The sequence below is a fragment of the Sarcophilus harrisii genome, chromosome 4, assembly GCF_902635505.1.
Source record: "Sarcophilus harrisii chromosome 4, mSarHar1.11, whole genome shotgun sequence".
Classification (NCBI taxonomy): domain Eukaryota; kingdom Metazoa; phylum Chordata; class Mammalia; order Dasyuromorphia; family Dasyuridae; genus Sarcophilus; species Sarcophilus harrisii.
In genome coordinates this window covers 372,085,858-372,230,036 of record NC_045429.1, presented here as the reverse complement: position 1 = coordinate 372,230,036, position 144,179 = coordinate 372,085,858, and the positions used below count along the sequence as shown (strand labels likewise).

General features: G+C 34.7%; 2 protein-coding genes across 3 annotated transcripts; one reads left to right on the top strand and one right to left on the bottom strand.

Annotated features, from left to right (window-relative positions):
• Positions 1–33,421: 33,421 nt before the first annotated feature.
• B3GALNT2 (beta-1,3-N-acetylgalactosaminyltransferase 2) lies at positions 33,422–69,373 on the top strand. Its single transcript, XM_031966935.1, has 12 exons — positions 33,422–33,707; positions 43,365–43,512; positions 45,099–45,199; positions 46,546–46,739; positions 48,989–49,084; positions 55,247–55,357; positions 57,136–57,214; positions 61,935–62,118; positions 64,254–64,379; positions 65,037–65,196; positions 65,991–66,047; positions 66,607–69,373. Exons 1-12 carry the CDS (start codon positions 33,572–33,574, stop codon positions 66,739–66,741), a joined length of 1,527 nt encoding a protein of 508 aa, XP_031822795.1. The 5' UTR covers positions 33,422–33,571; the 3' UTR covers positions 66,742–69,373.
• On the bottom strand, positions 68,032–141,987 carry TBCE (tubulin folding cofactor E). 2 transcript variants are annotated; one of them, XM_003767800.4, is made up of 17 exons: positions 141,762–141,980; positions 117,970–118,100; positions 114,204–114,288; positions 108,855–109,037; positions 105,758–105,846; positions 101,343–101,442; positions 99,083–99,185; positions 97,541–97,617; positions 96,086–96,181; positions 89,251–89,315; positions 89,105–89,169; positions 88,120–88,272; positions 76,595–76,748; positions 75,773–75,841; positions 75,138–75,197; positions 68,366–68,457; positions 68,032–68,194 (listed from the first exon to the last, which is right to left on the bottom strand). In XM_003767800.4, exons 2-17 carry the CDS (start codon positions 118,073–118,075, stop codon positions 68,102–68,104), a joined length of 1,590 nt encoding a protein of 529 aa, XP_003767848.1. In that variant the 5' UTR covers positions 118,076–118,100; positions 141,762–141,980; the 3' UTR covers positions 68,032–68,101. The 2 variants fall into 2 exon arrangements, with proteins under 2 accessions (XP_003767848.1, XP_012403410.1); XM_012547956.3 differs by having other exon boundaries at positions 68,032–68,457; positions 141,762–141,987.
• Positions 141,988–144,179: the final 2,192 nt, after the last annotated feature.

The window sequence follows — 144,179 nt, the reverse complement described above, 5'->3', positions numbered from 1 at the left end:
TGGGGGGTTATTCTTTGCCACATATCCTAAAATTGAGCCCACTTTCCCTTGGACTCTATACAGTTTTATAACATTGTGATGTTATCTCATTTGATCTACATGTTCTTATTGTGTTGACTTAGTAAATATTCCTTTCTAAAAGTAAATTAAGATTGCACAAATAAGTTGATTCTCAAATTAGAATCTTGTAGGAAAATAGGCAAGAGCTTGAGCCAATAGTTACCCCTGATGATACTGTTACCCTTGGAGCATTGGCAAACCAACTTGTCTGTAAAAATGGAAGTTAGAATAAGGATGTCCCAGAAGTTATATGTGTGGTATTTGTTAGCATTTCTTCCAGATAATAACTCACATTTATGTAGCATTTTGAGGATTGTGAGACATTTTTCTTAAATCATCCTGCATTATCATCCCTACTTCATTCATATTTTTCAAATCAGAGGGCTTAAATGGCTTGTCCAAAATCATAAACTTGGCATACAACAAACTCAGCTTTTTGAACCCACATCTTCTGACTTCTAGTTATTTTTTCTTCCCTTTCCCTCTTTGAAAGTTCCTAAGGCCCTGGGGGAAAAAAAAACCTTATATTAAACCATTTTTTAATCTCCCATTATAGGGATATACTCAAGCCAAATTGGTGATTTTATTGATTAATGGGATCTTCAGATAAGGGACTTCCTTCTACCAGTTCAGATATCTGAAACTGTTGTAGGAGAGAATCGGTCAGAGTAGTGAAGAGAATAGCTGATTTATTTTCAGGTAGGTAATAAAGCCAGTGTATATATAAGAGGCAGTATCTAAACTCAGGGTCTCCAAGGAACATTTTTTTATCCACTAGATCATGCTACCTCTCCCATTATAATGCTAATTATAAATCTGGATTTTTAGAACAAATCAAGCATTTTTCATATAAAATCAACAAAGATATTCTAATGTGCTATTTATAGATTGGAAAGAGAATTTACCCCTTAAAGACTACATTTGATTTTATAATAAATTTGCAAGAAAATGTATCCTGCAGTTAAGGAAACAGAACCTGTTTTGACATCCAAAACTATCAATACAATTCACATAAAGCCTTTGCAAATAAAGAAACGGCTTAAACCTCTCCCTACCACCTCATTCCCATTCAGGTCTAAACGACAGCCTCATTGGACAAAGGGATCAGCACACATGTTGCTATGGTAACTAGAGCAACCTTGTTAAAGTTAACAAATAAAATTATCTTGCCGAAGAGATGTCCCCAAAGGATTTTATTAAATCAAACGGAAATAATATCCCAAGGCTCTTTTTTTCTTTCGAAAACCACTTTTCTTTGGTTTACCAAAACGTGTACCTTAGAGGTGACAAAGAGCTATGATTGCTATAAAACCTTAGTTGGCTGTGTGATTCTATGCAGATGAAAGCTCAGGTTTGGTTTGTTCCTTTAGGTTAGATCATACGGTTACTGCTTGGCTGCTGCAGTTAGTTTACAATTGTCTTTTTATTGTGGGGATAGAAAGAAGGTCCAAAATAAAATCCTAATTCTTAAGGGAATTTTTAAAAAGTGCCTTGGATCCTCTCCCCACCCAAACCTGTCACCCTTGGTAGAAGATGAACATAAGATATTTCAAGCAAGGTAAACATTTTCTTTCTCTCTATTTCACATACACACACATACCCACCCACACACCCACACACGCTTTCTCAATAAGAAGCAGGGAACCTGGGGTTTCTGTGTATAGCTAGATACTCCCTGCCAAGCCAAACAATGCTATATGCTCAAGACACCCTGTGGGAACTTACAGGAGCAGCAGGAAAACTGGCTAGTCCTTCATTCATTCATTCATTTATTTATTTATTTTAGGTGAAAGCTTGTACACTTGTTTTCTTTTTTGCAAGATCAAGGTTAATATACCTCATTTACCAGTATGAGTAACAAACTTAACAGGACATAGGGCAAAGAAAGTAGTGTATTTTTACATCATTTTACCATCTTCCTCCCACCTTCAGCATCTACCTGCTGATGATGCACAGAACTGGACTACTGACGATCTTGACGTAAAAGGAGAATCACCAGTACTATAGATGTGTTACCATTTAGTGAACCTTAGTGAAGCACCCCATCTTGAACCCCACATCTGCTGCTTGACACTGTGGTTCTGAAGTGCATGGATTTCATAGGGAAGCTGTCTTTGACATGATAAATGTATTCCTGTATAAAAATACAGCAATCCTTTTTGAGGAGAAACAGGTTAAGAAGGAAATGAATCACAGAATCATGAATTTATGTGAGGAAGTTGTACTTAGGCATAGAGGCAAGGCTTTTTACGTGTTAGGCAAGTGGGCACAGAAATATTTATTTCTCTCGTGATCATATGGGTTATAATGGGTGGAAAGGGTTTAAAGAAATTGATACAGGCAAGAACTGAAAAGGGATTGACTGGAAAAATGCAGACCTTTTACAACAGCCTTAAGATCCAGGCTTCTTGAAGGATTAGTTAGAAGAGATAATCCCGGATTGATAATATTGCCAACTCATTTATTTACCCCTACAGAAGAATCATATACCCATCACATCTGCCACCACTGCTGGAGGACTGCAAATTCAGCTTATTCATCAGAGTTTAGCCAAGCAAGCATCCTATTGTCTAATGCCTAAAGATCAGACGTTTCAATCTAGAAACGAGATTTATCTCCAAAAAGACGGATTGGGTGGGACCACTTCCTTTGGTACTGAGCAGTTTCTAAGGTTCTATAGGAGAGCTACAATCCAAACATCCACTCACCCATATATTTACAATTTCCCAATGTTCTTAACAAATCTAGTGGAGACCCCTAGTGTTTGCTTTTAAATTACAGCTTAGTTAAAAAACAAAAACAAAAAATTAAAAAACGGGTCATTTCAGGAGAGGTTACATTGGCATTTGCAAACCTGATAGACTCTGGATGAATCTTATTACAAATAATTTTTGGGGGGGAGATCGAGGCTCCTTATCCCCCACTAACCCAAATGGCTTATTGCTGAGCAATAAACAAGTAGATAAAAAGGAGTTTTGAATTGCTTTACTCTTATTGCTTAGCTTTAGCTATCTTTTTTTTTTTTTTTAACATTTTTTGTCCTATACAGTTCCTTTATTTAATTTTGATTTTTCTTCTTCCTAGATGGATTTACTATAACAAGAGCATTAGCTGACATCTTTCAGGTTCAAAACCATGCTTGGAAATGTGATTTGAACAAGGCTTTGGTTTTCTCCTTTGAAAATGTAAAATTGACCTTTGTGTAAAGAAAAACAAAAATTTATAGTAGCTTTTTTTGCGGTGGCAAAGAATTGAAAATTGAAGGAGATGCTTGTTAATCTTGGAATAGCTAAATAAGTTGTGGTATATGGTTGGAATACTATTGGTATATGTAGAATATTATTATAATGAACAGGATGCTTTCAGAAAAACCTGGAAAGTCTTACATGAACTGATACAAAGTGAAGTGAGCAGAACAAGGAGAATATTGTATATGGTAACAGGGATATTTTTAAAATATATTTTATTTTTCATTTATGGTATAAGACAAACTTTTCAACAATAAAGTAATAAAAAACACATGAATGCAAATATACTATGTACAATTTACTATTCCTTTTAAATAAAGTTATCATCTCTTTTTCCCCTTTTTTCTTCCTTCCCTTTTCTCCTCCATAGAAATGACTACCGTTAGACTCAAATTGTGTATGTGTGTATATGTGTACAAAATCATTCTATAAATATTTCTATTTATCAGTTCTTTCCTAAATGCAGATAGAATCTTCCTTCATATGCTTTGGTAGTTAATTTAGGTGTTTATAATAGTCAAAATGACTTAGTAGTTCAAAGTTGTTCTTTTTTTCAAAGTTGTTCTTAAAACAACATTGATATTATGTAATGATCAACTTAGTTGTTCTCAGCTATACAAAGAACCAAGACAATTCTGAAGGACTTAATATGAAAAATGCTATCTACCTCCAGAGAAAGAACTGATAGAGTCTGAATGCAGATCAAAGCATGTTTTTTTTATTTTATTTTTGAGAGGGGATTGTTGATCTGTGTTTTCTTTCACGTTATTAATATGAAAATATGTTTTATACGACCATATATATGTAACTTACATAAGAAGAAAATGTAAAATTGTAGCTTTACCTTTTAGGTAACTGCAATGGAAATACTTAGATATTTATTTTGGTTAAGTATCAGAGAGTATGACTTGCTCAAAAGATTTGTCTAAAGTGGATTGTTTCTCAAAAAATTATATACAGGTCTGGTTGTAAAAACTGGCAATGGCATTTAAAATAGCTTAATAAAATTAGAAATAAGTAGAGAGATAAAGAACTACTACTATGCAGCTGTTGGCAGGAAAATCTAGGATCACAATTAAGCAAAAGGCCAAACTGGAAAATGGCTTAGGAGGAAGATAAACTGTGCTTGGCAATGAGGTAGTTGTACATCTGATGTCCTAGAACCAAATTATATGAAGAATATATTTTTAAAATGCATAGACCTTAAGCCATGTGGAACTCAAGATGAAATTTGCATAAATTGGATATTGCAGTTCACATATCTTGACATAAAGCATTTTTAACTCATTATAAGAAGAAATAAATTAACTTACGAGGCAAACAAACAGGAGGGGAAAGAAGACTTAATAGAATTAAATGTAAAAACTAATGAGGTAACCTAATTAGAGATGGAGAGGAAAGGTCTAGCAACTTAATATAAAATAATGAAATATGATTTAGAGACAAAAATATAGGATTAAATTATCAGAAGTGGACCAGAAGGAAAATGATTAAATCAAGGCAAGGAGGATCCCCTAACTTGCAGCAGAGATTATCTAAGTCATAAGAGATAAACGAAGAATTGTAGAAAATGGAACTGCAACGTCAAAGGAAGGAACTAAAATTAGAATTAGGATTAAATGTGATTTTGACTTGCAACTCAATAAAAAAATGCAAAAAAGAAGTACTGGGCACTAGAAGATAAAGCCATAAGGGATTAAAAAAAAAAAAAAACAGAGAGAAAAGAAAAAAAAAGGCAGCTATGAAATCACCATCCTTTAACTGCTACTAGGCCAGCAAAATACTACATTGTACTGATATGCCAAGATTTTGTGGCCGAATACTTAACTGACCTCCATCCCAGCCCACTGGCTCCAGTTTCCAATACTGACAGTTTGTCAGTAGCAAAAAGAACATCTAGGCAATCTTTGCCAATAAATACCAGATACCACATAAATCCAAAAATCAATACAAAATCTTCTGTGGGAGGCTCTAGCAAAAGCCTTCAAAAGAACTAATAAGATATTGGATGAGCAAGCCCAGGTTGTGGAAATAGAAATCCTTTAGGTCTCTTAGGATTTAGGAAAAAGAGAGACAGAGAAAGACTCGAGAGATTGGGGTTGCTAGAAGTATAGAACCTCTCAATTTTGCCTGAAGGATAAATATCATGGTCTTTATCACAGGAGAAAGGGCAAGCTCAATCTATACTAATCTATACTCTCCATTTAGAACAAGCTTATCTAGGGGCCAAAAGGACCATGGGGGTGAGTGGTGGGAATCTAGAAATAGATTAGAAAAGTAATTAAACTAGTTTTTTTTAAGTATAAGAAATTTCTCTAGGGCTATGGATCTAGTGCTGGAAAGAACCTCAGGGGTCATCTTTTATTCAATCTCTTCATTTATAGATGTGGAAAACAGAAGTTAAGGAACTTGTCCATTCATGGTCCCTCAGGTAGTTAACTTCATATCTGAACCTAGAGCCTTTGATTCCAGAGCCAGGGATCTGGATAATGTTAATAATATGTGAAAGGGTCTGCTTCGGTCCAAATTGCAAGTTGCTGTTTTTGTTTGTTTGTTTGTTTGAATGGGGACTGGAACCTCTCACAGAGAGTTTAGATACCCCAAACTCTTAAATATACTGGGGAAGAGTGACATATACCAGACCTGGCTTTCTAGATAGTTAAGGCCAAGGGTAATCAGTGTCATATTAGTATTGGCAACAGGAAAGACAATCTGAAAATCAGTCCAGTGAATAAAATTCTCTGCAGAGATCAATCTTCTCCTGGATTTGGAGAGATTTTGAAAGACTTTGAAGTTTGATTTAATAAATGCTAGCATCTAGATATTGATTTAGAAAAGAAATACTTGTTTGAAGGCCTTGATAGAACTCCCTGGCAAATTAATAATTTAGCATTTTAGTCTAAAATTTACAGATACTGTGGAATTGATGGATTTCAAAATTAAACAAAAACAGGAAAGATACACCATTGCAAAGCAAAACCTGTCTATGCAAACTCAAAGACCCCAGCTTTTGGGATAAGAACTCACTGTTTGACAAAAACTTCTGGGAAAATTGGAAATTAGTATGGCAGAAACTAGGCATTGATTCACATCTAACACTGTACACCAAGATAAGGTTAAAATGGGTTCGTGACCTAAGCATAAAGAATGAGATTATAAATAAATTAGAAGAACATAGGATAGTTTACCTCTCAGACCTGTGGAAGAGGGAGGAATTTATGACCAAAGAAGAACCAGAGATCATTATTGATCACAAAATAGAAAATTTTGATTATATCAAATTGAAAAGTTTTTGTACAAACAAAACTAATGCAGACAAGATTAGAAGGGAAGCAATAAACTGGGAAAACATCTTTACAGTCAAAGATTCTGATAAAGGCCTCATTTCCAAAATATATAAAGAATTGACTCTAATTTATAAGAAATCAAGCCATTCTGCAATTGATAAATGGTCAAAGTATATGAACAGACAATTCTCAGACAAAGAAACTGAAGCTATTTCTAGTCATATGAAAAGATGCTCCAAGTCATTATTAATTAGAGAAATGCAAATTAAGACAACTCTGAGATACCACTACACACCTGTCAGATTGGCTCAAATGACAGGGAAAGATAATGTAGAATGCTGAAAGGGATGTGGGAAAACTGGGACACTGATGCACTGTTGGTGGAATTGTGAATACATCCAGCCATTCTGGAGAGTGATTTGGAACTATGCTCAAAAAGTTATCAAACTGTGCATACCCTTTGATCCAGCAGTGTTATATCCCAAAGAGATTTTAAAGAAGGGAAAGGGACCTGTATGTGCAAGAATGTTTGTGGCAGACCTCTTTGTAGTGGCCAGAAACTGGAAACTTAGTGGATACCCATCAATTGGAGAATGGCTGAATAAATTGTGGTATATGAATATTATGGAATATTATTGTTCTGTAAGAAATGACCAGCAGGATGATTTCAGAAAGGCTGGAGAGAATTATATGAACTGATGCTGAGTGAAATGAGCAGCACCAGAAGATCATTACATACTTCAACAACAATACTATATGATAACAATACTATATGATGATCAATTCTGATGGATGTGACCCTCTTCAACAATGAGATGAACCAAATCAGTTCCAATAGAGCAGTAATGAATTGAACTAGCTACACCTAGGGAAAGAACTCTGGGAGATGACTATAAACCACAACATAGAATTCCCAATCCCTCAATTTTTGTCCTCCTGAATTTTTGATTTCCTTTACAGTTAATTGTACACTATTTCAAAGTCTGATTCTTTTTGTACACCAAATAACTGTATGAACATATATACATACATTGTATTTAACTTATACTTTAACATATTTAACATGTATTGGTCAACCTGACATCTGGGGGAGAGAGTAGGGGGAAGGAGGTGAAAAAAATGGAACACAAAATTTTGCAATTGTCAACGCTGAAAAATTACCCATGTATATATCTTGTAAATAAAAAGCTATAATAATAAAAAAAAATTATGTCTATGTCTATGACTGTCTATGACTAAGTAGTTAAGTCTTAAGGAATTACCAAAGGCGCACAAAGTTTAAATTACTTATACATAATTGTGTAGATCTAATGTTCAAATTTGAGGTTTCAGTTGAACACTCTATTCTCTATATCATGCTGCCCCTTGAAAATTACAATTAGATAGAAAAATAAAGTCTAATTCAGTATATTCTACCAGTTGTTAATAATTGTGAAGTCTGCCTTAAAGTTGTCTCCATTGTCTTCTCGGTCTACATTAAATTTGGGCACATATGGTTTGAAATAAAATTATTCACCTATGAAATATTTCATTGAGAACAAAAATTGGTGAGCAACAATATCTAACTTTTTAAGCTGTGACAAACATCAATGTTGAGTACCATATACTGTGTGTGTGTTTGTATGTATGTATGTAAAATAGAACCACAATGGAGTACCAAAATTGGAAAACATATACATGTACTATTTCATTCACTGGAAAAACGTATCCAATAATTCAACAATACTTTATAGTATATACTTATCATATATTTACTATAATATTATTTTGAAAACCTACCACCTTTCTCTCCTCAACAACTTGAAATAAACCTATAGAGCATCTTTATAATTTAGCATAAGAATTCTCTGCTTAAGGACTAGAAGATCATTATATACTTCAGTAACAATACTATATGATGATCAATTCTGATGGATCTGGCCCTCTTCAGCAATGAGATGAACCAAATCAATTCTAAGGGAGCAGTAATGAACTGAACCAAATACACCCAGTGAAAGAACTCTGGGAGATGACTAAGAACCATTACATTGAATTCCCAATCCCTATATTTTTGCCTGCCTGCATATTTTTTTTAAATTTCCTTCACAGGCTAATTGTACAATATTGCAGAGTCTGATTCTTTTTGTACAGCAAAATAATGGTTTGGACATGTAAACTTATTTTGTATTTAATGTATGCTTTAATATATTTAACACGTACTGGTCATCCCACCATCTAGGGGAGGGGGTGGGGGGAAGGAAGGGAAAAATTGGAACAAAAGGTTTGGCAATTGTCAATGCTGTAAAATTACCCATGCATATAACTTGTAAATAAAAAAGCTATAATAAAAAAAAAGAATTCTCTGCATATATTTTAAAGATCTAAAATTCTAGAACCATTTTAATTGAGAACCTCAGGCAAATGAAAATGATAATGTGGATTTTTAGCTAAACAGGTATCAAAAGTATGTAGAAGAATTTTATGTTTTTGCTTTGATCTCCTGTAAGCAAGAATCTAATAGCTATAGAGAATTTATAAGGATAAGAAGCGAAAATTGCTCAGGGAAGATGAAATAAAAACCAACATTTCTTATGTGCATAAAATCAAATTTCTATGGACTATATGAGGCATTATATTTCATTATGAGTAAGCAGATGTTGAATACTAAGGAGAATTCAGTAGAGTATGCATAATGTAGAATTAGGGAAACTAGGGAATGAAAACTAGAACTACATTATACATTTTCAAGTGCACAAAAAGGAAAGGAAATGACTTAAAACACACATAGATATAAATGTTTAATATGTCTTCATATAAAAGTCTCAGTCAAAACAAGATGCTGAACTTAAAATTCCATTTTCTAAGTTTATTTTAAGGTGCTGTTCTTTGTGCAGAAACACTGTCTATATAAACTTTCCCTTGTTGTTAAGACATGTCATGGAAAAATTATTGTGGGGGAAAAATCTAATGATGGACTTGAAAAATGCAATATAGAAAATTAATTTAGTGATATACTAGTTTTCTTGTGATAAAAGATTAAGAAAATTTTGGCCCTGGGGCTAAATAGTTGAATTTTAAAAAACTGAAGAGATAAATATTAAATATGGCAGCAGAAAGGGGACTTGGGTCCCTTTTAAATCACTGGCAAAGTTACTGCTCTGGGCAAAATAATTATTTTTTAAATTTAATTTTAAAAAATCCTATTCATTCATTTTATCATTTTAACAAATAAAAAACAACTGAGAAAAGCTAGAATGTAATCTGGCAAAAATTAGATTTATACCAAAATCTTATACTGTATTCCAAAATACATTCTAAATGTATATATGACCTTGATATTAGAGATCATCCTATTAAAAAAATTTAGAAGAGAAGATCATATATCTCTCACAATTATCGGTAGGTAATATATTCTTAACCAAACAAGAAATAGAGACAATTATGAACGAGAAAACAAATAACTTTAATTATATAAAACTGAAAAGCTCCTTAGCAAGCAAAATATATCAAGGAAAACAAGGGAAGAGATCAAAAAAGAAAAACATCTTTGTATGATATTTCTCTGATAAGAGTTTTATATCTAAGACATATTAACAATTAATAAATATATGTAAATATAAGGTTATATAATACACACACACATACATACATATTCTTTGTTAAATAGGATGACTTTCTGGGAAGGGGAGGGATATTAGGGAAATTATATGATATAAAAAACCAAAAGACATTAATAAAAAAAACTTATTTATAACAAAAAATATGAGAAGTGGCCTTCCAAGTTTGTCAAATAAGAGGTTCTTTTGGTTATATGTAAGTTTAGGAAGTTGAGGTAACATCTTACTTGAGATAAGTTACCTCAACTGCTAATTCTTGTTTTTCCCCAATAATAGATTAAGTGGAGAGAGAGGACAGATATGTTAACATGGATAAAGTTAAATTTAACAAATGTAAAGAGTATTTGCTATGGTTCACCACTCATACTAATATTATCACAGAATAACTGGAATATGAAACAAGGGAACATGTTCTTGAGGCAAGCCTATGACAGGAGAACCACTTTGGATCTTTAAAAGGATGGAAAATTGTAGGCTTGGAGAAATCACTCCAATCCATAGTACCTACTATGTGGCAGGCAATGCCTAGATAGATAGATAGATAGATAGTAGATAGATAGATAGATGGATAGATGGATAGATGGATAGATGGATGGATAGATAGATAGATAGATAGATAGATGGATGGGATATATATATATATATATATATACACACACACATATACCTGGAGGCATAATTAATAAAAAGAAAGTCTCTGCCTGCAACAATCTAAAGGGGGAAATAACACAAAAAAGGAGAAAGGAAAGTGGGGGGGGCACAATTGGGGGAATAGTGAGGGATGAAACACCAGGAAGCATCTTGTTTGGTAGAATTGAAACTAAGTTGGTCTGTCAATAAAAAGTTATTATAATAAAAAAAGAAAGAAAGAAACTAAGTTGTGCAGCAGATGCAAAGTGAGATGAACTGAGACTTTGGTTCCTATCTTCTAGTCTAGAAAAGGACTTTGGTACTCTACCCTCCTACAGTAACCCAGAGGGGAGAGAAGATTGAGGGAGGTGGAGTCATATCTTGAGTTAGCACTCTGGTGGTAAGTTTGGGAGTGATGAGCTTATCCTGGGAGAGACATCTGGTTCTATTGAATTGAAATGAGGGTCAATTAGAATTGAGCCTAATTATCCCCCTTCTCTAGCAATGATCAAATAATGAAAGACTGGAAGTCCCAAACAGCTCAGATGATAAACATAAGAGCAGCAAGCCAGGGAGAACAGAGAGAAGCTGCCTTTGAGCAGGGTCAAGTTGTTGACACTTTTCATTTTGTTAGCAGTGTCAGGAGGCTTGAATTAAGCCCCTGGACTGCATTGTAGATTTAGGAGTTGTAGGGAACTTTAGAGGCCATCTAGTTCAATTCCTTATTTTACAGATGAAGAACTAAAGCTAAGAGAAGCTGATTAATTTGCCCAGAGTCATTCAGCTGTTAAGCGTTTGAGGTTAATTTGTACCCAGACCTTCTTAATTCAAAGCACGATATTCTATCCACTGTGTCTTGCTCCCTCTAAGATCAAGGAGACAACAAGAACAACACTTTGCCTCTGAGAGAAGCTGGTAGTGAGAAGCAACAGTCCTTTTTAAACATAAGCTAATTAAACGTGGTATTTATATAATGATATTCTGTTCAAAAATATTTGATCAACATCAATGAAGGGAAGGAGGTTGGAGCTAGTTGGAGAGGCTGAATCCTTAAGACCTATATACAGAAATACTCAAGATTAAAGAGACAAACACTATCTTCCTTGTTCTGAGTCAGAAAACATAAATATGCGACTACTCCCCAAAAAAGTATGGTGTGTGTGAGGACATGTGCTTGATCTGGTCTTTACTACCAAACAGTAACGTTCTGTGCCCTGAATTCTGCACCTTAAGTTGTGATATGTGCTTGTTTAGGATAATTTGTTTTTTCCACTTTGAATTTTAAGTCTGCTGGAATTTTTTTTTTAAAGTTTTTTTTGTTGTTGCTCTTTCTCAAATGTCGTTCTGTACAGAATTGCAACATTTATTTGAATCTCTAATTTTATGCTGTGTAGAAGGCTGGAACTCTGAAAAAATCTATTTAAATCTAAGACAGCAGAACACAAGGCTAATTACCTACTCAAGGTGTGATAATGGTTCTATAAACATATGGTGATGTGATGGCTCTCCTCAGGATTGGCACTTGCTGAATGTGTTGTGATGAGATAATCAGAGGCAAGGGCTGAGGGAAAGGGTCAGAGCCTCTCTAAAGCAGCACACTGAGGAGAGAGGACTTCAGGCTCCAGACTCCAGGGTCCAGGATTCATCTTTGACAAGCTGCCATGCAGCTTGCCTGCCTCCTTCACTTCTCCTCCTAAAGACCAAAGACTTTGACTAATCCTGATTCTGACTGATCCTGAAGCCCTCCAGAGAGCTAACCCGATCATTATAATGCTGAAAATGGGTCTTCATTACTTTGCACGTTGCTGTGACTAAGGGCTGGTATTGGTTGTGATTGTTATTTAAACTGAAAAAAAAATGGGTGTTAAATATTTGGAGCTTGGTGAAATGCATTAATCTCCATAAAAGGATTTAGATATTAGAGACACTCCTATGTGAAAGGGCGATTTCAGAGGACAAAATTTAAACTCCTTAGCCATATTGAAAAAGGTTCTAAATCACTAATTGTTATTGTTCAGTTGTTTCAATCATGATCCCATTTGGGATTTTCCTGACAAAGATACTGGAGTAGTTTGCCATTTCCTTCTCCAGCTCATTTTACATATGAGGAAACTGAGGGAAACAGTGACTTGCCTAAGGTCTGCATGGCTAGGAAGTGTCTGAGGTCAGATTTGTAGTCAGGAAGAAGAGTCTTTCTGACTTTCAGGTCTGGCATTCTACTCACTGTGCCATCTAGCTCTCCTTAATAGAGAAATACAAATTGAAGTGATTCTGAGGTCCTACCTCATAACCATTAGATTGATGGGGAAATGACAAATGGAAGGACCTCAAGAAAACTGTTTTGTTTAGACCCTATTGGTAGATTTGTGAATTAGTTCAACCAAACTTCATAGCAACTTGGAATTATACCCCAAAAGTCACTAAACTACACATACTCTGATCCTGAAATACCTCGACTAGACCTATACCAATGGAATCAATGAAAGAGTAAAGGACCCATGTGCACAAAAATATTTATAGCAATTCATTTTTAGTATTAAAGAACTGAAAAGCAAGGGAGTGCCATCAACTGGGGAATGCATGAACAAGAATATGAATATATTCATATATAATATATGAATATAATATAGTACAGAGAGCCCTGAAAAGATTTGAATGAACTGATACATAATGGAATGAGCAGAACCATGAAACAAGTTATGCAATAATAGCAAAACTGTAAGAACAACTTTGAAAAACTTTAGAACTCTACTCAACATAATGACCAGTCATGAGTCTATAAGAGCAATGAAAAAGCATGCTAATGTCAAATGTCCAAAGAGCCACAGCAGCTCTGCAACTACTGTTATCCCATGTGAGCTTTCTAATTTTTAGAGTTATATAAATGACCTTTCTGATTTTTTAGAGTTATAAAAACTGCCTCTAACTCTAAAATTGAAAGAAAACCAAACCAAAAAGCTTTCTTTATGTTGTTGGAGGACAGAAACTCGATACATGTGTACCCTTCCCCCTAGCCTAATAGGAGACCCACTTTAGTGTGAACAAATCTCAATACCAATGGCTATTCAGTGAACTAAAACCTTGACAACGAGCAACAATGAGACCAGTTTGATTCATAACAGGACTTCATGACCTGAACACAATCACTTCAGCTGCTTATCCCATTTCAGGGACAATCCTGATATGAAACTATTCTGGGTTTTTTGCTGTGGTTGAGATCATCCAGAGGGTAAGCCTCAAAAGCTCAAATACCAAGTTCAGGACACACCTTTCTTGCTAGGCCTTCGCTCTATAAAACAAAGTGTCTCCTAATAAGAAAAAAAGGGGTGAGTAAAAAGAGAAAGGTGATCTTCCTGATAATACCCACCTCTCAAAAGGAAGGTTATGAACTTAGGGTTCAAATTAAGAAATCTATGACATGGCCAATAAGAGAATTTGTTTTGCTTGACAGCCTTTAATTTTTTAAGGCATTCTTACTTAATGTACTGAAGACAAAGTCGCTGAGGATATCTTTCTTGGTTCTGTGAATAATATGGAGAAAAAACAGATATTTATCAATGTTAAAGAGAGGCAGATAGAATCCTTTCTATGGCCTATATATTAACTGAATCTGTAGTATATTCCAGCATCCTTAGAGATATAAAAATTGAGAATAGTACTTGAAATTGGTCACAATAAGAATAAATTTCAAGACTCTCTTACAAAGCAAGAGATTATCTGAAGATATTATGACATGCATTCGGAAAAAGCCACATTAAGAAAATTGCTTTATCAGAAGGAGCTATTCACTTAATAGTATTTTTTAAAGTCTTCTACTTTCTCTCCTTTCCTCTGATCATCCTCTTTCATCTGGAAACTTCTTTTGCTTCTAACTAACTATGATTGAGAGACCAGAGATCCCTGGGTCTCTAGACATCACAAAGTCACCTCCAAGGCTAGAAATAGCCATGTCATAAATGGTGTTCAAAGAACTGTTCTCAGAAAACAAATGAAGAACAGAAGCACCTACTAGAGTTTTGAGATCCAATCTCAAGCTCACCTAGGCTAATTCGGGCTAATTCATCTAGGCTGCCAAGTGTGTGTAGTTGATGCCATTTCTATCTCGATGGGAAAAGGTGTACCTCTCCCCCATACCCTCTCCTTAGAAGTCTGACGTAAATCTTGGAAGGCTTATGTAAAGCCACATATTCCACAATGGGAACCAATATTGGAAAGGACATTGAGAGCAACCAGAATAATAAAGGGCCTCAATTCTATGATGATTGGTTAAAGGAAATGTGGCCATTTAATGCAGAGAAAAAAAGACTCAAAGTACATAAGCTCATAGGATCACAGATTTAGAGCTGAGATGGACCTTCCAGATCACTGTGTCAAATCTCCTAATTCAGTAGATTAGGAAATTGAGACACGTGGCCCAGTGTGTCATACAGCTAATAAGTATAGCCATATGTTATATTAGATAAATATTGTGGGCTCTTCAGTGTCTGGAATTTGTTGGTTTCTGAAATTTCTTCTAATAAACCCTCCACACGAATATCACTCACCATTGCTGCAGCCTTTTTGATCTCTTGACATTGTGTGACATAACTGCAAGACAATTCCTTTGTTTCACTGGTTATTTCTTCTTCTCCATACATGGCCAGCACATCTCTTTTTGTGATCATACTTTTAAAAATATGTCTTTTAAGCTATATGTAGTTCTTTGTAAGTAATATGCTATTGCTTACTATGCCTAACAAGTATATCTTTATTGAGTTTTGGATGACTCATAATTTTAATACTACAGACACTGTGGTATGAGCACAGTATGACCAGTAGAGTATACTATTCTTTAAAAAAGATATTTTATTTTACCCCAATTACATGTTAAAAAATTTTTTAATATTTAAAAAACTTTTGAGTTCAAAATGTTATCCCTCCTTTCCCTCCTTCTCTTATTCCTTCCCTACTAAGAAATCAAATATAGGTTATACACATGCAATGATGTAAAACATTACTATATTATTCATTTTGTACAAGATTCAAACTTTTGAATAGTATGAATAGTATGCTTCAGTCTTCAGACAACATGAGTTCTTCTTGAGGCAGATAGCATTTGGGATCATCTTGTATCATTGTATTGCTGAAAATAGCTGTCATTCACAATTGTTCTTTGTACAATATTGCTGTTACTATATACAATGTTTTCCTGGTTCTGCTCATTTCACTCTGCATCAGTTCTTGTGAGTCTTTCTGAAATCATCCTGCTCATCATTTCTTGTAACACAATAATATTCCATTATGTTCATATACCACAACTTGTTTGTCCTTCTCAGTTAATGGATATCCCTTTAATTTCCAATTCTTTGCCAACACACAAAAAAAGCTGCTATAAATAATTTGTACAGGTAGATACTTTTTCCGTTTTTAAAAATCTCTTTAGGATATAGACTCAGTAGTGTTTTTGCTGGATCAAAGGGTATGCACAGTTTTATAGTCCTTTTGGGCAGTGTTCCAAATTGCTCTCCAGAATGGTTATTTCAGCTTATAACTTCACAAGCAATGTATTTGTGTCCTAGTTTTCCCCTACCTTTTCCAACATTCACCATTTTCCTTTCTTTTTAGTCAATCTGATATGTATGAGTTGGTATCTCAGAGTTGGTTTAATTTGCACTTTTCTAATCAATGGTGATTTAGAGAACTTTTGCATGATTATAGATGGCATTGATTTCTTCATCTGAAAAATGCCTATTCATATCCTTTTAGCATTTACCATTTAGGGAATGACTTTGCATTCTTATAAATTTAACTCAATTCTCTAGATATTTGAAAAATGATGCCTTTATCAGAGACACCTGCAGCATAAATTGTTTCCCAGCTTTCTGCTTTCCTTTTAATCTTGGTTGTATTGATTTTGTTTGTGTAAAATTTTATATTTTATATCTCATAATGCTATCTATCTTTTATTTGGTCATAAATTTTTCCCTTCTCTACAGATCTGACAGGTAAACTATTCCACATTCTCCTAATTTGGTTACAATATCACTTTTTACATCTAAACAATGTATTTATTTTGACCTTATCTTGATATACAATGTAAGATGTTGACCTACATCTAGTTTCTGCCAAATTAGTTTCCAGTTTTCCCAGCAATTTATATTAAATAGTGAGAGCTTATCACAGAAGCTAGGGTCCTTGAGTTATCAAACACTAGAATTGCTAAGGTAATTCACTAATGTATCTTCTGCACCTTATCTATTGATTTTTTAACTTGATTTTTTAAAACCAGTACTAGGTAGTTTTTATGATTGAGACTTTATAACATAATTTTAGATCACAGTATGGCTAGGCTACCCTCCCTTTGCATTTTTTTCACTAATTCACTTAATATTTTTGACCTTTGTTTTTCCAGATGAATTTTATTATTGTTTCTAGTTTTATAACATTATTTTTGGTAGTTCAATTGGTATGACATTGAATAAGCACATTAATTTGGGTAGAATTGTCATTTTTATTATATTAGTTTGGCCCATTCATGGGCAAATGATATTTTTCTAATTGTTTAGCTCTAACTTAATTTGTGTGAAAAGTGTTTTGTAATAGTGTTCACATAGTTGAGTTTGTCTTAGCAGGTAGACTCCCAAATATTTTATATTGTCTATAGTTATTTTAAATGGAATTTCTCTATCTCTTGATGCTGGACTTTGTTAGTAATATATAAAAGTGCTGAAGATTTATGTGAGTTCATTTTATTTCCTTAAAATTTGTTAAAATTATTAATTACTTCAACTAGTTTACTAGATTTTCTAGGATTCTCAAAGTATACCATCATATAATCTGCAGAAGGATAGTTTTGTTTCCTCATTGCCTATTTTAATTCCTTCATTTTTAATTAGCTTATTACTAAAGCTAATATTTCTATTGCAATACTGAAAATAGTGGTAATAACAGACATACTTGTTTTACCTCTCATCTTATTGGGAAGGCTTTTAGCTTGTCCCCACTATAGTTAAGAATTATTAGAGGTTTTTTATTTTAAGTAATATTCCATTTAATCCTAAGCTCTCTAGTTTTATTTTTTAAATAGGAATTGGCCATTTTAATCAGATTGTTCAATTTCTTTTTTTTAGAATGGGGTTATTTAAGAATTCTATTTTATATTCTGTTAATCTTGGCAATTTGCATTTTTGTAAGCATTCATTTTGCTTGGATTATCAAATTTACTGGCATATATTTAGGTAAAATTGCTTTATTTTTCTCTTTAATGGTAAATTCACCATTTTCATTTTTGATACTAATAATGTAATTTTCTTCCTTTTTTTAAAAAATCGAATTAACCAGTGATTTATCTAATTTATTGTGATTTTTCCCTATAAAATTAGCTTCTGGGTTTATTAATTCAATTGTTTTCTTATTTTCAATTTCATTAGTCTCTCCTTTGATTGTCAGGATTTCCAATTTGGTGTTTAAAGGGACTTCTAACTTGTTTTTTCTAGTTTTTTTAGTTGCATGCCCAGTTCACTGATCTGCTCTTTCTCTATTTTATTGATGTGTTTAAAGATATGTTTTCCCCTAAATACCTCTGCCTGCATCTCATAAATTGTTATATTGTCTCATTGTTATTCTCCTTAATGAAATTATAATTTCTGTAATTTTTTTCTTTGACCCAGTTATTCTTTAGGATTAAATTATTTAATTTCCAATCAATTTTTAATCTATCTTTTCATTGTCCCTTATCAAATGTAATTTTTATTGCAATATAATCTGGAAAGGATGCATTTAATATTTCTGCTTTTCTGCATTTAGTTCTGAGATTTTATGCCCTAAAATACATAGTTAATTTTTGTATAGGTGACATGTGCCATTGAGAAAAAAAGTTTATTCCTTTCCATTCCCACTTAGTTTTCTCCAGAGGTCTGTTATATGTAATTTTTCTAAAATTCTATTTACCTCCTTAACTTCTTTCTTGTTTATTTTGGGGTTAGATTAATCCACTTCTGAGAGGGGAAAGTTGAGGTTGGCCACTAATATAGTTTTGTTGTTTATTTCCTCCTTTCACTCATTTAACTTCTCCTTTAAAAGTTTCGGTTATATCATTTGGTCCATGTATGTCCAGTATTGATATTACTTTGTTGTCTTTGGTACCATTTTAGCAACCCATAGTTTCCTTCCTTATCTCTTTTAATTAGATTTCATTTTGCTTTTGCTTTACTCATATGTGTCTCTGTGCTTCAAATATGTTTCTTGTAAATAGCATATTGTAGGACTTGGGTTTTTAATCCATTCTGCTATCTGCTTTCATTTTTATGGAAGCATCTAATTCACATTTTCAATTATAACTATTTCCTTTCTTCCTTTCATCCTGTTTTCCCCATTTATCCTGCTCTCCTTCTCTCTTCTTTTCCCCCTTGGGGACCCCTTAGATTCTTTCTCCATCTATAGAGACATAAGGGAAATCCTCTGCCACAACTGCCAGGAAGGAGAAATGAGGGTAGGTTTTTTTTTTTTTCCACCCCCAACAGATCAGATCAAAGAAGCTTCTTTTCTCTAGCAATGCCATTGAGGCTGGGCCTTGAAATATGGAAATTGGCTGTGTACATGAGCTGGGAATCTTTCAGAAGACAATGGTGAAAGGGGTTTTGCCATAAGAGGTGTTCAGTTTCTGGGGTTTTCACACTGAGTCTGGGATTGCCTCCCTCTTCTACTGCTCTCTTCAAGTTTTCCTAAGTCAGAATTAGCTGCCCATGTGAGGTACAGGGCTATGCTTTTAAAAGTAAGTCACTTGACACTTAAAGGGACAGCTTCTTCTGAGAGGGAAATGGAGATTTTTCATGTAATTTTGAAAATTTCTTCTGATCCCTGAGGCCACGGCTTTGGGCCCTACCTACTCTCCCTTTCAGGAGAGGTTGGGAGGAAGCTCTGGGGCTAGCAGGTAAAGCATGCTTGAGGGCTAAACTAACCTCCATTTGGATTCTTTGAGTGTTTTCTCAAGATGTTCTTTGTTTGTCAACAACACAATAAATTGAGTTCTGTTTAATTCAACTCAACAAGCCCTTTACCCAGCACTGGAAGTCCTGAAGATACCTGTTTTCTTTTGTATGTCCAGCAGGATCTTGGTCCTGCCAGTTTGTGTTTATTAATTTTCCTAAACTAAATTTTCCAAGAGGAAGTTTCAAAGGGGCCTTCTGAAATGAGGCCTGCAATACAGTGTGAGATAATTTTGGTTTGGGATGCCTAGCAAGTATCTTGAACCAGAAAAGTTGTAGGGGTAGGAGTGGGTCTCATAGCAAGATTCCTGCCATCAAGGTGATTCTTAATTGGATGCAGAGGTCTGACTCACAGAGCCTCTGGAAACCCTAGGCCTGATTGACAGGTTCCTCCACCAGTAAGAAAGAAGAGACTTGTGCCAAATTGGCTTTTAATAGTTTTTTGCCCCACATGCATTGTTTTCCATATACCAATTAATGCAAGCCATTCAAGTTACTGTTGCCACCTACTGTTAGAAAACGTAACTGCTTCCTAAATTTGGAAGTGAGATAAAGGATGTGTTGCTATACAAAGTAATTTTCAATTTTAGGAAATAATAAACAAGGGAAACAAAAAATATCTTTTGGTATTTTCCTTAAATCTAAACCATCCCCTTTCACATTATTCAGATTTTGTTTCCATAGATTTGTGTACTTGGGAATCAATTTACAATTAATATAGTCAGCTGATTAGTTGGGCTGAAATGATATCCATACAGTGTTGGATATGCAAGCAATCATTTTTTTTAATTAAAGCTTTTTATTTTCAAAACATATGTATGGATAATAACATTCACCCTTGCAAAACCTCGTCTTCCAAATTTTTTCCCTTCTTTCCCCTACCCCCTTCCCTAGACAGCAAGTAATCCAATATATGTTAAACATTTGCAATTCTTCTATACATGTTTTCACAAATATCATGCGACACAAGAAAAATCAGATCAAAAAGGGAAAATATGAGAAAGAAAACAAAATGTAAGCAAACAACAATAAAAAGTGAAAATGCTATGTTGTGGTCCACACTCAGTTCCCACCGTCCTCTCTCTGGGTATAGATAGCTCTTTTCATCACTAAACAATTGGAACTTGTAAAGGGTCACAGTCAGTAGAGAAACTCTGGGTGAGGTATAAGACCCTTTAGCCCAGAGAGAACCTGCTGACAATGTCTGGTTCACCTCCTCATCTTCCCTAAGGGTTCTCAGCCTTCCTGAGAAGTCAGGGGGCAGTGACAACCTGTGTTGTGATTGAAGCAGAGTGATACCAGGTGGCAAAATACATACAATAACAAGTTGTTCCTGTGGTCCTACATACTCAGAGTTGTTTTTTACATTATAAAAAGGGGAAATCTCTTGAAATAAACAGACTCCATTTTTCTACCCTCCTCATTACTTCTTAGTGGAGAAGGTATATTTTAATCACCCTAGTGTGAGGGCTCTAGAAAGCAACAGTACGTTTTGTCACCCCAGCTTGGGGGCTCTAGAAAGCAGGACACAACAGTAACTGGTCTGAATCATCTTATTATTGAATAGAGCCACATCCATCAGAACTGATCATTGTATAATCTTGCTGTTATTGTGTACAATGATCTCCTGGTTCTGCTCATTTCACATGTAAGTCTCTCTAGGCCTCTCTGAAATCCTCCTCCTGATTGTTTCTTATAAAACAATAATATTCTATAACATTCATATACCATAACTTATTCAGCCATTCTCCAACTGATAGATCCACTCAGTTTCCAGCCACTACAAAAAGTTCTGCCACAAACATTTTTGCACCTGTGAGTCCTTTTTCCTCCTTTAAGATCTCTTTGGGATATAAGCCCAATAGAAATACTGCTGGGTCAAAGGATATACACAGTTTTACAGTCATTTGGGCACAGTTCCAAATTGCTTTCCAGAATGGTTGGATCAATTCACAACTCCACCAATAATGTATTAGTGTCCCAGTTTTCCCACATTCCTTCCAACATTCATCATTACCTTTTTCTGTCATCTTAGCCAATATGAGAGATGTGTAGTGGTACCTCAGAATTGTTTAATTTGCATTTCTCTGATCAATAGTGATTTAAAGCACCTTTCCAGATGGCTACAAATGATTTAAATCTCATCTGAAAAATTTGACCCTTTATCATTTGCAAAATGGCTTGAATTCTTATAAATTTGAGTCAATTCTCTATATATTTTAGAAATGAGTAGGCTGGGGATTCTTAATATTTTCTGTGCCATAGAGTTTGGTAATCTAGTAAAGTCTTATCAAAAAAAATTTCTAAATATATAAAATAATTATTATAAAATAATATATCATATAACGTGATGAAGGCAATGAAGTGGTACAGTGGATAGAGTGCCAAACCTGGAGTCAGGAAGAGCCACAAATACAAATAGTAGCAAAATGAATAACAGTCCCTGCCTTCAAGGAGATTACATTCTAAAGGGAGAAGACAACACATAAAATGAAACAACTGAAAAAAGTGGCGAAGACATGCTACAGAAAAATCTAGATAGCCAGAATCAGAGCCTAGAGAGGAATGTGAACACGGATGGCCTGGACCCTTCTTTGAAATGAGAAGAAACTAATAAAAAGAAAAAAAAAGTGGAATTCAAGAAATACCTGTTAGCTTTGGAGAGTAGTATCAGAAATAATAGGATCAGAGGCCAGATTGCAATGGGTTGAGAAATGAGTAGGTTTTATGAAGAAATTAGGCAGTGACGGAAGCAATAGCTAACTAGCATTTTATTTATATAGCACTTGGAAGTTTGCAAAGCACTTAACAAATCTTATTTCAATGAATTCTCACAGCCCTTGCAGATAGATACTACTACACCCCATTTTATAATTGAGGAAATTGAGGCAGATAGTAGTTAAATGGCTTCTTTAGGATCACATGGTCTATAAGCTTTTGAGGTCACAGTTGAATTTGTCTAACTTCAAATCTAATTCTGTTATCAACTGGGCCAACTAGCTGCCCTTACAACTCTTTTTGGGAATTTAGCAGTGAAACAAAAAGGTGACATATAGTAATTTGAAGTAATGGAGAGGTCACGTGAAGGATTTTTGAAATTGTAACCTTTAAAAATTGTCATAGGTACCTTTTGTTTTATATTGCCTTCCTTTCACACTATATGCCATTCCTCTTTCTCACTAAAGAACATAACCAAAAAAAGAAAAAGAAAAAAAATTATTTAAATATAACCAATATACAGGCCTAAGATTTATGTATCCCATTCTGCACATACCCGTAGTCTTTTACCTCTACAAAGGAGAGAGGAAAAGTGTCATCTATCTTTTTTGGAGCCAAGTTTGATCTTTATAATTCCGTACCATTCAATTTAGTGTTCTTTCCATTTACATTGTCTTGGGTATACTTTTTGAGTCTTTGCACTGAAGTAGACTCAAAGTATATGTGGGATTCTCCCCAGTAAACTTTGGGTAGAAGCAAAGACCCACATAAAAGATTATTTTGAATCTGAACCTAAAACTGAATCTGGTTAGTAGGAGCCCAGAGTTTGGAGGAGTCTAGGATAACAGTATGATTATGTGACTTCTTCAGATAGATTTCTTTCAACAGCATAGAAGCCAGAAATTAAAAAAAATTTATGGAAATGACCTAACTTTGAGGATTGTTAGGTTATAAGTAGCAGTAGGAAAAGACATCAAGGTAGTGAAGTGTGGAAATGGAAGTCACAGCATTATTTAAGTTCCAGCTTCTTAAATCATGGCACATGATTCCATATGGGTCTCATAATTTAAATATGGGAATCACAAAATTATGATTTATTATCACTAAATGTTTAATTTGTATATCTATTTTATATACCAATATACCCAGGATCATATAAAAAATTCTCAGGTTAAAAAGGGGTGGAGAGTAGAAAAAGTTTAAGCAGCCTTGATTTTGGGGGAATGAGGAAAAGAGAAAAATATTGAGGATCTTGAAATCATGGTGAAGGTCAATGAGGATGAAGAAATCGAGTAGTGACCTAAAGCTGGGAAAGTCCAGGAAATTATTTTTATCACAGACAAATATTTCAGAATTCGAGATCCTGAAATTGGCAGTTATAGGCAATGGTGAGATTAAGCAATCAATCAACAAACATTTACTAAGCATCTGCTATATGTCCACACCTGCTGTTTCCTGGAAACACAAAGACAAAAAATGAAACAGACCTTGCTCTAAAGGAAGGCATAGTCAATAAGATTGCTGGACTTGGAATCAAGAAGACTTGAGTTTGAATCTTACCTTAGGGGAAATGTGCATTAGTAAGCATACACAGAATAAATGCAAGATAGTAAGGAAAAGTGCTATTAGTTTTGGGGAGGACTGGGAAAAGGATGTGAGACTTTTGGCACAAAAGTACAGAATGGGTGAAGTATCCTGTGTGAGAAACAAACAAATCAATTTGGCTGGGTTATAGACTATATAAAGTAATACAAAATGGGACTGAAAAGAAAAATAATGATCAGTTTGTGAAATATTTAAAAACAAAAGTTTTCTCTTCCACTTAGGTTATTTTTAATACATAGTGCTTTATGAATCATATTGGGAGAAAATTCAAAGCAAAAGGAAAGAATCATGGTAGAAAAAAAAAGTGAATATAACATGTGTTGATTTATATTCAAATTCCATAGTTCTTTTTCTGGATGCAGATGACATTTTCTGCCCAAAGTCTATTAGGATTGCTTTGGATCATTGAACCAACCACTGAAAAGAACCAAGTTTTTTATAGTTGATCATTTCACATTCTTGGTATTATGTACAATGTATTCCAGGTTCTGCTTGTTTTGTTCAGCATTAGCTCGTGTAAGTTTTTTCAGCCTTTCTAAAATCAGCTTGTTCATCAATTTCTATAGAACAATAATATTCCCGTTATCTTCATAAAGCACAACTTATTCAGCCATTTCCTAATTGATGGGTAACTATTCATTTTCTAATTCTTTGCTACCACAAAAAGAGCTGCTACAAACATCTTTGCACATGTGGATCATTTCCCCTTCTTTATGATTTCCTTAGGATACACATCTAGTAATGGCATTGCTGGATCAAAGAGTATGCAGTGTTTGATAGCCCTTTAGGCACAGTTCCTGATTGTTCTTCAGAATGGTTGGATCATTTCACAACTCCACCAACAAATGGGTGAACACATTGCATGTGTCCCAGTTTTCTCATCTCCCCTCCAACATTTTTCATTATCTTTTCCTGTCATTTTAGCCAGTCTGAGAAGTGAGGTGGTACCACAGTTATTTTAATTTGCATTTCTCTATGTGATTTAGAACATTTTTTCATATGACTTTAATTTTGTCATCTGAAAATTATCTGTTCATATTCTTTGACCATTTATCAATTGGGAAATGACTTTTATTCTTATAAATTTGACATGGTTCTTTATATATTTTATAAAGGAGACCTTTATCAGAAATGCTGGCTATAAAGATTATTTCCCAATTTTGTACTTCCTTTTTAATCTTTGTGTTGGTTTTATTTGTGCAAAAACTTTTTAATGTAATCAAAGTTGTCCATTCTTCCTTTTATAAGGTCTTATATATTCCTTACCTTTTCAAATATCTGATAGGTAAATTATCTGGATCTGCTCATGGGAGAACATTGTTATCAGCCTGAGTCCTGATCTTGGATGAGGAGTGAAAAGGCAAAACTCAGGAGGATAGTCAAGCAGGAGTCAGTTTATTCAAAGAAATCCTCAGCCTTATATACCCTATGCTTATGTAATACACTTGCAAAACTACAGGATACTGCACATGAGGGACCACATAAACAACTTGCTGTTGTGTGCAGATGTCTCCTTGCCACGTCAGCATAATTCTGCTTCAAGTACAACACAAGTTGTAATGCCCCTTGACTTCTCAGAAAGGTCAAGATGCCTCTAGGGGGGATGGAGAGCCAAACCAGATGCATCAGCATGGTTTCTTACTGGACTAAAGGGTCTTATACCTTGCCCAGGGTTCCCCACTATCTGCAGCCCTCAACATCTCCCACTTTCTTTTGTTTTAATTAAAGCAGGTATACATCAGTGGTTAAATCCATAAAATGGTGGATAACAAGTTTCAGCATGGGGGGAATCACACAGGCAAGTAGTAATATGACAAGCAATATGAGTAAACAAGATTCTATAAAGAACTTCCAATTGTCCCAGAAGAAAGGTATAGAAAAAAACTATTGTCTTGCGTCTCTCATCCATTGAGCTACCTCATGTAGGTAGTGTACATTTGTGGTCACCTATTGTAAGATATTTATATAAATGCAACAAGAGGAATTCACAACCACATATACGCCTCTTTCAGCAGGCAAGAGATAATCCAAAGTCAATCTATTCTCCATCACTTCATATGTCAGGGAATCCAGCGATTCTAGTTGGTTTTGAAGTCCTGCATCAGTTTCATTAACAATTATTTTTATGGTCATGGTAATATTCATTAGTCAGTTGCCATACACATAGGACTAATAGCCATGCTCTTGCAGGGGTGGATATAGTGTGGAACCATTTGATGTTTCCTAAGTCTTCTTCATTTCAAGAGTTTTCTCTTTTTCTATCTCTCTGATGGACAAGGTGGATGCAGCATGTTGGACCCATCAGATTCCTTCTCCATCTGTAGAGACATAAGCAAACCCTCTGCCACAAGCTGTTAATCTATCCCTTCCATTCACCATTTTCTAGATCTCTTCATATCACTTGTCAATTATCGGAAGATACCGGAGCTGCTTGCTCTTCTGGACACTGCCCTTCCAGTGGATTATGAAACCTGTCTGCCAGAGACAATGCATCCTCATCAAAACCCCCCAAATTAATAGTATATAGGCTTAAGTTTAGGAGTTCTTTGGGGTTGCCTGTGGCTCCCCCTCTCTTTTGTTTTTGGAAGAAAGTCTTGATATCTCTGTTCCTTTCTACTATTGCCTGTTCTTGAGGATTGAAGTGGTGGATGAAATGTGATATTACATACAAAAGTGTATGAAATGTTTATAAGTATATGCAGGAGCATTATTTGTTTTTATTGCTTGTGGCACGCCCATAACTGCAAAGACCTGTGTAAGAAATTCAGTGACCAACCAGGCTATTTCTTTTGTTGGCGGTACTGCAAAAATAAATCCTGAGGTATCCATGGCAACATGGATAAAAGACAGCCAGCCAAAGGATTTATAATGGGTCACACCCATCTGCCATATTTCAATGGACCTCAAACCACAGGGTTTTTCCCTGGAGGAAGCGTAGGAGTGTAGAAAGGAAGGCAAACTGTATAGGCTTTTAGTATGCTCCCAGCTTCCTCTTTTGTTATCTCAAACTGCAGACTTATAGCTCATGCAGCCTGATATTTAGAATGAGATTCTTGGGCAGCTTGGAATAGAGGAGTGTTGGCTAACATGGTAAGAAGGCAATCTATCTTTGAGTTTCCATAAAAAAAATAGGTCCTGGAAGACCAGTATGAGAAGGGATATGCAAGAGGTTACCTGGAAGGCTTTGTAGTTACTCCTGAAGTTTTTTAAAAAGCTGAAATATGTTAAAGGCTACAAATTTTATCTGGGCTGTGGCAATTCTTTGTACTACACCTAGAATAAGCTGAATCAGACATTATATTTACATCTCCTGGGTAATAAGTAAAGGCTAGCATAATTGCATACAACTCATTCTGCTGCGTGGACTGAAAGGAAGTTATGATTATTCCTTTTATAGCTAAGACAAAAGAATATACAGCACAGAAGTTATGTTTGGATGCATCTGTAAAAATGGTTGGTCCTTTAAGAGGAACCTTAGAAACATTTTCTTCAAAAAACCCATGGCCAATTATATTGTAGCCGGAATAACCTTAAAGGGGACCCAGGCATGAAATTTGGGGCTGTGGCCAATAAAATTTGACTTTCTGGGATGGTCTCATGGCATACTTTAATTTGTACATTGATGTAAACAATGTATATCTTGTTAATTCCTATCTCAAATAAGTGTATTACTCATTTAATGGCCTTTACCAAAATTCTAGCCACAAGCACTGGATAAGAGCTAAATCTTTGATTTGGTTATGCTGAGGAGGTTACCCATTCAATTACAGCTTCCTTGATGAAGGACTGTTAGGTCTCTTTTGTAGCAAAAACTGGTATTTCCAATGGTTTTTAGGTGATTCAACCACATTGGATAAAGCCTCTCTTGGGCTTCCTTTGTAAGCTGGTGGGATGAATCCAAAGCAGTGCCTCCTTTTAAGATGTCACATAATGTTTGTAGTTGATGAGTAGTTAAGTTTAACACTGGACGCATCCATTGGATATCTCCTATCAATTTCTGAAAATCACTTAAAGTGTTCAACTTCTCTGTTCTTAAACAGAATTTTTGTACAGTAAGTACTTTGGGATATATTTCATGTCCTAAATATGAGGAGCCTATCTTTGAATTTTTTCTGGGGCTAAAAATCCAACTCTTTTCCATTACAAATAATGCTTGCTGTTGGCTTTAGGTACTGATTATTTTAAGGAAAGCTCCCTTTTATCCTATGCTCTCTAATGTTTCTAATAGGAATGGGTGCTGTATTTTGTTAAAAGTTTTCTGCATCTATTCAGATGATCATGTGATTTCTGTTGGGATTTTTATTGATATGGTTGATTATGTTGTTTTCCTGACACTGAACCAGCCTTGCATTCCTGGTATAAATCCCACTTGGTCATAGTGTATTATTTTGCTGACAAATTGCTGTAATCTCTTTGCTAATATTTTATTTAAAATTTTGCATTAATAGTCATTAGAGAAAGTGGGCTATAATTTTTTGTTTTGGCTCTTCCTGGTTTAGGTATTAGTACCATATTTGTGTCATAGAGGGAATTTGGCAGGACTTCTTACCTATTTCCCCAAATAGTCTACATAGTATTGGAATTAATTGTTCTTTAAATGCTTGGTAGAATTCTTTTGTGAATCCATCTGGTCCTGAGATTTTTTTCTTAGGGAGTTAGTTCATTAATGGCTTGTTCAATTACTTTCTCCAGAGTAATTTATTTCCTCTTCTGTTCATCTGGAAAATGGATGAATTCATCCAATTGTAGGATTTACTGCCTACAATGGGCAGCAATAGTTGGGCAAAGTTGAGGACTTCCAGTGGTATAGTTTTGCTGTGTTTTAATAAGATCTTTTTTTACTTTTGCTTTATCGGAGATCAGAATTGCTCACCCCTGCTTTTTAGGTATGACATAGTCATACCTAAGCTTAAGGAAAATCTTTTTGCAGCTGTATGAAAAATGAATTAGGATTGGGGGAATTTTGAGGCAGACCATTTGGAGGCCACCTCAATAGGATAGAAGTGTCCTATTAAGGATTAAATGGCTGTGTGAACAGTGAGATCCGAGTCCAAAAGCCCATTTATTTGGATACAATTCTTTTTTTCACTGATGGAGATCAATGCTCTGGATCTACATGAAGGACAGAGTAGAAGACTTGGTGAGAGGGAGCGAGGGAGGGAGCGAGGGAGAGAGAGAGAGAAAACTCCAGTATGTTCAGGTTTCTTCTACTCTCTTGGAATGAGACTCTGGGAAAAAGCCAACATGAAATAGAGCTGTAGATCTCACCCAAAGAGAAATTCTCTAAAGTCTCTTATAGCAAACTGCAACATCAATCTTCTCTTTCCAAAATCTGTTTTACTGGGAAAACATTTTTACAGTCAAAGGTTCTGATAAAGGACTCATTTCAAAAATATATAGAGAATTGACTCTAATTTATAAGAAATCAAGTCATTCTCCAATTGATAAATGGTCAAAGGATATGAACAGACAATTTTCAGATGATGAAATTAAAACTATTACTACTCATATGAGTGTTCCAAATTACTATTGATCAGAGAAATGCAAATTAAGACAACTCTGAGATACCACTATACACCTGTCAGATTGGCCAGAATGACAGGGAAAGATAATGCAGAATGTTGGAGGGGATGTGGGAAAACAGGGACACTGATACATTGTTGGTGGAATTGTGAATACATCCAGCCATTCTGGAGAGTGATTTGGAACTATGCCCAAAAAGTTATCAAACTGTGCATACCCTTTGATCCAGCAGTGTCTCTATTGGGCTTATACCCCAAAGAGATACTAAAAAAGGGAAAGGGACCTGTATGTGCCAAAATGTTTGTGGCAGCCCTGTTTGTAGTGGCCAGAAGCTGGAAAATGAATGGATGCCCATCAATTGGAGAATGGTTGAGTAAATTGTGGTATATGAATGTTATGGAATATTATTGTTCTGTAAGAAATGACCAGCGGGACGAATACAGAGAGGATTGGCGAGACTTACATGAACTGATGCTGAGTGAAATGAGCAGAACCAGGAAATCATTATATACTTCAACAACAATACTATATGAGGATGTATTCTGAAGGAAGTGGATTTCTTCAACAAAGACAAGATCTAACTTAGTTTCAATTGATCAAGGATGGACAGAAGCAGCTACACCCAAAGAAAGAACATTGGGAAATGAATGTAAACTGCTTGCATTTTTGTTCTTCTTCCCAGGTTATTTATACCTTCTAAATCCAATTCTCCCTGAGCAACAAGAAAACTATTCGGTTCTGCACACATATATTGTATCCAAGATCTACTGTAATCTATTTAACATGTATAGGACGTATAGGACTGCTTGCCATCTTTGTGGAGAGGGTGGAGGGAGGGAGGGGAAAAATCGGAACAGAAGTGAGTGCAAGGGATAATGTTGTAAAAAATTACCCTGGCATAGGTTCTGTCAATAAAAAGTTATTTAATAAAAAAAAAAAAAAAAAGACAAAATCTGTTTTAGTGATAAGTGGTCCTAGGCAACTAGGTGGATAGGTTTGGAATCAGGAAGAACTAAATTTGAATCCTGCCTCTTAAAAATCTTTCAATCTCTTTCCTTATGTGTCACATGGGAATAAAAATAGGGGCTAATTAGCAATGTTGTTAAGATATATGTATGGGCCACTACACACCTGTCAGATTGGCTAAGATGACAGGAAAAAATAATGATTGTTGGAGGGGATGCGGGAAAACTGGGACATTGATGCATTGTTGGTGGAGCTGTGAACGAATCCAACCATTCTGAAGAGTAGTTTGGAACTATGCTCAAAAAGTTATAAAACTGTGCATACCCTTTGATCCTGCAGTGTTACTACTGGGATTATATCCCAAAGAGATTATAAAGAAGGGAAAGGGACCTGTATGTGCACGAATGTTTGTGGCAGCCCTTTTTGTAGTGGCTGGAAACTGGAAACTGAATGGATGTCCATCAGTTGGAGAATGGCTGAATAAATTATGGTATATGAATATTATGGAATATTACTGTTCTGTAAGAAATGACCAACAGGATAATTTCAGAAAGGCCTGGAGAGACTTACACGAACTGATGCTGAGTGAAATGAGCAGGACCAGGAGATCATTATATACTTCAACAACAATACTAGATGATGACCAGTTCTGATGGACCAGGCCATCCTCAGCAACGAGATCAACCAAATCATTTCTAATGGAGCAGTAATGAACTGAACTAGCTATGCCCAGAAAAAGAACTCTGGGAGATGACTAAAAACCATTTCATTGAATTCCCAATCCCTATATTTATGCACACATGCATTTTTGATTTCCTTCACAGGCTAATTGTACAATATTTCAGAGTCTGATTCTTTTTGTACAGCAAAGTAACGTTTTGGTCATGTATACTTATTGTGTATCTAATTTATATTTTAATATATTTAACATCTAATGGTCATCCTGCCATCTAGGGGAGGGGGTGGGGGGGGTAAGAGGTGAAAAATTGGAACAAGAGGTTTGGCAATTGTTAATGCTGTAAAGTTACCCATGTATATATCCTGTAAATAAAAGGCTATTAAAAAAAAAAAGATATATGTATGGGTATATATGTGTGTATGTACATGGGCAGATGTGATGATAATGGCTTTTATATTGTGTTTTAAGATTTGCAAAGTAATACATATAAATGTTTTTTTACATAAATACATATAATTAATATTAATATTATGCTTTAAGGTTTGCAATGATACATGTTTATTTACAAAAACAAAATGTGTATGTGTATGTATATGTGTGTGTGTGTGTGTGTATATATATATATATAAATGATAATAGCTAATATTTGTATTGTGCTTTAAGGTCTGCAAAGCGATACATATAAATGATATATATTTACATAAAATTTGCAAATATAAATGATAACTAATATTTATATCATGCTTTAAGGTTTGCAAAGTGATGCATATAATATATATTTATAAAAATAAACGTTATAGATAAACGATAACTAATATTCATAGTGTGCTTTAAGGCTTGCAAAGTGACACATATAAATGGTACTTATTTACATACATTTTATACATATAAGTGATAATAGCTAATATTTTATTTTGTGCTTTTAGGTTTGCAGGGATATATACTGATGGTACATTTGATGTACATTTAAATAACAGATACATAAATGATCATCGCTAACATCTATACTGAATACATAAATTTTATGTAAATGATAACTAATTAAGTGCTTTACGGTTAGTAAAGCAAACAGCTGTTCTCATCATTTAGTCATTCACTTATTATTGCCATTATCTCCAACCTCCTTCTTGAGTCGGGTGAGGAAGCCGAGGTTCTGAGAAGTTCCGAGGCTTGTACCTGCGAGGCTATACCACTGCTAAGCGTCCGAGGAAGGATTTGAAGCCAGAGGGCGGATACAAGGAGATACGGGGGCAGAAACAGTAAGCTCTGGCCACGGGGGGCTCGCAGGCGCACTGAGGAGGCCAGAAGGCCGGACGGAAGCTGCACCGCGGCTGTCGGCAGATCTCGCTCTGCCACTCCGTCCCGCTCCGGGGAGAGAAGTCCAGAAACCTCGTCTCGGTAATCACACTCACAGAGCTGCCAAACGTGATGATGCACGGAGGGGTCGCAATCGCAACATCTTCTTCCGGGTCAAAAGGAAGCCCTCTCTAGGGTCTTCCGCAGCAACGTGGACAGCTTTTTCCATCAGTCCCCCGGGCCCATCAGCTTTGTTTCCACCAGCCTGGGGATTGCGAGCTTTGAGTACCCTACAATCTCTTCACCCATCCCCGTCCGTTGGGGTCTACGATTCTCAATCCCACAACGTCCCGGACAACCGCATCATTCCCCAGTCACGCGTGGTTCCTCCATTACAGAGAGCAACTGCAGAGCCCCGAAAAACCTTCCCCACCCCAGTCCGTTAGGCGGCAGTAGATTTCACGAACATCGCGCAAATTTCAGAATGCAGACCCGCTCCGCTCCCATGAGCTGCGAAGCGCCAGTGGCGGGGAGGAGAAGGGGCGTTTGGGAATTGTAGTTCTCAGGCTTCATTGGATAAGGGCGCGCCCCCTGCCTGGGCTCGGGGCGGAACTTCAGCTCCCGGCCGGCTGCCCAGAATAGGAGGGGCTTGTAGGAAAAGGGGCAGGGAGTGTGAGGAAAAAAATGGGAGGAGCCATGAGGGAAGCCTTCCGAAGGGGTGGGGCCTAGGGTAGCTGAACCGCCGTTGTCGCTGCCGCCGCCGGGGGTCTGGGAAATCTTCCCCGAGAGTCCAGGAGGATTCAGTCCACGCGCGCGGGGGTCCGGCGGGCGGGTGCACGCGCGCTTGCTGTCCTGGGGGGGAGGGTGGTCGCGCGGAGGAGTCCCCTCCCCAGCCGCTCTCCGTCTCCCGCCGTCCCCCCTGCCTTCCTCCGACCCCGGGACGCCGGGGAGCCCGGCGCGCGGCGGGGGCGCGAGGTGGAGCGGGCGGGGGCGGCCAATGCGAAACTGGCTGGTGCTGCTGTGCCCGTGTCTGCTCGGGGCCGCGCTGCACCTCTGGCTGCGGCTGCGCTCCCCGCCGCCCGCCTGCGCCTCCTCCTCCTCCTCCTCCTCCTCCTCCGGGGCCGGCCCTGCAGGTGAGCTTCTGGAAAGGTGAGGTGGGGCGGGGGAGGGGCTCAGCAGGTGCGGGCTGGGAGGGAGGAGCCGGCTCCGCGCCTCTCCTGCCCCCTCCCCCCTTTCCCGGCTGCTGCCCTCCTCCTAACTAGCACCAAGATGTACCGGAGCGATTTCTGTAGCGCTTTCTCATCGGACACTAGCATGAAAACCGCTTCCCGGCTAAAGCTAATGAATATTTTCCGTATTCTCCACGAAGAACACCTCGCCGGCCTGAGGGCTCTCTCGCTCCCATCCCTTCTAGCCTTTCATGCCCGCACCCACACACGCCTCCGCTAGTGGAAGCCCTTTCGCTTGTGCTCAGCCTGGCCTGGTCCGAGTGCCCACCATCGGCCCCTCTACTTCGGGCCGTTCTAGACCTCGATTCTCCTTCAACGCGAAGTTTGTCCGGATAGCATCGTTGGGGCCCATTGCAACCTTAAAAAAAATCTGGTCTTTGAAGAATAACTTGCTTTTAATGTTGTAGTTTTGTTTCTTACGTGCTTGCGAGAGTTGGAACGGATCCAGACTTGAAATAAGCATGGCTCTGGTGAAAGTTCTCTTAGAATTTAACTTTCTAGTTCCACTGGAGTGCAAGTGAAAATATTCACGTCATTTTTTTTTTATTGGATCGTATACGTTTTTTGGTGAATATTTTTTACAAAAAAATAAGTTTTTGAGTATAAAGTTTTTGTCTCTCTTCAGGCTAACGTTAGTTAAACCGTTCAGGCTAACGTTAACTAAAACATTTAAAGAAGAAAACTTCACGATCAGGAAAGAAAGTTGTGATTATAGGGGAACCCTTTAGAGCTGTTAGGGACCAAATCTATTATTTTATGTTTAATTCTATTGGGGAATTACCTAAAAAGTAGAGTTCTCTGGCAATCCAAAGTTTCTAAAACCAGCATAGAATATTTGGAAATTCTTAATTGATCTCATTTCTTATTGATAATTCTTAGTCCTTGATTGGTCTTCTTTAGGTGTTTTGATTCTCTTTCTCTAAAAGAAAAAGTACCAGCAGGTTGAAAAAACTTCTTTGTGTTGTCCTTACAATTAAGTCCTGTTCAAATAGAGTTTGAAGTTTCGTTAAAAAAAAAAAAAAAAAAACTTTTTAGGTTTTCCTAAATTGGGCTGAGCAGTAATTTAGTGCACTTAAGAGATCAGTATTGTCCTGTGCATGTTGTTGGGTTCTTGATTTACTTTATGGATTTTTTTTTTCCTCCATTGGCATGATGTACTCTTGATATTAGTCAGTAGGTATTTATGGAATATTCTGAGTGTCTAATGACCTTACTCTCAGTATATGGGATGACATAAAAAAGAATAAACTTTATATTCATAACTTAAATGGTGGTGGTGTTCAGTCATGTCCAACTCTTCATGACCCTGTGAAGCATACCAGTACTATCCAGGAGATTTTCTTAGCAAAGATATTGGAGTGCTTTGTCATTTCTTTCTTCAGTGGATTAAGGCAATCAGTTAATTGACTTTTCCTAGGGTCACACAGCTAGTAAAAGTCTGAGGCTGCATTTTATCTCAGGTCCTAACCCCAGACCCAGCATTCTGCCCACTGTGCCACCTTGCTGCTCAGGAGTCGTTAATTATCATAGGAGAAAATAGCCATCTAAGCTTCATAACTCCTAAAAATGATTGTATATCTAATCCAATGAAGCCCTCTACTACTAATGTAGTCCAGTATGATAGAATTATAGAACCTTGGAGTTTGAGAGTATGTAAAAGTAATTTAATTTAGACTCACCCAAAGCTGGAGATTCCCTCCTCCCTCCCTTCCCCAGAATCTAAAAATGGTAATATTGTCTTTGTGTGTAAGAAAACCCATTCTTTCGATGGACACTTGTAATAGTGAAAGATTGCTTTGTTTTTAGGTAAATCTATCTCCCTTTTTTCAACCTTGGGCCCCTGTATACCCTCTTGGTACAGCATAAAACAAGCATTTTACCCATTTCCATGTGATAAATCTAAATCTATTTAAAGGCAGCTGTCCTTGTGAAGGAGGAGCAGCTTTGGTTGAGGGCAGGGTTTATGCAAGCCCACCAAGCCCAGGAGAATTTAGGAGAGTTGAGGCCTCTCCTAGTGGATTAAACACCTGGGGTCTTTAAGACAGTGAGTTAAGAGGAAAGGTAGAAGATGTCAGGACCTGAAGTCCAGAAGACCCGAGTTCCTGTCCCGTCTCTTGATACTTTCCTGGGTGATCCTGGGTGGGCATGTTTCCTTATCTGTAAAAAAAGAAAACGGCATTTGAAAGGAAGTAATTTCCTTAACATTCAAGACAGGGAGGATGTATGATGGGCTTGCTGCTATTTACCTCTGTCATATTAATTTTTACAAATCTGATTTCTGTAAGAGAGACTGCCTCGTGGAGACTGTGCTATTTAGGTTTGCAAGAGAATATTTTGTCTGAGTTTGCCTTCCTAGATATAACTGTTGTGACATAACTAAATGATAACATGCTATGTCCTGCTTTTATTTGTGCTGTTTTTGCACTAAATTAATTGGGGGAGGAGGGAAGAAGTGATAGTGAAGAACAAAGCTGAAATAATGTACATTGTGGACAGAAAGTTAATATGAGAAATGCAACGGTTGCATTAGTATTTGTGTCTTTGGAGTTGTTTCCATGCTTCAGATGGTAGCAGATCATAATAAAGTGCTGATTGTTTAAACATATTCAAAATATGATTATTATACATAAAGAAATAAACTTACATTATTAGTTATAGTAAAAACAACTATGACCTTTAGGTTAAGGTCAACCTTGTGGGTTTTTTCACTTGAGTTTAATGTTTCATTTTTAGATATGGAGATAAATTTGAAAGACTTATCATAGTCTTTGTACAGCTTCTGGAATAGAGTGCCACATATGTAGTTGTTGTCAATAAATGTTGATTTTATTTTATTTTTAAGTGTTATTGTCTTCTGTGGTATTTAAATACAGCACAGTTTTGAAAATCCAGCACATTCAGTAACTTTGTAATTAAAGTAGAATTTGTTTTATTAATTGGTCTCTACAATTGTGGATTTCCTTGTTAGAAATCTCTAATGAAAATGAGGGCATTACCATCTATTTTGCTGCTTGGCCTGACTTATAGCTGAAGACTTCTTTAGGTGTGACTCCCTCTTAGAATGTCAGGTCTTTGAGAGCCAGGACTATCTTGTGTTTCTGTTTGTAACTCCAGATCTGACCACAGTGCATGTACAGACTAAGTATTTTAAAAAGATGTTTTTTGTTTTTTGTTTTTAAGTTCACCTGAAGCGTAATGGTTTTACCCTAGGGTCCTTATTTTAACTGTGTCCTTAATTTTCAATCATGTTGCTTGTAAGAAACACCTTGTTGGATTCTGCTTTCTATTTCATTTTGCTATTTTCTTTTTTGGATTTCATGCTCATAGGTAGGACTGTTGAAGGATTATAGAGATAGAATTGGAAAGAACTTGAGCAGTCCATAAGTCAGCTATCACATTTTACAGATGAGGAAACTGAGACTCGGAGATTTGCCCCAAATTTTCTAGTTATTATATGTCTAAGTTAGAGCTGAATCCCGGTCTTTATGTTTATAAAATGTATTAGTTAACAAAATGCCTCACCCAAATCCCTCCATGTGGCTGCTGAAGAGATTTTCCTATTAACCATGCCATACTTACTCCATAAATTCCAGTGTTCCTTTATTGCTTCTGGAATTAAATATAACATCTCTTGTTGTCATTTAATGCCCTCCATTATCTAGTCTTACCTTAACTTTACAGCCTTACTAGTCATTCCTTCTGCAGCCAAATTGGTCTTCTTTTGATTTTTCACAAGAATCCATTTACCATCTCTAAGCCTTTGTACTTACTGTTCTCCCTTTTCACTTCTACCTACTGTCTCTTTTTTATCTTGAGATTTGGCACAAAGACCCTTTTGTACAATAATCCTTTCTTGAATCCTACTCGGATGCTTATCTGTCTGTCAGGAGTTTTCAGGGCAGGAAGTATGATTTTTGTCTTTGTATATCCTGTACTTGGCAGTTAGGTGACTAATAAATGCTTATTGGTTGGTTGATCCCAACAGCCCCCACCCCAAGTGAAATATTAATAATGTCTTACCATAATGTCTTACCATATCTATCAAATAGAAGAGGAAACAGACTTAGAGACATTGCCAGATGTTACATAGGTGACAGATTGGGCAGACCACGGACTCGATCCCTGGGGTTCAAATTCAAGTCCAGTAAGATACTTCTAAGTGTGTTTAAAATGTGTGTTGATGCCTTTTTCATATCAAATTCAAGATCCCTTACATACTATTCCACCCCAGAATCTTTCTAACAAAATATTTATTCGGTGTCTGACAACACACAAAACATTGATGTTTGTTTCTACCTCCCTAGAAAGAGAAAAGAAATGCATCTAGTATTTTTCCTTTATATCCCCCTACAGTCCCAAAGACCGGTGTAAATAAAGTATTTTAAGTTTTATTCCAGTGTCAGCATTCAGATTTTTCAAGAATTAAAGTGTCTATCTTATTTCATTGAATGAGATAATGGTATTTTCATTTTGAAGAGGAAATTGAGGTACAAAACAATAATGGTTTGCTAAGTAATGAAGCCTATAAAGCATCTGATTTCTCTTACCTCATTATATGCTTTTAGTGTTAATTGATCACTGACAATGTAGTAAGCACCTACTATGTACCAGGCACTTTGATGACAAAAATAAAACAGTCCCTACCCTCAAGGAAAAGAATCTTAGAGTAGGCCAGGGAAGATATGATGAGGACTTGATCTGAGGAAGGTCATCATATCCTTCCATGAAAGGAAGGAATAGGAAAGATGTAGGGGTAAAAATGACAGAATTTGTCAGCTCATTGACCATGTGGGATGAGAGAGAGTGAAGAGTCAAAGGTAATGCTTAGATAGTAAACCTGAGGAGAAGGAGGAATAGAGGTAATATAAAAATAATTCCTAATAGAGATGGGTTTTCTAGAAAAATTTCTCTTTTTTTCCAGCTGAGTTTGAGATAGATATGGGGCATTCAATTTTAAATTGTCCAAAAGGCATTTAAAGGTACAAACGACTAGCTAGATATATAGATTTAGAAGCAGTCATCATCAGTATAGATGTTTCTAAGTGAAAGAATATAGAACAGTAGGGTTAAACACAAATAGAAGTGGGCCTACTAAAATGTACAAAAGAATCCCTGTGGATTGCATATTGATTTAGCCTCCATGTTAACATTATCTTTGCTCTAAGGTATTTTTATTTTATTAAATATTCCGATTACACTAATACATTATTGGTGGAGTTGTGAACTGATTCAACCATTCTGAGGAGCAATTTGGAACTACACCCAAAAGGCTATCAAACTATGCCCTTTTTATAGTGGCAAGAAACTGGAAATTAAGTGGATGCCTATCAGGTGGGGAATGATTGAATTGTTGTGCCACAGTTCCCATTTAATGTCCTGACCCAGTTTCCCTGATTCCTATTCAGTTACTCTGCCTCAGGTTATAATCATTCCCTCTTAATGTTTGATGGGATAAAAGTCTTTATCCATTTTAGACATCATTAGAATATCAGGAGCCTGTCCAGTATCTCCTTCCATTATGTCATCCTAGGTGCCTAGGTGCATTAGGTCATCCCCATCCAGGTACCTCTCTCATTATGTCATTGTTCTTATTACCCTATAAAAGATTCTTGTATCTGACATTCACTGCTGGATTCTTTGAGAAGATAGTCTCATTCATCCCTGGGACCAAACCATGGATCCATTTGGTCCCAGTAAATCTCTCCCATTTAATAAATTATTAAATACTTTCTAATCTCTATCTTGCTTAGTTTCTCTGACCATAACAGAATAAGTTATGTTATATGAATGTAATGGAATATTATTGTTCTACAAGAAACAGTAAGCAGGATGATTTCAGAAAGGCCTGGAGAGGCTATGCTAGTTGAAATGAGTAGAATTAAGAGAACATTGCATAAGCAACAAGATAATGAGATGATCAATTCTGATAGATTTAGCTGTTTTCAACAATGATGTTCCAATTCTAATAGGTTTGTGATGGAGAGAGCCTTCTATATGCAGAGAGAAGACTGGAGACTGAATATGGATCATAACTATTATCAGTATTTTTTTATGATGTTTGCTTGTGTTTTTTTCTCTCTTTTTTTTCCTTTTTGATCTGATTTTTCTTGTGCAATATGATAAATGTGGAGATATGTTTAGAAGAAGTGTATATGTTTAACCTATAATGGATTATTTGTTATCTAGGGTAAGAGGTGGTGACATGCTAATCTGTTTTCTAGCTATTCACCTTCTCTACTTATCCTCTTCAAAATGGGATGTCAATAGTGAGCAGCAGCCTAAATATAGATAGGCAAATATAGGTACAAACAAACAAAATATATATAGGTAGATAAATACAAATATAGGCAAAATAAAAAAAAAAAAAATGGTTGGAAGCTGAAGAAGCTCCCTATAACTTCTTTTGCCCACTGACTGTGAAAGGAAGTACAAGAGAAAAAAGTTAAAGGTTTGTTTTAATCCTTTCAACCTCCTTGACTTAAGTGTTTCTGGTCTACTTCCCCTCTTGGCTTTCTCTTTTTAACAAGGTGACATTTTCAATTGTTTGTTAGATTTGTTTGGCCTTGAGAATTGGTCCAAGTCTTCCTAAATTGCTGATAGGATGACAGTCTCACTTTGACCTTGGCCTTATCTATCTCACTGCCTCTAGATCATTTTGGCTACAGTCCTACTAGAATATTTTCCAGTTTATTTCTTCAATATGCATTTCACAATTGGACTGACTCCTTTTTGCCCCTCTAATTCTGGTTTGATTTTGCAGTCTGTTGCCAATGTGAATGATCTACTTTGTTATTCAATTGTTACTCTTCGTAATCCAGTAGAAGCAGAGTGTGTGTGGGTGTGTGTATTGGGGGACAGGACACACAAAGACACTTGCTATTTCTTTCTCAGTGGATTATAGCAAACATAAGTTATATGCCCAGGGTCACACAGCTAGTGAATATCTAAGGCCAGATTTGAATTCAGATTTTCTTTACTCTGAGCCTAGCACACTATCCAGTGAGCCATGTAGTTGCCTCAAGTTTTTTTATTAGCACTGCTAGATATCACAAACCATGAAACAAACTTGATAAGCAAACTAGGGTAAACTTGTAAAAATATAAAAACCTATCAAATAAAATATAAAATTCAAACTTATTTATTCTTCATATTTGTAATTTTTTGCAGTCCATTTTACATTGTGCCTTATGATAGTATAAGTGACCTTGGGTACCCAAAGCCAAGGTTTAAGTATAGTCCCAGGAACAGATGCAGTCTATATCCATTGTCTAAAGACCAACTTAAGTATTGAGGGGTTCTTTATCAGATTGACCATAGAACTGCCAAAGGCTATATGTATGCTGTTTGAGGGGTTTTAGTCAGCATCAATTAAAGAGAATGCCCTTACCATCAAAAATCAGAGATCCTTGAAGTACAATACAGTGATAATTCATTGTGCTGATATATATTTTTTTTAATTTTCCAGTTTTTGGACATGTGTTTTTGCTGATTTTTCTACTATTACATATAAAGCAACTATAATATATTTGATTAGAAATGTCTTTTAATAGTAACATTAGAAGATATACCTATTAAGACAGTGGTTCTTAACCCTAGACACTGTTAACTTAAAAATTTTTTTATACTTTTTTTTTTCAATAAAATTGGTTTCCCTTGTAATTCTGTTTTACTTTATGCATCTAAAAGCATTCTGAGCAGGATTTACCACACTTCCAAAATTACCAGTGAATTAAAAAAAAAAGGGGGGGGGGACCATATCAAAGTGTTTCCCTTCATGTACCTAGTATTATGAAACTAGCCTACCAGCTCTTCCTGAAATATCTTGCTCCTTGTCCTACCCCAGTTCTTTTGTTCCTCTTTTCTGGAAAGCACTCTCCCTTTATCTCTGCCTCAATTCAAGTGCAACCTCCTGCACAAAATCCTTCCTGTTAATTCCCCTCCCCAATAGTTGTGTTCTTAACATTACTTTATATTTAACTTATTTTAGTAATTTATCATTACTAAACAGGATGTCCAGCACACATTAGGTACTTAATAAATGGTGTTGAATTTTTTAAATCAATAATAAGGACCCACATCATTAGCTCTCTACTGGACGTTTCAAATTACATGTCCATCTAGACATCTTAAACTTAGTGTGTGTTGCAGGATATGGTTAGCAGGAAAAGAGAAAGGTAAGTGGTTGTGATCAGTGAATTTCCAAAGTTCTGGATGTTGAAGATGGGGTAGTTCTGTGAAATGGCAAGGGTAAGCTGGTAAGCTGTATTAGTTTCCAACCCCTGAAGTGGAATGGAGAAGGAAACTGGAGTTGAGGTTGAAGGATTGAAAAGATCAAGTTGCTAAAATATTGTCAACTTGAAATTGAAGTCTCTGAGTATCATACCAAGGGATAGGAAGAAGAAAATTGTTTATGAGTTAGGTACTGAATTCCCTGGGGGGAGGGGAGAGTTGGAAAGTGTCCTATAAGGCAAATCAGTGATAGCAGTGGTGTTGGGAAGAGGAATGGTACAAATAATCCTCTTAAAAGTAAAGGTGAAATGTTGATAGGCTGTAATCAGGAAGCAGCAATGGGGAACAAGAAATATGTCCAACCCATTCTAGCTGGTAAGTGGGGATAGGGAGTGGGAGAGTCTGGACAACTGGAGAAGTTTGCAAGGGATAGGATTTCTTTGTTGTAGCCAAGTTTCTGTAAAAGCAAAAGTGTCTGAAAAGTGTTGATAGGTAAAATAGATGGGTGTGGGAGAGGATTTATGGATGATAGTGCAGGGACTGGTTTGAATATGGTAGAATATAGCTAGGTGATGGTACCTTGACTTTGAGTAGGACTGGGGAGGAGTATTCAAAAGGAGGTGGATTGCTATCATGAGCTCTCTAGCTGCACTAAACTCAAAAAGGATTGGCTATTAATCTTTGTCAAAATATAGAATCTTGGTGAATGTGTACCTCTGGGATATAGCTCCTTTAAGTTTCCCTGCTTCTGAGGAAATAGTAGGTGAACCTGCTATTACAGCCCTGCCTATTTGAGTTTTTGTGCTTATTGCTAAATAAGTTTGGCAGAAGAGAAGACGAGGGAAGCCCTACTTTTTAAACACTTTATTTTCTCATTCCTTTTAGCTAGGTCTTCAGGTCTTCCCTAGGTCTTCTAGGCAAATTTAAACTTAAGGTAAATGGAATCATAGCTTCTACTGAGCTGTAAACTGTAAAATGAAGCTCTAAGACATTTACCAAAAGGGCTGATTTTTCCTTCCTACTCTTTGAGTTTGTTAGATAAGCAATTTGTTAACCCTAAAATTACCTAATCTTAAAAGGTTATAGAATTATTGAGAAATGCTGACCTTTTCAAGCAGAAAATCCAAGGAGAAAAATGATGATTGATTTGCCTCCCTAAACTAATTCTTGGTTTAAAGAATTTAAAATATTGAAATATATTTTTAAAATATTTAAAATTTTTTAATATTTTTAAGATATTCGAAAAAAATAAAGTATTTAAAATACAATATTTGGTACTGTGGTTATTGTTGATGTATAGGATATGTCTAAATCATTGTCACTTATTTCCAGATCAGCTGACTTTATTTCCTCAATGGAAATCAAAACATTATGATGTGGTAGTTGGGGTACTGTCAGCTCGAAATAATCATCAACTACGAACTGTGATCAGGAATACTTGGTTGAAGCATTTGAAACAGCATCCAGAATTAAGTCAACGGTAAGGTATTTCATAGTTAGTTCCTGGGATATATAGAAACATAGCTTATCCTGAGCATTTATTTTGAAAATTATATTGTACAGACTATCAATATAGGAGAAATTATATCTGGCTTACAGTTATGGCCAAGAAATAAATTTAAACCAAATTATTTTTAGTTATAATATGATGGGAGGAAGAGTATTTTGTTGAATTTTTTTTTTTTTTTAATTTTAGGTAACCACTATTTTAATCTTATCGGAGCACCTCTTACATCCCATAGCCTTAGAATAAAAAAATATATGTAGCTGTGCCAAAAATTTTTCCCCACTAAGTCCACAAAATTAACTATTTTTAAAAATCAGAGAACGTATGAAATGAAGTTTTGTGGAAATTGTTAAGTCACAAATGAGACAAAATATTTGTGTATTCTGTTTCTTACACTGAGTTTTGGTAAACTGCCTTGTCTTTTGGTTTTTAGCTAGAATACATACAGGCTAACAAAAACCCAGTGCTCTTTTTTTCTCTTGTTAACTGACTTTCTCAGATGACTGTAGGGGTCAGTGGAAGGGATATCTATATAAGGAGAGGTTTATAGCAGTGTGGGAACACTACTTTCTGCTTTTCTGGCAGGCATTGAACCAGAGCTTTTTGGGCCTGGGTAACTTAAAAGAGCCAAATTGGTCCAAGTTAATTTTATGGTCACCAACAATTAGTACCAGGAAATACAGAAGTCAAATCTTTATTTCCAACTGTTTTCATTCTTAGAAAGCATTTACTAAAAGTTCTTTTATGTCTTCATCCCAAAAGAATACTATATCTGTTATCTTTCATATAATATGTGAACAAATTTTGAAAATTAGTTACTAGAAAAGAATTTTTTAATTGAAAAGCATTTTATCTTTCAATTTGTCTTGTCATACTTTAACTTTAATAATCTTAATAGCTTGTTTTTGAAAGTGATTGGATATCCCTATGATCCTAGGGAGAATTATTCTGCAGTTCTTCCTACAATTATGTTGCTTTTATAGTTGTATTTGAGAAAGAGCATTTAACATGGATAAGTCATATGAGACTGATGTCTACAACAGAAATTTAAAATCATTAATGATTTCTATTTATACTCACACCCTCTAAAACTGATTGTTAAAGAGATTCTGCCTTGATTGGCCATCAGCAAAAAGAAAAAAAAAAACAAACTATCTGTGTTTTTACAAAGTATGTCTGAATTTCAGAAGTCTTATATTTCATATTGGAAAGTCATGCTTAGATAGTACTTTGATGTAGACTTTCTTTATTGTAATTTCAGTGATACAAGTATAAGTAGTCATAATCCAGGAATTGTCTATTATTGGTATGGGCTTTTAGTGGTGGCCAGATGTAGAATGTGTCTTTCAATTGTAAAGTAAAATTAGAAATGGGCTTGTTTTATTTAGTATTTTTTGTTTGGTTCTTTTCTTTAGCATGGAGGTAAAGTGAAGCTAGAAAGTTAATTTTCATTAGTACTTATGACTAAAAAGAACAAATGTTGAAATAGGCATAGGAGAAAGCTGCATGTTCAAGATGGAATATTATTAATTGATGTTAATACCAACAAATCTCTTCAGTGTGCTTGTGAAGTTTATAATAGGTGCTCGTGGCTGCAGTGTGCCTGTGGAAGACCGAGAAGACCCTTACTCCTGCAAACTGCTGAACATCACTAATCCCAGTGAGTTCTATTTATATGTTAGCATTTATAGTTATGATATTTTTGATTGTTCTTTCTGGATTTTTCTCTCTTTTCTGTCCTAGAATGACTGGCAATCACAATACTTAGATTATTAATTAAGAGTTGCTGACTTTGGCTGTATGAAGTTTTTCTTGACAAATCAAACCTCCCTCTTCCATTTAAAGCAAACCTCCTTCCATTTCTGACAGATAGGAGTCTATCAGCAGGTGTAAAATTTCAGAAGGACATGGTTTTTCTTTTATATTATCAGATAAAAAATTTGTTATATCATCAAGTATATGCAAATTTTTCTTTCATCTATAAAAGAAAAGAAAGTTAAATGCTTACGTTACCGAGTTTTGAACTCTTTGTAAATTCATTTTTATCACATATTGTTAATCAAATTGCATTCTCTAGAAATATTTCAAATTAATTACATAATCAGTTTTGTAATGTATGACTTTCTCAGGAATCCATTAGCTTAAGTTGCCGTAACACAGACAAGTAAAATTAAAATCACAAATGGAAATCTACAGCATAGTGCAGTGAAGAGCTTGAAAGTACTTTGAAACATTTTTTGATTTTCAATAAACTTCCATCGTCATAATGAAAAGTTTTGAGCAGTTCTTGGCTGAGGTTAGGGAAGATGGGGTTACTTCATCTTTGTGGAATTTTGAAATGCCATTTAGGAAAATTTAAAATCTCCTTTTTAAAGATACACATTTTATTTATTGTAAAGCTTTTGTGAACCAAGCTGAACCAAATTAAAATGTAATTGGGATACATTTAACAACATATAAAAATACCATAGATAATAATATTAATATGTGCTTTTCTAAGTCAGTATGCAGTCTTCAGGAATCTGCTTTAATGGCTCCATTCCTATTTGAATTTGACATCACCAATTTAGGCAATTGAACTTTGTTTTTCTATATTTTACATATGCTGCATTCAATCTCTATTACTAGTCAACAAATTTTTGTCAAAACAGATTTCAGATATACCTCATTTTCCTAAAATCTGTATTTTTTGAAGCTTTGTTTTTGTTTTTGCTATTTGGGGGGAAGAGAAAGAAATTCTGACAGTTAATTGGTTTATTTTTATAAGCAGTTACTTGCTTTAGTTTGGCAGCCCAACTCATAGCAAAAATGTATAGAGGTGTAAAGTTTTATTTGTTTTGTCATGTAGCATTTGTTTCTGACCTCTTCTAATTCTTACTCTGTGTCACAGTTACTACAGTGTCCTCATTTGTAATAATAATACCTTTGCTCCATCTACTTAAAGTTATTGTGAAGAAAGTGCTTTATAAAATTGTATGTAAATGGGAATTGTTATTATTTCCTTAGTTTTAAATCAGGAAATCGAGGCCTTCACTCTGCCTGAAGGAACTGCATCAGGATTCTCTGAGGATCAAGTTGTCAGTGTGAGCTTTCGAGTTCTCTACCCAATTGTCATTACTAGTCTTGGAGTCTTCTATGATGCTGGCAATGTGGGTTTCCAGAGGAATATTACTGTCAAGGTGTATCAAGCAGAACAAGAGGTATTGTTCTGTTGCACAAAGTGTTTTCCCCAGCCCTCTTCTCTGATTCCTTAATTTCTTTTCCATTTTGTCAGTATTAAATTTGTTTTCCCCAGAAAAGGTCTACAAAATGAGTTTGCCCCTTTGTGGTTCAGAAATTTGATTTTCCTTACATTATTTAATATAATGGAACCTTTTTTTGTGCTCTAGTATTGAGACATGCTAATGTCTATGACCAGTTATATATTTTATATTATACTCTATGTTTTATCGGGTTATTATATACTGTCAGTTGTATTTGGGGAACCCAATTTAACCAAAGATATATCTAAATGAAAGTAGTAAAGAATTGTGGTAAAATTGTATTGCACTCATATGTATTAATGTGTATGTGAAATGGTCCTTATTTTTCAAATAGAATGACACAGTAAGAAAAATAAGACCAATGAATCTCTATAGGTTTCCTAATTATTGTGTTACAATTTACTTATGACTTAGTGTATAATAGACCAACTTTTTAAAGCTGTTTTACTCTGCTTCCATAGCCAGTGGCCACCATTATAATTTTTAATTATAATCGATTTTAATGTGTTTTCATTACTGCTTAGATTTATTGTCATAAATAGTTATTGTCTTTAAAAAAAATCTACTAGCAAAGAGTATGATATAGATCCAATCAACATGTATTTAAAGTACTTGGGAAAATTTGTGCTGACTTAGAGAGTTGAGTTTTTCCATAGTGTGTTTCATTTGAAGGATTTGATTTGTTCTGCTTGGCGGAGCCCTCCTAAAGTGGAATGAGCTTTCCTCACTTGGGGTCTTCAAGCAATATATAACTCTTCCCATCCTTGGTAACTTTTCAGGTGTGTTGTAGAAAGGATTCTTGTTTAGCTAGGGGTTGAACTACTTGGTCTCTGATCTGTTCTTTTCAGATTTGCTTCTAAAAGATAGGCATGTAGTAAGAGAAATAGAATAAAGGGCAGTCTTGGTGAAATTAGAAAAAGAGTTCCACTGTTGTGATTGCTGTATTCACAGAGCTCCTCCACTGGCATGGATGTATTTGACCACAATCTGGTATTATTGCTGTGAAAAGAACCTCATCAAGTTAATAGCCAATTAGCATATAATTCCATCTGTTATGCTTCAGTTACATTTCTTCTCTCTGGGAAATCCTTTAAATGACATAAGAGTTGTACTACTTAGTAAGCCACCGTACTTAATCTGGAAATTAGGACCTGCTGTGACTTGCCAACATCAGCTACTTAATTGTCTGGATAGTAAATGAAGATGGGCCTAGCTCATTATTCTGAATGAGTATACCACCAGCAGAGGTGCCCAATTCATAAGTACAGTGCTTTGACCATGTTATTGATTTGACCTTTAGCTGCCCGCTTTACCTGATCTTATATATAACTGGTGATAGGTTCATTGTTGATGTTCTAAAGTAATTTCTAGCTCATGTCAGTACTGGCACATATTCAAAAGCCCCACACAAAACTATATTCAGACCCACTACTTCCTCCCACCAAAATTACAGAACCTTTTTTGCCTGTAAATCAGTGATGTTCACACCTGCATCATTGAAAAAGCAAAAGCATATTCCTGCACTATTTGTAAAAGCTGTTATTTAACAGAAAAAAATGTTAACAAAAATTGTAATTTTGGAAACCTTGTGTCCTCTTAATAGTTTTAATGAGATGTTCCCTCATAAATTAATGTGTAATATCTAGCATGTAAATACATTCTTTTGACTAAAACAGATGGGTGAACATTCAAAGAAAAAAGACTGCTGATTTAATCTAATCTAATGAGGATTTTTATATTTCCCTTTTGCCATTTTTATATCCCCTTGGCTTGATTTTTGCCTCGCCTTTTTTCTCTTAATGTAGGGTATCACTTTCATGTTCTGCTTTCATTTAACAATACCTTACATGTCTACCTGCTTTGGGGTACAGTTTTCTAAATTAGTGACTTATTTTAGTTTGAAAACTAAATGACATCATTGTTGTAATGATGGGAAAATACAAGGAGATTCAATGTCATAACCTCATGATAGAAAGAAGGGGAAAAGAAAGGGATCTTGGGTTGATAAAAATGAATATCGATTAAACCAAATAGGATGTCAATATTCCTGATGATTTCAGGAGAGGGAGGTGTCTTTTATATTATATATGCATGAAAATGTATTTAACAAGATATGAAGTGAATTTCTCCCCTGACTTTTAATGAAACTATTATCACTTTTTTTTCCTGACTCTCTCTACCCACAGGAAGCTCTCCTTAGTGCTCGTTTCAGTCCCCCCAGCTGTGGAGTACAAGTCAACAGACTGTGGTACAAACCAGTAGAGCAGTTCATCTTGCCAGAGGTATGGGGTAGTACTAGTGGTGTACTTGGGCAAGGAGGAGGTGATGTTGCTGCTTACTGATCCAACTTGGGAACTCATTTTGGAGCCAGAAGGGAGGTCTTTCTTGCCTGATTAAATCTTTACCAGACTTCTTTATCAAGGGCAGGAGGAAGAACAGAGATGCAAATTTTCAAGAGTCCTTAAAATACAGTGAAATTATTAGAAGACTTGCATTTTCTTTCTCTCTTTTTTCCCCCCCTCTATTTATTTATTTATTTAGTTATTTAGTTAGTTAAAGGTTTTCATTCACAAAGCATATGCATGGGTAATTTTTTCAACATCAATCCCTGCCTAACCCCCTGCCGCAAATTTTCCCCTTCTTCCCCCATCCCCTCCCCCACCCAGCAGGCAGTCCAGTACATGTCAAATATGCCGAAAATACATGCCAGATCCAATATGTGCATACATATTCACAGAGCCATCTGGTTGTCCAAGAAAAATCAAATCAAGAAGGAAGAAAAATAAAAGCTGAGAAAAAAGAAACAAAATGCAAGCAAATAACAACAGAGAGAATGAGAATGCTATGTTGTGTTCCACCCTCTGTTCCCATGGTTCTCTCTCCAGGTGTAGATGGTTCTCTTCATCACTAAACAGTTGGAACTGGTTTGAATCATCTCATTATTGAAGAGAGCCACACTTGTCAGAATTGGTCATCATATAGTCTTGTAATATTTCTTTGTATAATGATCTCTTGGTGCTGCTCATTTCATTTAGCATCAGTTCATGTAAGTCTCTCCAGGCCTCTCTGGAATCCTCCTGCTGGTCATTTCTTACAGAACAATAATATTCCATAACATTCATATCCCATAATTCACAGTTCCATCAATAATGTATCAGTGTACCAGTTTTCTCACATCCCCTCCAACATTCGTCATTAACTTTTCCTGTCATCTTAGCCAATCTGAGAGGTGTGTAGTGCTATCTCAAAGTTGTCTTGATTTGCATTTCTCTGATCGATAGTGATTTGGAACACCTTTTCATGTAGCTACAAATAGTTTCAATTTCTTCATCTGAAAATTGGGAGACTTGCCTTTTCAAGCATTGTAAGGATTCATGGGCTGAAGTTGGATTATTTTTCATGTGTTTAGGATTAGTTTTATCCAGAAAGAAATAATGAGGTGTTGGAATCCTTACAAAGTGTTAACTCATTAGAGTTGATAGAGACAATGATTATTTAATTTAGCATGGTTCAGTATGATTGATCTGATCAGAAGATATCTTCTGAAATGCTCTGACATTTGGCCTTTGAACTGATTTGTCAAGTAACTCCACTTGTATCAGCTGAAGTTATCAGATTTGGAATGGGATGATCTGTACAGCAACAGACCCTTTAGGACTGACTGGACAGTGCCTGGTGACCCTGTCATAAAGGAAAGGGGGAAGAAAGCAAGTATCAGTTCTTCATTACTCACTAATTAAAGAATTACAGTCCTTCTTTCCTCCAGCTTAGGAAAGGGAAGAAAAGAATTTCTTGATAAGCAAAAATTATCTTCCCCTTATTGACATCAACAATGGTACTTCTGGCTATTGCTATCAATCCTGATATTTCAGGTGGCATTTTTGGTTATTCAGTTTTTTACCAATTGCCTAAAAACCAAAATTTTGGGTTAATTTTTTTAGGTCTTAGTCTAATGGACTTTTTTCTTAGGTATGCCAAGTAATACTGTTGCCATTAAAAATAATTTCCTATTGCAAATCCACTTAGTTTCTTGTGGAAATTTGATTATAGTATGCTGAATCTTAAGAATGAATTTGAGCTTTGCTGAATCAAACTTATTAGCACTGAAGAAGAATAGCTATGGGCAGTTTACATGTATGGAGTCAGCAGAGAATGGAAAGACTGAGAGACAAATAGTCTACTTTCTTCCATGTAAGAGAAGGGAGTATATAATTGTCTATCATTTTATTCCCTCCTGGAGTGTTCACTTAATAGCCTGCCAGGGTAGTATGTCAGTAGTGCAGCTTGTCAAGTAAGCAAATCTCTTGAAATATTTTCATAGTGTAACTCACTGAGGCATAAATTTCAGGATGGGGTCAAAGAGTTAAATGAAACCTGCAGCATGTGCCACTTAAAATATTGCTTAGTCTAATTTCAGATTACTTTAGCAAAACTAATTTCAGTATTTAAAAAATCAGATTGTTTTGGTTCACCTGAATCAACTAGACTTTTTCTATATTTATCTTTGTATATATCTATTTTTGAAGAGGAGTTAAAACCTATAGTGATTATCTCTTCCCACCTGTATCTCTTTTTGTCTGTTTAAAAAAGTTATTAATACATTTCATGTGGACACAGTAGACAGTCTCCTCTTAACCTCCAGAAATCCTTTATAAAGTACCTTCCCTTTGAAATGACTTTTTTGTTAACAGAAAGAGAGGTGCCTTAAATTTGACAGAATGATATTAACATTGACTTTTGCCTTTTGTCTTTCCAGTAAGCATCCTCAGTGAATCCTTTTTTGATTAGACTTTAAATGATTTCTGAGTTTAAAAATCTATTCTAAAATAGTATTAAAATCAGAGATATTTTGTATTTATTTCTTCCTAAAATGTTTGTAATGTTTTTCATTGGGCCTTGCACAGAGTATCTGCTTTAAAGATATTTATTTGAATTAATTATGGTGATTTTTTTTTAAATAGAAAAGTTTTAATTAGGGGCAACTAGGTGATGCAGTGGATAGAGGACCAGCCCTGAAGTCAGGAGGACCTAAGTTCAAATTTGAACTCAGATACTTAATACTTCCTAACTGTGTGACCCTGGGCAAGTCACTTAACTACAATTGCCTCAGCAAAAAAAAAAAAAAAAGAAAAAGAAAAGAAAAGAAAAAGAAAAAAGAGAGAAAGAAAGAAAAGAAAAGTTTTAATTGTTTATAACTTTTAACTTTATCTGTAGAATTACTTGCTGCAGAGCTTGAGTTTATAGAAAGAATAACTTCTTTAGTAGATATTTATGCCTTTTATAGATTACTGTAACCTATGGATTACTATTACCTATTTTTAAAAAATCAGTAGTATTTATTTTGCCAGATACATGTAAAGATAGTTTTTACATTCATTTTTGTAAAATTGTGTTTCAGACTTTTTTTTCCCCTCTTCCTTACTTCTCCCCTCCACAAGCTAGCAAACAATCTGGTAAAGGTTATACATGTATGAACATTTTAAACACATTAATCATGTTGTGAAAGAAAAACCAGAGCAAAAAGGGAAAACCACAAGAAAGAAAAAGCAAACAAAAAACCTGATGAAAATAGTATGCTTCAATCTCCATTCAGTCTCATAGTGCTCTCTGTCTCTCTCCGTCTCTGTCTCTCTCTCTCTCTCTGTCTCTCTCATTTACCACATACACACTCTCTTTCTAAATAAATGGTTGCCTTTTTCCATCCCAAATCCATTGAAACTGTCTTAGATCACTGTATTGCTGAGAAGAGCTAAGTCTGTCATAGTTGATCATCACATATAGATCATCTAATTTGAAAATATTAAATAAGATTTTTCAGAAAAATTATATTAAATTAAGACCTCACTTCTGTCAGACTTTTGATAATCCCGTCCATCCAAAAAGCAATAGAAAAACCCAGAAATAATCCTTTGTCTAATTCTTTTCCTTCCCCCCAGAAAAAGTTACTATGAGCCCTATGAGTACTATAAAATAACAAGTCTGCCTACTGTAGAATCAGAATCATTTTTAAGTCGTAGCTTCTTGATTTAGGATTCTGTGCAGAATTAAACTAGTTAGTTTTGCTAGCTTTATTAGCTTTGTTAAAGGATTGAGAAACAGATGAGAAACGGTGAGAACTGACAACTGACATTAAATGCATTTGCTGTATGTATTCTCATAAAAATCTTTTTGTGCCAGCTCAGTAGAATTTGAATGCTTGGCAGCTTAGTTCAAAAAACGGATTTCACTGTCTGGTATCTTATTGATCTTGGGAATCTTCCTAGGATGAAGATGCATTGATTAGTGATAAGGACATGGTCCTAGAGAGATGGGCTGAATACTTCCATAGTGTTCTTCAAGAACATCATCAATCAATGCCGAAGCCATTGACCACTTGCCTCAGGTTGAAATTGATCCCTCTCTAGCTGAAGATGTGCTATTAGGCTCCTTTTGTGTGACAAAGCCCCTGATGCTGATTCTATTCTAGCTGAGATTTACAAGATTGGGGGGGGGTCCATTGTTCATACAAAAGCTGACAAATTTTTGGGGTTATGAGACAACAGATGGTTATGCCCCAGGATTTCAAGAATGCCTCCACTGTTTCTCTCTAAAAAAGTAAAAGGAATAATAGATTGTTCTGCAGCAGTCACAACAGGGTCTCTTTCTTAGTAATTACTGGCCAGAATTCCCCTTGATAGGCTGATCCTACATCTAGAAGGACATCTACTTAAAGTCCAGTATTATTTCAGAAAGGTCCAAGGGAACAGCCTATATGGTATTTGCTACCTGACAACTCCAGGAGAAAAGTCAGAAGCAGAACAGATGCCTGTACACATTTGTAGATCTGATCATCTGTAGACCTTTGATACTGTTAGTCGTGAGGGCTTATAGAAAATTATGTCAAAATTTGGTTGCCCATAAAAGTTTGGCAGTCTTCTATGTCAATTTTATGATGGCATGTTTCTCCAAGTTCTGGACATTGGACAATGTTCTCCACTTTCCCAGTCACCAATAGAGTAAAACAAGGCTGTATACTTACTCTCATGCCTTTTAATATGATGTTTTCAGCCATGTTGTCAAACGCCTACAATGAGGACAAAAATGGCATCAAGGTCAGCTGCTGCACTAATGGTAAATTCTTCAACTTGAAAAGGCTGCAAACCAAAACCAGAGTGGAAGGAGTGTAGGTGCATGATTTTTTCTTTGCAGATGATTATGCACTCAGTACTCAGTACAGCCTCCAAAGGTGAGGTACAGCAAAGTATGGATCAATTCTCTTCTGCTGGTACTAATTTTGGCTTAACAATTAACATAAAGAAACATAGGTTCTCCAACAGCCAGCACCACACCATCCATATATGCAATCATCAGTTACAGTAAATGGAAAATTTGAGTGCTGTGGATAAGTTCTCTTACCTTGGCAGTATACTTTCCAAGGATGTCCACGTTGATAATGAGATTGACACAGACATTGCCAGAACTGGCTCAGTGTTTGGGAGACTCCAGAGGAAAGTGTGGGTGAGAAGAAGTATTAGCCTGGATACTAGACTGAAGGTCTGCAGTGCCATTGTGCTGATCTCATTGTTCAGCCTGTGAAAACCTGGACAGTGTACTAGCGCCAGGCCAGGAAACTGAATCGATTCCATTTGAATTGGTCATGAATATAGTGATTACTGAACCCCTCCCTTCTCCCTCTGCCCTTCTACCCTCCCCCAACCAAAAAAAAAAAAAGAGGATAGAGGTTTAGGACACATGGGTGAAGAACTAGGACTTTGACAGGAACAGTACAACTAAGAAAGCGAAGTGTCATGAAAACCTAGTAAAGAGAGCATCCATCAGAGGTGATCATCAATGTCAGATAATTCTGAGGTCAAGAAGGATAACAACTGAGAAAACACTATTTGATGGAGCAATTAATAGATGATTGGTAACTTTTGAGAGAACATTAGAAAGAATACATAGAAAGTGACTGGAGATGGCAGTGAGAGAATTCTGCTGGAAAAGCATGGGAGGGACTGGTATCAAGGGTGCAGATGGAAGGACAAGATGAGGGAAAGCTGTCTTGAGTCCTGGAAAATGAGGAAACTTCTTGATAAATGGCCTCCATTTTTTTCACTGACAGAGCTTCAGTGGAAAGAATAGGAAGTGGGCATCATCCCTTAAAAATATAATTGATTTTCATAATCCTTCATCATTTGAAAGAGGTATTGTTCAATATCCTCTTTAAGAAGGTAAGGAAATGCCTAGCATATGTTTGGAAAATTTAAATGTAATGTGGTTAAAGCAAAAGAAAAAACATTTTACAACATGGATGGATGAGAAAACTTATACTGTACATTATCTTTTCCAAAGTTCTTCATTTAATTTGTTGAAACCTAGATTATTCTTTTTAGAATATTATTTTCTTTGTGAAATTTAATTGAGGTTTATTTTTTCTTTTAAAAAAAAAAACAAAAAAACCCCAGAGTTTTGAAGGCACAATTGTGTGGGAGAGCCAGGATCTTCAAGGCCTTGTTTCTAGGAATCTTCACAAAGTAACTGTGAACGATGGAGGGGGAGTTCTCAGAATCATTACAGTAAGTCATACTTTCTAGATTTGTAGGGCAAAATTTAAAAAAAAAATGCTACAAGTTATCATACTGACTGATTTTTCATTTTCCTTTTTGCCCAAATCCTTTCACTAGGAAGTAATAGTCTGGGTTAGTATAAATCTGATAATAGGTATATATTTAGGTATCACTGTAGCATAAAGACCTGAAAGGCTAAAAACCTCACTGTTACACATTGTAAATGCAAATATAATGAATAGATTACCTTAGTATAAAATGTCTTTATGTTAGTGAATTCCTTGAATGGAAAATGTCTCTTTTTCCCAAAGTTTTTCAGGTGAGAATTCTTTATGAACCTGGCTGTCCAGAATCTTCATTTTTTTGTGTTATCAGGCTGGTTATATTTCATTTAAAATACTACTTGAAAGAAAAGTCTAAAATGAAGACCCTATGTGTGTGCTTTGAGATTCAGGATTTTGACAAGTTCAGTAAATTAAAAACTTCCATTTTGTTTCTTTAATCTTACTGAGTATAGAATTTTAAGGAATTAGTAATAAATCAAGAAAGCTTTAAAATTTTCAGGTGCCCAAATAATCTATGATTTAGCCAAAGAAAAGACTAATAATCCTAAAAGTTTTCTAGATGCACTTAGAAGTTGTGTCTTGCTCAAAGTCATACAGCTAGTAAGTATCAGAAATAGAATTTGAAATGGGTTCCTTATTTCAGGGAAAATCTCCCTTTCCCCAAAAATGTATACCATGTATCCCTGAATTCTGCTACGTTGGCAGGGCATTTTTCCATATTCCATCAGTAATTGAAGAAATTATTTAGAGTCTAGAGTCAGTGTGCCCTATCAAAAATAGTTTGGCCACAGCTAGACAAAGCTATAAGTTTTTTGTGTAGTCAGTGAATTCAGCTATTTTTGTAGCTTACAAAATTTGAATCTCTTAACATCAATCTTCTTAAGACATTTCTTCAGCAATCTGTTAGCATTTTTGTGATAAGTCGAGGGTACCACCAATTGCACTGAACTTTGCAAATGGCCAGTTTAAAAGTATTATTTCTGGCAGCAGTGCTTGCACAAAAAATCTGTTTGAAAGATGGATGACTATAGGGATAGTAGTGTGACAAACTGAGATTAGGTGAGTAGAAGTGCTGTACTGACACAGGGAAGTAGTCTTAGACAAGAAGACCTGTTTCTGGAAACAGCATCAGCAGAGCCTATACTGGTGTGAAATAACAGTTCAGAGTGAATCATGGCATTGGACAAGTGTAAAGTAGTTAAAACCAAATGTTAAGGATAGTTGCATTATATATGTACTCTGTGAGAGAACTTCTGAGAACTTTTTACTCACTGTTCTTGCAGTGTCATATTAATGACTGCACTTAATAAAAGTATGTTTAAACTACATTGAAATTGACTGTTTAGAAGACAGCCTGAATTATGAAAATGTCTTATTTTCAAGTCTGAGTTACTGAAAAAAAAAAAGATGTTGAGGGGTGGAAGTTAAAATAATGTTCAGTTTTGGACTTTGGCCATAGCAAAAACAAGACAACATGACTGTATAAGGGTAGCCCTGCGGACTTAGGAGACTTAGGATGCTCGGTATTATATTCTAATTAGATGAAGAAACATGAAAGAACAGTGTAATTATAGTGATATTAATTCATCTTGGTGCCTTGTGAACTTAAAAGAATATTTTCTCTGAAGTATTCTGGTTTTTGCCAAATATTTTGAAAATGTGGATGATTCTTATAATGAAATATGCTGAATATTTTATTCTTGTCTTCATTTTTTTTCCTAGGCTAGTGAAGGAGCATTGCCTTATGAATTCATGGAAGGTGTAGAGGGAGTAGCAGGAGGCTTTATTTATACAATTCAGGGTAAGTTTATAGGCAAATGAATGAAAAAGCCTATGGAATTTCTTGGGTCTAACGCATACCAATCTAGAGTTTAAAAATAGGGTTTTCTCTTTCCCCCTTCCTTCCTTCTCCCCCTTCTTTTCTCCTCTTCCTCCCTCCCCCCCCCCCTCCTCCCTTACTATTCCCCATTAATAATAGCTTTCTATTTTCAAAATAATGCAGAGATAGTTTTCACCATTCACTCTTACAAAAACCCTGTGTTCCAGATTTTTCACTCCCTTTCCTCCACCCCCCTCTTTTGGGTAGCAGTTGTTCTATACATATTTCCATATTTATCATGCTATACAAGAAAAATCAGATCAATAAAGAAAAACAAATGAGAAATAAAATAAAATGCAAACAAACAACAACAGTGAAATGTTATGTTGTGATCCACATTGAGTTCCCAAAGATCTCTCTCTCTCTGGATGTAGATTGCTCTCTTCATAAATCATTGGATTTGGCCTGAATCATCTCATTGTTGAAAGAGCCATGCCCATCAGACTTGATCATCATATACTCTTCTTGGTGCCAAGTATAATGATCCTGCTCATTTCACTCGACATTAGTTCATGTCTCTCCAGGCCTTTCTAAAATCATCCTCCTGATCGTTTCTTATACAACAATAATATTCTGTAACATTCATATACCATAACTTATTCAGCCATTCTCCAACTGATGGGCATGCATTCAGTTTCCAATTTCTTGCCATTACAAACAAGACTGCCACAAACATTTTTGTACATGTGGGTCCCTTTCCCTCCTTTAAGATCTCCTTGGGATATAAACCCAGTAGTAACATTGCTGAATCAAAGGGTATGCACAGTTTGATAACTTTGAGCACAGTTCCAAATTGTTCTCTAGAATGGTTGGATTCATTCATAGTTCCACCAACAATGTATCAGTGTCCCAGTTTTCCCACAACCCCTCCAACATTCATCATTATTTTTTCCTGTCAGCCAATCTCACAGATGTGCAGTGGTGCCTCAGAGTTGTCTCAACTTGCATTTCTGTGATCAATATTGATTTAGAGCATTTTTTCATGTGACTGGAAATGGCTTTAATTTCTTCATCTGAAAATTGTTCATATCCTTTGACCATTTGTCAATTAGAAAATGACCTTTATTCTTATAAATTTGAGTCAGTTTTCTATATATTTTACAAATAAGGCCAAAAAGCAGTTTTTAAAGATAAGTGAGAAGCTTTTTGGGAATGATACATTTTTACCACTGGCCTATCTTTTCAGCAGGGATGAGATAGAACAACATTTTTGTTGAGTATCTCCTGTGCTGGTTGGTGGAAAGACAAAATGGAATCTGCTCTTCTTCTTTGCTTTTAGAGGAGTTCGGTCATCCTATCCTCTGCACTTGGATTAGGCCAGTGAAACAGTGAGGCTTAGTAAGCTCCTATTTTTACATTTTTCTTTGAGTCTTTTTCTCTTCTTCCTGTAATGCAGATTTAAATTTCAGAAACGTCTTTTAAGAGCTCAGTGGCTAAGAATATTAGCCTGAAAGTTTTTCTTAAGTAATTATTTGAAGGAAATTTTTGAGATTAGTATTTATTCACCTGTATTCTCTCAGTCATAGTTAAGAATGAAATAATACTGCCAATATATTCATAACTGAAAGTGACTGAGGGACCAAGGACTGCTTGGTGATACCACAGTTTTCAAAGTCTGAAAAACAAATGCAGTGTATATCCCTTCCAGTCAATTAGTACAATCCCTTCCGAAGAGTTCTTGGAGTAGAAGTGTCTGTTTTGCCAGTGACTATAAAAGAAGAGACAGACTTCTGGGGTTTAGTGTAGTTTACTGCTATTGTCAGGTTGGGAACTAATACCTATATTGGGGAGGCCTTTCATGCTAACAAGTTTTTATATTAATTGTGGCTATGTTTTGGACAATATGAAATGAAGCATGGCATATGCAGACCTGCCTGATAAGTTGGGTTTGGGGGGGGTGGAGGTTAGTTTTTTGCTGAGGCAGTTGGGGTTAAGTGACATGCCCAAAGTCACACAGCTCTGATAAGTTCTTAAAGATACGTTCTGCTTTTATTCTCAAAGCTTCTCATGTTATTTCCTTAGTTTCCTAGGGGGAAATAGATTGAAGCAAAAATCAGTGTTAACAGAAGTGAATTGAAAGGTTAAAAAAATTTCCCCATGTATTATATTACATGTGTTACATAATAAAGCTGGATCTAAAATTTGGACCCATAATCCCAGCCTTCCTTCCAATAGATGACATTGATGAGAATGATTTTACTTAGATCATCCAGAAGAGGTTGGCTGTATCAGCTTTGGAATAAAACTGTAAGGAAGTTAAAAATTTTTCCTAAAGCACTTGTCATTGAAGGGACACATAGATAGAAAAAAAAATGCTGTTCAAGTATTACGTCTTCTATGTGTAGCCCAATAATTTGGGATTCTACTCCCCTGTCTGTGCTTCCTGAGGGAAATAGCATCCCTGTTTTGGTTAAAAAAAAAAATAAAAAAAAAAAGGCTTTTCATGTCTTTTAAGATTATTGTTGAGAGAACCTCTGAAGGTATCTCCCAAATCACCTAACTTTTGAAATATGGAAGCTCCAGATCTTTTTATCTTTACAAGAATGAAACATTTAAACAGATTAATTTATCATTTTCACTACTTTCTCAAAATATATGAAGATGACTTCTTTTGCCCAGATTCTTCTGAGCTTTTTGCTTTCTTCTTTATTTTATCGCTTTGTTTTAAAATTTTAGTTTTGTTTTATTTTATTTATTTGGAGGGGAGGAAAAGAATATTCATATGGGAAAATCTGCCTGACTTTGTAATCTTATTTGTCCTTGACTTCAGGCACTCAGTCCTGTTGCACATACAAGAGACTATCTTGTTATCATAGAGTATAAGAAAATTGTTTTAGTTATATTTTACTCACTAAGGATATTTTTCTTTTAAAGTGTAAAACAACTCTGGCATTAAGATAAAGGAATGAACACCAGTTTATTTAGTAATGATAGAAAAACCACTGAAGTCCATATTAAATTTTGTTTTACTTACATAACAGTAGTCTGCTGGATTTGCTTTGTTTTTGTCATTTTCCCAAAAAAATTTTGCAACAGGACATCCGGTCTTGAATTATATTGATTCAATCCAAAAAACACTGATCCATGGGTATAGAAAACCCACAGGATAAAAAGAGAATAGAAAAGTTTGAAAGAAAATAGAGGGAATTGATTTATTTTCTCAATGAAAAAACAATGTTCTGTGAGCTTCTGTAGTTTAAAGATATATAGCCTTTTTGTGCTTGGGATGTGCAGTTTTCTGGAGCAGCAGTTGTTCTGCCCACAACTCAGCACTTTACTTAAGAAACAGGAGAAGGGTTAATCCAATACTGTCTATCTCTGTCTTGCTAGCGACTTTTGGCTGCTGCTGACATTCTCAGGACAGCTGCTTTCTAGTCCCGTTTTTTTCATCGTAAGTCATGTCTGCCAAGTTGGGCTACAATCAGCTCTAGGGCTTATGACAAGACTTTTGCCTGACCAATTATCCCACCTTGTCTTGCTTTATTATCTTTTGTGGCACTTCTTATTGGCAGTCATGGCAAGATACTCACTGCTTACCTAACACATCATATGTACCCAGATTTATCAGATCATTGCTATCCTATCCCTGATTGCCCCATCTTAATTTTTGCTTTTTTTTTTCTCAGATTCAGAAAAGAGCCTTCTCTCTCCCTATACTCGCGATATAATTGCTACCATCAAAATTTCTTACATGTAGTCTTCCTGTTCCCATTCTTTTCCTATGGAGCATCTGAATCCACAGAACACTGTGAGGGAAATACTACTTTAAGGAAGCATAATATCTAACATTATAATTATCCTAAATGGGAAAAAGCTGTTTGGTTTACAAAATTATTCACCATCAGTTTCTTGGGAGCAGTCTTACGAAATGAATTTGATTTTTAATGACCTTTACACTTTTTTCTACCATGAAAAGTTGTACATATGATTTAATGAAAGTAAGTTTGTGGCTTCTTAGTCTTAAGGGACTATGTTTCTCCTGAAAATCAGCAAAGAAACTAATCAAGACAATAGCTGCAGCAAGGGAGCAAGCTAAAAAATTAATTCATAAAAATTATCAATATTTTTTTAAAATAGCGAGTAAAAAACAGGAAAATTACAATAATTTCATTGCCAAAAAAAGCCTACGAAATATCTTTGAGAGTTAACCTATCAATATACATGTAGGAGTTACATAAATACAATTACAAAACACTACTGAAATAAGAGAAACAAATAATTAGGCAATAAATACTCATAGTTGGATCATATAATATTACATTGGATTGGATAAACCCTTTAAGTTGGTGGTTGGACTTGAAGTTAGGAAGAGTTCAAGCTAAATAATACAGCTATAATTTTAGAGAACCTGAGTTCAAAATTGACCTCAGGCACTTACTGGTTACTTAACCTCTCTTTGCCACAATTTTCTCAACTATAAAATAGTGGTCATAATAGCACCTATTTTTGCAGGATGCTTATAAGAATCAGATGAAATACTAAATGACCTTCCACAATGGCACATAGGAACTTAATGAATGCTAGCTCTTAAATTATAATACTGTATTATAAATGAACCATATTGCTGTTTAGTAAGTTTTTTTTTTTAATACATTAGCTTTTGTAGTAAGTCTCTTGCACTTTTGTTATTCCTCCTTTTCAGAAGGTGACACACTTTTACAAAACCTTCAAACTCGCCCAAAAAGGTTTATTGATCACATCAATAACCTCCATGAGGAGGATGCCTTATTGAAGAAAGAGAGCAGCACCTTTGATGACATTGTTTTTGTGGACATTGTTGACACCTACCGAAATGTTCCTGCAAAATTACTGAACTTCTATAGGTGGTAGGTTATAAAATATTTTATGGTTGGGTTTTATCTGACTTGTTTTGTTGTGTAGAAAAATTTTACCTGTTCTCTGAGAGTAATATCTTTGGCATCTCATATACAAACCAATTTTGCCTTGGTTTTTATTAAGAATTGCCATTCTAGAATGCTTTCAATTACTCAAGCTGGCAGATCAGTGTTTAAATTACTAGAAGTTAACAAAACAAAAGTTAATATAGTTTTGAGGAGATTTTCACCAACACAAATAAGTCACTAAGTATGATGACCAACCAGGCAAATAAGAGTTGTACCCCTTCAGTGAAAATCATTGAGGTTAAAAGGAGTCATATTTTAATTGTTAATACATCTGCCTAAAAACAGTAAATTATTTTGCTACTCACAATCCAAAATTTGCCCCAGAGTGTGCTTGTCTTTATTTCTTTGTATTTCCCTGCCTTCTTAGTGTATAGGGGGAAAGCACTAAATATAAAGCCAGAGGATCTATTTGTCTTTACTGTCATGAACAATTTTAATTCTTTATCCCTTAAACATTAAAATATTCCAAATTTAGATTAAGTATTCTTTACCTATGGTAAAGATTTAGGATTTCTTAAGTCAGCTGATGTTTATTCTAATATTATAACTGTTGGGACAAATACATATGTTATTCATTACATATGTATCTATGTGATATATGATTATATGTGTATGAACTTGTGATTGACATTTAGATCCCAATCAACTCTTTAAGTTCCTAAAACTCTAATCCTAAAATTCTATTCCTTTTCCCCTCATTGAGTCCCAAATTTCTCCCTTCCTCTTCCCTTAACTTTCCCATTTCACAGTACCTCAGACACTGTCTGATTTCATCGTACATATGTACTTGAGATAAACACAAATTTTGTATATATTTATATATATATATATATTTTATATATTTATTAGTCATAGATGATTACAGATTTAGATATCTAAAGATACTGTAGAGTAAGGACAATAGAATGAATTTTTTTAGTTACCACACGGTATGAATAAGCGTGGAGAACATGGCTGTGGCCAAAGTTTGGCAGTTGCAAGACCCAGCAATTGAGTTTTTCTCTTTGTATTAGGTCTTACTCTTCATGCAAATAGCAACTATCAGGTATTTGAATTTGTAGGCACCATTAACTATGATAATTGCTTTTTGAAGATTCATGATGTGAAGAATAATTAGGTAAAGTATTTTTTTGTTTTTGTTTTGCTGAGGCATTTGGGGTTAAGTGACTTGCCCAGATTCACACAGCTAAGACACATGGTGTCTGAGGCCGAATTTGAACTCGGGTCCTCCTGACTTCAGGGCCCATGCTCTCTCCTTAGCTAAAGTATTTTGGGAATAAAAAAGTACAATGTAGATTTTAAAATGTATTATTGAGAACTTAATTTTTAAAAATTAAATATTGTAAATGTATAAGTCGAAATCAATATAAAAACTTTGAAAGGGATTTGGCTTTTCTTGGGAGGTTGATTTAAAATGACATTTTAAAGGTTTTTCAGATACTACAAAATTTGAATCTTGTTTGTATTTATATAAGAAATCCTTTACATCAATTGCTAATTGAGTACTTAACTCAATTAACTACATTTTGAGTCAATTTTATAGGTCATATTTCTTTATTCTTTACCCTTATATATTGTAGATTTCCATAGTAAGTTTGCAATCACTAGCATTAGTATAACTTTATAAATTTGGGATAGAACTGGTATGTTTAATCCAACCATCTTTCAGCAGGTAGAACTTTCCTGATTTTCTTTTTTTAATCTTATGAAGGAATTAATGAATGTGGTAACATTTATTTATTTATTAAGTAGCAGGCACTATTCTAAGAATTGGGGAATACAAATACCCAACATGAGATTATCTCAACCCTCAAAGAACTAAAAAAATTTTTAAATTCGTGGTCATATCTGATTTTTAATTCGGCCTCTTGCTTCCTATCATTCTCTTAATAAGACTGAGACTTTAAGAAATCTAAGACATTTCAATATAAAATGATTAAGAAGTATTTAAGTCTGCATCAGTCCTTCTTTGTTTTGTTCTTATTATATTTTCTTGTTACTGTATTCCATATAGATTGTCACTGATTTTCATGTGTGTTCATGTGTTTTGGCACCAGGACCGTTGATACAACTAGCTTTGATTTGTTGCTGAAAACAGATGATGACTGTTACATAGATTTAGAAGCTGTGTTTAATAGGATTGCCCATAAAAACCTGGACAGACCAAATTCTTGGTGGGGAAAGTAAGTAAAACAATTTCCAACTAATTGGATGTAATTACTCTGGAGTGAAATATTTGTTATTTTCACAAGAAAATATGATTGTGAAATTTAGCTTTCTTATTGGTCTCCTAATGATAATTTAAGAAAAAAAACAAAACACTATATTTTACTGCCTGGTGGTAAGAGAAAAGCAGTTTTGGACAAATTCTTTTTGTTAATGGACATAACTACACCTCTCCTGATGTCAATTTCAGGTTACTAGACTGGGAAAGTTAGCATACAAGGGAATCTTTTGACTCTCTTCTCCCTCTTCACCTCCCCCTCCATTTTTATATCAGAAGATACCTCTTAAAAATCATTTGGAAAACTTTAGTCTAACAGTATTGCATATATGAAATTCAGTGTTTGACCTTTTATTAAATTACCTAGCTGTGTATAAGAAGCTGATTATGAAGAGTAGAAAAAGAGGAACAAAGAAAATATAACAGTATTTCTTCTCAGAGATTTGGCTACTTAATTATGATTTGGTTTATTTATACCAAAGAGAATTTTCTCATCCTTTTGTCTTTATCCATAGTAGTTTGGGGATTGTGGTATTAAACGGAGAGAGAAATGTGATAAGTATTGGTTTGTCTATCCAGCAAGCACAAAAAATTGACATGGTTATTTTGGTTTAAGCTTCAGATTGAATTGGGCCGTTGACCGGACAGGAAAGTGGCAAGAACTAGAGTACCCCAGTCCTGCTTATCCTGCCTTTGCATGTGGGTCAGGTTATGTTATTTCCAAAGATATTGTACACTGGCTAGCAAGCAACTCAGAAAGACTGAAGACATATCAGGTAAGTCACAATTTGTTAGTCAAGATCATGATAAATTTAAGAATGGTTTAAACTGAGTTTTATCCAGGGTAGTCTGCTGCTCTTGGCAGTGGCACTAAGAGGTGAATACTGGATCAGAAGTCAGAACACTAGTTAATCCTGCCAATTTATAACCCAAAGTCAATTGTAAATACACTGAGTAAAGCTCTATATAAATGTAAAAATTGATGGTATTCATCTTTTTTTTTAGTGAGAATGACCTTAGTATTTCCTAACCTCACTTAAATTTCCCCATAATAATCCTGGTATGACTTTAAAATATCCATGAATTTACTTAAATCTTTCCTAAATATAAATATTTGTGTTTTTAGCTTCTATTTACAAATGTATTCCCAATAGAATATCAGAATTGAAGTTCACTGTTCCTTGGAAAGATTATTTAGAAGGGTGGTTGTGTTATCAAATTGTAAAATATAGTCAATTTTATTGCTCAATATAGTAAAAAAATATATATATTATATATAATATATATTATATATATTTTTACCTTTATTCTCAAGGCCACTGTTGTACAATTTTAAGAGTCATTACACTCTTCTTTATACTTTTAAAAATATCAATACTAACTTTCCTATCCATTCTGTAATAAGATTTCGGATTTTATACCAAAGAGGTGGAAATTGGAAGTGCAGTAAAACAAACATGTCAAAAGAACATTTATCACGTGGTTTTGACTTCAAATTCCTTACTTCCACAAAATATGAACCTTGTCCTTTAAAAAAAAAAATTTGTATTTAATGTTTGTGGGGTTATAGGGTGAAGATGTGAGCATGGGCATTTGGATGGCAGCTATAGGACCCAAGAGATTCCAGGTGAGCAAATATGAGGGAGCACAAGTGCTTTCTATCTATCTGTCATGGGCAGTTCTCTGAACCTCTGACTATTGCTTTCCTCTCCTGTAATTTAAGGATAACTTTTCCCCTGTTAACAGCCATGGAGATATCTTTATGTAGATAACACCTTAGTCTCCTGAATTCTAGTTCTGCATCTGTTGATTCAGAGTACAAATTTTTTTTTTACACTTAATTTTTCTTAAATTGGGTAGACTGCACAAAAAAAAGACAATTTTCAGATTTCATTTTATTTAATATGAGGATTAATAATTATCCCATATCCCAATTTTTAGTTTCCAAGTATTCTTCCACAGTCACATCATCACTGCCTCTTAAACTTATCACATCTTAATTGTCTCTGGTCCTGTTTTCCCTCTTTTGGTCTTACTTTATCCCTTTTACATTTTCTGACGATTCTACCCATTTAGCAAATATGTGTTTCCATCTACTCTGAAAATAAAATTGAAACTTCTGCTGTGTTTCATTAATTTTGTTATAGCTCCCTTTTGAAACTATATATCTTTGTTTCCACAAATAGGATAGTCTTTGGTTGTGTGAGAAGACTTGTGAAACTGGGATGCTCTCTTCCCCTCAGTATTCTCCACAAGAACTCACAGAACTGTGGAGATTGAAGGAAGCATGTGGGGATCCTTGTGAGTGTGAGGCAAGATGATAATCTTTTAAACCTGGTGGTCTGAAGACCTGGAGTGAAGAAAACGTGAAAGTGTACAAGGAAAATTCAAGGTTATGCTGCGGAACAGATTCTTTCAAGGGGCATTATGGCATTATGCTGGTGCTTTCACCTATAATTGATGGAATATTTCTTGATATTTGCATAGAAGTTCCCCTTTTAAAATTAGCTTATGCTGAAAAAGTAACTTTTTTATATCTAAGCAGTTTTAAAAATACCATATTATAAAAGGAAAAGTCCTTAAAAAAAAAAAAAACTTGATTACTTACAGTTTAATAGATAATCTGTTCATCACTTAGGGTTGTGACTCAGTTAATTGCTGAAATCAATTGTAACTGCTAAAGCAGCAATCCAAGTGGGAGTTCTAGGGGAAACAGTCTGTTTCTCAGTAGAGAAATTAGCTTGCCTGCTCTGGGAATGAAGTGCTGGTAGTCATTCCTTGTGGTTACTGAACAGGGAGTACAGATCTAGCAGGTAGTTTGCCCAGTTTTAGACCCTTATTTTTAAAGGTACATCTGTTATATTAGTAGTTACCCAAGTTTGTAGCCTATATATTTCAACAGGCATACAGTACTGGGTGCTAATTTTCCATCAGCTTCTGTTGTTAAGGGCTATGAAGTATCCCTATTTAGGAAAAATCTATATCAGTCAAAAATAAAGTACTCCTCAGGGTTTTAGTGATAATTTTCTAAACATTAAGTTAGTGCCCTAAAAGATTTAACCTCACTTTTCTATTTCCTGGGAGTATTTATATCATCATGGCTTACCTCAGGCCTAATATTCACCTAAAATTGAGGCAATATCTAAAGATGAATTTCAGTAATGAAATTCCATGGAAATGACACTTTCTCAACTTAATGTCTAGGCTCAAACCCAAATAAAAAAGCATGACACTTTTTTTTTTCAATGCCCTAAAAATAATGCAACAGAAGGGATATAACAGAATTGATTTAATGAGCAAAATAGTGGAATATGTGCCTCCCTATTTTAAGTGGCCTTTTCCTTAGTTGTAAATCATAATCACAAGGTATCAGTACATAATCGTAGTGAGGTCTTAGAGGAAAGTGCAGAATTCTTGTAGGCAGTAATTTTTTCAAACATCATTAGTCAAAATAGTCTTTAACATCTAGCTTTTCTATGTAAAGTTGTACTATGAAGAAATAAGTATAAAGTATACAAAAATAAATATACAAACAAAAGCCAGTAAATAGACACCAAGTATTTATTAGAGCTATCATACAAATGCTAGAAACAATCTTTTTCTTCCACTGAAATGTGGTTTGAAAATACTTTACATCCATGAGTTTTTGGTTTCTCACAATGAAGAGTCACAAGTGAATTTTTACCACCGTACTAATATACAGTCTCCATTTTCAACAGAGTAAAACTGTAATGGCTGTTGGTCATTCTCTAGTTCAAATTCTCTGCCTTCCATCTAAAATTGGAAAAAAAAAAATTTAAAAATGTATGTGATAAATCTGCTACTCTTTTCATAGCACTACAAGTCAGTTGCCTTCAGAATCCTAAATAATGTCCTTTGGTCAAATATATTGTTATCTATAATGAAGGACAAAATTTGATTATGGGTCTTATTGAATCTACTTACTTTAGGGCTTTCATAAGACAGTCTGAGTTCTGATCCTGGAACTTTGAGTAGACGAGAGAGCAAGCCTTTCACCTTTTGAATTGTCATGGACTCTATCAAATAGAAGAAAAGAAATTATTTCCTTTAAAACTGACAGCTAAATATAAAACCAGTTGTTCTTATTTATTATAAGACAAAAACCAGGAGACTGTTCCTAAAGTAACAGTAATGTAAGCACGTGTTTTTGTTTAACTTTTGAGCACCAAGTTGGCTTAATGTCTGTATGTTCTTTAGTTGTATTAGATTACCGAAATAATTGATTAATGGTGAAAAGGTCATCTGTCATGTGAACCATCATGTTATTGCTCCATAATCTTTAGTACAATTAGTGGGGTACACAGGACGCATTGAGCCAATGTTTTGACCTAAGTGACCTTTGATAATGAGTTTTCAATCCTATTCCATTGATTAACTATTTTAAACTGTTCCCAACTGGTATAATTCTCAGCACAGAGGAAGGAATGTCTAAAATCATTAGCATCTTTTGTTTTTCATGTCCAGCTAACAGAAGGAAAAGAACATTTGCTAGAAAATCAGGAGACCCAGCTCTTCTGGGCAAATTATTTCTTCTCTGGGCCTCAGTTTCCTCATCTGTAAAATGAGGGGGTTGGACTAGAAGATCACTAAGATCCTGTTCAGCTCCGATTCTACTATTCACTAACGTGCTATATCAATGACACCAAGGGATTATACAGCCCTGGAATTTAACTTGAATGAGTAAATGATTTGGCTTGTTAAAAAAAAAACACAATGAACTTCCAAAGACGGATTATGGTAAATAATGGATATCTTGATTATGAAATGTTTAGTTTCTTTGAAGCTTTAGCTGGAGGCACAGCAATAGAGTGTGTGGTTTTCCTGCAATATCACAATGTACTTAAACTCAAATATTTTTCTATCAAAATCATTTTTGTAAAAGCTGTCTGTGTTTTTATGCAACTTGTGATAATAAATGTGATCTTTATTTTAGAATAAAAAATTAGCCTTTTCTTTTCTAATGTACTACATTCTGCCATAGTAACCATGGCAGAATGGTAACTAGACTTCCATCTTAAATTTCCAGGAATAAAACTCAACTTGAACTTTAGATTATTCATATACAACAGCTGCCAGAGCAAAAAAAAAAGTTTCTTATCAAGGAGTTAGGCTCCTAGGGATGAGTTTTTCCTCTTAACAGACCTGCTCCATAGAAAGTGGACTCAGTCTCTTGCTGGGATCATTTGAAGTCAAAGCTTTTTCAGCATAGTAAAACCTGCCACACTTATTAGCACTGCCATCCGGAATCACCTCTGTGTTCTAAGGAGGCATCAGGGGAGGATTTTATGGAGAATACAGCTAGCTACAACAGCTAAGCAATAAAAAATTCCAACTAAAAGATGTCATCAAGGAGATGGAAGAAGAGACAGGCTGGTCATGTGAATGGCAGGCTGCTAGCCAGTTTGTTCCATTAGTGAGCACTCTCCTAAAAACGAGGCAGCTTCCCTCATCTCTATGTTTGTGAAGAAGACATGGACAAGAGTTGTATAACATGAATTTTAATATGTCTTTTTTTGGAAAGAACTTTGAAATCACTGAAATAACAGATCTGCTTGAGTATAATCTGTACATGCAATGACTTTCACATCTTTTAAACACTAATGCTAGAAATATCAGAATTAATGGTTGTTTCTATTAATACTACCTTACATGGATGCAAATTATGATTAAAAGGGTTTATAGGATGGACTTAATTATAGACAATCCTTTGATATGTTGTTAAGGAGACAGAAGTAAGGAATGATGAATATGAATGTATCACAGAACAATATTAGGAGTACTAAGAGGATTCATTGAAGACAATAAAGTTTTAAAAGCCCATGTTGGAGGGAAAACAGAAGTAAAGAAAGGAGAAGGCAAGGATAACCATAGTTGGAGAAATGGTATAACTACTCAATTATTAATTTCATGTTCTGTTCTTTCTTTGAAAAGAGCATTTTGAGCTGGAAAGGACAATAAAAATGGCTAGTTAAGGACTTAACAATTCAAGATAAAAGTGAGGAAGTATCATGCCCATAACAATTTTGTTGCTAAGCCAAACGAACCACATCCCAGGGAACTAAAAAGTGACAGTTTCAGGTGTTTAGTGACTATCATTAATCTTAGGTAAGGAAGAGGAATCTCAGAACTAGAAAAGGAAAAAAAATGCCGTTCCAGTTTTCAGAAAGAAATAAAAATATGTAAACCATAGACAGGCTAGTAAGTCTGACTGATTCCTGGTAAAATTCTAGAATGTTATATTAAAGAGATAGTGAACACTTAGAAAGGGAATCAATAATGACTAAATTTATGCTAAACTAACCATATTTCCTTCCTTCAGCAGAAAGCTAAAAGATGTTAGATCAGAGCAAAGCAACTGAAAGTCAGATGCTAACTTTATGAACTGAATGATGTTGCAGGTAGGTGGACGTGGCACTGGTAAAGTGACTACACCTAAGTTAGTGTCGATCTGGAGGGAAGTCATTAGTAATTTTTATCAATAGTTTTTATCAATGTGTATATATAGTGCCCTTAATAAATTTGTAGATTACACAGAGCTGGGAGGAATAATTCAGAAAGATCTCAATATGTAGAACCTAATGAGATTAAGGAGAGGGACCAGACCTGTGATTTCATTGATTTCTTACAGAAATGCTCAATGAGGAAATATCCTCTAATGATATATAGGTCTATATCTTCTTTCACAATCTTAGAGACTTGTCCCAAACATTGTGAGATTTTCTGACTTTGCCAATGGTCACATGGTCACTATCTGGCTGAAGTCAGGAGGAAAGATTCTGGGAAGATGGCAGAGTAAGTTAGCAAATTTCCAAGTCCAGATTTCCTTCACAAACAAAACAGATTTATGCCTCAGGACTAACATAGACTGGTGAAAAATCAAGAAGACTTGGGACAGAACAGGGCTTCTCCTGGTACAATCTAAGTAGATTTGAAGAAAGAGCCCAGGCCAGCAATTGACCCGTGTGAGGTGCTCCCTGATGTTCTGTTGGGCACATGACAATGTTATATTTTGTTTTATTTTCCTTTTCTTTTTTAAATAAACAATAATAATTAATAAACAATGAAAAAAACAGGAAAGGCTTAACTGCCAATCTTCTGACTTGAAGACAAGTTCTTTATATATTAAATCATAATAGATATAAATATAAAAATATACTGAAGAAAAATATTCCACTTCACCAACACGGGATGGGAGAAGCACAGATAACTGCTCTTGAGAAAAATATGTAAAGTCTTTATGTCTGACGAGTTATGTTGACAGGACGATGCTAGCTAAAAATACATCCACATTGTAGAGTGTCCAAAATACAGGAAGTGAGAGTCCTTAAAGTATGATCAGAGCTGAAACCTGATTGGTGGTCAATTCGGCTCATTAGGACAATGTCCAGAGTCTTAAGAAAGAGTCTTAAGCCATGTCATATCTTAATCAGCTCAAAAAACAAAATATTTAACTAAAAAAGAGAAGATTTGGGGAGCAACATGAGTCATCCTTTGTATATTGTAAGTGACAACATATAAAGGAGGATTTGACCTATTTAAAAAATTCAGAGTAACAGAACTCAGAGGAATAGGTGCAAGTTACATATAAAAATAAGGGAAAAAAACAGGCTTAAAGTAAGGGGAAAAAACTGAATGTTTAAAATGGCCTAAAATTGAACAGAAGCCACTTAGATTAGCAGTGGTTTCTACCTCATTCTAAGTTTTCAAGCAAAGATGACCCATGAGGATTTTGTACAGGAGATTTTTGATCAGGTATGATTCAGGTTTCAATGGTTTTCTCTATAGGATTGAAAAACTCAACACAATTTTTTGATAGGCATTTTCACACAAGTTACTAATGTATTTACTCCTGTGCCACAAGTAAATAATCTTTTCCATGTATCAAGAAAACAATCAAGCTTGATTTAACACAAAACAGTTGAATTAGATACCATTTGGGGGGTAAGTTCAGAGTGATCAAAGCAGAAGTTAATTATACTATTTTAAATTCTGCCTTTTTTAACTTAATGAAATAAAAGTTTGAGATGGGTTAATCAATAGTTGAGGCTCAAATGAATCAGATGACAATGATGTCTTTTAGAAAGTCATAAATAAACTAATTTTGGCAAAGAAAAAACCTACTTGCTTAAACTATGGGTAAAATCTTATTACAAAGCATACTTTGAAGATTACAAAGTTCTCCAAGCTATGGTTTTGTTGTTTGCTTTTGTTTTTCAGAATCTTTAGCTTGCCTTTTAGTTTGAACTGGCTAAAGTAAATTATATACTATAAGTTAGTTACCTTGCAACTTCCTGTCCACTGTTCCCCTGCTTACACTAAAAAATAAAAGGGCTAAACTACAAAACCTGCTACCCTGTACTTCCTCCCCTTACAATTAGCCAAAATAAAACCCACTGACTAAAGTGTCATGTGAAAATATCTTGTATATGTGTTTTCTCTCCTCATTTCTAGGATTATTCACAATAAAGTACACAACTATTTTATTTCTGCCTTACAACTGCTTTATATTAACAGAGCTATTAAAACCAAACAGTGAGAATAGTTAGAAGACACAACTGACATGTAACAGGTATAACTTGCAAATAAAGCAATCTGATTTTCTTTTTTTTTTTTTTTTAACTATGGTAATGATGTATGGTGAAGTAGAGGAATTAAAAAGGCCTCAGTTCAATTCTTCTAACATCTACTAGCTATATGACCATGAGCAAATCACTTATCCTCTCGCTCTTCCAGGCAACTCTTGAGACTGGAATATCATGAGGATAAATTCCATAGCAATTTCCTAAAACTAGGAAAGTAATTAAACACTAAAGTTCCTTGTTTTCTCAGTGGAGAAAAAAAAAAGACCCTGTGTAGCACCTGGGTCTCAATATTGATAATCTCATGAGTGCAAACACAGTGATGCCTTTTTTTTTTTTCCTATCTAAAGGGCAAACTATAAGGTATTAAATGCTAATGACAACATCAAAGGAGATGATCCCATTTTCTTATCCAGTACTACTGTGGCCATGCTGTCAACATTTAATTCTAAAAACAGAATGATGAATCAAACTGTCTTTTTGATAGTTTTGATGATAGATTTGAAAATGAAGGAAGGTGAATTAACAGATGACTGATAGATTCTTACTCATGAATACAACCAACACTAATCCTATTATGAACTTGTTTTATTAAATATGTGAGTAAATTTAAAACATCTGGTTTTATCTCTATTAATGAGTAAAAAGGGAAATATCATTTTGGTGACCTGAATTTCATTTCTGCTTTTTAAATCATAGTTCCAAATTTGACCTGATTTGTTTAAATATTTACAAAAATCAAACTAGATTTTCAGATTCAGGGCTGAATTGATCACAACAAATGATAGCTACATTTCAGCTTTTAGTTTGTTTCCATTTAAATCAAGTCCAAAATCATCAAGATCAAATGTTCACAAAAGTATTTGCTTTCTGAATAAAAAATTATTCTGGAACGAGCACTTCATTTGAAATCAAGAGAAACTTGGGTCATTTCCCAGTTATTACTTTTGCTACCAGTGCAATCTTGGATTAGTCAGATAACCTCTCTGAACCTCAGTAATTGCCATCTGTAAAATGGTTTAAATAACCTATAAAATAACAGGTATATGTGATTAAAGCCTCAGAACTGGTCTGCCAATAGGAGGAAAATAAGTGCTTGTTGTTTTTATAACTAAGAAAAAGTAGGTATTATAATGATTCTCTAAGTATCTGTAATTTGGTCAATAAGTATTTATAGAATATCTATGCAGAATTCTATGGAAACCCACTATAGAAACGGACAGTCCCTGCTCTTTAGGATACAAAAAGAGACTATTTTTTTAGTCTCGTTTCTTATCTAACCTTGATCATTGAATGGATGTTGCCTCAGACAGAATGAGAATGGGAAATAGCTTAAAAAGGCCAGGGTCTCCCACTGCATCCGGGGCTATCTCCAATCGTCCTGATCTATATCCTGCCACTGGACCCCGATGGCTCTGGAGAAGAGACTGGGGCTGGTGACTCTGCACAGTTCTCTCTTATTTAAATCCAATTCACTTGTAAGTCATGACATCACCATCCTGATGTCACTGGTCCTCTTTGAGAACAAAGGACAAACAATAACAGCCGACAGTTTTTAAAAAGACCCTGCAATAAATAGAAAAGAGCTATGCAAATCTGATTAGGAATAGCCTTTAAAACTAAAAAACCAAAATTATATTTTTAAAAATTAAAATTGGGTATCTCTTTTATGTCAAAAGTTAAAAGAATTAAGTGTGAATAAATATTTAAAAATTTTTAATACCTCAAAATATCCATAATTTCAATGTGGATTCCCTTCATGCTTTTAAAAAAGGCACAACTTTCAAACAAGAAGGGGCACCCTGTAACAAACCTAGTGTTGTACCTCTTGGTTCTCAGCTAGGTTGGTCTTCAGTACAGATACTTCTAGGCTTCTATACCAAGCCTCTGGTAGGACCTCTTCAAGTCCCCTCTGATAACCCAAGGACATCTACAGAATGCATCAAGATAAGTAAATAGCTGGCTCCTGACACTTTAAGAATGGAAGTAATAATGTGATTTATTTTCTCTTTTGCTACTTTCAAGTTCATTTGTAAACATGAATCTGATCTGTTTTAGAAAGCTTCCACCATCCCTGCCCAGGAATAGCAAGTAGAGGTAAAAACTTTCATCCTTACCTGGTAGTTGCTTCACTAGGGCTTTTTGATCAGGTTGATTAAGACATTTTATCGTGAGTGCTTTACAGAAAAAAAAGAAATATTATTTAATGAATACCTGTTGCAGTGTTTCTTTCAATATGTTTGCAATCATGGCTACCAAGGAGCTCTTTGGTTCAGTACTTAATTCAGAACGGTTCTAAGTGACATAATATTTGATCCCATATGCTCTGTAACCTTCTCAAAAATAAGAAACAGTAAGTACCTACCACTCTAGTGTCAGTTTCCAATATATCATGTCACTTCTCTAATCTTTCTCAAATTGCACTTTGGGAAACATTCAAAAATAGGAAATTACTCATTTCTAAAGAATGATAATTCACTTTACTACCCAGATACCTATATTTCAATTTAAAATGAAATCTGAAGCACAATGGTTATAAAAGGCTGAATCCTTACAGCAATTTTACTCATGTTTGCTAAATGCTAATTCATAATTACTAAATAATGCTTTCTATATCACGGTACTTCAATTAACAAAAAATCTGTTTAAAGCAAACTTTGTAATCTCCATCAGCCAACTACCTCCTGGCTTTCTTTTTTTCTTATAAGGACTTGAAGACAAATATTTATTTTTTAAAATTCTGAATTCTTACTTAGCAACTGATTTTTCAGCATAAATGGCTGTTGTGGTTTCAGTTCCCCATCTTCAGGTGCACCATATTCTATTTATAAAAAGAGAGAGAGAGAGAGCAACATATCAACTAACTGACAAGAAACCCAAAGACTTTTGCAGGAAAATAAAATTTTATACGTGTGCCTAAAACAATCTTTTTCCTTCCCACACTAAGAAATGTCCTCCTAAAACAGGACAATGGTTGGTATGCTAGTCAGAGTCCTGAGTTTTTTACAATTAAGGAAAATAAGATAGACTTTAAGGGACTTGCCCTGGATCATAAGTGTCTGAGACTGGATTTGAATTCAGGTCTTCCTGCCTCAGGTCTAGTTCTATATCTGGGGAATCAAATATCCAGCAGATTCTAGACCTAATTTACTCTCCTGGCTTTCTTATGCAATTACTTACCTTCCTGCACTAGACAGTCTAGCTAAACTCATCTTGTCGTTCATTACATATGACAATCCATTTTCTCTGAACCTTTGCAACAGGCTGTCTCCAGTGCTGAAATGTACTCCCTTTTGACTTATACTTCTTAGAATGTCTTTTTTCCTTTAAAACTTTGTTCAAACCAAAGCTTCTATGTGAAACCTTTCTTCATTTTTCCAGTGACCAATGCATCTCCAACCTTCCCCCCCAAAAAATGACCTTGTATTTATTTGTATATATACTATAAATGTGTTCCCCTGGATAGAATGTAAGCTTTTTGAAGACAGGACGTTTCATTGTTGGCTAGTACCACAGTACTTGGTACACAGTAGACATTAAAATGCTTGTTAATTGATATTTATGCTGTACTTACTAAGACAGAGTAATTGGTATCTGGGATGGGCTGTAATAAATTCATTATTTGGTTTGTTTTTGTCTGGATCCTGATGTCCACCAGCTTTTTTCCATTCATTTCCAAATGTCTTACGGTAATCAAGCTCAGCTCCTCTCCTTTCCTCAGGAAGAATCTGTATTGAAGAGAAATAAAAAAAGAGTTTGTTAAAAGTAGCATTCATTTCGAGGGAATTTTCAAGACTGAGAAGTGCTCACTTCAAGAGATAACTAATCCTCTTTTCCCAAATCACTCCTTGATGTCTTGTGCATAAACAGCTGAAAAGAATAAGAGATGTTAACTATCTTAACATTCAACATTAGTTCATATTCTTTAAAACATTTTATATCATAGGATCATAGAGTTAGAGGGGACTGTGGAAGCTTTGTGGTCCAATTCCTTCATTGTTAAATGAGGAAGCTGAGGCCTGAGAAAATTATGCAACTTCCACAGATAGTAAGGAAATGAAATGGGAATCAAATCCAGGTCCTCTGGTTCCATATGTAAGACTTTTCCACTGGCCCAAACAAACCTTTCAACCGATATATAATAAAACTGTTAAGCTTGAAGAAAATTCAGCTATACTACAGTGGTTCATGTATTTAAAAAAAAATTTAATCTGTAATTTTGCCTTTTTTTCTATTTCACAATTGTTCCCCTTAAAGTTCTACCCATTTAGCCTTAAGACCTTTTTTGTAACAAAGAAAAATATATAAGCAAAGCCAACTGAGAGTGATTTCTTCTCAAAGTATTTACTGCATTCCACCTTTGTGGTCTTTCCCCTTCCCTCTGTAGAGAGGAGGGGTGTAATTTTTTATTCACTGTGATTGTAAATTAAAGTTCGGCAGAGTCTGGCCTCCTTTTTGGTGCTATGATTTACACCATTAAAGTCACTGTGAACAGTTTCTTTATTCTATACCATTTTATATTATCTTCCCATTTTTTTCTGAATTCTTTACTTCCTACAATGCAATAATATTCTATTACATTCATCTCTCACAAATTATTCCCAATAAGGAGGAACCTATTTTATTTCTAGTTGTTTCCATAAAGAGTGCTACCATGAATATTTTGTGTTATAAAGAACCTTTCTTTCCCTCATTAATCTCTTTGAGATATATGCACAGTAGTGGGATCATTGGTTGAAGAGTATACAAAGGTTAATGTGTTTTTCTCATTTAATTCCAAATTACTTCTGAAATAGTTAAACCAATTCAAAGTTCTACAGTGATGGGTGGTGAACTAGTGTGCTTCACTTTCCATAATCCCTCTATTACTGATCTTTTTCCATTCATCATTTTTGCCAATTTGATGGGTATGAGGTGCAACTTAAGAGTTATTTAATATAATTACTCCTACACTTGATAATTTGGAGCATTTTCTTAAATTGTTGTTGGATATTTGCATTTTTTCTGAAATTTATTCAATTCCTTTCAGTATATTCCTCTACTGAGGTAATATACTGAAGATGTTATATATTTATTTTAATCCCTTATTCATCTTAGATGTCAAATATTTATCTTTTTTTCAAAATATATGCAAAGAAAAACCTTAAATAAAATATTAGCAAAGAGATTACAGAAAGATGTATTGTCCCCAGAATAATACACCGTGACCAAGTAGGATTTATACCAGGAATGCAGGGCTGGTTCAATATTAGGAAAACTATTACCACAATTGACTATATCAATAACCAAATTAACAAAAACCATATGAATATCTCAATAGATGTAGAAAAAGCATTTAATAAAATCTAAAAACCATTCCTATTAAAAACACTAAAAAATATAGGAATAAATGGACTTTTCTTTAAAATAGTGAGTAGCACTGGGGTTATACCCCAAGGAAATACTAAAGAAGGGAAAGGGACCTGTTTGTGCCAAAATGTTTGTGGCAGCCCTGTTTGTAGTGGCTAGAAACTGGAAAATGAATGGATGCCCATCAATTGGAGAATGGTTGGGTAAATTGTGGTATATGAATGTTATGGAATATTATTGTTCTGTAAGAAATGACCAGCAGGAGGAATACAGAGAGGCTTGGAGAGAGTTACATGAACTGATGCTAAGTGAAATGAGCAGAACCAAGAGATCATTATATACGTCAACAACAATACTGTATGAAGATGTTTTCTGATGGACGTGGATTCTTTGACAAAGAGACCTAATTCAGTTTCAACTGATCAATGATGGACAGAAGCAGCTACACCCAAAGAAAGAACACTGGAAAATGAATGTAAACTGTTTGCATTTTTGTTTTTCTTCCCAGGTTATTTTTACCTTCTGAATCCAATTCTCCCTGTGCAACAAGAGAACTGTTTGGTTCTGCACACATATATTGTATCTAGGATATACTACGACATATTCAACATATATTGGACTGCTTGCCATCTAGGGGTGGGGGTGGAGGGAGGGAGTGGAAAAATCAGAACAGAAGTAAGTGCAAGGGATAATGTTGTAAAAAATTACCCTGGCATGGGTTCTGTTAATAAAAAGTTATTATAATAAATAAAAATAAATAAATTATTTTTTAAAAAGTTGGGGTCAAATAGAAAATAAAATAAAATAAAATAGTAAGTAGCATTTAAAACCATGAGCAAGCATCATATGTAATGGGGATAAACTGGCACCATTCCCAATAAGATCAGGGGTGAAACAAGGTTGCCCACTGTCACCATTATTATTCAATATTGTATCAGAAATGCTAGCTTTGGCAATAAGAGAAGAAAAAGAGATTAAAGGAATTAGAGTAGATAATAAGGAAAGCAAATTATCATTCTATGCAGATGATATGATAATATACTTAGAGAACCCTAGAAAATCAACTAAAAAACTATTAGAAATAATTCACAACTTTAGCAAAGTTGCAGGATACAAAATAAATCCATATAAATTATCAGCATTTTTATATATCACTAACAAAATCCAACAGCAAGAGATATAAGGGGAAATTCCATTTAAAATAACTGGTATAAAGTATTTGGGAATCTATCTGCCAAGGGAAAGTCAGGAATTATATGAGCAAAACTACAAAACACTTTCCACACAAATAAAGTCAGATTTAAACAACTGGAAAAACATCAAGTGCTCTTGGACAGGCTGAGCGAATATAATAAAGATGACAATACTACCTAAACTAATCTATTTATTTAGTGCTACACCAATCAAACTCCCTAGAAACTACTTTACTGACATAGAAAAAAGAACAAAATTCATCTGGAAAAACAAAAGGTCAAAAATTTCAAGGGAATTAATGAAAAGAAAAGCAAATGAAGGTAGCCTAGATGACTCAGATCTAAAATTATATTATAAAGCAGCGGTTATCAAAACCATTTGGTACTAAGAAATAGACTAGTTGATGAGTGGAATAGGTTAGGTTCAAAGGACAAAACAGCCAATAACTTTCATAATCTAGTGTTTGACAAACCCAAAGACTCCAGCTTTTGGGATAAGAATTCACTGTTTGACAAAAACTGCTGGGAAAATTGGAAACTAGTATGGCAGAAACTAGGCATTGACCAACACAGAACACTATATACCAAGATAAGGTTGAAAGGGGTTCGTGATCTAGACATAAAGAATGATATTACAAACAAATGAGAAGCACATAAGGATAGTTTACCTCTCTGATTTGTGGAGAAGAAAGGAATTTGTGACCCAAAAAGACACTAGAGAGCATTATTGATCACAAAATGATTTTGATTATATTAAGTTAAAAAGTACAAACAAAACTAATACAGAGAAAATTAGAAGGGAAGCAATAAATTGGGAAAACATTTTTATATCCAAAGGATCTGATAAAGACCTCATTTCCAAAATATATAGAGAATTGACTCAAATTTATAAGAATTCAAGCCATTCTCCAATTGATAAATGGTCAAAGGATATGAAAAGACAATTTTCAATAAAGAAATTTGAACTATTTGTAGTCCTATGAAAAGGTGCTCCAAATCACTATTGATCAGAAAAATGCAAATTAAGACAATTCTGAGATACTACCACTACACATCTCTCAGATTAGCTAAGATGACAGGAAAAGATAATGAATGTTAGAGGGGATATGGGAAAACTGGGACACTGATACATTATTGGTGGAACTGTGAAAGGATCCAACCATTCTAGAGAGCAATTTGGAACTATGCTCAAAAAGTTATCCAACTGTGCATACCCTTTGACCCAGCAGTGCTACTACTGGGATTATATCCCAAAGACATCTTAAAGGAGGCAAAGAGACCCACATGTGCAAAAATATTGGTGGCAGCCCTTGTAGTGGCAAAAAACTGGAAACTGAGTGGATGCCCATCAGTGGGGGAATGCCTAAATAAATTGTGGCATATGAATGTTATGGAATATTATTATCCTGTAAGAAATGATCAGCAGGTTGATTTCAGAGAGACCTGGAGAGACTTACATAAATTGATGCTAAAGGAAATGAACAGAACCAAATCATTATACAAGGAAACAACAAGGCTATATGACAATTAATTCTGATGGATGAAGCTCTCTTCAACAATGAGATGATTCAAACCAATTCCAAATGTTCAGTGATAAAGAGAGCATCTACACCCAGAGAGAAGACCATGGCAAGTGAGTGTGGACCACAATACAGCATTTTCATTCTTTCTGTTGTTTGCTTGTATTTTGTTTTTTTCTCCGTTTTTTTTTTGTTTTTCTTAATCCATTTTTTCTTGTGCAACAAAATAACTATAACTATGTATACATATATTGGATTTAACATATATTTTAACATATTTAACATGTATACCTGCCATCTAGGAGGGGGGGTGGGGAAGAGGGAAAATATATGCATATATATAAAATATATGCATATATATATTGCATATATACAAATGTGAAAGTACTATATAATGATCCACATTCGGTCTCCATAGTCCTTTTTCTGGATGTAGATGGTTTTCTCCATCACAAGTCTATATGATCTCAAATGTTTATCACAAATATTTGATGCTAGGATTTTTTTTTTTTTTTGTGCCAACTAAGTGTTTCTTTTCTTATCCTAGCATAATGATTTTGTTTATGCAAATACTTTTCATCTTATATAATCATCTACTTTGGCTATTTTATCTTTTAAAAATATGTTTCACCTTAAATATATATTTATTTAATATCTTATTTTCCCAAAAAAATTACATGTAAAAAAAATTTTTAACATTCGTTTAAAAAATTTTTGCATTCCAAATTCTCTCTTCTTCTCTTTCCCCCTCATTGAGAAAGGCAAATAATTTGATTTTATAAATGTTCAGTCAAGCAAAACATTTCCAGATTAGTCATGTTGTAAAGAAAATACAGGCTCCCACTCCACCCCCCACTCCCCCTAAAAGATAAAAGTATGCTTTTAAGAAAGGTTTGCTTGGATCTGCATTTAGACTTTTATCAGTTCTTTCCCTGGAGGTGTTATTCTGACTTAGGGCATCATGATATTTGAATTGTTCCTGACTGTTTGCAATATTTTCTCTTTGACCTAGGAGCTCCGGCTATAATATTCCTGGGAGTTTTCATTTTGGGCTCTCTTTCAAGTGGTAAGTGGTGAATTCTTTTAATTTCTAATTTACCTTCTGATTCTAGAATATCCTGGAAGTTTTCCTTGATAATTTCTTGAAAGATGATGTGTAGGCTCTTTTTAGATCATGTCTTTCAGATAGTTCAATAATTCTGAAATTCTCTCCTGGATCTATTTCATAGTTTCATCTATTTTTTCATTCTTTTAATTTAGTTCGATTCTTTTTCAATGTCTTATGGAGTCATAAGTTTCCACTTACCCGATTCTAATTTTTAAGGAATAATTTTCTTCAATTAGCTTTTGTACCTCCTTTCCATTTAGCCAATTCTACTTTTAAAGATGTTTTTCTCAGTGGATTTTTTTTTTCTCCAATTGGCCAATTCTATTTTTTTAAGTTTTCTTCAGCCAATTTTTGTGCTTACTTTTCCAAGCTGCTTATTCTTTTTTCATGATTCTCCTATACAACTTTCATCTCTTTTCCCAATTTTTCTCCTACCTCACTTAACTTGCTTTTTAAAATGAGCTCTTCCAAGAGGATTTCTTTTGAATTTGAAACAAATTTATATTCCTCTTTGCGGCTTCATATGTAGGCATTTTGACAGTATTGTTATCTTTTAATTGAGTTTGTTTTCATCTTTCTTGTCATCATAGTAGTTTTTTCTTTTTCTTGCTTATTTTTTAGCCTATTTTGTGACTTTTAAGGTTTAGTTCTGCTCCTAGGGCACAGAGAGCACTGTCCCAAGCTTTTGGCACTGAGGGCCAGGGGCCTGGTCACTGGTTATCTGCACCAGGGCCTCTGGGACTCACAGTTTGCCCACTGTGCTAGGGTAGCCCAGCCTATTGTGTCAAGGTTCTGGGGCTTCAATTTGTCTTCTGCACTAGACTGGAGGCCTCAGAACTGGCCTGATGAGCCAGAACCAAGAGGCCTCTGTTGCTGGTTTGTGCTGTTGCTAAGGGCCTCCTGCTGGTTTGATTAAGACACTGTCTGCACATCTCTTTTATCCAAGTGACACAGACCTTGCCTGCAGTCCTTCTAAGTTACCTTAAGTTGGATAATTGTTTCACTGTCTTTTCATGGGTTTTGTTGCTCCAGAATCCATTTTGAGACTTGGATTCTGTTTTAATACTCTCAAGGGAAACTGGGGAGAGTTCAGATAACTTCCTGGCTTCTCTCTGCTATCTTGGCATCCCTTTAACACCTCCCTTCCCCCATTATCCCCGAGCTCATACTCTAATAGAAGACAACATATATAAGAGGTATCAAATACAAGTCAGATAGAAAGTCCCCATGATGCTTAGGGTGCCATGGTAGAGCAGCTGGTAAAACATTTTCTTTAATTTATGTCCACTGATAAAATCACATCCATTTCTGATAATGAACCATTTCACAACATCAAGAAATCTGTTGGTGACCCTTTCTCTTTTCTACATCTTCAGTAGATGTGGCTGCTCAGGAGACAAAGCCTCAGCAGAAGCAGTTGCCATTAAATCTCTACAACGGTTGATTCTCTGTTAGCAGGGGCTAAGCTGGACACAGGGCTGAGGGTCTAAGGTGGAAAGGAGGTCTGTTTCTAGAGCTCTTGGACTCAGGGTTCTAGGCAGTCTCCATCAGGGCCTGAGACAAGGTAGTAGTTGAAGTAGTGTAACTTACCAAACACTTGATGCTACCTGTTTCTCCCTGGGGAACCCTTCTTCAGCTGCTAAACTGGCTTGTCTGCCTTGTTGATGGCAATTAGTCATCAGCTGGTGGAGACAACTCTTTCATACAGATTACTTACTCATCTGAAGACTCACTATAGGGATTGGGCTGAAAGCAGCTTTGTCTCATCTACAAATCTGATTAAGCATGCCTTCTATTGCTTTTATCCAAACCACTGATAAAAATTCAGTTGTCATTCAGTTACTTTTCTTTCTTTCATATATATATATATATATATATTTATTTATTATGATAACTTTTTATTGCCAGAACCATTCAGCTATTTTTCAATTGGGTTATACTTTTCATGACTCACTGAGGGTTTTCTAGACAAAAATATTGGAGTGGTTTGCTATTTTCTTCCCTCCAGCTCGTTTTACAGATGAAGAAACTTAAGTAAATAAGATTAAGTGACTTGTCCAAGATCACACTAGTATGTGTCTGAAGTCACACTTGAACTCACAGAGAGGAGTCCTCTTGACTACAGGCCCAGCACTCTATCCACTATGCCATCTTGCTATTTAAACATTAAACATCATAAGAACAAGCAAAGGATATCCCACTGGGAGCCTCAAATTGATATAAAGTCATTAATGACTTCTACATGGGTAGAATCAATGAAACAGTTCCAAATCCATCTAAATATGCTGTCACCTACCACACATATCTCCATCTATTACAAAAGAATAAGATACGAAGATGAATACAGAGAGGCTTGGAAAGACTTACATGAACTGATGCTAAGTGAAATGAGCAGAACTAGGAGATCATTATATATTTCAACAACGATACTGTATGAAGATGTATTCTGATGGAAGTGGATTTCTTTGACAAAGAGACCTAACTCAGTTTCAATTGATCAATGATGGACAGAAGCAGCTACACCCAAAGAAAGAACACTGGGAAATTAATGTAAACTGTTTGCATTTTTGTTTTTCTTCCTGGGTTATTTCTACCTTCTGAATCCAATTCTCCCTGTGCAACAAGAGAACTGTTCGGCTCTGCACACGTATATTGTATCTAGGATATACTGCGACATATTTAACATCCTATAGGACTGCTTGCCATCTAGGGGAGGGAATGGAGGGTGGGAGGGAAAAATCAGAACAGAAGTGAGTGCAAGGGATAATGTTGTAAAAAATTACCCTGGCATGGGTTCTATCAATAAAAAGTTACTATAATAATAAAAAATAAATAAAAATAAAATAAAAGATGATGATTTAACCTCCTCAAAAAAACCCAAAAAGAATAAGATGTGAAATGTCAAATGCTTTGTGCTAGAATCTAGATTATCTATATTTTCTACATTCTTCCACTCTATCAATCTAGTTACTCTATTTAAAAAAGGAAATTAAATTATTCTGGCATGATCCGTTCTTAATGAACATCCATCCATGTGAGCTCTGTGATCGCTATTTCATTTGGTAAATGCTTGCAAAGTGCCTCTTTAATAATGTGTTCTAAAATTTTGTCAGAAATTGAAATCTAGTTCTTTAGTTTAAATTTTTCTGAATATTCTTTCCCCTAGTCCCCTATTTTAAAAATGGGAATTAATCTTGTGGTACTTCTGCTATTTTCTTTTAAAGGTTACTAACAATTGCCCAGCAATCATGTATATTTGCCAGTTTTCTTCATAAAGTTCATCTCAGCATGAAGACTTCAATTTATCAAGTTATGTGATCTATTTTCTCCCTATTTGTTACATATCAACTCCTTATTAAATGTCCTTTCCAGTTTAAGGATCATTCCTTGGTACAGAAAACAGGCAAAACTAAGGTTAAACAGCTCTATGATCATATAACACTATGCCATGCACCATGAGTAGCAATAGTCCTATCATTCTCTGGGGAGGTTAACAACAAGGGGGCCTCAAGACCCGGAGGGAGGGAGTCCAGCCCATATTTCAAGGACAAGTTAGAGTAGGGAACAGAGAAGCAAAGCAGGAAAAGGAACATGAGGGCATTGGAAGCCTAGGTGGAATTGAGGAGAAGCAAATATGTGGGGACCAAACAGACATAGACAGGAGAGGACAACTGATAAATGGGGAGTGAGAATAGATTCCTGTTCCAGAATGGAAGAACAGAAGATACATTGAGGCCGGACATAAATGGGGTGGGCAGAACAGGGCAAAAATGTCCTTTCTTGGGGCCAGAGGTCTGGCCTGTCTCAGGAGGGCAGCAGAATAGAAATCTCTTGAATGTTTGCTCTGCTTTCACTTGGACTTATTTTTGTGTGTGTGGGAGGGGGTTTGGTTTGGGGGAAAGGGAAGCTGAGTCAAGGGGCAATAGTAGAGAGAGCAAAGGACTGTACAATAAAGTTAACATGAGTTTTTTTTTTTTTAATGTAGATTTCTTTTGGAATTCTTTATGTAAAGTCAAATTTGCATTATGCTAATTTACATCAAGCAAGAATTATCTGTATAAGAAAGTCCCAATTAGAAAACGTTTCCAAAACTTCTTGTTGTATATGGCTTTCTTTTATATTCTCAACTTCATGTTAGCACTGCTGACACTTATCTTGCAAGATTATTCAAATTCTTGATTTATCATCTTCTATTTTCTATACTTTAAAATTTAAGGTGATTGATAAGTATATTTACATAGAAATGTGCTTAGCATAGTGCCTGGCACAAAGCAGACAATTAATAAATGATAGTTGATGGACTAGTAGATGTCTGTAAACAACTCTCTTTTTTCTTTCACACTGGAATTCTCTATGGATTCAGAATTTCATCCTTCCCTTTCTTCTTCACTTTCTTCCCCTATAGAATTTTCATCCATAAGATGCTTCCTATCATTTGAAACCTGCTCTTGTGAAATCTAGAGTATGTTAGATTACATTCCACTTTCTTCAACTCTATCACAAATTCTAAGATACAGCAAATGCCCTACTGCAATATTCCCATGACTTCCTCCTTACAAACCGGTTCCTTCCTCCCTCCTAGATGGTAAAAATTGGGTCCTGAATAGTAAATCTCTTTAACAGTCTCTCCTTTGGAAGGATATAATTATTACTGGGGCCAGTTGAGAAACTGATAGTGAAAGCAATTCAGCCTCTTTATAGAGGATTTCTACTTCATTTGCCTATCCTCTGTATTTTGTGCAATTGTGTAAAGACTGAGGCCATTGATTTTAATATCTCTAATTTTATTGGATTTTGTTTCCTCTTCATTTCTTTGCTGCTATTTTTTCTATATTACAACTAATGTCTATGTTCTCTATTTTTTTTCTTCAATATGGATATTAGCACTCTCTAGCTCTTAAAAATATCTTTTGTAGATATCATATTACTATCAGTAGAATGTTCAATCAATGAAGGGGCCATTTCATTCTTGTCTTTATAATCTCAGGGCTTTTTAGCAAAATGCCTTGAGTAGTGTTTGTTGAACTAAACTGATTCAATGTTTTAAAAAAAAATGACAAGATTTTAAATAGGTGTGTTTAGGCAGAAAAAACAGACAGAGAATATCTAAATGTCTGTATAGCTCAAAGATAATTTCATAAAAATGATATTCAAAAAGGCACATTCCCAGGAGAAGTAATGATACTTTATTAAACGTACAACTCTTAGAGGGAAGAGTAGACCAAGTATTTAAAATACAAATAAGCTGCTTTGGTTTATTTCTTCTAGATACTCTCTCTGGAAAGCAAAGGACCCATTGTTTTTTTTCTTTCCCCACAACTCCTACCATCATCAGCCAAAATTTTTTGAAGTGAAATTTATGATTTGTAATCCTAATACATAAATCATATTTCCCATGACAGCTATAAAGAATAGTCAAGAGAGTTTAAATCCTAGAGGGTCATTTTGTCAGCAGAATACAAGTATTCCATCTCATCTTTTCACTAAGTTTAAATAAAATTTTTTCATTTGTCTAATTCCACAACCATGACATTTATTAAGTGTATGCTTATATATAAAATAGAGGAAGAGAGCTTTGGACCTGGAGTCAAAAGACCTGAGTTCAGATCCAGCCTCAGACACTCACTACCTCCATGATCTTGAACAAGTTACTAACCCATTTGCCTTAATCCACTGGAGAAGGAAATAGCAAACCACGCCAGTATTCTTGCCAAGAAAACTCCAGGTCACTATTGACTTGCTAAAGCACTGTTCTATTACCTAAAGTTACAAAGAAAAAAAACAAAATGGGTCCTAACCTCTGTAAGCGTACATCCTTTTTAAAACATTATTTTCCCAGTCTCTTTCCAAAACCTACAAAAGCAAATCTAATTCATTTATATCAAAAATAGCAAATCTTTATTATACCTAGCTGAAATAAAATACTCACCTCACACTTATTCAGTATTTTCAATTGACCAATTTTGGCAATAATTACTTGACGAATTGTCTGAGGTTCTTTATTACCTCCAGTCAGGGGATTCTGTGTACAAGACAAGGATTGTAGACTCTGTAATTTATCTAATTCATTGATAGATGACCACTGGAATTAAAACAGAAAAAAATGAAATTAGCTAGATTTCAAATTAATTTGTAAATTTACACCAAATGATATCAATTACATTCTCACAACATTCATTTTTGTCATAACTAAAACACTAATTACTCTCCAAATCTAAAAGTCACATCTATTTTTATATATTAATAGACATAATAGACATTACACATTTACAAATGATATAAATGGATATTGATTCAGCAATGAATTGATTTCTTCTTATCTAACTCTATCGTTATAGAATTATTTCACATTATTCCCTTTTACACATTCTACCTTCCAGCTAAATTGGCTTATTGAATGTGCCACCAACTACCAGGTTGGTCCGCATGCCTGGGAGTGTATTCTTTCTTAAGTTCCATTCAAAACTCAGCTTAAATGCTATTTCCTAAGAAAGGCTTTTCCTGATCATCCCCAAAGCCCTCCAAGTCCTAGTACTCCTCATCCACCAGGAAATGACTTTGTGTTTATCTTGTCTATATTTTATCTTTAACAATATATTGTTACATATTGTTCCTCCCAATAGAATGTCCCTGAGGACAGGGGCTGTCTTTATTTTTGTATCTGTATTCCCAGTGTCTTGCATAGAGCCTGATACACGGTAGGAAAACTGTCTGTTGATCAACTGATTGATTATACTTAGTTTTTATTATAAAGAAGTCCCAGGAAAACAAATGATTTTATTTTGTGGGACTATTTATTACTATTACTAAAGGTAATACAGTGGTGTCTTTACCTATTCACACAAGATACCTGGGGATAGAAAAAAAATCAATCAGGATGCTATATAAATAGACACACAAAGCAACATACTCACTTGTGATATCTGATTGCCATTTATCACTAGGTACTGCAAAGAAGGAAACATTGAGGTTTTGCACCCTAAAAAAGGAAAATAAAGTTAATCATGCAGAAGTAGATCAATGGCTAAAATATGATGAAAGGATTATTGTGATAGTGTACCTATTCCAGCATCTGGAAAATGTAGAGCAGAAATTCTATTGTCAGAAAGGATAAGCTGTTCTAACCTGTAATTGAGGAATATGAATCGGGTTAATAGAACAATAGCATAAATAATCATAAAATAAAAGTATTTTTAATCACTCTAAAATGCAAAATAGGCACATTGTCTAAGTTCTGTACAGAACAGAAAAGATATAACCTCTATCCTAAATTCCACAAACTTTATCTGATGTTTATTAATATATAAGCATCTGGAGGGAGGGGTCATGTAGAGAGGTAGAGAGAAAAAAAAATAAAACCTACTGCTTTCACTCAAAAAGAATACAATCTTTTTTTTTCTTTTTGAAGACATTTTATTTTAATTTTTTTAGCTTTTTATTTTCAAAATATAAGCATAGTTTTCAACATTCACCCCTGCAAAACCTTGTATTCCAAACTTTTTTCTCCCTTTCTTCCCCATACTCTTCTTCTAGACAGCAAGTAATCCAATATATATGTTAAACATGTGCAGTTCTATATATGTTTCCAAACTTATGCTGCACAAGAAAAATCAGATCATAAAGGAAAAAAATGAGAAAGAAAACAAAATGTAAACAAAACACCAATAAAAAAAGGTGAAAATACTATGTTGTAATCCACATTCAGTCCCCACAGTCCTCTCTCTGGATGTAGATGAGTCTATCACAAGTCCATTGGAATTGGCCTGAATCACCTCATTGTTGAAAAAAGCCATGTCTATAAGAATTGAACATCACATGATTTTATTGCTGTGTACAATTTTGGAGACATTTTATTTTATTTTAAACCTAGAATCCATAGCTTGGAAGCTTGATTATCTGACATACACAGAGAAAAGAGAAGAGCCATATAATCACTGGGGTCATGAATCAGAGAATGAGAGTTAACAGTAGTCAGGAGAGAGAGGATAGATAATAAAGGTGAGAGGAATCCTTTTGGGAAAAAAAAGAAATAAAAAAAAACACTAATGAGCAGGAGTTAAAAGTGTGTGGAATAAAGAGATAAGGTAAATAACTTACAGGAATGTATGAATTATTTTTCTGTATTTTATTTTCATTATTTCTGGGTTTCCCCTATGGCCTGTATAATATGTGCAGGCTCATATTTACTTGAGCCTTGGCCAGCTATAAACATATTTACTTAACCTGAGCTGATAACATTTATCAGTATTATCGATACTGAGTCTATTAGCTTGACCACTATCTGTTTGATTAAGCCTGAAGGCCTGATTTTCTGCTTCCTAGAATCGGGAGATTTGGGGGAAAAAGAAACCTTCCATTCCAATCTCTCCAAAAAGCAACAACCAATTAGATGCCTCTCCCCTGCCCTTCTCAATGCTCTCTTACTTGTGATGTAATCTCTTATATAAAAGCTATGTATCTTTACTACTTCTTTAGCCCTCCTACCACGAGCTTTCTCTTTCTTATTTCGTGATGGCAAGACTCATCCTCTGGAGGTTTCAATAAACAACTTTTCTGTTTTCTATTGAGTGATCTTTGAGTAGTCATTTTGGGTCATTTTGGTCACAAAAGGAAGGAGAGGAAGAAGGAATCTATTTGACTGAGGGAAACAAAGGAGGAATAATCATATAACTAGATAAAAACAGGAGAAAAAAAGTAACCAATAAGCAAAATCTTAAAGGGAAATGACTAACAAACATGAGGAGGGAATTAAGGTGAGAGGAAGAGATCCAGTGGAATAGAGTCACTTTAAAAATAACTAAATATAACTTGAGAAAAAAAGCTAGAGACAGAGGAAAAGATAAACTTAATTCATAATTTTAAACATAAATGGATTAAACAATCTGATGAAAAAGAGTAACCAAATGGATAAAAAAACAAAATCTGATAAAAGAATAAGCCCTCCTCTCATTATAATGTTCATTTTTTCATTAATTGCTAACCAATCAGAATGACTGTCACCCTCAGGCATACTCTTCCAAGGGCATATATGTGTTTGTTGAGTGGGTTTCATGAGGGGTCTTTGGCATTAGAAAATGTTCTTTCCTCATTTATTAACTCTTACTAGCATCATTAACACAATGATTAATTACCCAGACACTAAATTCCTTGAACTTTTAATATGTCACAGCAAACAGCAAAATATTGCTATTGGTGGTAGTGGTGGTGGTTTTCTTGGCAAAGATATTGGAGTGGTTTGCCATTTCCTTCTCTAGTTCATTTTACAGTTAAGGAACTGAGGCAAACAGGGTTAAGTGACTTTCCCAGGATCACAAAGCTCGTATCTGAAGCAGATTTCGGGAAGGAAAGTCTACCTAGCTCCAGGCGCAGACCTTTATCTGCTGTGCCACCTAGATGTCCAAAGATAAAATTCAAATAAAGTAGAAGAAAAGGAACTTTAGCTAGGAAGGCCCAAGATAGGAAAAAGGGTGGAAATGAAGAAGTTGAAAATGGCCTCCTAGAGAAGGTGGCATTTAAGCTGAGTCTTGAAAGGAGCTTAAGAAGCCAAGAGGCAAAGGTGAAGAAAAGCAGCCAAAGCAAATGAATGGAAGATGAAGTTTTATGGGAAAGGTAGACAAGTATACTAATACTGCTATTCCATAGAGTACATAAAGAAGAATGAAGTGTGATAAGACTGGAAAAGTAGAAAGGAATCACTTTGTAGAGAGCCTTGAATGCCAAAAAAGAGGATTTCATTTTTGATTCTTGGAGGAAAGAGGAGTCACTGGATTTATTGAATAGAGGAGGATAATTGAAGCTTTGTGAAAATTACTCTGGCAGCTGAGTAGAAGACACTGAAGGGGAAACAAAGCAAGAAAGACCATTGCAATAATTTAGGTGAAAATGATAAAGGTTTGAACTAGCTGATAATTCTATGAATGAAGAGAAGGGGAAAAAGTACAAGAGATGTGAAGGGGAAAAAATGACAAAATCTAGCAACTGATATGTGGGGAGAGTGAATAAGAAGTTGAGAATGGCACTGAAGCTTGTGAGCTTGGGTGACTATAGGAATGGTGGTGTCCTTGACAGCAAGAAGGGAGTTCCCAGGAGAGGAGAAAAGATAATGAATTCTGTTTTGAACACTGAATCTGAAATACTTATGGGACATTCATTCTGAGGTGTCTGGAGCACAGAAGAAACATTAGGAAAACTCATGTTGATCTGGGAATCATCTACCCAGAGATGATAACTGAATACATGGGCAATCATGCCATGAGCTGATGGTTCAGCAGATAGAACACTGGGCCTGTAGTCAGGAAGACCTGAGTTCAAACCTAGCCTTAGACATTAACTAGCTGCAACCCTGGGCAAGTCACTTATCCCCTGTTTGCCCCTATTTCCTCAACTGTAAAATGGGATAATATAACCCACAGAGTTGCTGTAAGGATCACATGAGATATTTCTTTTATTATTATTATTATTATTAAAGCTTTTTATTTACAAAGCACATGCATGGGTAATTTTTCCAACACTGACCTTTGTATAACCTTTTGTTCCCAATTTTCCCCTCCTTTCCCCCATCCCCTCCCCTAGCTGGCAGGTAGTCCAATACATGTTAAATGTTAAAATATATGTTAAATCCAATATATGTATACATATTTATAGAGTTATCTTGTTGCACAAGAAAAATCAGATCAAGAAGAAAGAAAAAGGAAAACTGAGAAAGAAAATAAAATGAAAGATCACTGCACAAGTGGAACTGATTTGAATCATCTCAATGTTGAAGACAGCCATGTCCATCAGAATTAATCATTGTATAACCTTCTTGTTGCCATATATAATGATCTCCAGATTCTGCTCATTTCACTTAGCATCAGTTCATGTAAGTTTCTCCAGACCTCTCTGAAATCATCCTGCTGGTTGTTTCTTACAGAACAATAATATTCCCTAACATTCATATACCATAACTTATTCAGCCATTCTCCAACTGATGGGCATCCATTCAGTTTCCAGTTTCTTGCCACTACAAGAAGGGCTGCTACAAACATTTTTTTGCACATATAGGTCCTTTTCCTTCCTTTAAGATCTCTTTGAGATAATAGTAACAGTGCTGGATCAAAGGGTATGCACAGTTGTATGACTTTTTGAGCACAGTTCCAAACTGCTCTCCAGAATGGTTAGATCCATTCACAGTTCCACCAACAATGTATCAATGTCCCAGTTTTCCCACATTCTCACATGAGATATTTCTAAAAAGTATTTAGCATAGTACCTAGCACAGAGTAAGTACAAAATGAATGCTTCCTTTTCCTCTTACGGGAACTGAGGAGGTATATAAAGTAAATCATACATACAAAAAAGAGAGGTGAGCCAAGAAAAGAACATTGAGACACCCAAAGGTCAGGGATACAGCAAGGATGAAGGTCTAGCAAAAGACATGGAGGAAGTCACCCAAGTAAGAAGGGAATCGAGAGAAAAGAATATGCAATAAGATAAGGTGTCAGTGTCAGTGCTGCAATGACATCAAGAAGGAAGTGGACTAAGAATATACCATTAAATGTCTCATTTAAAAGATGATTTTAAAAAGGCGATTGGTAACTTTTAAAGAGAGGAATTTCAGTTGAACAATGAGGTCCGCTCATGAGGAACTCAGCTTACAGTGAGCTAAGAAGTGAAAAGATGTTAAGTGAGAGCACTGAGTATAGACAATTTTTCCAAGGAGTTCAGCCATGAAGGAAAAAGAAATACAAGACAACAATTATCAGGGATGGTAAGATCAATTGAGGGTTTTTTGAGTATAAGAAAGACATGGGATTATTAGGAGGTAATAGGTAAAGAGCTAGAAAGAGAAAGAATGAAGATCAGAGTGAGTATGGTGATGGTGTTAGAGGAACTCTGTTGGAAAAATCAGGAAAGAATAGGATCAAGCATGCATATGTGTCATGTCTGGACTAACTCTCTGGAGGACCTCAGGATCAACCCGAGTCCTTGGTCTTAGTGGAGGATTGAAGGAGGTAGGAGAGCTGCCATGCGGCTGCTTAAGGATAGAGTCTGGAATCTGGCGTCTTCTCTTGTGTCTGTGGCTGAGAAAACTGAGCTGAGAGATCTGTGTCTCAGATTCCCTTAAACACTCAAGTACGATTACTTCACTACATCACACTGAGCATATGTGCAACCACATTGAGCATGTGCAACTGTAGCCATTACATTACCATATTACCCTAAGTATATGCCAACTAAATTGATTCACATTAAGTATGTTTTCAGAGACCCATTATCTCACACTGAATAGGTAGTTAACTATAAGCATCATGCTGACCTAGATTTAAGTACACCTTTTCAGAGTTCCAGCCCTCTACACATATAGAAGGATTGGCCTTGACAAACAGAAAGGGCATATTTTAATCAAAAATTGGAAATAGAAAAGGAAATGTCAGAAGATTGTGAGAAAAGAGTTTTGGGTAGATGATCTCATTTTTTTTTTGGTGAAATGAGTCAGAGTTCTCACCTGAGAAAATGGGGCATGCAATATTGTAGGAAACTTGAGGAATCTGGATGAAATGGATGATCATGGGATAGGAAATGATAAAGCAGCAGATCTAAATAGAGGTTATAAAGAATAAAAATATGTAGAATATACATTTCTATAGAATATACAGAATACTCTATATTTTATATAAATATATTTTTCTATAGAATACATATAATATCCTATAAAGAATAGGTTATAAAGAAGTACAGATTTAGGCAGAAATAAAGGAAGGAGATAATAGAAAGATAGGCATTTGTAATCAAAGAGAAAAATTCAGGGATCTAAGATCTTGAAGGCAGAATGGTTCCAAGGGATAATGAGGTGAACAGTGTGACTGTTGGTGAATAACTAAAATGTAATGAAGATGAAGTTTAATGAAGGCGGCAAACTACCAGTGACATAGGTCAGATCACCAATATCCATATTGGTGATCTGTATGGATATTTAAATCACTCAACTTGAAGACAAAGAATGGGATGAAAGAACCACAAATCAACTGATAAAGTCTGTAAGAAAAATGAAAATGTTATAGAGGTTAGCAGAATGCAAAGAATATGAAGGAAACAGTGGAATAATCAGATGGAGCATACATTGAATGAGGGCTGTTGAATGATGGCAATAGAACAATGGTCTAGAAGCAGCAGTAGATAGCAAAGAATAAGTATCAAGAGATATGTTTACATATTTTGCCAAGTCACATAGTAGGCCAATATTAAGAGATAAAAGTTATTAGGTGATCACACTAATGTAAAGGAAAACAACACTAAAACACAAAAAAACTCTAATCAATTCAATGGTTAATCCTGATTTCTGAGACTTTAAAAGAGAAGCAAGCTTCCTGCTTATTAGGAAAAAGGTAATGATAATAGGGATGAAATTAGGCATACAATTTCAGATATACTCAACAATTTAAAGTAACTTTGTTAGAAAGGGGAGAAGAGATGAGAGAAATTTTCCCTATGTCACTAGAAAGTGAGAGTAATTTTTTTTTAAAGCAAGTATCAGTGAAATTTAAAAAAAACTGTCTGGAGAAACTTATGGCTTTCTAAACTATGGCTAAATCAAGGAAAAGTGGTCTTCAAAAGTTCGATGAACCTTTTTAAAAAAAAAATTAACTTTTGCTTATTTCTCACTAATACTAACATTCATTTCTGTAATTTATCTTACAGATACAAAGACATATGAATTCATTTCTACCAGAAGAAATTATTATTAGTCAGTTTAAATAAAAATTTCAAAAAAAAGCAGACAATAAGTCTTCAACTCACAGAGCTCCCATACATTATAGTAGTCTCTGAAAAACTATATTTAAAAATATCCTAAGCTATCAAAATGTTCATGGTTATTAGTATTTATCAAATTAAGGATAACAAAATAAAATTACCTGGGTAGATAGGCTATTTGGAATAGCTGATCTCCATCAATTGGCTGGTTATTAGAAAGGTCTAATAACTTGAGAGTCTGCAGAGTATCAGTGGGCCTATATAAAGAACAGAAATTAATTGTACTTAGCTTTTTTTTTTTTAACTGAGGCAAATGGGGTTAAGTGACCTGCCCAGAGTCACACAAGTAGGCAATGTTAAGTGTCTTGAGATCAGATTTGAACTCAGGTCCTCCTGACTTCAGAGCTGATGCTCTATCCACTGCACCACCTAGCTACCCCTACTTAAGCTTTCATACAACATTGTAAAATGTCATCAATTTATAATTTTGGTCATTCAGATTTTATGGCAGATCAGCCTAAGTTGGAAGTTTACATTTTTTTACTTTAAGAGGAAAAGGGGAAAATAAATGAAAGCATAAACAAAAGGGACAATAAAGAAAAGGTACTGGTAAAGAAGTATACATATTTAACTTAATTTCAGAAATGAAATTTAACCTAATTTCAGAAAATGAAAGTCCTCTTTAGGAACTTTAGAACATTTAACTCTTTTATACAAATGTATATATTCATTACAATAAGCCTAAAACTATTTATTAAAGCAGATGACAGAAATTTTACCTGGAAAAAGGTTCTTTACAAGATAATTAAATGTTTAAAAATTTTTTTTCAATTACATGTAAACAAAAATTTTTAATGTTTATTTTTTAAAATTTTGAGTTCCAAATTCTCTCCCTTCATTCTGCCCCTCCCTCCCCCTTGAGAAGGCAAGAAAATTAAATGTTTTGAAAATAATAATTTTAACCCATAATTTCAACTGACTCATATTGTTTTCCTCCAATTGGTAAGATTTCAAATGGAAATATTTGAAAAATTATCTTTTGTTGCTCAGTTGTTTTTCAGCTGTGTCCAAATCTTTGTGATCCCATTTAGGGTTTTCTTGCCAAACCTATAGGAATAATTTGCCATTTTCTTCCCCAGCTCATCTTAGAGATAAGGAACAGAGGCAAACATGGTTATGTAATTTACCTAGAGTCACACAGCTAGTAACTATCTGAGGACAAATTTGAATTCAAAAATATGAGTCTTCCTGATTCCAGGCTCAGCATTCTATCCACTGTACGACCTAACTGCTCTTGAAAAATGACAAGGACTAGGGCAGCTAGGTAATGCAGTGGATAGAGCACTACCCCTGAAGTCAGGAGGACTTGAGTTCAAATCTGACCTCAGACACTTAACACTTCCTAGTTGTGTGACCCTGAGCAAGTCACTTAATCTCTTTCTCAGCAAAGGTTGTCTCAGTAAGAAAAAAAAAATGATAAGGATAGTAAAAAATTAAGAAGAATTTTTTAATTAAAATTTTAAGAGCACCACTAGAAATCAACATTAAATACTTTAAATTCCTACAAACTGCAAACCATAAAATGGTGACTTCAGAATTTTAAAAAACATTCCTACCTTTCTGAAATTATAATATCATTAGATGCAAGGTATAATTCTTCTAGAACTGGCCATCCTTTAGCACACCACAGAACCTATTGGAAAAATTTGATGAAGTATAAAGAGTTATTACACATTTTCCTATCCATTTATTTTAATATATAACATGAGTTGTGATTTCATTTCCAGTGTTTTTCTTCCACATGAACTATTTTCTTCCACATGGTTACTATGTTATAGTGTCTACAGGATAAATGTGGTACCTCCAATTTAATTCATTACTGCCAAGTTTCAAGCAATGAATACCAATAGGAAGATGATAACATTAAAATATTTAAAAAGGTATGTTTAATGATGTGATAATATGTACTATTGAACACACACTCTCAAAACCATATTAATGGATCATTAAGGGATATCTTAAAATGATTGAACTGAAGAGACAGACTAAATATATTCTCATTTGATATAGTGTGTCATATCATTAAAGAAACACTTGGTAAGAACTAATAGGAAATTAATCATCAATATATTTTCTCAATATATGTTTATACAGATCACCTGGCAAAATTGTACCTTAGGTACACCTATTCCTCACACACAAATTCCAACAAATTTAATTCTCTCACTTCTTAATTGAATTTCTAGGCTCTACAGTCAAATGAATTGCTATGATATTTCATTTTTTATTGAGTAAACCAAGAGACAAGATAAATCATATTATTATGATTTAGCTTAACTGTCATTATCTTTCCCCCAAATAAACTAATTCCATGGAGTGAACTTCCTATTTACCCTTCAAGTTCAGCTACAAACTGCATCCAACTTAAATGTAGTATCCTTGACCTTTAAATAGTGAGAATTCTATGCCCCTTTGCCGACTCAACTCATGCACTAAAATAAAGTAGCTGACAACATTTCAATTAACTTCAGACTCAACAAATAATGATTAAGAAAGGTGAGGACTGAGAGAAATAGGGCAAGACAAGATGGGAAAGGACAGGAGAAGACAGATAAAGATAGAAGAGGGGTTAGTTATTTTTATATAATGTTGTATTTAACCATAAAACTTTTAATCACTTCTAAGTACCAAAATTTCTGAATACTTTATCTCTATAAGGTACAAATAATGATATACTTTTTATAACCAGTGGCCCAACGTATTATAATGGTGCCCTTACAACATTGTGTTCAACATCCCTTTAAAAGATCATAGGATTATAGATCTAAATGCTGAAGAACCTTCAGAGATAATTGAGTCTAATCCTCTTATTTTCAGACAGGCAAAATGGGGTCCAAGAAGTTAAATGACTTGTCCAGGTCCTCACAAGTAGTATGAAAGACAGGATTTGAATGCAGTTCCTCTGACTCTAAGCCCAGGGCCCTTTCTAAAGACTGTTCCATGGTACTATGCATTCTTGTGACTAATTGTAATGAAATGAAAATATTTATGCTTAAGTATATATATCACATTTTTATTTAAGGAACCTACTAAAATAATAAAAAGCTTGCAATTCCAAACTACTACCAAAAAATAAAATAAATTGTAAAGCAGATTACCTCAGTCCATGTTATTCCTGTTCGATTAAGCACTAAAACCTTCAATGCAGAAAATGTAAAGGATGGAGATGGTGAATCATAGGGAAATTTTAGTTTATTTTCACTGTGTAGAAAAAAGAATAAAGTAGTGTGTTAATTTCAACTCAATATGACCAAGTGAATCATTCAATTAAATTGCCAACTTGGAAAATAATAGTAGGACTTTAGATAGTCTTGTATACAAATGAATTTCATTTTTAAAGAATCTGAAGGACCACAGAATATTAAACCTTAAAAATTCTGTTTTCGGAAACTAATTTGATATTTAAAATACAGAAACTCCTCCTGTGGTCTGACCAACTGTTCTGATTTATTCATTTTATGGTGTAAAAGAGAGAATTACTTTAAGGTCAAATAAAGTGACTAATTTTGATAAACAATTTCTCTAAGAAGTTTCAAAATAAAATCAGGACCTAACTAGTTCCCCTACACCCTAGAGCACCATTAGCATAAAAAGCAGTAACACTGGGTTAGCTTCATTATCTTCTGATTCTGTTTCGTTGCCTTTGTGACTGAAAAGTAAAGATACCAAAAAAGCCTCTGTCCTTTTTAATAATTCTAAGAACAAGTTTCTTACTGTTTATCCTACCTGAACAAAGCTAAGAGAAACAACTAATACAAATAAAGTGTAACTAGAGACAGTCAGTACCCAAAAAGATATTGTAATCTAATAAATAAGCTAATAAAAATCTAATAAAATCAAAATAATATGGATTAAAAAAAAGTCTAATACCTCGATTCAAAAAATCAACATTCCAAATTTAAGATGCGAGAGGCATGGTTAGGAAATCACTAGAAAAAAAGATCTTTAGCTTTTAAACCAGCAATACAAAAAGGCAACCCCCCAAAAACAAAACAAAACAAAACCCTAATGTAATTTTAGAATACATTTTTCCAGGGGAAAAGAAGTGACAGTACTACTATACTCTGACCTGGTCAAAACATGTCTGGAGTATTTTGTTCAGTTCCATTAACCATATTTTAAGAAAGACACTAATAAACTACATTTAAGAGGGTGATCAGGATAACAACCATTCAATCCCGGAAAGATTTGGAAGGATATGCTAGCTGTCTTCCAAAATATGAAGCACTATCATGTGGAAGAGGAATTAGATTTGTTCTGCTTAGCTCCAAAAGCTAAGGAACAAAATGGTGCCATACTTTAAGCTCATATAAGAAAACACTTGCTAACCAGCATTACAGGATGCCCTGGGAAGTAAGAGGCTCTCCTTACTTCACATCTTCAAGTAAAAGTATGGATGATCCATTGTAGGTATGTTTTAGAAGAGATTCTTAAGCAGATATGATTGCATTAGATAACCTCAGGTTTCTTTCAGCTCTTAAAATTTTATGATTCTGAACAAAAACTTAGAAAGAATACCCTTTGAAAAACATGGCCATATGTCCAAAGAGAAAAAATAGTGGATCAAATTACACCCATAGTTGATCCCACCCATCTTTCACTTTGAAATACAATTAATTTCATGTCTATTCTGAATTATACCTGAACAGGACAGGTGTGACTCACCTGTATATGCAAGTTGGTTCAGGTTTGAAAGGGGAGGCCTGGTTGAGGCACTTGGAAAATTTGGTTCTGCAGGTTAAAACTAACCAAACATTCTGGATGTACTGCACAAATGATTTTAATAAAATAAATTAATAGTAGTTTAGTAAAAATCTATTTTCAGGTTTCATTAAACAGAGTTCCATAATGAAATCATTCTTATTGCTATTTACAGGACTCTAAACAACTACATTTTAAAAGATTTTCCCCATATAAGCCCCAAAATATTTTGCTGACATCTCATATACTAAACCTGTAAAAATTCAATTAATCATTCCATTAATTTAATTAGCTCAAAATTTAAGAAAAAATGGGGACAAATCCAGCTTGTCTTCCATTTATAATAAGCCAACAGATATAGTTACAAATACAAAATTTAAAATAATAAAATTAAACTTTTTTTTATTAATGAACCAACAAACTATTAGTGAACCTGGGTATACAGCTATTTAATTAAAATAATTAATATTCTCTTAAATTATAGCTTATGTTTAAAAAAAAACCTAAGATCTAATTCTATTAAAATTTCTATAGTGTTACAACATAAAGGAATCAAAACCATTACTGCTAAGAAGTACTATGAGACATTAGGTACCCAGTGGGCATAGATTAGGATTTGTACAGAATGTTAATTAGCAAGTAACAGAAAGTTCGTACCTGAGATTAAGAACTTCCAGGTATTTGAGCTGAGCAGCAATGGAGATCACTTCATTCCATGATGACAATAGATTTTTTGACAAATCTATCCTTCTAATATCTGAGAGTACATGTTAAGAAAGACCCACTTCCAATCGTAAGAAAGACCCCATATATATCAAAATATTTATAGCAGAACTGTTTATGATAACAAAGAACTAGAAACAAAGTAATACCCATGGATTTAAGAATGGCTAAATGAATTGTGGAACATTAATGTAACAGAATATTACTGTGCTATTAAAAAAATGAATACAAAGAAATAAGTAAAGACATGAATTGGAGCAAAGTAACATAGGTAGAGCTAAGAAAACAATATTGCACATAACTACTGACATATAAATAAAAAGGATAACCACCACCAAAAAAATGTTAAAAAATCACAAACTTGGCCACAAAGAAGAAAAATGAGAAGACATTTCCCCTAAACTCTTTTGCAAAGATGGGGGGAGGAGATCCATGGATGTAAAACATTCCCTAAATTGACTTAATATAGTGATCAGTTTAGCTTATAGTTTTTTCTTTAAATTTTTTTTTTATCTTAGAATTGATCATCAAAATGAACAACATCCTTGATGCTTTTTATCTACAGTGCTGCCAAATGTGTGTGTGTGTGTGTTTGAGCTCCTGACAGTGAGGGACTTGATGCAGTGAAGAGAAGTTAAAATTTTGAGAGAAATACTGATGGCCAAATTTTACAAATCTTGTATGTTCCTTTGATCTTAATTTCTGAACCTTTCTGTTATCTCTAGAAGAATTCAAATAAAGCTGAGAACAAAATGTTAGACATTATGGTCCTGCATTCTATAACAAATACATTTAAGATTCAAGTTATCACTTCAGATTTTTCTTGTGCAGCATGATAAATGTGGAAATATGTTTAGAAGAACTGCACATGTTTAACATATATTGGATTTCTTGCTGTCCAGGGGAGGGGAAGGGGAAAGGGAAAAATAAAAATTTGGAACACAGGATTTTTCAAGAGTGAATGTTGAAAACTATCTTTGCATGTATTTTGAAAGAAAAAAAAGCTATTATTAAAAAAAAAACAAACTAACCATAAACAAATAAAAAAAAGGTTCAAGTCTAGAATGGTCAGAGAAGACATCAAGTAATTGTATTGTCCAAGCATTTATTAAGCATCTACTGAGCGCCAGAGAGATGAAGAAAAAAATGAGACAATCATTATCTTAACAGAATTTACATTCTATTGAGGGACATAACACACACACACACACACACACACACACACACACACACACAAAATTGAGAGAGGGGCAGGCTTGTGACTCGCAATCACAGTTAAGTAAAAAAACACTGGCCTGGACTTGGAGGTTCTAGATTCAAATATATCAGAGACATCTGTTTAACATCTCTGTGGCCTTGTAAAATCACTTAAACTCCCTAGACATCAATTGTGCATAAATCCCAATCAAAAGAACTGGATTTAAGTGACAAAATTCAGACCAACAAAATCCTGGTTCAGCTACCTTACCTAAAACTATAGGAAGAGACAGATATTGGGATGTCCAAGTCATTCGCCCTAACACAAGACCACAAATTATGCTTCAGTGTCTCAGAATTAATATGCAGAATGGTTCAGAACCAAGAAACTATTATCAATCATATTTTCTGGCTTCACAAAGACAGAATTAGGACTTAGCAGAATGACTTCTTGCACCTCTCTACCTGGACCCAATATGGAAGGAGCAGAGTAACAATGATTCTATAATTATAGAAAGTAAACTTTGAAACATACAATAAGGATGGGAAACCTTTACCTAGCAGAGAGGATGAAGACATAAGCAAATATAAGAAAAATTCTCAATAAATAAAGACATATTAGGTGTTAAAAACTACTAACATAAAATTTCAGATGAAGAAAATAATTTCACAAGACCTATATTTTTAAAAATGGATTAGCCATAAGGACTCCAAAAGTCAAAAGAAGAATTTAAGAAACAAAGAATAAACTTAGAATTCTTAAGGAAAAACTTGGAAATTTAGAACAGAAGGTGTAAAACTTTATCTAAGTGGTGGACACCCAAAAATATTGAATAAATTAAACCAAACTCAACAGTTAAATGAAGCAGAGAAGACAAAACAAGAAATATTAGAACAAATTTGAAGACTAAAAATTAGACCACATGAAATTATTCTCAAAAATAACTAAAATGGGGGAAAAAAGTTCCAAATCATTAATAAGTAGAGAAAGATAAAATTAGAGCAACTCTTAGATTTTATCTCATACTTATCAAATCAGCAAAACTGACAATAAAAGGAAAATGACAAATGTTAGGGGGACTTTGGAGAAAATAGACATGTGAAAGCACTGTTGGTGGAGCTAGAAATTAATCCAATTATTTGGAAAGAAATTTGAAACTATATCAGAAAGTTACTAAATTGTATATGCTGCTTATCCCAGCAATAACAGCATTAAGCCAATACCACAAAGAGATCAAAGAAAAAGGAAAAAGACCTACGTGTACAAAAAAATACTTTTTTATAGTGGCAAAGAATTAGAAACTAATGAAATATCCATCAACTGGGGAATAATCAAAGAAATTATGGTATATGAATATAGGAAAAATATTATGCTGTAAAAATTATGAAAGAGACATTTTCAGAGAAACCTAAGAAGATATATAAACTGATGAAAAGTAAAAGTGCAAACACTAAGCAGAATAATTTATGTAAAAACAAGCAACTGAAATCTTAAGAACTCTGAACAATGGAGTAACACAATTTCAGGGGACTGGTAATGAAACAGCCTATCTCTACCTCCTGGTAGAAACATAATGTACACAGGGTACAAAATGAAACATATGGATAGAATGAGACACTTGGGCATAATAAGAACTGCAAGAATTTGTTTTGTCTATTTGTTAGAAAGGCTTTTTATTTTCTTTTTTCCAATACAAGAGAATAGGTTTGAAAGAAAATAAATTTTTATTAATAGAAACAAATTTAAAATAAAACAGAATGAAGATGACTTAATAATAACTAAACTACTTAAAAATCATCATTTGACAAAACACCTAGATATCATATTTTTAAAAAATCAACAAAAGAAAACTGCCCATAACTATTAGAACCAGGAGACAAGATAAAAACATAAAGAATCAACAAATTACCACTTAAATGAAACCCCATATTTAAAACAATTATAAGTGCAACAAAGTCCAGAGCTTCCAGATTAAAGGGAAAAAATACTCTAAGTAGTCAAGTACGAAGGAACCACAATAAGGATCAAGGAAGGTTATGCAACAAATAAATTGTAAAGGAAAGAAAAACTTAGGATACAAATTATCAAGAGGCAAAAGAAACAGACTAATAATTAAGAATACTTGCCCTGCAAAGCAATATTTATTTTATTTTTTTTCTAAATTAAGAAATAAAAAAGCATTTCTCTAACACAGAATAGAAAAAAAAAAAGATGGCTGCACATGAAACTGAAAATCTATTATGAAATAATTTACCAAGTAAAGTTGAGTGTAATCCTTAATTTTAAAAAAATGGATATTTAACAAACTAAAAGACTTTCAGGTATTTGTGACAAAAAGACCAGAACTCAACAGAAAATTCAATCTATAAAATCCACAAGTAATATAAGTTTAATAGATTATTTCTAAGCATTCCTGCCTAGACTTAGGCAGACTTTTGGAGATAAGAGCAACCTAAAATAAATAAATAAATAAATACACACATTTAAACAATCTGAAAGGGCTATACAATGATCATGTGCTTTTATCCTAATTGGAGGAATAAGGTGAGAGGTGAAAAATCCACTCTCCCTAAAGGATCCTTTAAGGGTCAAAGGGGAAGATAAAAATACAAATTTTGCAATTTTATCCAATTTTGTTTTGTTTTAGTAAAGAAAAGGGATTAAGGAAAAGAATTACTGGGAAGAAATGAAGAAAGGGAGGAAAGGGACTTAACAATTTCTCACCCAAAAAACATATAAACAAGAGTTTGGGGGAGAGCAGCACTGGGCAATGGTCTGACATCAAAAAGTGTATGTTCAATCACAAACTCAAAGAAGGATCTTATTAGATATTCTCCATAATAATCACATCCCATGTTTTCAAATACAACCATACTTACCTTTGCCCAGCAACACTCAAGGACTCTGCCACTTCCTTTCCTTGTGCAAGCTCTCAAACTTCCCAGTTTTGAGTCAGGCAACAGTATATGAGGGAAATTATAAGCATTCTGTTTCCTGGGTGTTCAGGGTGGTAGAACCAAGAGTTAAACTGGCATATAAAATAATACACTGGGAAGAACAGTAAAATAATATGAAATAACTTTTGAAAATAATTTTTCATAGTAGTTATCATCTTAGATTCCAGTAATAGAACATTACTGAAAAAGGATACTAGGACAGGTTTGTGCAATTTCCCCTTTGTTACCAGCACAGCTCACTGCAGAGCTCCAAACAGAGACTTCCTGCAACCTGTTTAGCTGACTGAATGAAAAATACATGAATTATATGCACAGTCAAAATAAGTCCAGTAAGTATCACAGAACCTTACAAAGTTACTACTATTTGATGCAAAATTAGCCCTCAAATTCACCAGCCTTGCAGTTATCTCACAAGTATGTAAAATGTCAGATAGGGAAAAATGGAGAGAAGGGAGACTACAGAAGAAAGAATTTAATAAGGAACAGCATAGGAACAGTAATAAGGATCTCTACATAAAGAATGGTGAAATGAGGCAGCAATAAGTAGACAGGATCTCAATCCAAGAAACTTCATAGGAAGTTTTTATCTGTACACTCAGTATAAATACAAACAATATCATTGAAAATCAAAAACATTATTTTTAGTTTTTTCTTTGTAAATTCTTTTTCTAAAGTCATCCAAACAAAAATTTAATCAATTATTACTGTAATACAATGCCTTAAAACATACTATATTTCAACATTATGATTTCTAAATTATTTCTTACTTAATCAAGAAATTGCCACCAATTCAAGGCAGACTGGCATAATGGATAAAAAGCCGGTCTTAAAGCCAAGAATTAGTAATTGAAAAAAGCATTTATTAAGCACGTGCAAAGCACTAGTGCTAAGAACTGGAGTTAAAAAATAAGTTAAAAACTTATGTCAAATATCACTGATAAAAACATAATACATAAAAAATAACTGACACAAATAAAAGACAAATAGCCACTCATCAAGAGATATCACAAAAAAAACAAAGAGTTTTAAAATGGAGTTCCAAATTTAAGTATGTTCCTCTGACACTTGATGTCTATTGACAATTCACAGAACTCAGAACCAGAAGAACATAGACCACATGTGGTCAGAGCTAGAATAAAATACAGTTCCTATCCGGTTTCAATGTATTGATGTACTCATAAAAAATGATGTATTCATAAAAAGACTCTTCTCTGTAGATTAGTGATCTCCATTTCTATTTGAGATTGACACCACTGCACTAAGCAGCACTCTAAGACTTTCAATTCTCAAATCCAGCTTGCAGAGAGAGTGATCACCTACAATGGCTAGAATTGCCTCATACAGGAATCTATACTAGTGAAATCACAGGTACAGTACCTATCCCTACTTAGAAGACCAGATGCAACAATTTATGTATTTTAAATTATCCACAGAATTGTCACTTTTAACAAATAAAAATCCTAATGTGATGTCTCCAAGTATCTATTGAAATGATACTTACAAAATGCAGTTATTATATAAACCATTACCTTTTAATATCTACAGGAACACTTGTAAGAATTATTACTGCTGCTTATGATTTGGGGGAGGAAGGAAGATATGTATATCTTCCTTTTATGTATATCCAACTTTTTAATATTCTCAGAGCACGTGGTATTCACTTAAGGGATGTCAAATCATTAATATAAAATGTGGCTCCTTTTGAATATAATACATTCAATATTTTACTTATTTGAAAAAAAGCAAAAAACTAATAATTTTGTACTTTAAGTTTTTTTAAGTAACTTTTAAGAAATATACAGTCTGCAATATGAAACAAAGGACTAATTCTGTGATCTTAGATAGATTCACTCAAGCACTGCAATATCTACTTTAGAATATGCATAATATTAACATTATTCATAGTTAATAACTAGGTAGCAAAGAATAATGAACATAATTATGAGATGGTTCTGTGCAACATTGCTGATAAAAAAAATTGCCTCTGGTTAAGAAGTAAGTAGCCTGTATCCAATATGGTTACATTCCAACCAAAGTGGCCTACTTGCTGTATTACAGTTCCAGGTGGTGTCTTTAGTCCTCCATTCCTGGAACTCAATAATTCTTCATCTATCTGTGCTTCCTGGAATCTCTGGGGTTTTTCCCAAGGATCAGGTCATGTACTACTTTATAGAAAGTCTTTCCTGATCTCCTTCACTGTGTTTTCTCTCCTCATATGATCTTGTATTTCTTTTCTGTTTACATGCTAAATCCCACAGTACAATATAACCTCCTAGAAGGCAAACATTGTTTTTCTTGTTTGTTTCTGCACAATTATATCCCCGGAATTTAACACGGTGTTTTGAACATAACAGATGTTTAATAAATGCTTGATGAATTAAACTAAAATCTAATCTCAGGAGTGGCAACCAGAAGTCACTTTTAAGATGTCATCCTCAGGAACTCTTGATACTTTTAGGATGCTAGAACTAAATGTTAGTTGATGAATAAAAACTTGCAATGTGATCTGGACTGGAATATTATCACACAGGTCTTAATATCCCACTGAATAATTCTATTCTCTCTGACATTCCCTTATAAGATTATTATTTCCTAAATGAACCTTACTGTCTTTGGATAAAATTGCACTGTATTTTTAACAGTTTTCTAATCTTATAGTTGAGAATGGCATTCAGGGAGCTACCTGGCTCTACTGCTTATAGATAGATAGCTTGCATTCTATAAAAAAATGAATGAAAATATTAACACCACGAGGGGAAAATATGAAAAACAGGAGCACAAACCTATCAATCCAGAGCAAGCAAGCAGGAATAACTAGAAATAGAGTATAAACAACAAATACGGTACACATATAACCATCTCAATACTAGCCTTCTAGTGAGAGGTTTCAAACTTCTTGTTTCCTTTAATCTTCAGGGTCTTTATCAACAGTAAAAATAAACTAATCTCTAAATGTTTAATGTCTAAACCAGGGGTCCTCAAACTACTACCCGCAGGCCAGATGCAGCAGCTGAGGACGATTATCCCTCTCACCCAGGGCTATGAAGTTTCTTTATTTAAAGGCCCACAAAACAAAGTTTTTGTTTTTACTATAGTCCGGCCCTCCAACAGTCTGAGGGACAGTGAACTGGTCCCCTATTTAAAAAGTTTGAGGACCCCTGGTCTAAACCCTAAGCTTTTGAAAGTCTTTGTACTATTTGTCAATTATTTAATACAATTTGGCCCTCAGAAAAACATTTAAAAACAAAGTATACTGTAAAAATCTAGTTCATCAATATCAATTCCTCCTACCTTTGGAATTTTTTAATAGAATCAAACCCAACAGTTTCTACAGGTTTGTTTCCAATAACAATCATCTCATTTCCATCTTCTTCTTTAGTATTTTCCAATCCATAGCGATTCTTAATTGCAGTGAGAAAGTCCACTCCAAAATTTACTCGGTTTGGACGGATAAAGGATCCTCCTGTAGGATGCCTAGACAAAGGTACAAAGGAGTATATAAAATGTAAAGCAGTCTTTTGAGAAATTAAATATCTGCAGCATAATGCTTCATAGGTTTATAATAAATTAGAAAGCATAGCTAGGGGAAATAAAAGGAATTGATACACCATAGTAGACAGAGTTCATTTCAGGAGTTTGGAACTATAAATTCTTCCTGAGTTTTAAAATTGGATTGCCATGTGACCTTAGGTAAGTTCCTTCACCTGCCTTTGTAAGACAAATCACTGTATACTTATTTCAATGGGAAGTTATTAAGAATTCAATATTCAGAATACATCCAGCCATTCTAGAGAGCTATTTGGAATTATGCTTAAAAAGTTATCAAACTGTGCATACCCTTTGATCCAGCCGTGTTTCTACTGGATTTATATCCCAAAGAGATATTAAAGGAGATAAAGGGACCCAAATGTGGAAAAATGTTTGTGGCATCCCTCTTTGTAGTGGCCAGAAACTGGAAACTGAGTGGATGCCCATCAATTGGAGAATGGCTGAATAAATTGTGGTATATGAATATTATGGAATATCATTGTTCTGTAAGAAATGACCAGCAGGATGATTTCAGAAAGGCCTGGAGAGACTTATACGAACTGATGCTGAGTGAAATGAGCAGGACCAGGAGATCATTATATATTTCAACAACAATACTATATGATGATCAATTCTGATGGACATGGCTATCTTCAACAATGAGATGCACCAAATCAGTTCCAATAGAGAAGTAATGAACTGAACCAGCTACATCCAAGGAAAGAACTCTGGGAGATGACTATGAACCACTACATAGAATTCCCTATCTCTCTATTTTTGTCTACCTGCATTTTTTATTTCCTCCACAGGCTAAATGTATACTATTACAAAGTCCGACTCTTTTTATACAGCAAAATAACTGTTTGGACATGTATACATATATTGTATTTAACTTATACTTTAACATATTTAAATTGTATTGGTCAACCTGCCATCTGGGGGAAGGGGTGGGGGGAACGAGGGAAAAAGTTGGAACAAAAGGATTTGCAACTGTCAATGCTGAAAAATTACCTATGCATATATCTTGTTAATAAAATAATAAAAAGAAAAAAAAAGGATTCAATATTCAATTAGTGCAAGTATTTTGAAAATGTTAAGAGACTGCAAAATGGTACATCAAGACAGAATGTTGAAAAAAAAAGAATGCTGTACATTTCTACAGTAATTTACAACTTTACAATTATATTCCAAACACTCATAGATGTCAGTAGTATAAGTATTATCACTCAAAGTATATAAATGAAGAAACCAAATCACAGAAAAGCTTATGATCTCAAATCATAAAACTAATTATAATGTACAATAATCTATATGGCATGTTAAATGTAGAATAAACAAGATTGTGTCTTTAAATCAAAATCCAACACACCACAATAATTCCCTTAAACTTGTATTAGTATTTTGCTATGTCTTTTTAATATTTTTGTCAGATTACATTAGAAGTATTAATTCTATCACTGCATTTTACTTTTAATAAGCTTGGGAAGAAATTTTAAAAGACATCCCAAAATGCCAAGAAATGCCAACCATAGGCACTGTTTGCTCAGAATCTGAGAATAACTATGTTAGGATCCAATTTTTTGTGAGTTTCAGGTTTATAAGCCCTATCCGTACCCCAGCCTTCTCACAAACCTCTTTCCTCACTCTGAAATTAATTAAACCACTACCTGACACAACTGCTCTGGCTTGCTTTTTTCTGCTCTCACCATTCACAGGTTAGAGACCAGTCCAATACAGACTACATTTAAAAATATTTTGTTAGTTCATAGGTTATCTTTAGAGGGATGAAGTAAGGACTGACACTCAAAGGCAACAGGAAACATCACTTCATGCTACATCTAGTTATTCTGACTCTTATACATGATGAATGAGAGTGAAAATAAAAAGTAACATAGGTAGGAATAAAATCATATAGCAATATTAAAAAAAAAACCAAGTGAATGGAAGAGGAAGAAGGAGGGAAGGAAGGAGAATGGAAGGAAAAAGGAAAAGAACGAAGAGAAAATGAAAAAAGGAAGAAAGGAAACATACATTTATTAGACAATTGTTATGTAACAAGCACTGTATTATGTACTAAGATACAAAAAGAAAAATGAGATTACCCCTGCTCTTAACAACTTCAAGTTCTAACAGAGGAGGCAATATACATAGAACAGTTTAGTAAAAGAATGGATGAAAAGGTCCAGCAGCCTTCAGTGTGAATTAGCACCCTCCCAGTGGTAAAATAATCCCGGTCTTAAATATCTGAATTTCAAAATCATTCCTCTGCTGCTGTCTCATCCTGGAATTTCTCTTAACACCTGTGGCCTCTTTGTACTGACAGATACTATCACTTCTGTAGCCTGTTCACAATGGAATCCTTATACAAGAATTGGTCCCTTTTCCCATTGGAGAATTTTTCCTTGAGACTTCATAATATAGAGGGGTCCAGGCAAACCTTTATTCTAACAAGCCCTGATCCCAACTTTCTGATATTATATATATATATATTTTGATCAATACAATGATAAGCCACAATTCCAAAGGACTTAAAATGAAATATCTTACCTGCTTCCAGATAGTGTTGATGGATTCAGAATACAGATTAAAGAATATGTGGGGTGTTTTATATATATATATTTATATATTCTGATCAACACAATGATAAACCACAATTCCAAAGGACTTAAAATGAAATATCTTACCTGCTTCCAGATAGTGTTGATAGATTCAGAATACAGATTAAAGAACATGTGGGGTTCTGGGGCCATGACTAATATAGGAGTATGTTTTACTTAACTATAGCAATATAATAAGGTTTTGTTTTTCTTTCTTCCCCAGTAGAGTGAAGAGTAAAGTGTGGCAGCAGGAAATGGGAAGGAAAGAATTCATAACTAAAATTTTTTTTTAATGAAATTAAAAAAAAAAATTCACCTGTTAGAAACTTTTCCCAATGCTCCTTAATGCTAGTGCCTTCCCTCTGTTGATTTTCTGCAATTTTAATATGTATATATCTTATTTGCACAAAGTTGCTAACATTGTCTTTCCCGATATATTGTGAGTTCTTTGAGAGAGAACCTGTATTTTGCTTTTCTTTTTCACCCTCTAGTGCTTGGCAATGTTTGTCATTTGTCATGTAGCAAGTGCTTAACAAATGTTTACTGACTGATTATAATATATTACTTTGCTTCTTCATACACTACTTAGCATATAATCCAACTGGTCTTTTTATTATTTCTTACATTCAGCATTCTACCACCCATCTTCATGCCTTTGCATTAGTTGGCCTTCATGCCTAGGACTACTCCTTTTTAACTTTTGACTCTAAGAAACCTTAGTTTCCTTCAAGATTCAACTCAGGCACCACTTTCTGTATGAAGTCTTTCCAGAACTATCTGCTAGTGGCTGCTGGGTGTAATGGGAGCTACCTCCTAATAGCTGCTGGGGACCTAATTCTGACCAGCAAAGTAGATTCCTTTATATGAGAGGATGATAACAATACAAAGAGACTGAGAGGCAGTTGCATTCTCTGACCTCTCCCCTCTTCCCTCTTGCCTCCAATTTATTTCATTCCCAATTCACAAGCAACATCTGCATCAGTAAAAGCTACTTTGCAATCCCTTCAAGAAGTATGGTATGATTTACAGCTATGGGGGCTTTCAGATAATCAACCTTCCCTTTCAAACTTAGGCAGGGTCCTTAACACAAAATCTCTCCAGTTATTAAATAGAGCCTCTCCTTAGATTAGCTTGTATTCCTTTTATATATATATATATATATATATGTCTTATACATAGCTGTTATGTATGCTTCCCCTATTAGAACGTAAACTCCTTGAAGAAAAGTTCTAAATCACTTTTGTCTTTGTATCCTTAGCAACTAACACAATACTTGGTATACAGGAAGTTCTTAATAAATGGTTGCTGATTGATAATAAAAGCATTTTTTAAAAAAAGAAATGTATATTCTGTTATTGAGCGTTATAAAGAGGAAGCTACTAAATAACTACAGGAATGTCAAAAGCAGAGGAAGAGTTTTCATATATACCAAAATATACTGTACTGTAGGAAACCAGAAATAAGGCAGATGCCCAAAAACTAGGAAATGGCTAAATAAATTGTGATTCATGAGTGAAACTAAATATTATTACACCAAAAAATTATGAAGAATTCAGAGATATTTATGAAGAATCATACAAATGGATGATGAACCAAATAGCAGAACCAAGTGAACAAGCTACACAATTAATACAATAACATAAAAGAAAGATACACTAAAAGACCTTACATTGAGAACTAATATAAGTAAATCTTCAATTCAGAGGGCTGATAATGGGCCACACTTTCCTCCTTGTGGCTGACAAGGGGTAAATATTAAAAATAGAATAAGATATATGCTGCGTGTGCAGTATGTCAATTTCCTTACAAAACCTTTTGTTCAAAATTTTCCCCTCCCTTCTCTCCCACCTCTAGCTGGCAGGTAGTCAATACATGTTAAATATGTTGAAATACACTGTACTTTTTTTTTAAAGAAAGGCTTCTATGATGAGGTAGTACTGGGATATAACAGTGATGTAAAAATTAATTATTTTTAAAAATTTTCAATGAACAAATTATTTTTCTTTTCTGGCCTGACCTATAACCTTATTGAGAATAAGTCATATTTGAACACCATTACCATCTACCGCTCCCTCCCCCCCCAAAAAGGCAATGTAAATATTTCAGGATAATGAGATAATCCTAACTAAATTAAATGCAAGTAAGTTTGCAATACAATTTTCAAAAAGACAATTTTATTTAATAAAGCCCCAAGTGGCTGAGCTACTTTATTGAAATCCAATCTAGAGAAAGAACCAAAGCAAGTATTCTTAGGAATGATACTAAGTCTAAATGTAAAAAAGTTCAATGGTTATTCTGTGTCAGTTGGTTTTCATGTAATTTTTAATCTCTTCTCTCAAAAAAAAAATAGCAATAGGTTTTTCCAACAGTAGTAATAGCCAAAAGAAAAAAAAGAGTTCATTACTTCATATAATTTTTTACTGCATCTAAATCACAATGCTTCTTCTTTTCTTTCCCTTTTCCCATATTATGTCATACTCTTAGATAAATACACTGATGTAAAATAAAAAATTACCTGCATTTAAAATATATAGTCCCTTCATGGCTACCATCATGCTTTCCTCTTTGAGGGTTGTCCCATTCTATTCCTATCCAGGGTCCTAAAGGAAAAAAAACAAGGGAAAAAAATGAGAAATAATTATCACATATGTTATATCTTCCCCCCACTCCACAATATATTTCATAACATAAAACATATTACTAAGATAATATTAATAAAGGACAAAATAGTGTTTTTTTTGTGAAGGTGAGCTCATCCAGGTTATTCCTGTATCGTGCAAAACAAATAATATGCTTAACAAACATCTAAAAAAAAAAGTATAGAACAGAAAAGTCTGTTAAAAGGGCTCCAGTTTTTTTTTTCTTTTATTAAATAAAATCGAACACAAGTTATTTTCTTTAGAATAGAGAGATTTTAAGAACAACTTGTTGTGCTAGTGAAGTTAGAGAGAAAGACTAGAAAGTCACAGGTCACCATAATTTCATGGTAACATAAAAGTAAACCTCAGTAGATAGAGTAGAATGTTTTCTGCATCCAATAAATAGAACATGCACCTCCAGCATTCAACTATAATTTCACTCTACATGACAGACTACTTGCCCCTTGTTCACTTATTAAAACAAGATGGAATTTTTACCTGTAGACGTTTTACTTGTAGTCACTCTCCTCTGTTCCTTAATCTGCTGCTTTTAGATTAACATTTGGCAAGGAGGTGAAAAGAGGGTAGATGCAATTCTGCCCACTTTTCTAACTTTGGTTATAGTAACCCATACCACGATAGATTATCCTAAACTGTCATCTCAAGTTATGAAACAGTCAATATGTTATCCTAAATTGAGATGGAAGAGAAATTGTTGCCATAATCTATGAGTTATGTCCACTTCAACTAGGCTATTTAGAACTAAGCTGCACAGTCTTACTTTAAATTTTTTCAAGTAATACATCAACCATGTTCCAGGAGCTAGTACAACTTACAGGAAAAATAACTTTAAAAAAAAGGAGGAATTAATTCCAAATTCAAGAGAAGTGATTGGGATGGAGAGACGTATTACAATATGCCTTTCTTTAGTTTACATAGGAAGAATGCTCATATTTTCTCCCTTCCTGGGAAGAATACATGCATGCACAGATATTCACCACCAAGATACAAGCCAATATGTGAAACTTTAGAAGCAGCTATTAGCCATGACTGAGAACTTGTACTGTAGAAAGGCCAATATCTTCTAATTGTAGAGAGGGGAAAAAACCACAATGATTCAAGAGGGACTGAACCAGATCTGAGTATGTATCCAAAAGACTCTCACCCATTTCTTGGTGTTTTTTTTCCATCTTTGGTAATGAGTGAATTAGAACTTCTCTGAATTAGTAAAATATAGGAGAAAGTAGTTGGGAGCACTATTTCTTTTGTATTTATTCTTTCCTGATCTTAAGTAAATAAGAATTCCAAGAAGAAAGACCCTCAAGTAGCTTTCAGTTCAGGAGGCCCAGAGGTACCTTCAGAGTCCCAATGGTAACTAGAATCAGTAGCAGAGTCCACTGAAGACAGAAGCTGAGGCCACGAGTAGCCAACAGAGAAAAAGAGCCTGTATACAAATGTTAAAAGATAGTCATCTGACAAAGGCAGTTTCAGGGGAAATCACCCTGGAAGAGAACACAGACATCTATGGACTCTGGAAATGCACAGATTCTCAAAATACAACAGTTATACTAATATGGGATTTTGTGAGGACATTCCATGCCAGGAGTTGGAAGAAACCCTTTATCACATACATTCTCCAGAGTGTCTTACTTTCTTTGTTGTTCAGTCATTTTTCAGTTTTGCCTGACTTTGTGACCCCCTTTTAGTTGAAAGCAAAAAGTTTGAAAATAATTCAAAAGTACTGAAGTAGTTTATTATTTCCTTCTCAAGCTCATTTTAAAAATGAGGAACTGAAATAAACAGGGTTATTAAATGACTTGCCCAGAATCACAGAGTTACTAAATGTCAAGACAAGATTTGAAGTTAGGAACACGAGTCTTCCTGACTCCAGATCTAGCAGTTTAGCTGCCCTTGTGTCTTACTTCATTAGTACCATTGGTATGAGCCCACTCTCCCCAAAGACTTTGTGCATGCAAAGGAAGAGTGCATGGTTTTGGAGGAATGTCTTATATTTATATTCTATCATCTCAAAGTCTATCCAAATTCATGTTAGTTGTTTCCATGACACTATTCATCTCATTTTCTACTTTCTCTTTCTCTCTTTCACAATATTTTTCTAATGAATCCCATCTTCTTATAATGTGGCCAAAGTATTTTAGTGTTTGATTCTCTAGAGAATAGGCTGAATTGAGTGATTTCACCTTTTTGCTGTCCGTGGGAATCTCAAAAGCTCTTCTCCAGCAACACAGTTTAAAAGTGTTTTCGGGTACTCAAAGCTTTCCTAACACTTCAGCTCTCACAGCCATGCTACTTGAAGACACATAATTTTAAGTAAATGGAATTTTGTAGGCAAGGTGATAGCTCTGCTTTTTTGTATGCTGTCCAGAGGTGCCATAGCTTTCCTTCAAAGGAGAAGGCATCTTTTATTTTCATGGCTATAATCACCTTCTGCAATGATCTTTGAGCCTATGGATTATCTGACGCTGCTGCCATTTCTTTTGCTGTTTGCCAAGAAATGATGGAACCATTTGCCAAGATCATAATTTTTAAAAATTTACATTAAGCTTAAAGCCAGCTTTATTAAAAAGAAAAAATTATGGAATAAAAAACTTTTAAACACAGTACAGCACAAAGAAATAATTACACATGAAATTATAAATCTACTATGCAAAACTTGATATTGTTTCCAAACATACAACAAAATTATCATGTAATTTTCTTCTTTCCTCCTTGATATGACTACCTTTAGATGCAAATAAGCATATATTTGTAAAACTATTCTATATTTCTACTTATCAGTTCTTTCTATGGATACAGATAGTGTCTTTTTTCATGTCTTTTATCACTAATTTGGATATTTATAATAGTCAAGATAATTTCAAAGTCATTTCTAAAATTGTTGCTGTTCAAAATTATGTGATGATCAGCTATGACAGACTTAGTGCTTCTCAGCAATGAAGTGATTCAAGACATTTCCAACAGACTTGGGATGGAAAATGCCATCAGCATCCAAAGGGAGAACTACAGAAATTGAATATGAATCAAAACATACTATTTTCATCTTTTTTTTTTGTTTATTTGGTTTTTCTTTCTTGTGTTTTTTTTTTCCCCTTTTAATACTGATTTTTCTTTCACAACATGACAAATAAGGAAATACTTTTTAAATGATTGTACATGTATAGCCTACATTGGATTGCTTGCTGTCTTGGGGAGATAAGAGGAGGGGGAAAAATTGGGGACTCAAAAATCTTACAAAAATGAATGTTGAGAATTATCTTTACATATATTTGGAAAAATGAATACTATCGAGAAATAAATAAATAAATCCTTAGATTTTAAAAGTAATTGCAATTGTCTACAGAAATAAAGAAAATTAAGCTTTTAAATAACATTTGTTTTTAATAAATTCTAGAAATAATATAGCTATTGTCAACAAAAACCACACTTTAGGTATTGCACAATTGCATCATATGAAGGCTAGTTAGATTAAAAGATACCAAAAGTCAAATCATGTCTATATAGTAAAAACCTAAAAAATTAGAAGCAGTGTCATAAAAGGTTTACAATCTACTTCTACTAATGGGCCAAACCTTCATTAAAACAATTACAATATAAAGAAAAAAAAAAATAAATTGTATCTACCTTTTACTGGAGGAACATCGCCAAAATAGCGCACTGTTCCAAGCTCTCCATTAACATCAATTCTTCGACCAATTACATCAGAAGGTACAGAATCACTCATGGCCATAAGATTAGTATAAAAAAATAATAATCTAGAAGAAGAAAAACATGTTATTAAGAATTTAGAAAAAAATTTAAAAGACATTTTATAAATTAGTACTCCACAGGAATTGAAAACAAAGAAAATGCTTCTTATTCATTTCCAGTCTTTTCTGGATTTGACAGATATAGTAAAACCTGATATAACTTTATATATATATAACTTATAACTTATATATATAACTATATGTAGTTATATAACTATAACAGTTATAACTGATATAACTTGTTTATATGCTAGAGTTTTATTTAACATAGCCCTACATAAGTACATAAAATTGTTTTTTAGCATCCCGAGTCAGTTCATTCAATTATTTCTTATAGGAGTAGGAGAAGAGATACAAAATAGTATCTTCTAAGAAGACGGAAAATGAACCAAAATGGAAGAATTATACGTCTCTTGCCAGACGAACATCTGAATGAAACCTTAGTAATAAGTGAGTACTACTTACAGTGAAAAAACAAGCCAACCCAAAAAACTCAAAGCAAAAATTTTATTGAAATGTTCATTATTTTTTAAAATGAGATATGTGAGTGGGCAGAAGAAGATTCTTAATATAAACTAGAGTCCAGCAACCTAAAATTTTTTATTTAAACACTTTTATTTAAAGTTCAGAATTTCAAATTCCATCTCCCCTTCCCCTTCCTTTACATGGTAGGCAGATACAGATTATATATATGTTCAATCATGTAAAACATTTCCATATTGGTCATTTTGTACAAGAAAGTTTGACTAAAAGAAAAAAATAAAAGAAAATGAAAACAGCATGCTTCAGTTTATATTCAATCAATATTAGTTCTTTCTCTGGAGGCAGAATACGTTTCATTATTAGTCCTTTGAGATTGTCTTAAACCATTGTATTGCTTAGAATAAGCTAAGCCATTAACAATTCATTAAATTCTCCTGGTTCTATTCATTATTCATCAGTCCATGTGAGTCTTTCCAGGTTCTTCTGAACTCAGTCTGCTTGTCATTTCTTATACCACAATAATATTACATTACAATCATATACCACAGACTGCTTAACCATTCTCCAATTGATGGGCATTTCTTTGATTTCCCATTCTTAGCCACCATAAAAAACTGCTATATTTTTATACAAATGTCTTTTCCATTAGTGTCCTGGTTTTCCACATCGCCTCCAGCATTCAACATTTTCCTATTTTGTCATGTTAGCCACTCGGATAGGTGTGATATGATATCTGATACCTCAGAGTTATTTTGATTTGCATTTCTCTGACCAATAGTGATTTGGAAGAACCTGAATTCAAATCTAGGTACAGACAATTGACACTTACTAGCTGTATAACCTGGGGTAAGCCTGACTGCCTCAACAACAAAATAGTGAATTAGAGTTTTTCTTCATATGACTAGAGTTAGCTTTCATTTTTTTGTCTGAAAATTGCTTGCTTATATCCTTTAACTATTTATCCTTGGGGAATGACTTGGATTTTTACAAATTTGACTCAGTTCTCTACATATTTGAGAAATGAGACCTCTATAGAGATATTTGCTACAAAATTTTTTCTCCAGTTTTGTGTTTTCCTTGGCATTGGTTTTATTTGTGCAAAAACTTTATTTTATTTTTTAATGATCTCTAGATCTTCTTGGTCCTAAATTTTCCCCTTATCCATAAATTTGAAGAGTAAACTATTCCATACTCTCTTAATTTGCTTAATTTACAACCATAATATATAGGTCATATACCACTTTTAACCTTATCTTGATATATAATGTGAGATGTTGGTCTCTAGCTAGTTTCTCCCTTATTATTTTCCATTTTTCCCAGCAGCTTTTGTCAAATAATGAGTTTTTGTTCAAAAAGTTTGGATTTTTAACCTTATCATAAACTAGATCAATGTAGTCATTTCCTATAATTTGTACCTAATCTATTCCACTAATCCACTACTCTTATTTCTTAGCCAGTTTTCATAATTTCTGCTTTATAATACAGTTTGAGACATGGTGCGGCTAGACTGCCTTCTTTCATATTGTTCTTCCAGATGAATTATTAATTATTTTAGCTCTATAAAATATTTTTGATAGTTTGAGCGGTAGGACACGAAATAGAATAATTTAGGAAGAATTGTCATTTTTATTATATTAGCTTGACCTACCTGTGAACAATATTTTTCCATTTGTTTAGATCTGACTTCATTTGTGTGAAAATTATTTTGTAGCTGTGTTCATTCAGTTTCTGGGTTTATTTTGGCAGGCAGCCTCCAAAATATTTTATATTGTATACAATTATTTTAAATTGAATTTCAATTTCTATCTCTTACTGCTGGATTTTGTTGGAAATATGTAGAAATGTTAATGATTTATGAATTTATTTTGCATCCTGCAACTGTGCTAATGTTGCTAATGATTTCAAGTAGTTTTTTAGTTGATTCTTTATGATTTTCTAAGTATAACATCATATCATCTGCAAAGAATGGTGGTTTTGTTTCCTCATTGCTTATTCTAATTCCTTCATTTCTTTTTCTTCTTTTATTGCCATAGTTAACATTTCTAGTATAATACTAAATGATAGGTGATAATGGGCATCCAGCCTGAAGTTTAAGGTAACACTACCCACTGAAGAGCCTTTAAGTCACTGGTGTCAGGCAGATCAAAATCGCATTATACTTCAAACTTTTTGCAAAACCACAATGTAGAAGGAGCACAGCATTTAAAGTCAGAAGTTGTAGAAGCTTCTCAATGTACTTATCTGATGTCATCACTTCAAGAATTGATGTTAGTAGAAAATGGAATGAATCTTAACTCTACTACATAGTACCTGTGATCATAGGGAAATTACTTTGCCTTTTTTCACCTGAAGTTACTAACCAGAAAGCTGAGGGTTTGATCTAGAATATCTCTAAAATTTCTTTTAGCTCTACAGCAATGACTCTATATATAGATTTCATATTAAAATTTAGTAAATTGTCTTTGAAAGCAGAAACTTATTTATCCCTCTATCTTCCCCACTGCAATGTATCTTTATATCTAAAGCAAAGTTGAGAATTACATTAATTTGCTTTGTATTAATCTCAATTAAGTATTTCTTTTTATATGTGTCCAAGCATTCCTATCAACAGCAAGAATCCTGGCATCATGGAAATGTAGACACTAGCTATGCAAAAGCATGAAGACAGGAAAAGTCAGATGACAATCTCATAGCAGGTGTTTAATAGATCAAATGAACAAAAATCATTGTGCCTCTTTGTTATAAATGACAACATTCCAATTTTCTGCACTATTGTATATTTTGAACACTTTTATGTGGAACCTTCATAATCAGAGAACTGGAAAAGACTTGAGAAGTGACATGATGCAAAATTCCACTCAACAATTTGCAAATATATTCTTAACTTCTCTTCTTCTCCCTCTCCTTCTCTCCTTCCCTCCCTTCCTCTACACTCACTCTCACACTGACTTTGACTCTGACACTCACATTCACACATTCACACTCTCTCTCTCTCTCTCTCTCCTGGAAATACAATCTGCTTCCCTATGACTTTTGCCAGCTCCTGAATAAATGTAATCTTTCTTCCACACAACAGTCTTCTAATATATATATATATATAAAACCCTATATACATATATAGCTGTATGCCCACTGTAGTCTTCACTTTTCCAGGCAAAAATGTTTCCCCCACTGTGAAGATCGCGTATTTTAAAATCAGCAGGAGTCAGGAGTTCAGGTTAGGGGAAAATCGTCAGTCTTTATTCTCAGTGAAGAAGGATCGGAGGTGGAAGAGAATTGGCGATAGCAATGTGTGCAGCTGAGTCAAGAAGCTAGCTAGATCACCAGCCACACGACCAGCAGCCAGGAGAATAGACTCCAGGCCCAATCTCTCCCAGCTTCTCTTCCTGTTCCTCTCTCTGCCTCCACCCACCAAAATCGTCATTTCCTGTACAACACATCAGGATTTGCACAGAGAGTGGGCAGGGACCATTCTTTATCCAATCATGTATAGAGTATAGTCCAATTACTATTTAGCCTCATATACTTGGGACCTCAGCGCCATCAACTCAAACCTCAGCCCATTACACCCCACAAAGGTTCTTCATTTCTTCACCATCCTAGTCATCTGACTTTTTCTCTTTAAAATATAGTGATGCCTGTCAGATTGGCTAAGATGACAGGAAAAAATAATGGTGAATGTTGGAGGGGATGTGGGAAAACTGGGACACTGATACATTGTTGGTGGAACTGTGAACGGATCCAACCATTATGGAAAGCAATTTGGAACCATGCTCAAAAAGTTTGAGCCAGTAGTGTTTCTACTGGGCTTATATCCTAAAGAGATCTTAAAGGAGGGAAAGGGACCCACAGGTGCAAAAATGTTTGTGGCAGCCCTCTTTGTAGTGGCTAGAAACTGGAAACTGAATGGATGCCCATCAATTGGATAAGTCCATAAATTATGAATATTTAATTATGAAGTCATATGAATATGAATGTTACAGAATATTACCGTTCAGTAAAAAAATGACCAACAGGAGAGACTTACATGAACTGATGCTAAGTAAGATGAGCAGAACCAGGAGTTCATTATACACAGCAACAAGATGACTATATTATGATGATCAATTCTGATGGACATGGCTCTCTTCAATAATGAGATAATTCAAACGAGTTCTAATTGTTCAGTGATGAAGAAAACCATCTACACTCAGAAAGAGGAGGGTGGGAACTGCGTGTGCACCACACCATAGCATTTTCACTCTCTCTATTGTTGTTTGCTTGCATTTTGTTTTCCTTCTCAGGTTTTTTTTTCCTTTCTAGATCTGATTTTTCTTATGCAGCAAGATAACTGTATAAATATGTATACATATATTGGATTTAACATATATTTTAACATATTTAACATGTATTGGACTACCTGCCATCTAGGGGAGGGGATGAAGGGAAGGAGGGAAAAATCTGGAATAGAAAGTTTTGCAAGGGTCACTTTTGAAAAATTACCCATACATATGTTGTGTAAATAAAAAGCTTTAATAAAAAAAGAGGTAAAATATAGTAATGAGAATTAGAAAACATATTCTATCTATAGTAGACATGACAGAGTTCAAGGGTGCTATAACCTTCTTTGATATACTACACATGTATTTAGCAAGGTAGTCTACCTAAAAAGATAGTATCTCATATTAAGGTTTCAATTAATTAAAATCCTTTCATTAATTTTTCCCACATATAAATCCTACTGTTATAACAGGTTTCTTTTATTGTATTCTGTGATTTTGTTTTTTTTTTTAAATAAAGTACAGGAGGAAGCTAGGTGGCGCAGTGAATAGAGCAGCAACCTTGAAGTCAGGAGGACCTAAGTTCAAATTTGAACTCAGACACTTGACACTTCCTTGTTGTGTAACCTTAGGCAAGTCATTAACCCCAATTGCCTCAGGGGGGAAAAAAGGTACAAAATTTTATAGTAATCATAAATGAATTTTCCTATCACCAGTAGAAACTTGGTACAATAGATATGAGATGAATTGCAACAGAAATAGACTTAAAAAATCACTGAGGGACAATTTTAGGTTTTGAGAGTGGTAACTGAGGATGTTTAAAGATAGTATCAGGAGTTTGTTACCATTAGAACTTATTGACACTGGCCAATATTCTTTAGAGGAACATGGAAGAAAGGTGAAGAAAGTGAATTGGAAGGGATCACCTTATTGAGTGAAGCAGTGCTTAGTGGTCATGGATTTCTTATGTTCTTTGAATTTCTGTGGTATCTTTCAACTAAGGTGAGACCCAAAGGCTATTATTTTCTTTGCAAGTTGAACAGAAAACAGTTACAAAAATACCACTTACTTTACAGGAGGCAGAATAATGTAGTGAAAAGAATGTTACACTTAGTTGTTTGACTCTAGGCAAATTACTTAACTTTATACTATTAGTTCCTTATTAATACAATGGGGATGATATTAACACCTACCTCAAAAGATTATTGAAAGGATTAAGAAAACATAAGAAAAAATGCTTAGAGCTCTACATAAAAGTTAGCTGTTATTGTTTGTGCCAACATCCATAATTGAAGGAAATACTAAACTTTAGAGATAAATGAAGACAAAAAATGTAATATTTTTCCCCACCTAAGAGGATCGAGAAAATGCCTCCCTAGGAAAACAAAGAAAAATGATTTTTGCTAATTAAAAGTTTTTCATTTAAAAATCATTATGACAAGGAGGGACTCTGAAACTCTCTAAAACTCCTTGATGGAGAGATTCTCCTTGAATCCTGGCCTCTGTAAAAGACCTGCCTAAGAGAAACAGGATAAACAGCTTCATTCTGTTATCTAGGTGGGGCTAGTTGAGTTTGGAGTTGGAGATTCTAACCCCATTGAATTGGAAATTAGTCAAGAAACACTATTCAAGTCTAAGATTCTCTATTCTCTATTCAAATTCCAGCTCAAGCTGCACCAGCCCCAAGGCTCAGTCCTTGCAGAAGACCCAACATGCCAAGGAATCTCTTCCTGGCATAGCAGCAATCTCTGCCCGCTGAACTAATATTCTCTTTCAGCATTACCCTCTCTTTATCTGCCTCACTTATTTCCCTAACAAGACCTTATACCTCTCTGTCGGGATTTCTCTGCCTTCATTTCTCTTCCAGGTCTCCTCTCCTACAAACTTTACCTTGCCCCCAAGAAATTCAGTCTTTCTAGTCATGCATAGCAAAGGCTGACTTCCCAATGCCAATAATAAACTTCTTTTACCAGTCTAGCTTTTTGGGTTCGTAAATTCTTTTATGAAGGACCTCTGCACCACCAGAAGGGGGTTCTCACAACTCCCTACCCTGTGCCGAATCCTAGGGGACTGAGGGGAGCCAAACCTCTTCATTTAGTTCCCTGAACCCTAAACCTGCCACTAACCTCATCATTTAACTCCCTGACCACCAGGAATCCTAACCTCTTCAATTGCATACATTATCAGATATTTTTCTATGTATTAACTTGTTTTAATAATTGTTTTATAAAATCTTTGGTAAAAAGGAAGTCTATTTGGAAAGGAGTTGGATATAGGATTAAATTTAGGTGATGTAAAAAGAAATCAATAAAAATCTCTTTTTAAAAAGGTATTTGTCTTGATTCTGCAACTGATATATTAACTATTCCTTCCAGTTTGATAAGACTATATTCATCCACATCATGGATACAAATAACAGAAATGACTGACAATCTCTTTGAATTCCTGGAGACACTGAGAGGTTAAGTGACTTTCCTGTATTATCATATCTGTTATATGTCAGAGAGGACTTGAATCTCTGGTTTCCTTACTCTCAATTCACTGAACTATTCTGTCTCTCTAACAGATTCATAATAATATAGTTCTAGCTAAGTAGGTTTTTAAAAATCCTGTTGCTCAATTCCCAACTGGATAGTTGACTTAAATGTGGTCATATTTAGTTAGTGTCAAAACAAGGACTAGAACCAAGATTTTCTGATTCCTGAATTAGTACTGTTTCAACAATACCACTGTACCAAGCTGAGAAGGTTTTCAAAATGCAGTGATAAATGGCCTTTAGGTAAGAAATAAAGGAATTTTTTGAAATGTTTTCCTAGAACATAAAAAGAACTCTGGAAAGCTAAGAGATGAGATGAGGAGGAAAAATACTCCAGGGATGGAGAAAAGCCAGTGAAAATGTCAAGAGTGGGTGATGAGAGTGCTGAGGGCAAGAAAGCAAGGAGACTAAGGATACTGAAGCACAGAGTACATAGAAGAGTAGGTATAAAAATGAAAACGTAGGAAGAGGTCAGGTTATAGAAGGCTTTGAAAGCAAACTGAGGATTTTACATTTGATCCTGGAGGTAACAGAAAGTTACTGGAACTGACAAAATGTTCAGATCTGAGTTTTGACAATTAAGCTGAAAATGGATTGGAGTAGGGAGTGGGGAGAAACAAGGAAGAGAGATCAACCAACAAGGACACCTACCAGTAGAATATTGCAATAATCCAGGAGTATGGTGATAAGGGCCAGCATCAAGGTGGGGCATATAGATAATTGAAAGACTGGCTAATACCTAGTTGATCAAAAGATATAGTATATCTGCTGTATTTTTCTGACTAGAAGTTTAAAGACAATTAAAAGAAAAAAGGTTATTTTATCATAATTTGTCTGTTCTATATGAATCTATGTAATTACTATTAATCATACCTTAAGCAATCATAAACATTTGTTTAATAATCTACTTTAGTATTTTTCCAAGCCTTGTGGTCAACTTTACCCAAGTACATTTCTAGATGGCCCTTTTTGAAATTTTGATATTTCTACATCAGCTTTTCTCTAATACTTTTCCACAATTTCTCAAAGATTAAAACAGTGTATGTATGTGTGTCTGTATGTGTGTGTCTGTATGTGTGTGTGTGTGTGTGTGTGTACTTTATTCAAAGCAGCTAGTAGTTGTTTTACTGTAGCTTCACATCTTCACATGTCTTGAGTTTCAATTCCCTTTTAAAGCATGATTTGTTTTTCTATATTCTCATATAAAAAACAAGCAAAGAGGGGTTGGGAATTTATACTTTTTGTCATCTGTTCCAAACAAGCAAAGACTTTATCTGTTACTCAATATTCTTATTCCAAAGATGCCTTAAACAAAACAAAACAAAACAAAACAAAAAAGACCTATTTGCTATCTTCACTAGTTTTTATTTATCCCAGCACATTTTAAAAGGACTTAAGCCTTCTTTACACTATTTGTTTCTGGTCTTATGTATCTCCTAAACTCTACTGTATAGATCTTTTAAAAATCAGTGCCAAAGTAGAAAAGGGGAATATGAAAAAAATGTTGGAAAAGTATAAGAATTGGCAATTAGTTGGATATGGGGAGTGAGAGAGAAAAAATGTTGGAAGAAGTCACCTTGGTTGTTAGCCTGGGGTAACTGAAATGATGCCTTAAAGAGGTACAAAACCTTTTCCAAGAAAAAGATTATCTGAAAATAAGAATGGACTAACCAGAAATTAATGGCTCAGTGAGGTAATAAAAATATCCGAACAAAATCAAAAGCCTAAAAAAATGGAAGAAAATATAAAGTACTTCATACCAAAAACAAATAACCTGGAAAATAAGGCAAGAAAAAGCTAAAAGTTACCAAAAATAAAAACAAACAAAAAAACCCAACCCAACCTATGAACAGCTTATTTCAAGAAATTATGAATTTAAATAACTCAAACCTAATAAGATTATTAGGAAAGTAAAAATAAACTCTAAATCCCAAAATGAAAATTCACAGGAATATCATAGCCAAACTGTAGAGTTCCCAGGTTAGAGGGAAAATGTTGCCAACATCTAGAAAGAAAGATTTCAATAGTCAAAGAGCCAGAGAGCCAATGGACATGGCTATTACAAATATACAGAAGAAAGCTTAGAGTACAACATTCAAAGGACAAAAGATACAGACTTAGAGTCAAAAATTTATCCAGCAAAACTATGTCTAATTCTATAAGGGAAATAAAGGACTTTTACAAGTTTCTACTGAGTAGAAACATTGAAATGCAAAGGAATTTTTTTTTTAATAACATAAAAAGATGAATGCATCTGATCAATTTGAAGGAATTATACAAAGAAAAAGTTAATATTCCAGAGAGAAGAAGAGAGACTCAGTGTCCCCATAGAACCTAATGGCAAAAATGACATTAAGGCAATAGAGGAAATTAAATAAGACAAAGAGTTAGGAAGTGGTTTTGTCATGTTTTGATGATCTTAAAAGAAAAAAAAGAAAAAAACAAGGTGTATGCGGGGGGAATTATCACACATAAAGTGAGTGTACAAGTAGAACAAAATGCAAAAAAAAAAAAAAAAAAAAAAAAAAAAGACAGGGAAGAGAGGGATGGGGAAATGGACAACACTTAAATCACACCACATCTGAGCTAGTCAAAGGAGGACTAGAACACACATTAAAAAATCTGATATAGAATGAAGGAAGGGACTCATCCACACTGTCCTCCAAACTCCTTTACCTTTAAATTACCTTTGCCTTAAACCTTTAAATAATGACTTTGAACAAATTTAAGAACATAAGAACCCACCAAAAGATGGAGTAGAACAATTTTCCAACCCAAGGCAGCTTGGGAGGAGGGGTCTGTGGCATCAGGATGGGTCTGGAGCACAATCAAAGTGCAGGTCATAGTAGCACAGCCCGGGCTCTAGGAAACCAGAAACAGGCAATGAGATCCCTGAATCTGTGGCAGTAGCTGTGATTTCCAGATCTCTCAGCCCAGAGACAACAAAGAGGATTCAGCAGGAAAGGTGTGGCAAGGGTGCCCAAGCAAATCTGGTAGCAGCAGTGATGGTGGGGTAGTAACAGCAACCATAGCAGTAGCTTCCAGAGATCTTAGCCCTGACTGAGGGGGAGAAGGTGGAAGATCATATCAGAAGGAGTTTGCTTCTTTGCTAGCACTGAGGCAGGACTTTGTTGCTTTATCCATACTCAGATCTGAGTAGCAGTACTAGTTCCCAGTACAGTTCCCTAGAAGGATCTCTGAAAACAGCTGTACAAAACCTCTGATGCTTGGGACATCACTCCCTCTACCCTGGAAACACAGCCTTACTTTAGCCAACAGTTAAAAAGCAAAGCAATAGTCTGGGAAAATGAACAAACGAGAGGAAAAGATTCTGATCTTGGAAAGCTACTATGGTGATAAGAAAGATCAAAATATACACTCAGAAGACGATAACCAAGTCAAAGTTCCTACATCCAAAGTCTCTAAGAAAAATAAGAATTGGTCTCAGGCAATGAAGAGCTCAAAAGGAATTTTGAAAATCAAGTAAGACAGAGGCAAAATTGGGGAGAGAAATGAGAATGATGCTGTGGTCCCACAATTCCCTTTTATTATCCTGCCTCAGTTTCTTCAGCATTACATTTGGAGATCCCACTGAGATGAAATCTGAGAGCAGGATTAGAGATTGGAGAACATCAGGTCTTGATGAGGAACCTTGAGCTGGCTAGTCCTGGACCCTTTTAGGGAAGCTAGCATCTGGTTTCTTCCAGAATTCCATGAAGAGACTACTTCCAGCCGCAGCAAGAACTCACCGCCAACACTCCTATTGGCCAAAAGGGAGAATCTGGTTTGAAACTCCTGCAGGGTAAGTTTTATGTCTGGTCTGATTGCTAGCAAATCTGAGTCCCCAGAAAAAGTTGGGCTGACAAGATATACAACTCTGGGAAGTGTCAATAGGATGCTATGTGGCACTATCTGGTCTGGGTGCCTTTGGGCACTATCTGATTATCCCTGGACATTCTCTGTGAAGGCAGAAAAATGCACCAAAACAAAGCTTGGAAGCTTAGAAAAGCTCCGTTTGGATTCTGGGAGAGAAGAATCTCAAGCTAAAACAAAATTCCCTCAGGGGCTATTCCTGGGGAAAAGCCTCTAGTTTGTATGTTAAATATTTTGTTTAATGTTGGAACTGTGCAGCCTATGTTTGTGTGATTTGTGTTCTGTGTTATGTGTGACTTGTCTGTTTTGTTAGTTAAAGAGCTCTGTTAAAGTTTTAAGAACAATGATTAAGAATTGGTTATTCCAATGTTGCAACTGTGCTTAGTATAAAAATTGCTTGTGGTTTTTAACTTCTTAACCTTTATTACTAAGAGGAAAAAAGGAAAAAAAATTGGCTATTTTAAGACTGGCAGAGAAGCAGCCTACAAGTTAGAGAGGAGGGAAATTGAGGCAGGACAATTCAGGGAAACTGAGGCAGAGCAATAAAAGGGAATTGTGGCACAACAATGTAAAATGAAATGCAAAAAGCTAATGAGAAGAATAACTTAAAAAGGAAAAAAAAGAATGAAAAAATAGAAAACAATGTGAAATATCTCAATGGAAAAAAACTAACTTGGAAAATTGATCCAATGACATAATTTAAAAATTATTGGTATACCTGAACCATAATCAATAAAAGAGCCAAGACATCATCTTTCAAAATATTATCAAGGAAAACTGTCCTACTACTTTAGAACTAGAAGTTAAGATAAAAATTGAAAAATACCCTGCTCATCTCTTGAAAGACATCCCAAGATAAATACTCCCAGGAACATAACAGCCAAATTCCAGAACTCCTGGGCCAAGGCGAAAATACTGCAAGCATCCAGAAACAATTCAAGTATAGTGGAATCACTGTCAGGATAACACAAGTTTCAGTAGCTTCTACATTAAAGGATCAGAGGGCTTATAATATGATATTCCAGAGAGCAATGGAGCAAAGATTACAATCAATAATCACCTACTCAGCAAAACTGAGTATAATCTTTCAGGGGAAAAGGTCAACATTCAATGAAAAAGAGGACTTCTAAACATTTATGATTTACAAAAAAAAAACAGAGCTGAATAGAAAATTTGATTTTCAGATACAGGACTTAGGAGAAGCATAAGGAGATAGCAGGATGAAGAAATCTTAAGGGACTTAATAAGATTTATCTGGCTATGTTCTTAAATGCGAGGATGATATAACTTATAAAAACTTTCTCATTATGGCAGTTAGAAGGAGTATATATTGATAGGACACAGGTGTGAGTTGAATATGAAAGGATGATATCTTTTAGAAAAATAAAATTAAGGGGGGGAGAAAGGAATGTATGGGAGGGAAAGGAAGAGGTGGAATGATGTAAATTATCTGCCATAAAAGCAACTAAAAAAAAAAAAAAGCTTTTATAGTAGAAGAGAAAGAGGGAAGAGGAGGGTGAGTGAACCTTACTTTCATCAAAATTAGCTCAGAAAAGAAATAACAGAGACTCAATATGGATATAGAAGTCTCTCTTACACTACAAGAAAATAGAAAATGAAGGGGATATGAGAAAAGGGGAAGGTAAGAGAAAAGAGGGCATATTGATAATGGGGGTAGTCAGAAGCAAAACATTTTTGAAGAGGAATAGAAAGAGAATAGAATAAATGGGGAAATACAGTTAACAATAGAAACTACAATAGCAATGAAGGCCTCATTTCTCAAATGTATGAAGAAATGAATCAAATTTATATAAAATAGCAGTCATTCCCTAGTTGATAAATAATGAAAGGACATGAGCCATGTACAAAGAACTATAAAATCACAAAAATCCTTTGACCTAGCAATACCACTACTAGACTAGGCATGAATCCCAAAAGAGATCTTTAAAAAAAAGGAAAGGTATCTATATATACAAAAATATTTATAGCAGCTCTTTTCTCAGAGCAAAGAAGTGGAAATTGAGGAGATGATCATCAATTGGGAAATGAATGAAAAAATTGTGATATGTAATTATGATGGAAAATTATTATTCTATAACAAATCATGAGCAAGACGCTATCAGAAAAAAAAAGTCCTCCATGAATTCAAGCATGGTGAAATGCAGTGTATATAGTAATGGCAAAGTTGTGGGATGATCAGCAATGAATGGCTTTGCTATTCTCAGCAATACAAAGCTCTAAGATTACTCTAAGGACTTATGATGAAAAATGCTATCCATACCCAGAAAAAGAACTGATTGTGTCTTGAATCCAGACTGAATAATACGTATTTATTACTTTTTGTTTCTTGAGGGAGATCTATATTTTCTTTTGCAACATGAGTTTTATAGAAATATTTTGCATAATTTCACATGTGCCTTTTCTTTTTCTTTCTTTCTTTTCTTTTTCTTTTTTTTTTTTTACTGAGGCATTTGGGGTCAAGTGACTTGCCCAGGATCACACACACAGCTAGGAAGTGTTATAAGTGTCTGAGACCAGATTTGAACTCAGGTCCCCTGACTTCAGGGCTGGTGTTCTATCCACTGCACCAACTAGCTGCCCCTACATGTGCCTTGTCAATGGGTGGAGGGTGTGAGGAGGAAGAGAAAAAATCTAAAACTCAAAAGGACTGATAATGAAGCATGTGATCCACCTCCTAAAAGATGTGATGAACTAAAAGTGATGAACTCAGGGTACAGATGGAAATACATGTTTTTGGAAATGAATGATAAAAGATCCACTACGTCTATACTTTGTTGATTTTTTTTTTTTTTAATCTTACTTGGGAAAAAAAATTACCTTCTAACCACTTTCTTCAAACAAAACTTATTCCAAACACAGTAGTACCTAAGTACTTATTAATTGGTTCCATTAGTCACAATAAGTGGCAAAAAATAGGGAATACCAAATGCACTTTTCCCATAAGGAGTACACCAAAAGGGCAAGTAGGGCTTCTTCCCGTGGAGAAAGGAGCCAGCCCAGGCCAGTTGGGCTCCTCTCTTCTTGATCCTACTCACTTTCTGAGAGAAGCCACAATCTTAATACTCTCTCCACTATGCAGCACTGTAAGTTTCCCAAGGGCAGTAGGGGAGTCCTAGATGTGGACTGTGCTTTCTGCTAACCAAGGCTTTGGCAGCCATCTGGCAGGATGACTTGGGTCCTCCACCTCCCCTTCCACCTCCCACCTAGGCTCCCTCACTGCTGCTACTGGCACCACCACTGTTCCTGTTCTTGCTACCACTGCTGCTCCTGCTGCTGGGGCTTCTCTTCCTGCTGAGCAGACCAGTTGTTCCAGGCCCTTCCAGTACCCTTTCCAGTACTACTATTTTGAGAGCCAGGAGAGTGTATGCTGCAACCACGTTGTCCTGCTAGAACTACCCATGACCTGCATGCACAATCTGAGCATCATGGACTCTAAGATGAAACTCTTGCACACTAATCACCTGTACAGCTGTCCACCATCAAGGGCAATAGCAGTAGTGTCAAGAGCTGGGCAGTAAAACTAGCCTATCTCACATTCTTACTTCTCAACCAAGACAACAACCAACCGTGATTAATGCTGAGCAAGCGTCAAGTGCTAAAGCATTTTTTTCTCTCTGAAATGCATCAAATACCAAATTTGACAAATTTTGATGCAGAAGAATGCTGAAATACCACTGTAAACTAAAATTATACAATATTTTACCACAGATGTGATCACTGAGGTAAACTGCCAAGTATCAATATTAATGAAATATAAAACAATAAGAACAAGGATGCGTGACAGAAAAAACTTTTGTACAAAGTTCAAAAAGAAAATAGATTCTTTATTGATTCAAGATTCTCAAGACTGTCCACTTTGCGGATATCATTGTATTGACTGCTTTGAACCCTAGGATATTATAAGTTATCATTTAAAAAAATCCATGATCATTTGAAAGAAATGGAACTAAATATCCACAATGGAAAAAGAAAGTAGATGAAAAATGCATGTTACCCAAATCACAATATGAAGTGGACTTGGCAAACTTAAAACAAGTACTATATAATGATAATTAATTGTAAAACTTAATAAGAGGAAGAAATTAAATTATATCACATTACTTAAGTTACCTAATGCTTTCAATAACCTCAAATTGTTTCTTGCTGCAAATATTTTTAATACTAATATTCTCTTGATGATTCTACATCATAGGATGAAGTATTAATTTAAAGTGATAAAACAGTTTAGAGTCACAGAACATTATCTTAGAAGAAAAAAAATGTGGACGACTTGATATAAAGAGGCATGGTGGGTCTAAGTAGGATATAGCACATTATCAATGATGATTCATAAGGTAAAAATGGCATAAAAGCTACATCTTCCCCACATGTACAAAAAAAATGTTTATAGTTCTTTTTGTGATGGCAAAGAATTGGAAAATGAGTGGATGCCCATCAATTGAGGAAATTGAGGTAGTTATGATACATGAAAATAACAGATTATTATTGTTCTATAAGAGATGATAAACAAGTTGGTTTTAGAGAAGTCTGGAGAACTTTACGTGAATGGAACATCATTGATAAGTGATTATCTAGTTTAAGTGTGTGATCTCTAAAGATGAAGAAACTGCTACTTCCTGAGGCCAGTCAGGCAGCAAGCATTTATTAAGCTCTTATTATATACCAAGTACTGTGCCAAGTGCTAAATATAGACTTAAACTTAAAATATATACTTAAATAGAAATATAAACTTAAAAAAAAAAAAAAAAAAAAAGATTGTCCCTACCCTCAAGGAAGAAGTGGAAAGATGAGAAGGGTGGAAGCCCATAGATCCTGAAGAAAGTGTTAGAAAGCAGTAGCAGCCTGGGAACACCATCCCACTTTTTAGATATCTCTGATTGTTTTCTTTAAGAATCATTTAGAGTTGAAAGTAACCTTAGATCTATCTTCTAGTTCAAACATCATCTTTTATTTATGGGGAAAATGGGACTCAGAGATACCTGGGATCACAAAAATAGTAAGGACTAGAGCTAAAACTTGAACCTAAGTCCTGATGACTCCAAGGCTAATGCCTTACAATTAGGTTTCTGTAGCTTCTACCTTTGATTCCTTGTTCTGCCATATTAGACAAAATTGATTAGTTTTAATACCTCTGCCACATGGCAGCCCTTCAAATACTTGAAGCCATTCACAGATGGATAGGATAGTATTCCCCACAAGTTTTGTCATTTCCAGGCTAAGCAATTTCAGTTACTTCAGTTGATTTTTCTATGTTATGGTCTTCATTTGCTTCATCATACCACTAGTTACAATACTTACATGAATTAGTAATGTCAGCAGTATAGTTACCTGACTTTCTTCACTGTTGTTGCTGTGTGACTGCCTCAGCACTGTTTCTGGTCATGCACTTCCCTGAGGATATATCTTTTAAAAATAAGCAAAAACCAAGAGAGGCGCAACCATAGAAAGCTACTTTGGTGATAGGGAAGATCAGAATACAAACCTAGAAGAGACTAATAAGAGCAAAATGCCTACACGTGAAGCCTCAAAGAGGGTATGAATTGGTCTCAAAATCAAAAGGTTCTCTTAGAAGACCTCAAAAAAGATTTTAAAATCAAGTAAGAGAGAAAAAAAATTGGGAAAAGAAACAAGAGCTACTTTGATGTGAATTTTTAGAACTGTCTATTATTTTTGCATTATTTTTTCATTACTTCCACAAAATGCATTAATTAGTAAATATACCATATAATTTCCAACAGTTACTCTTTTATTCCATCGTTTCTAATTTTCTACCTCAAATTCATTTTGTAATCATATTTTAATTATATTAGCATCTTTTATTAGAATGTTATTTGTTTATATTTGTTAATAGCCTCTCTTTAGGGAAATAATATGGCATCATATATAGAGAGATAGGTAGCCAAGGAAAACAAAATCTGAGAAATGCCTGAGGCTAATTAAAAACTTTATTTTTTTTTTTTAATTTTTGAAGGCTATACCAATACAAATTCTGTTTTCTCTTCTAGCCCTAGGTTTATATGAATTTGTAGCAATACATTTAGCCATTAGAAATGTATACACAATTTTAGGAATACTCGCAAAGTACCTGAATTTTCACCTTTTTAACAAGATTTAATTGTTCAAAGATTCATTATCTCTAACTATAAATTGCATTTTCCCAATAAAACATGAAGAAAATTAAAAGAAAAAAAGAAATGAGAGCTATACAAGAGAATTATTGGGGGGAGGGGGGCAAGTCAACAACTTAGGGGAAAAAAGTCAACCACTTAGAAAAGGAAGCACAGAAATTGACTGAAGAAAACAACTCCTTTGAAAACAGATTTGGCAAAATAGAAATATATATATATACACACACACATACACACACACACACACATATACATACATTAAAGAAAACAACTCCTTAAAAATAGAATTGACCAAATGGAAAAAAATAAACCACTGAACAAAGCAACTCCTTTAAAAGTGCAATTGGAGGGGTAGCTAGGTTGCGCAGTGGATAGAGCACCAGTCCTGAAGTCAGGGGGAATCTGAGTTCAAATCTAACCTCAGATACTTAAAATTTCCTACCTCTGTGATCCTGGGCAAGTCACTTAACCCCAATTGCCTCAGCAAAAAAAAAAAAAAAAAGTACAATTGGCCAAAAAAGGTGATAATAAAGGTAGCAGAAGAAAATAATTCATTTAAAATTAGAATTGGACAAATGGAAATGAATGACTTCACGAAACACCAATCATCAATTAAATTTTTAAAAAATGAAAAATAGAAGAAAATCCAGGTTGGAAAAACTAACAAGGAAAATAGATCTAGGAGAAATAATTTAAGAACTATTGGCCTACCTGAAAGCTTCATTAAAAGAAAAAAAAAACAAAAAACGGAGCCTAGATAACATCTTTCAAAAAATCATCAAAGAAAACTGCCCTGATATCTAGAACTAGAAAGTAAAATAGTTATTGAAAGAATCCACTAATCACTTCCTGAAAGAGGGCCCAAAATGAAAACTCCCAAGAAATTTTGAAGCTAAATTCCAGAATTATAAGGTCAAGAAGAAAATACTACCAAGTCAGAAAGAATTAATTCAAATATCAAGGAATCACAATCAGAATTGTCTAGGACGCAGCAGCTTCCACATTAAAGGATTAGAGGGCCTGGAATATAATATTCCAAAAAACAAAGGAGCTTTGACTACAACCAACAATCAACTTACCCAGCAAAACTGAGCATTATCTTTCAGCAGAAAAGATGGACATTCAATGAAATAAGGGATTTTCAATCATTTCTGATGAAAAGACAAAAGCTGAACAGAAAATGTGATCTTCTAATACAAGACTCAAGAGAAGCTAAAAAGGTAAACAGGGAAGAAAAAAATGTTATCTAAAGTTTATAACTATTTACATCCCAATACGGTAAGATGATACTTGTAACAGTTAGAAGGAGTATACATAGACAGAGAGTAAGAGTATAAATTGACTTTAATGTGAAGAAGTAAGAAAAAATTAAGGAGTGAAAAAAAGGATTGTACTGGGAGAAAAGGAAAGGGGAGATAAAATGAAGTAAATTAAGACATGAGAAGAGGCACAAAAGATCTATTACAGTAGATAAAGAAGGGCACCTTGAACCTTAATCCCATTGGATTTGGCTCAAAGAGGAACATGCATACTTAGTTTTCTATAAAAATTTGTCTCATCCTATAGGGAAGTAGGATGGTAAAAAGGAAAAGGGGGAGACTGATAAAAGGGAGGGCACCCCATTGAGCAAAGTGGGGATCAGAAGCAATACACTGATGAGGAGGGAAAGAAAGGTGGAGGGAAAAGTACAAACAAGGAAAAACAGGATGACGGGAAATACAAAGTTAATATATAACTGTGAATGTGAATATGATGAACTCACCCATAAAATGGAAATGAATAGCAGAGTGGATTAAAAGTCAGAACTCCACAATATGTTGTTTATAAGAAGCACATTTGAAGCTAAGAAATACACACAGAATGAAGGTAAAACCCTGGAACAGATGATGCTTCAGTTGAATAAAAAAAGGCAGTAGTAGCAATTCTAATCTTAGACAAAGCAAAATCAAAAATAGATACAATTAAAATAGATAAGGAAAGAAATTACATCTTGCTAAAGAGTACCATAGATAATGATGTAATAGCAATATTAAACATATATGTACCAAGTAGTACAGCACTCAAATTCTTGGGGGGGGGGGGGGGGAGGTAGTAGTAGTATGAGTAACATGAGACCTAGTGGCACATTTCAGAATCACCTTAAAGGAAAAAGTATAAATGGTTAAGAACAAAGTCTTCAGAGTCCTTGGCAACCTGAGACCTCCCAATACTTTTCTCTATACAGGCAGCTGGTGTGTATGTAAGTCAGAAAGGCACATCCACTACTTGCTACTTACTTTGACACAGCATATAACAACAGTAGGGAAAAAATGATGAAGAATAACTGATATATTACTTTGTACTATAACATATACTTATCTTCTAGTTATATATTTTATTTATGCACTACTCTTAAGTATTTATACTCATACATTATAATTCATATGAATCACAAGCAATTGAGCCCACCTATTTGTTTCTGTTTTGCAAGATCGACAAAGGAGGCCATTAATAGACCAAAATTAGAAATATATTCCATTTTTCTTTTGTATCATCTATTCCCATAGGATAAACAGAAATTGGGGAAAAACAATATCTTTTGGCAGACTTTTAATGTGTTAAATATGTGTTTGAAGAAGACAGCATATTACCTAATTATTCAGGTCAAGTTCACCATTCAAGCCTATGTCCATGAATCTCAAGATGAAATCACCTATCAATGTTACAAATGTATTCCTCCTAGTATCATTAATAGGATTCCTCACATCTACTAACATCTAAGTCTTCCTCACTATTGGAAATACCACAACATTGTTAGATATAATCTAACTGTAGGGATGTATTTTCTTTATTGATGTTACTATTTCAGAAATATCACTTTTCTACACTTTGGGTTAATGCTGTTTTGTACTTAAGATATAAATATCCGTTTCCACAAAGAGCTGATTTATAGAAAGTAAATCTCCCACCCTTCAATTCTCTATGATGGTGATTCTTTAAAATGACTCTATTAACTAATTCATAAGTAATGCTTGTCAATTAATTTTTCCTTGTTTTAGGAAAAGAGAAATCCTTGTGACCTTGCAAATTGAAATATAGAATGAGAAATCAATAGTTCTTATTTTGCTACTTTTTAACATTCAGCAATCTGTACATTAAATGATAATGGCTGCTGCAGGTATACAGTGAGGATAAATTAAATATTATACTTTTTTGAAAAATATCTATACTCAATTTTTGTAGTACAAGAAAGGATGAAAGTGAATATTACAGAGAGGCATGTAAAGACTTAGAAGAATGTGCAGAGTGAATTAAACAGAACCAGGAAAACAATGTATTCAATCACAACAACACAGAAATGGAATAAACTGAAATTAAATGCTGTGAAATTATAAAGACTAAGCTTTGCTCCCAGAAAAGAAAATGGTTTTCCCTCCTTTCTATAAAGATTTAGAGCAAAAGATGAAGACTCTGGGTGTGAAGTACTGCATATGTCAGACTAGGATCTTATTTGGATTATTTTTGCTAAGGTGTTTATCTTTTCTTTGTTATTCTTTGTCATAAAGGAAGACTTTCTAATTAGAGGTAATGTTGGATTATATCAGGATATATAGATGATATAAAGTCAAAAATAATTTTATAGAAAATGTCTCTATTCCATAAAGGTGAAAATTTTGTTATTTTGTTTGCTGTACACTGATATACAGAGTAACACTTTGAACGTTAAAAGAACCTGGATGCCTGTATAATTCAACTTACGTTTTTTGAGCACAATGTAGCAAGGCACTGTGCTACTGAGATTTGGACATTACTACTTTTCTTGGCTTCTCTAAACCATCAGGGAATCAAAAAAAATGTAGCTTCTTTGCCAAAAAAAAAAGTTAAACCCACTGGTAATTCATGAAAGAAGTATCACCATTAAATTGTGGAACTCATTCTTCACTTTCAGTTTCTGAACTTTCTAAATTCTTCTCTATTGTTTTATTCAATATTTTATACAGATATAATTTTTCTGCATAAACGATTATTAACTAAAGAAGGTCAAAGAAGATCTTGATGACAAAGAAATGCCCTCAATAATAAGCTGTCAAATCAATCAACCGAGTATTAATTCATGTGATGTAGTAGACAGCCTTCCCTGGGCCAATCTTCTCTGAAAATCTCCATGGACCTCAGTTTCATAATATGAAAAATGAAAGGGTTTTTTGGGTATAAGGATAGAGAGAGGATGCAGAATGACAGGGAAAAGTAAAGCAAAACAAAACAACAACCTCCTCCCACAAATACTCTTTTAAACAAATGCACTAGAATGCATTCTGTTGGAGATATAAGAAACAATATATATTATGCACATATAGATCCTATGCTGCCTTAAGAAAAATATGTCTAGGCTGCTAGTGATGAAAGAATAAGTTCTAACTCAATTTTTGTTTTTAAATACAATTAAAGAACAACATTTGTTCTGAATAGTACTGCATTTCTTTTGTTTTCCTAAATTTAATTTTGATTTAGCAATGGACTGCAATTATTGTTAATGGTGTAATGTAAATAAATGATTAGTCAAGTGAACTTGCACATAAAAATGCACAGCATATGTGATTCTTTTAATTCTACTAATTACAAATGAGAAGATTATCACACTAGATAGAGTGCTGGACTTGGAATCGAAAAGAGCTGGGTTCCAGTGAAGCCTCAGATTCTTACTAAAATGTCCATTTTCATAGTCTCAGCTTCAGGCAACTCACAAAAGTTTTAAATATTTCCTTGTCATACAGATGTATTTGCCAAACAGAACATGTTTACATTACAATCTTAATTTTCAAAAGAAAAGTTCAGTTTTGACTGTCCTAATTCTATCTATTCTGGATACTACTAAGCATTCATGTATTCTTCATGCAATTGAAGAAAAAGTACATTATTATTGTAGCATAGATTCTTAAGCTGCAGCCACAATGATCAACCGATCAGACTAAGAGCAAATATCTCAGGAAAATGACAAGAGTATTTAAAGACTACTACCATCAGAAGTTATTTTCCAACGCAGAAGCAAAAGAGAAAGGCAACATGGTATAATGGAAAAAGCAACGGTTTTGGAGTCAGGAAACCATAGTGCCCATCTCCAGTTTTACTGATCTTGGACAAGTCACTTAAAGTGAGAATCTATTTCCTCCTCTGTAAAATCTGGACTGGATGATCTATAAAGTCCAAAATCTATAATCCTATGTTATATCACCAGATCCAAACACTTTAATCAAGGACCAGTTAAAATTCTATGCCTTCTTAACAGTCTTTTCCGATCATTTTAATTCAGTTTATTTTCTCCTTTGTCTAACGCAGCATTTTTACAATTTATTGGATATTAGTCTAATAGATAGATAGATAGATCAATCTATCTATATATACATATATATATACACACACACATACACATATATATATTTCCCCTTAAACGGTTCCACTTTGTCTCATCAATTAAACTTTAATTCCTTGAAAGCAGAGAACATTTTTTTTATATTCCTCACAGAGCCTACCTAGCACAGTGTATCAAACAACTTTAATGAAAGAAAATACTCCAGTACAGTTTGCTTGGTTGGTGGGAACTGACTACCAGTATAGGAGTGTCACAACAGGAAGAATGTTACTCAATTAAATTTTTTTTATATATTTAAGGCCCTTTTATTCATTCATCCAACAAGCAAGGGCGTCCTCAGAGCCAGCCACGGTGCTAGGAAATTAGAAAAGGAAAAACAAAAACAGCCCCAGCCCTCACCAGAGGGCTTACATTATACAAACAACAGCAGGAAAAAAGGATAAATATGTTAAAATATGCTAAATAAAAACATTTGCACAGAGGAGGGCGCTAGCAACTAAAAGGGGGCGGGGGGAGGGGGAGGATGCGGGAAGGGGACCGCTGGGACAGATAGTGGTATCGCTATCGTTTCGATTATAGGAGGTACTAGACTGAGAGGACTTTACAGGACAAAAGTAATTAAGGTATTCCCAGCTGTATCGGGTCGGGAGGCTGGGGCAAGGGCGAGGGAGAAGGGAAAACGTGTGTCAGGGCAAGAGGCAAGTAATGATCGGGGAACCGAGCGCGAAGGGCGTAATTCTGAAGACGCCCAATCACTGCAGGTACTCCATCAGTTAAGTTAGCTAAAGGAGAAGAGGAGATGTAACTTCCATTTTAAAGAGACAGGTAAGGACCCGCCCTTCAAATTTCAGGTCCAGGTTTCTGTCAGTGGGGGGATCTCAGCCGCCAAGCCCAGGGGAAGAAGCCGAAAGGGTGGGGGTGGGAAGCGCCGGGAGATAAATGCAACCTAGAAAGCAATCGAGAACGGAGAACTACAGTGACTGGACTTCCCGGCCAGAGGCGGGTCCCCGACCTCACCTTCCCGTTCTGGAGGTGCTGCCGGGCGGACAGACGAGCGGGCTAGCAAGCTGTCACGAGTCCCGTCCTCCAGCGTCTTCCGGTTCCCGGAGGAAGCCAGGAAAACTGGAGACAGGAAGTCCCGCCTCCTAAGACGAACCGGGAGCCGACGTCGGCACGCTTTTCGGTTCCTGGAAGGAGATGCCCGGCTCCTGGAGAACTACTTGGGCCGAAGACTCCAGCGGGTGGGAGAGCGCGCATGCGCGCAGGCAAGGGAGCCTAGGGACCTGAGGAAGGGCGGGGCAGTGGGTATGTTAAGTAGTGACATCTTAGCAGTGTTAATTATATTCTCATAGTTATGTTGACATAAGTCAATCTACGAGCATCTTTTAAAAAAAATTAAATTTACTTTCAGTTCCAAATTCCCCCCTTCATGCCCTCCCCTATTCATTGAAAAAACTAGCAATGTAATTGATATCCGTTATATATGTAGTCATACAAAACATTTCCAATAGTGTAAGAAAAAATAAACTGCTTTAATATATAAGCAGAGTTCATCTGGAGGAAAGAGACCATTTTTCAAAAGCCTTTAGAAAGTACATAGCAACGAGAAGATTATGTGATGGGGTGATTGAAGGCAATTCCAATAGATTTGTGACGGAAAGAGCCTTCTGCACCCAGAAGGAGGACTGAATGTGGGTCACAACATAGTATTTTCACCTTGTTAACTGCTTGCTTTTTTTTTTTCCTCTCATTTTGATCTTATTTTTCTTGTGCAGCATGATACATGTGGAAATATGTTTAGAAAAATTACATATATTTAACCTATATTGCATTATTTGCTATCTAGAGGAAAGAGGATTTGGGGAGGGAGGGAGAAAAATATGGAGCACAAGGTTTTGCAAGAGTGAATGTTGAAAACTATCTTTGCATGTATTTTGAAAATTTAAAATTAAAAAAGCTAAACAAGAAGGAAAAAAAAAGTTCTTAGGAATTGCCATGGATCATTGTATTGATCAGAATCGTTAAGTTTTTCACAATTGATTATCATTATGCTATTACTATCAATAAGCATTTATTTAACATCTACTGTAGGGCAGGAACTATGCCCTTAGGAATCGGGGTTACAAGAACAGAGGAATGAAAGAAAAGTAGGTTTTAATGCAAGAGTCCATGTAAAAATATATACAACATAAAGTGAATAAATATATGTACATATAAATATATACATGTAAACATCTAAATATAGATATACATGCAAAGTATTAATAAATACAAGATGGCTTGGGAGGGTGGACAATTTAGTTTAGACAAGTATTTCTTAAGCATCTACTATGTGCCCTGAACTGTGCTAAATTCAGATGAATCAAAGATATAAGCAAACAATTCCTATCCTCAGAGAGTACCAGAGAATTTTGAAAAGACTTTTATGAATTGATGTAGAATGGAATGGATAGAACCAGGAAAACAATTTATGTAATGGCAACAATATTGTAAAGACAAGCAGTTTTGAAAGATTTGAGGAATTCTTGTTAGTGTAATAATAACATGACCAATCTTGATTCTATAGGACAAATGGTGAAACATGCTACTCATCTCCTAATAGAGAGGTGAAAAAAACTCAGAGTTGAATCAAATATATTTTTAAAAAGCTAATAAGGAAATTTGTGTTGATATACTATGTATATTTGTGTTATTTTTGTTGTTATTATGCATCATTTCAATTGTGTCCAACTCTTTGTGACCCATTTGGGGTTTTCTTGGCAAGATCCTAAAATGCTTTGTCATTTTCTTCTCCAGATCATTTACAAACAAGACTGAGACAAATAGATAAGTGACTTGCTCAGGGTCACATTACTAGTAAGTATCTAAGGCTGACTTTCAGTTTAGATTTTCCCAAATTCAGGAAGCACTCTATCCATTGTGCCATCTAGCTTTCCCAATATGTATTTGTAACAGGTTTTTTCTTTCTTTCTCTTTTTCCTGTGGGTATATTCTTTTTAAAATTCATTTATTTAAAAAAAAACAGAATAGAAAAAAATGGAAAAAGAAAACAAACAAAACAAAACAGAATATTGTCATATATACATATATATATATATATACAAACAAACCCACATATACATATATATATATATACAAACCCACGCACATATACATATATCTATATATATACACATACTAGGGCAACATGAATATATACTTATATATAGTCAAACACCCACAGATATTTACCGGTATGTAAACATGCATCTAAAACAATACTATGACTGACATATAGATTTCTCTCTTGATTGAAACTTTTAAGTATGATTTTGACTAAGATTATGATTACTAGCCTTACTTTTTTTTTCTAATAAATTCTACTCCTTATTCTTGTTGTAGTGTTTGTGTATCTTTCTTCTTTCCTATTCCTGCTAACCATTCTGCTTTAATTCT

Coding starts and splice junctions, on each gene's coding strand:
- TBCE (XM_012547956.3), bottom strand. CDS start 118,075: ATGGCCATGAGTGATTCTGTACCTTCTGATGTAATTGGTCGAAGAATT. Junction 89,316..96,085: donor CAAATAGCCTATCTACCCAG/GTAATTTTATTT, acceptor CCTCAATTACAG/GTTAGAACAGCTTATCCTTT. Junction 76,749..88,119: donor AAATACTGAATAAGTGTGAG/GTGAGTATTTTA, acceptor TCTTCAATACAG/ATTCTTCCTGAGGAAAGGAG.
- B3GALNT2 (XM_031966935.1), top strand. CDS start 33,572: ATGCGAAACTGGCTGGTGCTGCTGTGCCCGTGTCTGCTCGGGGCCGCG. Junction 49,085..55,246: donor AGCAGTTCATCTTGCCAGAG/GTATGGGGTAGT, acceptor AAAAAACCCCAG/AGTTTTGAAGGCACAATTGT. Junction 55,358..57,135: donor GAGTTCTCAGAATCATTACA/GTAAGTCATACT, acceptor TTTTTTTCCTAG/GCTAGTGAAGGAGCATTGCC.